This window comes from Malus domestica, chromosome 17, assembly GCF_042453785.1.
Source record: "Malus domestica chromosome 17, GDT2T_hap1".
Classification (NCBI taxonomy): Eukaryota; Viridiplantae; Streptophyta; class Magnoliopsida; order Rosales; family Rosaceae; genus Malus; species Malus domestica.
Genome location: NC_091677.1, coordinates 22,707,581 through 22,845,667, shown reverse-complemented (window position 1 = coordinate 22,845,667; position 138,087 = coordinate 22,707,581). Strand labels below are relative to the sequence as shown.

The 138,087-nt window shown below is 38.3% G+C and overlaps 10 protein-coding genes and 2 non-coding genes across 25 annotated transcripts; 5 read left to right on the top strand and 7 right to left on the bottom strand.

The window, feature by feature from the left end:
* Positions 1-1,927: 1,927 nt before the first annotated feature.
* Positions 1,928-3,628, bottom strand: LOC103405435 (protein JINGUBANG-like). The gene has a single exon (XM_008344438.4). It carries the CDS (start codon positions 3,475-3,477, stop codon positions 2,098-2,100), a length of 1,380 nt encoding a protein of 459 aa, XP_008342660.1. The 5' UTR covers positions 3,478-3,628; the 3' UTR covers positions 1,928-2,097.
* Positions 3,629-32,041: 28,413 nt separating this feature from the next.
* Positions 32,042-34,291, top strand: LOC103405434 (aquaporin TIP2-1). The gene is made up of 3 exons (XM_008344437.4): positions 32,042-32,340; positions 32,773-33,023; positions 33,691-34,291. The coding sequence occupies exons 1-3, from the start codon at positions 32,214-32,216 to the stop codon at positions 34,057-34,059; spliced, it is 747 nt and encodes a 248-aa protein (XP_008342659.1). The 5' UTR covers positions 32,042-32,213; the 3' UTR covers positions 34,060-34,291.
* Positions 34,292-52,598: 18,307 nt separating this feature from the next.
* LOC103405430 (photosynthetic NDH subunit of subcomplex B 3, chloroplastic) lies at positions 52,599-54,134 on the bottom strand. Of its 2 annotated transcripts, none has more exons than XM_070816554.1 (6): positions 53,766-54,134; positions 53,532-53,642; positions 53,387-53,443; positions 53,234-53,296; positions 52,954-53,081; positions 52,599-52,826 (listed from the first exon to the last, which is right to left on the bottom strand). In XM_070816554.1, the coding sequence occupies exons 1-5, from the start codon at positions 54,054-54,056 to the stop codon at positions 52,986-52,988; spliced, it is 618 nt and encodes a 205-aa protein (XP_070672655.1). In that variant the 5' UTR covers positions 54,057-54,134; the 3' UTR covers positions 52,599-52,826; positions 52,954-52,985. The 2 variants fall into 2 exon arrangements, with proteins under 2 accessions (XP_070672655.1, XP_008342650.1); XM_008344428.4 differs by having other exon boundaries at positions 53,019-53,081.
* Positions 54,135-54,185: 51 nt separating this feature from the next.
* TRNAN-GUU (transfer RNA asparagine (anticodon GUU)) lies at positions 54,186-54,259 on the bottom strand. The gene has a single exon. It is a non-coding gene; the product is annotated as a tRNA-Asn (tRNA).
* A 319-nt stretch (positions 54,260-54,578) lies between these two features.
* Positions 54,579-55,824, top strand: LOC103405502 (tRNAse Z TRZ4, mitochondrial). The gene is given in 5 exon segments (XM_070816427.1): positions 54,579-54,753; positions 54,756-55,002; positions 55,080-55,159; positions 55,162-55,324; positions 55,422-55,824. Coding segments are annotated over 5 exon segments (1,068 nt in total).
* A 6,783-nt stretch (positions 55,825-62,607) lies between these two features.
* LOC103405431 (protein MODIFIED TRANSPORT TO THE VACUOLE 1) lies at positions 62,608-67,402 on the top strand. The gene is made up of 5 exons (XM_008344429.4): positions 62,608-63,338; positions 63,897-64,643; positions 64,803-64,958; positions 65,683-66,657; positions 66,892-67,402. Exons 1-5 carry the CDS (start codon positions 63,132-63,134, stop codon positions 66,931-66,933), a joined length of 2,127 nt encoding a protein of 708 aa, XP_008342651.1. The 5' UTR covers positions 62,608-63,131; the 3' UTR covers positions 66,934-67,402.
* Positions 67,403-68,746: 1,344 nt separating this feature from the next.
* On the bottom strand, positions 68,747-74,502 carry LOC103405433 (uncharacterized). Of its 9 annotated transcripts, none has more exons than XM_017324197.3 (15): positions 74,237-74,502; positions 73,135-73,549; positions 72,814-72,905; positions 72,421-72,579; positions 71,896-72,232; positions 71,611-71,729; positions 71,464-71,536; positions 71,163-71,386; positions 71,011-71,067; positions 70,727-70,898; positions 70,350-70,472; positions 70,057-70,227; positions 69,698-69,757; positions 69,491-69,606; positions 68,747-69,019 (listed from the first exon to the last, which is right to left on the bottom strand). In XM_017324197.3, the coding sequence occupies exons 1-15, from the start codon at positions 74,281-74,283 to the stop codon at positions 68,893-68,895; spliced, it is 2,292 nt and encodes a 763-aa protein (XP_017179686.1). In that variant the 5' UTR covers positions 74,284-74,502; the 3' UTR covers positions 68,747-68,892. The 9 variants fall into 9 exon arrangements, with proteins under 9 accessions (XP_017179686.1, XP_017179690.1, XP_017179684.1 ...); XM_017324201.3 differs by having other exon boundaries at positions 70,727-70,845; positions 70,997-71,067; positions 73,135-73,552; positions 74,237-74,440; XM_017324195.3 differs by having other exon boundaries at positions 73,135-73,552; positions 74,237-74,440.
* Positions 74,503-87,788: 13,286 nt separating this feature from the next.
* Positions 87,789-90,707, bottom strand: LOC103417296 (cytochrome c oxidase assembly protein cox19, mitochondrial-like). 3 transcript variants are annotated; one of them, XR_011577982.1, is made up of 5 exons: positions 90,403-90,637; positions 88,942-89,030; positions 88,666-88,789; positions 88,229-88,319; positions 87,789-88,099 (listed from the first exon to the last, which is right to left on the bottom strand). XR_011577982.1 is itself a non-coding variant. In XM_008355485.4 (5 exons), exons 1-5 carry the CDS (start codon positions 90,410-90,412, stop codon positions 88,055-88,057), a joined length of 333 nt encoding a protein of 110 aa, XP_008353707.1. In that variant the 5' UTR covers positions 90,413-90,669; the 3' UTR covers positions 87,789-88,054. The 3 variants fall into 3 exon arrangements, 2 of the variants coding, with proteins under 2 accessions (XP_008353707.1, XP_008353708.1); XM_008355485.4 differs by having other exon boundaries at positions 88,666-88,763; positions 90,403-90,669; XM_008355486.4 differs by lacking the exon at positions 88,229-88,319 and having other exon boundaries at positions 88,666-88,763; positions 90,403-90,707.
* Positions 90,708-99,796: 9,089 nt separating this feature from the next.
* LOC103417295 (uncharacterized) lies at positions 99,797-102,874 on the bottom strand. Its single transcript, XM_008355484.4, has 9 exons — positions 102,654-102,874; positions 102,081-102,157; positions 101,447-101,675; positions 101,165-101,319; positions 100,996-101,041; positions 100,812-100,903; positions 100,548-100,638; positions 100,328-100,384; positions 99,797-100,207 (listed from the first exon to the last, which is right to left on the bottom strand). Exons 1-9 carry the CDS (start codon positions 102,825-102,827, stop codon positions 100,082-100,084), a joined length of 1,047 nt encoding a protein of 348 aa, XP_008353706.1. The 5' UTR covers positions 102,828-102,874; the 3' UTR covers positions 99,797-100,081.
* A 2,019-nt stretch (positions 102,875-104,893) lies between these two features.
* Positions 104,894-108,967, bottom strand: LOC103417294 (putative pentatricopeptide repeat-containing protein At1g17630). 3 transcript variants are annotated; one of them, XM_008355482.4, is made up of 2 exons: positions 108,636-108,967; positions 104,894-107,347 (listed from the first exon to the last, which is right to left on the bottom strand). In XM_008355482.4, exon 2 carries the CDS (start codon positions 107,120-107,122, stop codon positions 104,969-104,971), a length of 2,154 nt encoding a protein of 717 aa, XP_008353704.1. In that variant the 5' UTR covers positions 107,123-107,347; positions 108,636-108,967; the 3' UTR covers positions 104,894-104,968. The 3 variants fall into 3 exon arrangements, with proteins under 3 accessions (XP_008353704.1, XP_008353705.1, XP_070673056.1); XM_008355483.4 differs by having other exon boundaries at positions 108,640-108,764; XM_070816955.1 differs by lacking the exon at positions 108,636-108,967 and adding an exon at positions 108,332-108,445.
* A 6,077-nt stretch (positions 108,968-115,044) lies between these two features.
* Positions 115,045-116,056, top strand: LOC103417292 (ethylene-responsive transcription factor TINY-like). The gene is given in 2 exon segments (NM_001328816.1): positions 115,045-115,834; positions 115,864-116,056. A coding segment is annotated over 1 exon segment (732 nt). The 5' UTR covers positions 115,045-115,095; the 3' UTR covers positions 115,828-115,834; positions 115,864-116,056.
* Positions 116,057-126,701: 10,645 nt separating this feature from the next.
* On the top strand, positions 126,702-126,774 carry TRNAR-UCU (transfer RNA arginine (anticodon UCU)). Its single transcript has one exon. It is a non-coding gene; the product is annotated as a tRNA-Arg (tRNA).
* The last annotated feature ends 11,313 nt before the right edge of the window (positions 126,775-138,087 follow it).

Sequence of the window (138,087 nt, the reverse complement as noted above, 5' to 3'; positions counted from 1 at the left end):
TCGGACTTTATATGCTAAACGAGATCCCTGCCGTCCAAAAGAAGATGAGGAAGAGATTTTGGAAGCTGAAGTTCCATACCTAAGTGGAATTGTGGCTTTATTGTACTTGGCTCAATGCACTAGACCCAACATCTCCTTCACTGTTAATCTTTTGGCTAGATACAGCAATGCGCCCACACGTAGACACTAAAATGGTGTTAAAGGTATTTTCCACTACCTCAAGGGTAAGACGGATTTGGGCTTGTTCTATACCTGTGAATCTTCAAGAGTTGCCACCCTCCTCGGTTCTCAGGTTGATTCCCGCCTTGTTGGTTACGCAAATGTTGGATATCTGTCTAATCCACATATGGTACGTTTTCAAACGGGCTATGTCTTTACTGTTGGAGACACCGCTATATCATGGAGGTCTACCAAGCAAATGCTAGTTGTGACTTCTTCGAACTATGCTGAGATTCTCACCCTTCATGAAGCATTACGAAAGTGCTTTTGGTTGAGAATAATCATGGAACATATTCGAAGCACTAATGGTTTTACTTCCGTCGTTGACCTTCCTACGACGATCTTTGAAGACAATGCATCACGTATCGAGCAGTTAAAGAAGGGATACATCAAGGGAAACAACACCAAGCACATAGTGCCAAAGTTTTTTTATTCTCACCAGCAACAACAACATCAGAACATTGAAGTCAAGCAAATCCGTTCCCAGGACAACCTGGCCGATCTCTTTACCAAGTCATTGCCCAAGTCTACTTTTCAGAAGCTTGTCCAAGGGATCGGTATGCGTAAATTATTTGAATTGAATTGCTTGTAGTTCTCTTATTTGGAAGTTATGTTTAACACATGGGGAGTATCCTGAAGCATACTCACTTGATCTTAATGTACTATTTTTCCTATGATTAGGAGCATTTTTCCCACTGGGTTTTTGCTACCTAACGAGGTTTTAATGAGGCACCCATCTTGGGATGATCATACTTTGTTGAGTTCATTACGTTCGTCTTGTTTGACGTATGTTTTAGACATTATGCATACTTCTCACTTTTCTCCTTAGTCTATGAGGTTTCCCCATACCTTGGGTTTTATCATAGCGAGGTTTTGTGAGTTTTATTACCAATGCATACTTTCTTTAAATTTGAGACTCGCATTTACCCGTTGTGCCGCCGACTTCATCAACTGTTCTATCTTACCTCCTAAAGATTTGGTACGATGTTTTGTTTGAGTATTTACACACTCAAGGGGGAGTGTTGCAGTCACATTTAGAATATGAATGTGATTGTGTAAATCCTAGTGTATCTAGGGATATCTTTGAATATTCCCTTTAGTAGTTAATATCCTATTAGAGTTGAAATTCTAAAAGGTTAAGGATTTAACCTATCCTACTACCATAAATAAAGGCACAATTGGGTGATACAACACACACCTCACAATTAAATCTCTCTCTTCTTTCTCTCACTACCGCCGACCTCCCTCTCTCTATTCCCTTAGAATAGCTCAATTAAATAGGCCTGCAACACTAAATTATATATATTTATTTTGTATAATTAATATATATGTAATTTAAATTGCCATATTTATAGCATTTCGTATCCTACTTTTCAGAGGTTTTTCGTATCGCCGTATCATATAGTATCGTATCCCCGTATTTGTATCTGTATCCATACTTCATAGCTTGTAATCCCCATTTTATTTTCTAAAAGATTGAAGAACTAGTTTTGGACTTGAGAGTAAGAAAACGAGGTCGAAATGTGAGTTGAGATCTCATATCCTTGTCTAAACTAGATTCTGCATCTTATCTCAAACTGACTAGGTTTTCTTCAAAATCAATTGTGATTTCAAACACCTCTGTTTATTTCTGACATTTAGATTGAATAAATTAAAAATTTTAATAAATAAAAATAAACAAAGAGTAGGCATAGGTACGCAGAAATCATTTTCCGTTTCAAATTATTCAAAACACGTTAATTTTCTAATTTTTTTGGAAGAAATGGAGGTTGCTAATTAAGCAAGATCAAAGCTTACATGTCCTAGCATATTTGCTCCTACTGGAAATAGTTGCCTTGAAGCTTTTTCTCAAGCTTACATGTCCTAGCTTATTTGCTCCTACTGGAAATAGTTGCCTTGAAGCTTTCTCTCCACCCATGAAGGTGACAACACAGGACTCGTCTCACACTCTACAATCTCTCTCTGTGGGTCTTTGGCAGCAGCAGTTTCATCCACCGAGTTTACCTTCTCAGCAGGAAAAACTTTAACCCTCCAAACCTTAAAAGTTTGATCCAAACTTGCACTGTAAACCAACAAACCTTTCACCCTTACCAAATTCTCCGTCTCCAACGCTACTGCCAAGCATCTGACCGGTCCGTGATGCCCTTCTATAACGGAGAGACATGAGTGGAAGCAGTTCCCTTCCTCTCTCCTCCAAACCCTAATCGTCGCGTCCTCGGAGCCACTGAAAACGAGTCCTCCTAACGCTACCAAGCAAAGGACGGCAAAATGATGACCTTGTAGAAACCCTCCGTGGTTGTACCGCCCGGACATCTTCTCCTTTTCCCAAAAGTTTATTAGCCCGTCTGACGAGCCAGAGTAGAGGAGGGTCGTGGTGGATGACAAGCTCAACGCCAAGGCATTCACGGGCGAAAGTTGGAACTTGAGAGTCATGGTTAGGATGTGAGAACTTTCACCGAACACCCTCCTCCAAATCTTGACTGAGCCGTCTGAGGAGCAAGTGAACACGCAGCCATCTTCTTTGTTGATCGTGATTCCATTTACGTGGCCTTCGTGCGCTACGAACGAATCCACACAGCGCCTTTCGTTGATCTTCCATGCCTTGACTGTTTTGTCCCATGAGCCTGTGTACAAGAGCTTGTCTTCCTTGTTGTAAGCTAGGCAAGAGATGTGATCCTTGTGCCGCTGGCTGCTTCTTTTCGAAGACAGCGAAAACCGGCCTCTTTGAGGAAGCGTTGTGATCTTCTTCGGTCGAAAATTCTCTGCATTCGACGCGTCCCATATGCGAATTTTGTAGTCGCCGTGCGTGGTGAATAAGATTTTCCCGGAGGTCAAAATAGCTCGAACTTGACCTGAAGTAGCTTTTATGTAATTGATTTCAGTGCAATCCGGTTGCTTCCAAACATGAATCCGTCTACTCTCCGAGCCCGTGAATATAAGATCTTTTGACAATGTGATCGAGAAAATGTTCCCTTCATGGCGGTGAAGGGAGGCAATGCAGTGGTAAAGAAGGGATTGGGAGGGAGAGGTGCGCACCGGGGAGAGCGTCCAGGGCGTCCCAGGGCTCATAGGCAGCGGAGGAATTGTTGGTTCGGACTCAGCAACGGATGGTCTTGCTGCAGAAGCCGAACGAATGTTTTCGTCTGATGAACTTTGTTGCTGGTTACCACCACCAAACGAAAGTCTCCGAGGTAACTTGATGCTCTTTCGCTCTTCGTCCATGAAGCTCCATAGATTTCTTTCGCCCTGAAACTCCATCGCATCGTTGAACAAGCAAACAACGGCCGAATCAGAAATTTTCAACGAAGTATGTGGCAGCAGAAAAATGGTATGAAAACATAAGTTAATAATTTAAAGACATAAGTTATTAATTAAAAGGGTGCCTATTAGAAAAGTGCTTCAATTACTATGTTAGGTTTGGAGTTGTGGAGGTTGTTAAATTGTAGAGAAATTGGAGAGGGGACCATTTTATAAGGCTTTCAAGGGAATTGAATGTGCCTTACCAAGTAGAGAATTGTAGCCGTTGAGCTGGATCAAAGCAAGAATGTATGTTTCCGTTGTCATCTTTTTCTCAATCTTGATGTTGGGAGTACTGGTTTGGCTGCACTAAAGTTTCCGTACTTTTGAGGGAGCTGTCGAGCAGACTGCATGCATGCATGCACAGAAACTAATAACATCATCATCTTTTATCACATTTTGGAGAGATTTTTAATGTAACCGAAACATGGGATGGTAGATCACGTGTCAGTACACAAATTGTGGAATATGTGTGTTAAAATGTTAATAACTTAAAAAATACAATTTTCCACCACTAATATAAAAATACGTGGTATAACATCCGTGTTCCGATTAAAATGAAAAATTATATAATGCTTTTAGATGGAGAAATTATACAACATTGTATACTATCAACACGTCATTCGTGATATTTCCACTTAAAATATGCCATCTGTACAATATATTTACAGTTGGACTAAACATATATTTTAGTCTTACAAATTAAAAATTAAAAAAAATAGAAAATAGAAAAATAATTCTGCAGCCATGGTTGCCGGCCGTCGGCCCTGCCTTTCTTCTCAAACATATATATTTTTTTCTCTCTACATCTCTCAATTAATATTAGATTCGGAAGAGTAATGGTTACTCTCAATCGATGAGAACCATATTGAAGGTTTTGTGGATTTCGCAATCTGGCGTAAAAAAATTGATAGCTGTAAACAAAGGACCTCCGGTCGGGGGAAGAAGGAAGGCTGCGTTTTGGGGAAGAAGGAAGGCTGCAGTTGGGGATCATCCTTTTTCTCTAATTAATTCTCTGAATTAATTAGATAAAGAAATCGTTGAAGTTATGGTTTGGGGATGAAGGAAGGTTGGATTCGGGGAAGAAAGAAGGTTGGGTTTTGGGAAGAAGGAGTGGCTTGGGGTTTGGGGAAGAAGGTAGGTTAGTTTTGGGGGAGAAGAATGGCTGGGAAGAAAAGAACTGTACATATGTTATACGTATGCACACAATGTCATTTGCAAGATTCAAGTACTATTTGGGTTAGTTTGGTGCTTAATAAAATTGGATCTAATAAATTATAAGATTGAAGGTGTATTAAAGTAAGAAAAGAAGGTATACAGGTGAAAGATTTTTCATCAATGATCATTTTTTACCTTTAATTGGACATAATTTTTTTCATTTCTTCTTTCAATATATCTTAAAACAAGTGATTTAGCCAATCTAATCGTACTTATAGACTTACGAATTATTGCCTGGAATTTACTGATTGGATAGTCAATTTTTTAACTGAAACGACTGTAGGAAATGAATTAACGATGGACCTTTTAAGTCTATCTAACGGAATTAGTGATCTAAATTAAAAAGACTGACTAATTTGATGGAGCAACAATAATTACATATAAAAGCCTATTCCTACCTTCCCATTTTATTACATCCAACATTTTTATGTCTCTCAACTACTCATTTGCTATTGCCCAAATAACTCTCACTTGATATGAGGAAATGACTGCCAAAGACAAATGCTCATTGTTGATACAAACGATATTTTATACTAAATATATCTAAATTATAGAAGAAATATTCGAACTTGAATGCAGAAAGAAGTACAATACTTTGACCAAATTGCAAACTTAAAGACCACATTTTCTTACAAAGAATGAGATTCAGATGGGATCTACTTATGCAAGTGAATCTTTATTTATTTATTATTTTTTTATACCAAGAGATGTATTAGAAAAATGATGCCACATATGCTGCCTGCCACAAACCCAAACCAACGGTGACTGCCGTTCAGTTTTATTAGGGTTGGTTTGGTATTGCTATGTTTTGGAAAAAAAAAAACTGCTTTTACTGTGCTGTGAGAATAAGCTCATTTTTGCTGCTTTACGTTTTCAACATTTTTTCACCCAAAATTGTGAAAATAAGCTGTTTTTAAGTGTTTACAAACACCTTTTTGAGCTCAGCTTTTTTTGATATCCACTTTTTATGAAAGCATCTCAGTACCAAACCAGTACTTAGAACTGTTTAGTTTTTGGTTAAAAAAAAAAAAAAGAACTGTTTAATTTTGGTTGGCCGGCTTGGTCAGTAACGGATTGGACACTGACTATTAACAGAGACTATAAGGGTACGTTTATTGCACCGGACTATCTCGTATTGAACTAAATTCAAAGACTAAATTGAATTAGCTTAGTAATAATAGAGCATTTGATACAGTGTCAGACTAGATCTCGGACTAAATTATTTTCCAAATCCAAATATTTTTTTTTTGTCATTTTTTAATTCATTCTCTCTTCCCTTTCTCCACCTTACCTTTTCTTTTCTCTTCTTTTCCTTTCCATCCTCTCTACCATTGTGCAGAAGCTTATGGTTCCTTTACCTTCTTTTCTTTTCTTTTTCTCTTATTTTCCTTTCCACTCACTCACTCTCTCCCACGGCAAGTTGAAATTCCGCAGAGGCTTCTGGTTTCTTTTCTCTTCTTTTCGCTTTCAGTCACTCACTCTTTCTCCCCATAAGTGCTTCTGGTTCCCCCACTTCAAATCAAACAGCAAGTTAAAATTGTGCAAAGCCTTTGTCCTCTCGGAACCCATCGCCATGAACTTTACCACCACTATCTCCTTCTCCTTTTATTCAGACAAGTTAAAATTGTGCAGAGCCTTTGTCCTCTCGGAAAAATGAGAATTTTTATATTGGGATTGTTGTTATTGTTTTTTTTTTCTCTCACAAATCACCAGGAAACGTAAGTTTATATATGAGTACGCAATGAGGGAAAATTGAGAGACTCTGATAGAAGGCGTTTTGACTTTTTATTTCAAATTTTTGGGGTTGAATTTTGAGATTTAGGCAGTGGAAGGAGCTGGGTTTCAGATATGAGCATGGATGGGGAGTTACAACTGCAGATGATGCAAGCGTGAAGACTCAGGTGTTGGAGACAGAATTATCAATCCATACTTGTCGGAGGTCTCGGTAAAACCATCTAGCGGAGCACTTAGTCCACACAAGTCTGACTTATTAGTCTCATTAAAGTTACTTTTTATTTGCACCAAACATGGACTAGTAATTCTAGTTAAGCTAGTTCAATCCAGTACAACTTAGTAAGGGCAAACAAACAAACCCTAAGGTATCGTTGGTATGCAGACGAGACAGGATGGAACGGAATGGGATGAGATGGAACAGGACGGGATGGAACAGAGAGGGAGCAAAGATGCCCTCGGATAGAAACAAGAGGAAAAAGAAGGAGACGGAGATGTTATAATTTTGTGTTCCACAGATGTGGAACGAGTCGTTCCAGGGGGTGAGGCGGAACGAAAATTCACCCAAAATTCATCCCGTGAAACAACGTGTTCCACCCGTTTTAGGCGCACCAAATGTGGGGCATTACGCTTCGTCCCACTCCATTCCGTCCCATCCCACGTACCAAACGATACCTAATGGACTAGAGTCTTGCTTCACTGGAGAGAAACTTACATAAAATATAGATATGATGACAATATCGTAATTTATGCATTTTAGTTATTAAATATAATAATTTATGATTGGTTAGAATGAATAAGATACTATTTTCAGGGTCTATTATGGATAAGATACTATTTTCAAAGTATATTGAAAGAAGAAGTGAATGATCAACTTGAAGGTACGACATAGATAGCTCAAGAAGAAAGGTTTGAAGGAAAATATTTAATAAACTAAGTTCATTGAGCAACATAATACATGCATTTAACAATTAAATGGCGGAAGCATAACTGTATGCTCTCTAAAACAAAACCTAAACCATGGAATTCAAAATCTAGTATTGTTGGTGAACCATGAATCAACTCAAATCATAAAGAAAGTTGAGAAGCTTTATACTTTTGATTTTGAAGCACCTCTTTGCTTAGCAAATAATAATCACCCATGAGCAGAACGAGATTTTGCCCCTCTGCTTGATTACTCCTGCTCTGATGTGACACTAATGCGGGGCTGCACGACACATCACTTTCACTTTTTTTTTATTTTTAAGAAACCCAAGCCAAATGTCGTAGTTTTGGACCTAGGGTGAAAAGAAAAATAAGTGAAACGTGTCATTTTCATTTTAATAGAAAATTAACAATAGGGATCGCTGACTCGTCCCCCCACCATCATTATACCCACACCCAAACCACTTGATGTGCCCACAGTAGAGCAGCCCACTGATGGCCTTTTGTTCTTCAACTATGCTTGAAGAGGTTGACCGACGAAATCACCACAGTGTTGAATTATTGAATGAATAATAACATAAGGAATTTTTGAAAATAATGTTGAAGAATAGATTGAACAACATAAAACACCAATATGAAGTCCTCACTAAGGAATTGGATTAATGAATTTGAAATTCCTGAGCGGTTAGTATAATGGAAATAGTTATAGTTCTGTATGTGTTGTGTGTTTTCTCTTTACAAGATTGTTGCTTGTATTTTATTAGTCTAGACATTGTAGGTATTGTGGATCCAGAAGTGCTATTGGAACTCTTCTCAATGTACCGTTAGTGGTAGGAGGATAATGTCCAGAAGTTAAGCAAAGGTAGGTTTGTTTTCACAAAACTAATATTGTGTTTGTTGAATAACTTGAATTTGTTTAAAGAAATAACTAGAGTTTGTTAGGGTTCAAAAATACCCTAACATGCCTTAGAAAAATAAAACTATGTTTTTCCATGGAAGCTGATGCCTCCTAAAAATCTGAATCCTCTATAGATGTGGTAGTATCGTCGGGATGTTCCACATGTGCAAAGTTAGACACACTACGGGAATGATACTTGGCATACGTGTGACCAATGATCTTTCAATCCACAACGGTAGCACATGTCCAATTCAGTGGAAGCCGATTGAACGATAGCTTTTCCCTTGTTCTTGAAGTTTGGGGCCTTAGGGGGTAAAGGGTTGGCGTTTCTGGGTCAAATTTCCTCCCTTGGCAAGGCCTCTGTTCTATTGACCTTAGGCCTGTGGCTGGGGCTACCGCCCATTTCCACGGTTATGATGAGATTTTCATCGGTTGTGGCTGCTATAATTAGTTACATGCACTTCAGGCGGAGCGTTTGAGCCAATGGGTTGAGCTTGATGATTCTTCATCAAAAGCTGGTTATGCTTTTCAGCGAGAAGTAAAACAGAGATTAAATCCTAAAATTTGGTGAACTTATGTGCCTTATATTGTTGTTACAGGATAATATTGGTAGCATTGAAGGTCGATTAGAGGGCTTGTTTTCATCCTAAGAGATCATTTTCGGTTAAGTCCTCTTTACAGAACTTAAGCAGTGATCGGATTCTACAAACTTCATAGTTGTATTCATTCATAGAGTTAAAGTCTTGGAAGTGGAGATGTTGCCAGTCATATCTTGGTTCAGGCAATTATATATTTTTCTGGTGATCAAAATGATTGGCCAGGGCGATCGTGGGTCCTCTTTAATAAGGTACTCGATTTGCAATGCATCATGGATGTGTCTTCGGATGAAGATCATAACAGTAGATTTCTAAGCTTCGTTGATCGGGTAGTCCGTAGGTTCCTCGATGGTGGCTCGAAGTGTAACACTACGCCCCGAAAATTTACCTTTTTGGGAATAATTTTGGTGATAGGCCCAATTTTAAACCCTTGTTTAATTTAACTACCATTAATCACGATTCTTTATTTCAATTCCTTAATCCCTCACAAAAACAAATTTATAATCACAATTTTCTTACCAAAACCTAAGATTTAATTTTACAATTAATCACCAAATTTCTTTCCTAAATTCAAATTCCCAATAAAAGATTAAAATCAATTATTTAAGGATGCATCTAATCCCTGCTGCCTACGTACCCTCAATAGGGATCAAGCCTTTCATAATTCAGCATTCATTATTTTATCCATTTTCTAGATCACAATTAGTAAACATGGATCGATATCTAGGATAGGGTCCACAACCCTAGAAATCTAAACCGAAAGATCCACCTATCATATTTATGATCTGTAACTTCTCAACATCCACATTATACTTCTAGAACAACTTATTAAAATTTTGTTACGATCCAACGGTCGGATCTCCGCCAATCACGAATTCAAGTGAGGGTCAACAATTTAGCTTACAAACTTACAAATCCAATTCGGGAAGATCCGTACGTAGGATTCCCAATCCGTAAGTTTCTAATGTCCTTAAATATTACGTACTATAAAGTATTAAAGTTTGATAACGATCCAACAATCGAATCGTCAATTCAAATAATAATCAAGTAATGCACCTTCATGACACTAGGTTCACAATTATCAAATCACATACTATGGGTGCCAAATCTGAGATCAAGATATCAATGTAGTGTAAAATAGCATAGGTGGCTCACTGGCCACGCATCGCCGCACATGCCGCCACAAGTGGCGGTCGGTGGCCCTTGTTGCCGAAAAATTCAACTATTTCCAAAAATTACCACATTTTATAGGCAATTAAAGTTCAATGAGGGGAGCCACTTTCATACCTGGGCTGAAGCCTAGTTCGGCCAAGAAAAGTCTCAAATCACCATGAATCCACCGGAACCCTAAAATTTGGGTGGTTTTAATTCTTCCTTCTCGGTGCTCCTTAACCTCTACAATTGTTTGGGCTTTGTTCCTGAGCTAAAAAAGAAGCTATAGGTGGGGTGATCGAACAAAAATGTTTCAAGATTGGTGGTTGTTCGACAAGATACTACCGCACCCATCGGTGCGGGTTTCACCCAATCAAAGCCAAATCTTCCCATTTTTGTGGTGAAATTGGTACAGGGAAGATCATGGGGTGTTTCCTAGGGGTTTGCTCGACTTAAAACACCTGCATTTGGCCAGAAGGTGTATCGGAAACCCTAGGTTTCCATCAGGTCGGGTCACAAAAGGGAACAGGTCGAAGGGGTCATGTTCTCTTCCATCTTCCCTTCTCTCATTTCCTCTCCCTTCACCCTCTTCTGATTGGCCAATCCGAAACCCTCATGTTTCTTATTTTCTTCCCATTGATCTCTTCCCTCATCCCTTTTTATTTTCTTCTTTTCTTTCTTTCTGGTTTTTCCCCCTCCATCTCAGCCATTCCTGTGGCTCATTCTCTTCGCTTTTCCCCTTTCCCATAGCATATTTCCATCCAGAACCCAATTTGGACCTTCCCAAAATCATGGCAAAATGACTATTTTGCCCTTACTTTCATTTGTTTCTATTTCATTTGTTATAACCCCGTTTGTCCAATGGTTTTCGCCTACATGCTCGTGGAATCGTCCTCTATCCAAATATGTCAAAATATATGAGGATAAAATACATCCTCGTATAATTACGTTAAGCCAACTAGGGATATTTCTGTTTTTTCAACTTAACGATAAATTTCACAACATAATTCATAATAATTTCTAGAAACAAAACTTTAAAAGTTTTAAAATTCTTTTTTTCATACCTATAAATCGATTTATTTTCAATTTTCTCCACATATTCATAATTATGAATATCTAATTCATATATTTAAATTTTCAAGGTATTACACGAAGACTTTTTGTGGTAAGATAAAGCTTCACATCTTGAACCCACTTTAGGTAGTTTCTTCCAGATACTTCCAAAGCGGTGACATCGAGCTTGTTCAAGTTCAACATGTCCTTAAAATAGAAGGTACAACAAAAACATGGTTAGTCATATGGAAAGCCATAGACATACATTGTAGAACATTTGGGTTCTACAAACATGTGTAGGTTTAATTTAAACATAAAAGATACGAGTTTCATGAGGTAAGTTTTGAATGAAAACCTTGGGTTTCAAAGGTGCTAAATTCGAAACTACAGGTTTGATTTAGTTATGAACTTTGGGCTTATACATAGGGGTACATGCAAGAATACATAATTCAATATACAACTACGTGTAGTGAATTTAGGGATTGCTTCAGGAACCCAATTGTGAGTGCATGGGGACTATGAAAGATAGTCAATGGTTCAAAGAAAAGAAATAATTTGTTAAATCGTTAATTGCTGAAAAGTGGACTTAAGGCCAATAATTTTGGATGTCATGTAAGATTAATGGTCTGTTGGTCACTTTAATTAATTCATTAAATCGTAACCATCTAAGTCTGATTGTATGAACAAAATAATGAAACCAGTAACTTGAATTTTTGGCTTCGGGCCAAGCGACAATAAAATTATAGCTTGATAGGCGTTAACCAATAACATCCCAAAAATTATAGAAGTATGGTTATGAAGCAGGGATGCCAAAATATGGCATTGCGATTGAAAAGACACAACCTAGATTTATGGGTTGGCTGCAGGTGGTGCACAAGACAAGGCCCTGCCTGTGGTGCTACAAGCGGGCCGAGTCACATACGGTCAAAGTCTAACAAGCAAAAGCATGCTGCAGGCGAGCTGGTGTAAGGACAGAACCCAGCAAGCAAAGGCTTGCTGGCATTTTGGGCTAGGTTGTAGGGGACGGCCTAGCAAGGCTTGTAGTCCTGTTGGTGGGCTCGGGGCTTTAGGCCCGTAAAGAACACAACCTAGGCCGATGACTGGTTGTCTGTGCAAGGGTAGCAAGTCCACGAGGCTGCTGCGGGGTGGTCCATGACGTCGAAACAACGTTATCCTTTGTGGTGGTGTGGCTATAGGCTAGCCAGCTCGGCTTAGCGGTGCAGCGGCTCAGCTGCAAAAAATCCCATAATTTTTTTGTTTTTTCGAATTCTAGGGTTAAAAACCCTAATTGCTTTTAAATTGATTTCGATGCTTTGATTCATAAATTAAATTTCACATAGCATAATTACGTATTGCATGAACAAATATATATATATATATATATATATATATATGTTGATGCACAAAATCAGCGAGGACTTTGATACAACAGAAAGTGTTAAGTTTGTGACCATCGCTAGATTGCTCTGGTCACTAGTGTGGATAAGTAAGTAAATGGATAGGGACAGGGAAGCAAACACAAGATGTACGTGGTTCACCCAGATTGGCTACGTCCATGGAGTATAGGAGTTCTCATTAATCGTGAAGGGTTTACACAAGTACATAGGTTCAAGCTCTCCTTTAGTGAGTACTAGTGAATGATTTAGTACAAATGACATTAAGAAATATTGTGAGAGAATGCAAATGACATTAGGAAATATTGTGAGAGAATAATCTTTATTTATAGAAGAGAGTTTCTAGTTTCATTCTGACATTGACACATGTTGTGTTGTGATTGGCTTCTGATGTTAACACGTGTTGCGCTATGATTGGCTTCTGTTGTCAACACGTGTCACGCTTTGATTGGCCTCCTGGTTGGAAGGAAACTCTTCTGGGTCCTTGACGGTATAACGTTGACCGGTGCTCAGTAGTTTTGGGATTGGTCAAGTATGGTACAAACAGTACTCCCCTAAGTTCCCGAGTGAGGGAAGCTCCTCGGTTGGGGACTTGCAAGATCCAAGCTATTGAGTAATCATGAAACTTCTAAGTACCGAAGTTTGGTATCATTTTCACTTTCCTTATCTGTCTCATATGTAGATGTGGCATTTTCTCTGGAAGTACTTTTCCTCCATCCAAGGATGGTATCTTTAACCGATGAAGATGCACAAGGTAATGTATCAATTTCACTTGAAGCTTACTTGTAGTTTCGGGCTTGGTCAAGTGCGATACAAACCCTATAGTAGGAGTCCCCCAAGTCGCCGAGCTAGGATATTTGTCGAATGAGGTAATAGACAAGGTAAGCAATTAGACTTCTAAGCAAGCAATCTAGATTGGAGGTTCGACTTCGGCTTTCGGTTGATTGTTCTCTTTCTCCTTATGTCGTAAACAGCAACAAGGATAAGGAGAAGCAAATGGAGAAGAGATGATATGAGATACTTTTGCTTTTGAAGAAGTAACTTTCCACAGGCTTATTCTTGAACTGGGCTGGAGGGTTTTCTGGTTTCCTCCAGAGTATAAGACCGACTCAAGAATTTGAGGGTCAAAACAAGTCCATCAAATCTAGAGTACGTTCGACCCTGATGATATGGGATACTTTTGCTGTTGACAAAGTAGTGGATATATCGGCACGTGTTATGTTACACTTATCTCCACATGCTTCTTTGTATCCTTCTCACTTGCCCTATCTGTTCATCAGGTAGATGTGGTATCTTCTCTGGAAGCATAAGATGTTGAAGATGAGTACTCGAGAGCAATGCTAGGTAAGTAATCAGGCAAGAGGTTCTGGGCAGTCAGTTCTTGACTGGAAGCTGGATTCCAAGTGCTGAATGATTGCTCTCTTTCTCCTTGTCTTGTAGGTAAGAACAAGGTCAAAGGAAAAGACAGGGAAAAAGCATGATATGGGATACTCTTGCTTTTAACCCTGATGATATGAGATACTCTTGCTCTGGTGTGGCTTGTTTACAGAGGTATTATCGGGAGGAAAAGAAGCTGAGTATTTCGAGATACTCTGCTGATAGTGCCCTCTCGGATGTGAAGAAAAGTTGAGCATTTTTTTATTTGCAGGTCTGTCTAGCTGTGGAGGATGGAGGTAGACATATATATGAGTCTCCCTAACAACAAGTAGTAGTGCTATTCCTTTACCCTTCTTGGTCATAGCAATGTAGTGTGAGCTGCAAGCTTCACGTGTTTTAACTTTGTCAGAGCACTTTGAAAAAGTGGTTTGTGGTATCTAGAAAGCTGATGTTGCGTGTGAAGATTGCAGACAAGCTTTATCCAAGGAAATTTGGCTCTCGAAGTTCGGAGAGCGGTGCCTCTTCGATTTTCGAACAAGCAATCCTGTCAGGAATCTGGTTCTCGAGATTCAGAGAATGGTGCCTCTTCGATTTTTGAGAAATCAATCTTGTTGTGAGTCTGACTCTTGAGATTCGGAGAGCAATGTCTCTTCGATTTTTGAGAAAGTAATCTTGTTGAGAGCCTGGCTCTCGAGATTCGGAAGGCGGCGCCTCTTCGATTTTTGAACATGTAATCCTGTTGGGAGTTTGGCTCTCAAGATTCAGAGAGCGGTGCCTCTTTGATTTTTGAGAAAGCAATCCTGTTGGGAGTCTGACTCTTAAGATTCGGAAAGCAGTGTCTCTTCGATTTTTGAGAAAGTAATCCTGTTAGGAGTCTAGCTCTCGAGATTCGGAGGACGGTACCTCTTCAATTTTTGAGCAAGCAATCTTGTTGGGAGTGTTTTCTCGAATGTGAGTAAAAGTTGGGCATTTTTACCAGTCTACCTTGCCACGGAGCATGGAGGTTGACACATATTGAGACTTTCTAGTTATCAAGCAGTGTTGTTGTTCCTTTACCCTTATGGGTAATAGTAGGGTAGCTGAACCTTCAAAATTTATGTGTCTAAACTTTGTCAAAGATCTTTGGCAAAGTTATCTATGGTACCCGATGAGCTGATGTTGCGTGTGGAAAGTGGTGCATCTTCGGAATCAGGATAGTGGTGCATTTTCGATTTTTGAACCAACGGCCCTGTTGCCCTTTCTTTTATAAGGGCACAAATTGTGTGCAAGAAGTACATTAAGAGAGTTATTGCTTGTAGGAATTTTCCCCTTACTTCAGAGATTTATTGCACCTCATTTCTCCTTCATTATTTCTGATAATGTCTGGCCCATTCGACCGTCGTTTTGACTTGAACTTTGGTGAAAAGACAGCCATGCCTTCTCAAGACAACATATGGTGCCCATCTTTCTTATCCCCTACTGGTCCTCTTACCGTTGGGGACTTTGTGATGAAGAATGATATGATCGCTGCGGTCGTGGTCAGGAACCTTCTCACTCTCAAAGATAACAGACTACTTTCCAAACGGTCTGATGAGTTGGCTGTTAAGGATTCTCTGGCCAGTGTTCAGTGTGCAAGTTATGTGTCTAATATGGCCCAACACCTATTTGCTCGAACCCGCCAAGTTGAATCATTGACAGCTGAAGTGATAAGTCTCAAACAGGAGATCAGAAGGCTCAAGCATGAGAATAAACAGTTGCACAGGCTCGTACATGACTATGATACAAACATGAAGAGGAAACTCGACCAACTGCAGGAATCTGATGGTCAGATTTTACTTGATCATCAGAGGTTTGTGGGTTTGTTCTAAAGGCATTTATTGCCTTCGTCTTCTGGGGTTGTACCGCGTAATGAAGATCCAAATGATCAACCTTTGGTGCCTCCTCCTTCTGGGGTTTTGCCTAGTACTGAGGCTCCGAATAATCACCCTCTGGTGCCTCCTCTTTTTGGGGCTCTGCCGACTGCTGAGACTTCTCCTGAGCAACCTTTGTGAAGGCTCCCTTTTTTTTGTTTATTTTGATTCATGTATATGTACATATTTGTAACTTATCGGAGATATCAATAAACAAGTTTTGCTTCATTTCAAAGTATTGTGTTAAATACACCAAGGCTTTCTTCACTAAGTTCTTTGAATTTGTCCTTTTGTTGAATCTTGTATGTTGAAGCTTTGTGAGTGAAGCATGTAGGTTGAGGTAGTGCTCCCTTAATTTTCCGAGTGAGGAAAGCTTCTCGGTTGGAGACTTGAAAAAAATCCAAGTCACTGAGTGGTCGTGAGACTTCCGAGTATCAAGGTGCAGAAGCATATGGTAGGAGTCTCCCAAGTCTCTGGTCGAGGCAGTTGACGAAGGAGGTGTCTTGCTAGTAGCCAAGTTTCCAAAGTAACAAAACTTCACCATTTTCCTTTCTAAGTGGTAGCCCAAAACTCCTCCTTCATATATATTTGTTATAAAAGTTGTTAGGCCCAAAGAAGATGAGGCCTAGGCAATTTATTTATTAATTTTTTTTTTTGAATTTTTGAATTTTTGAAATTTTGAAATTTTGAATTTTTGAATTTTTGAATTTTTGAATTTTCGAATTTTCGAATTTCCGAATATATATATATATTAAGCTTTATAGGTGAAGCTTTGTAGGTGAAGCTTTGAGGTTGAAGCTTTGTTGGGTACCATGAATTGATTTTATTTCACACTATCTTGATCAAGATAGTGTGAAGCTTTTGTGGGGGAAGCTTTTGTGGTGGGGGAAGCTTTTGTGGGTGAAGCTTTTGTGGTGGGGGAAGCTTTTGTGGGTGAAGCTTTGGTGGTGGGTGAAGCTTTTGTGATGGGTGAAGCTTTTGTTGGTGGAGCTTTTATGGGTGAAGCTTTTGTATGTGAAGCTTTTGTGGTGAGTGAAGCTTTTATGGGTGAAGCTTTTGTAGGTGAAGCTATTGTGGGTGAAGCTTTTGTAAGTGAAGCTTTGGAGTTGAAGCTTTGTAGGTGAAGCTTTGGAGTTGAAGCTTTTGTTTGGTACCATGAATTGATTTTACTTCACACTATCTTGATCAAGACAGTGTGAAGCTTTTGAGAATTTGTAGTTGTCCTCCATTGATGAAGCTTTGTTGAAAATCCTTTTTTTTTTCTTTTTTCTTGGGAAAATAGAATTTTGAAAATGCGGGAGAGACAACATATACAAATTTTTCTTCCACACTGTTGCGCAAGATATTGTGATGCAAGCCATACCTTGTAGTAGTCAAAGGTTTGGATGAACCATATAAATTGAATTTGCTTCGAATAGTCTTGAATTTGGCTCGAAGGTTTAAGAATTGTAGTTGCCCTCCATTGATGAAGCTTTTGTTGGCACCATAAATTGGTTTTGCTTCACACTGTCTTGAACAAGAGTTTGTGAAGCTTTTGAGAATTGTGGTTGCCCTCCATTGATGAAGCTCTTGTTGGCACCATAAATTGGTTTTGCTTCACATTGTCTTGATTAAGAGTGTGTGAAGCTTTTGAGAATTGTGGTTAAACTCCTTTGATGAAGCTTTTGTTGGCACCATAAATTGGTTTTGCTTCACATTGTCTTGGTTAAGAGTATGTGAAGCTTTTGAGAATTGTGGTTGCCCTCCATTGATGAAGCTCTTATTGGCACCATAAATTGGTTTTGCTTCACATTATCTTAATCAAGAGTGTGTGAAGCTTTTGAGAATTGTGATTGAACTCCTTTGATGAAGCTTTTGTTGGCACCATAAATTGGTTTTGCTTCACACTATCTTGATCAAGAGTATGTGAAGCTTTTGAGAATTGTGGTTGCCCTTCATTGATGAAGCTCTTATTGGCACCATAAATTGGTTTTTCTTCACACTGTCTTGATCAAGAGTGTGTGAAGCTTTTGAGAATTGTGGTTGAACTCCTTTGATGAAGCTTTTGTTGGCACCATAAATTGGTTTTGTTTCACACTGTCTTGATCAAAAATGTGTGAAGCTTTTGAGAATTATGGTTGCCATCCATTGATGAAGCTCTTGTTGGCACTATAAATTGGTTTTGCTTTACACTGTCTTGATCAAGAGTGTGTGAAGCTTTTGAGAATTGTGGTTGAACTCCTTTGATGAAGCACTTGTTGGCACCATAAATTGGTTTTGCTTCACACTGTCTTGATCAAGAGTGTGTGAAGCTTTTGAGAATTGTGGTTGCCCTCCATTGATGAAGCTCTTGTTGGCACTATAAATTGGTTTTGCTTCACACTGTCTTGATCAAGAGTGTGTGAAGCTTTTGAGAATTGTGGTTGAACTCTTTTGCTCTTGTTGGCACCATAAATTGGTTTTGCTTCACACTGTCTTGATTAAGAGTGTGTGAAGCTTTTGAGAATTGTGGTTGCCCTCCATTGATGAAGCTCTTGTTCGCACCATAAATTGGTTTTGCTTCACACCATCTTGATCAAGAGTGTAAAGTTTTCTACGTGTTGTAGTGTTTACATTGTTACAGAGGGGAAATGTCTGAAGCAGATGCAAGATGGTTGAATAGCTTGATCTTCGTATGCCATGCACTAAAGTTGTTGTTGGCTTGCAATAAGACTTTGTTGGTGACTATAACTCTTGTCGGGCATAAGTGCTCCCCTAGTTGAGTTGTCAAGCTTAAGGGTTTTTTATTATTTGTGAATGCTAAGAGTTCACATGTACAAGTTGTACCACTCGTCTTCTGGTAAGTGGAATGAATGGTGAGTTGTTTTCATCACTTGGTTGGTGGTATGAAGGTGAGTTCCTTCATCACCTTTCATCACATTGCATCACCTGGTTGGTGGCACGAGGATGAGTTCCTTCTTTACCTGGTTGGCGGCATGAATGGCAAGTTGCCAAATGATATTAGAGTACGGGTTGTACATTTCATCACCTGGTTGGTGGCATGAAGATGAGTTATTTTTTCACCTGGTTGGTGGCATGAGTGGCAAGTTGGCAAATGATATTAGAGTACGGGTTGTACATTTCAGCACCTGTTTGGTGGCATGAAGATGAGTTCCTTTTTCACCTAGTTGGTGGCATGAGTGGCAAGTTGCCAAATGATATTAGAGTACGGGTTGTACATTTCATCACCTGGTTGGTGTCATGAAGATGAGTTCATTCTTCACATTTCATCACTTGTTTGGTGAGAATAAATGCAAGGTGTCGAGGCACATTGTAACAAGTGTCGAAGACACAAAGTATGTTGAACCCTTTCGAAGCACAATTGGCTTATGTAAGGATGTGTTGGAATGTATGATGTTTATGTATGAATGTGTTGGAATGTATGATGTTTATGTATGAATGTGTTGGAATGTATAATGTTTATGTTGATTGATATGAGTGATGCTTATGAATGTTTTGCTATGCATAAAGGGATCAATGCTTTTGATATGTGAACCATGTTGGTTGTAACACTTAGTATCACATACTTTGTGTCAAAGTACGCATGTTGAAACTCTGAGTTGGAGTATAAGGGTAGGTCAACGTAGACTAAGTGTTCCAGTGCTAGGAACGCAAAAGACTCAGAAGAAGTTGTCTGAATTCCCTCTTCTTTAAATATTTGCTGAATGGCTTGTGTGACAAAAGATCTCAAGCGGTTGAGGGTCAAAACATTTGTAATGTGTATGCCTTCTTATAATAGCATTTCCTTCAGTACCTAGTCCTCTACTTTGAAAGAGTGAGGCTTGGCCCTATAGTCATAATAGTCGACGGTACGTTCACCCCTGGTTGTCTTGATACGAACTTTTATCCCTCTTGTTGTAATGGGCTTACTGAGAGTAAAAATCCTTCATCTTACCAAGAGACAGATACGTTGGGTGACTTAGCGAGTAGCTAAATGAGGCAGGAGATGATGCAATGGGTGTCTGAATGGCCAATATCTCCTCACTTGGTAGAACTTGACTTCCACATCCCATTTGTTGATAGGGGTTAACCATATGGGGGTTCCCTTGGTATGTCCTTGCTTCGGTGGAGGCGTGGTTGTAAGCCTGTGGCATCACCTTAGAGTAAGTCTTCAGAGTGTTGGCATTGATCATGTACTTGAAGAAACAATACGTAGGCCTGCTGTGAAGGCCTTGAAGACGGTCTTGTCATCTGCCTCAGCACAGTGAGAATTTTCATGGCTGAAGCGACCGGCATACTCTCGTAGTGACTCGTCCGGCTTCTAGAAAATAGTGTACAAGTCATCTGCAGAATGCAAGTGATCGGTCTGGAAGATGTGTTAAAAGACAAACAATTTCCTCAATTCCTCAAATGAGTTTACTGTCTCAGGTGGAAGACGGCAATACCAGTTTAGAGCTCTTCCAGAGAGGGTGAAGGGGAAGAGAAGACATCGCTATTCGTCGGTGTGCATCTGATATGCCATGGTGGACTCAAAGAGGTTAAGGTGTTCAATTGGGTCCTCCCTTCCAGTATAGAGTTGTAAACCAAGCTTTTGTTTTGTCTTCGCTTGAAGGGGGTGTCGAGGATCCTTCTTATGAGAGGGCCAGGCCTGGGTTGGTTCTAGTCAGGTATCTCAGCCTAATGTTCGGCCTTCAACTTGTTTACTTCCTCAAGGAGCTGTAGGAAAAGGGGGTCATGAGTGAAGTTATGTACCACTAGAATTTTCTTTCGTAAGTCTCCATCACCTCTTGGAAGTAGAAAAGTTTGAGCATGGGCATGTGGCTTTTTCTTGGACTCGCCATACTGATTTCTAGGGGGAGTCTGTCGGAATACCTCAGAGTCCCCCGTACCTTCATGTTCCTCTGGGACCTGTCGTTTCTTCCTTAGATTGGCAACTGGCCTGGGTTGTGGAAGGGGACCGAGTCTTTTAGAAACCCTTGGGTCATTGATCTTCGAGCATATGTGGAGGGGATTTTCTCAACGTTGCTTTAGGAAGTCTCGGCAGTCACGATAAACGGCTTTCGATCATTCCAACCCTTCTGCAAGGAAGTGTCTTCCTCCACTTCTTCTACTTCAGGTCGAAGCATCTGGGTTGAGAGAAGTCTCATGTTTATCAATGTTTTCATGATTAGCTCGCTCTTTATCAGGGATACCTATGTCGAAGGGAGGTGACCCTCTGTGTTGGAGGGCACCCAGATGATGGTTGATGTCCATAGAGGCAACAAGTTCTCGTGTTTGAGTACGTCTAGTTTCGTGAAACGTCTCAAAGAGCTTCTCATACTGCTTCTGGAGGACCTCATTCTTCATTGCTATCTTGTTGTTCTGAGCTTCTAGCTCATCGACTTTAGCTTGAAGAACAACCCTCTTTCCTTTTTTCTTTCATTTCCTTGCACCAAGTGCAAGAGGGGTGTCATTATGCGTGCTATGGCTTCCTTCGCTGCCTATGTTGGAGAAGGATGCATGGTCAAAAGAAAGTGTACGAATGGTGGAAACTAGCTTAACAAAGCTGAAGAAAGTGGGAATAAGTGTCGTTCCCACAGACGGCGCCAAATGTTGATGCACAAAATCAGTGAGGACTTTGGTACAACATAAAGTGTTAAGTTTGTGACCTTCGCTAGATTGCTCTGATTACTAGTCTGGATAAGTAAGTAAATGGATAGGGACAGGGAAGCAAACACAAGATGTATGTGGTTCACCCAGATTGGCTACATTCACGGAGTATAGGAGTTCTCATTAATTGTGAAGGGTTTACACAAGTACATAGGTTCAAGCTCTCCTTTAGTGAGTACTAGTGAATAATTTAGTACAAATGACATTAGGAAATATTGTGAGAGAATGATCTCTATTTATAGAAGAGAGTTTCTAGTTTCATTCTGACATTGACACGTGTTGTGTTGTGATTGGCTTCTGATGTTGACACGTGTCGCACTATGATTGGCTTCTAATGTCGACACGTGTCACGCTGTGATTGGCCTCCTGGTTGGAGGGAAACTCTTCTGGGTCTTTAACGATATAACGTTGACCGGTGCTCAGTAGTTTCGAGATTAGTCAAGTATGGTGCAAACAATATATATGTATATATATATATATACATATATATTGGAAGGAAAATATAAATATAGGGGGTTCATGCATCATGGGGAATGTTTTCATGTTCAAGGTCGTTTCAAATATCTTAATTTATTTTAAAAGAACTTGATTCACATAAAACAATTGAGCCTTTAATGTTGTAGAAGAGCTTCCTCTACGAACCTTTAGTTCCTTAGCTTCTGGCAAGAACGTGCTGATAACGTGTTGTAGGCCTAATTTACTGAACTGTATTAAGGACAAGAAGAGAAAGGGTTGGTGACACAGAGAGAGAAGAGAGATGCATTTGTGAGGTGTGTGTTATATCACCTCATTGTGCCTTTATTTATAGTAGTAGGGAAGGTTAAATCCTTACCCTAATAGGATTATAACTCTAATAGGATAATATCTAACCCTAGAAAATCTTCTATGATATCCCAAATACTGTAAGATTTACACAATCACATTCCTAATCTAATAGGACTACAATAAGTACAAGTATTTGGTATCAAGAAGAAAAGAATAAGGGTAAGGAATGACAATGCACAAAATGACATACACAACGAAAACCAAAAACCGAAAACAAATGTTAAGATGTTTTTTCTTTCAATCTTTTGTTTTATTTCCATACAATCTCCTCATTTCTCATGTATCATTGATCCCTCCCACCATTATTAAACCATTGGAACATTGATATATTCCACAGGTTATCACAAGTAGACCTGACAATTTCTTACATGACCCGTTAACACGACACGTAGACGATAAAAATAACAAGTTTTGGGTCAACACAATAACTAATCGGGTAGCTATCGGGTCACACGATAAGAACCCATTAATAACAGGTCCTTAATAGGTTTACACTAGGGTGAGACGCGGGTTCGGCACGTTAAGACAAAAGCATCAGGAGCAGAGGCAGTTCTTTCTAGATCCAGGAAACACAAACTTTATTTCAAGAGTTCTAGTTGCGCCTCTCCACTCTAACAAAGTAGTACGGCAGGCTATTACCTCAGTGGTAGAGCGCGCCCCTGATAATTGCATCGTTGTGCCTGGGCTTATGCCAATTTCAATTAGCAGAGTTACCCTCCACTCAGCCATGTAAAACACGGTTTTGTATACCCCTAATTCTGAAATTTTTGTGACTTTTTGGGGCTCATCGTGGAAAGCTTTGTGGTTAACCAGCCTTGGTACTCTCTCTCGTTATCATCGAATATGTTCTGCTCTTTTTCATTTTCCCGCTCTCTCAGTGAATCTTCTTTCCGTTTTTTCTCGTAAAAATGGATAATAATTTTTTGGGTAGTTAAGAATATAAAAATATAAATATAGGCTTTCTTCCAATATAAACTCTCTGGGCAAGAGTATTATAAGGCAAGTAAGTTATAGGTGTAAAGCCAACAAGTTTATTTTACACTTGAATGGTAGAGGCAAATAGAGTTTTTACACATTTTCATTAATCTATGAACATGATCTATATATGTAACATTCTACATTACCCAGGGGAGTGGATCCTCTAAGTTTTATATGTATGTTCCCATCTCTACCTAGAATGAGGCATTTTGGGAGCTCACTGACTTTGGGTTCTATCGGAACTCTGAAGTTAAGCAAGTTCGCGTGAGAACAATCCCATGATGGGTGACCCACTGGGAAGTTCTTTTGTGAGTTCCCAGAAACAAAACTGTGAGGGCGTGGTCGAGGCCCGAAACGAACAATATCGTGCTACGGCGGAGTCGAGCTCGAGATGTGGTGGGGGCCTGGGCCGGGATGTGACAATTTGGTATCAGAGCCAATCCCTGGTTAGAAGTGTGCTGACGAGGATGTCGAGCCCCTAAAGGGGGTGAATTGTTACATCTCGACCCGAGCCCTTACCACATCCGAGGCTCGACTCTGCCGTAGCACGATATTGTCCGCTTTGGGCCTCTACCACGACCTCACGGTTTTGTTTCAGGGAACTCACACAAGAACTTCCTAGTGGGTCACCCATCATGGGATTGTTCTCGCACTCACTTAACTTCGGAGTTCCGATGGAACCCAAAACCAGTGAGCTTCTAAAAGGCCTCGTGCTAGGTAGAGATGAGAATATACATATAAGGCTTAGAGGATCCACTCCCCTGGGCGATGTGGGATGTTACAATCCACCCACCTTAGGGGCCCGACGTCCTTGTCGGCACACTTCCAGCCAGGGATTGGCTCTGATACCAAATTGTTGATTTTGATGTGATTTTGGGCACTGATTGGTTACACTATGATCGTGCCAAGATAGATTGTTATGGAAAGATGGTTACTTTCCATCGTCCTGGATTACCTGAAGTTACATTCGTATGAGAGCCTAGTGGGGTGAAGCATGGTGTTATTTCTGCCATGAAAGCCAAAAAATTGTTGTTGAAAGGTTGTCAGGGATATTTGGCTCATGTGGTGTTAAATGATAATGCTCCTAGTAGTGTGGAGGATGTACGTATGGTCAGGTATTTTTTGGATGTGTTCCCCGATAATTTGCCTGGATTGCCGCCAGATAGAGATGTGGAGTTCACTATTGATCTGCTTTCAGGTACGAATTCTATATCTTTGACTCCTTATAGAATGGCTCCTGCTGAATTAAGGGAATTGAAAGTTCAGTTGCAAGAATTAGTGGATGTATTTGTTGTGTATAATTTCGAGGATGAAATTTTATAAGGTGGGTAGATTGTCACAGCCCGTCCCGAAAAATTCAATTTTGACAATGTGAAATGACTATTTTACCCTCGAACGCTTTGTGTGATTGTGTGATTTAAGTTTGGAAGTGAACTAATACCTTAAGTCCTTAATATTTGGAACCAATTAGGACTTACAGTTGTTATGATTTTGTGGTTGTTTGGAAGTCAAACAATTTTGAACCACACACACACTCCAACACACTCTCTCTCATTCCCGTGCATTCTCTCTCTCATCCCTCTCGATTTTCTTCTGTTTCCGTAAACTTTGTACGGACAAAATCCAAGCCTTCCATTTCAGGCACGGATCGACGTTAAAAAGGTAATGTTCTTGTTCCTTACAAGCTCCTGAGTCCATTCATATTATTTTTAGAACTTGAAACCTTCGAAAACCCTAGTTTCTCTCGAACTTTGATTTAGGTACTGTTCATGCACTAATTATTGTGAGGTTTTTAGGAGTTTTTAAGGGCATAGGAAGCTTTAGATTGTCTTCACGAAGCTCAGAAAAGAAAAATGATGTGATTTGGACGTCTGAAAGTTGAGTTTCGACGAGTTGCAGGTTTAGCCAGATTATCGAGGGATTTTCTGGCGACTTCTGTGGGTTTTAAGGCTTTTGAAAGGTATGGTTGTGTTCTATTTGTAGTAAGCTTTAAATTGGAAGTTTCGTACAAATTGGTTGAGAAATGAAGGTTTTAAAGTTTTCCAGTTTCCAACGACGGCAACGGTCGCCGGAGTTCGAAGGTAGGGTATGACGGAATATTTTGTCAACTTTGATGGAATATTCCTAACGACATTGGTTAGTTTAACGGATTCCGTTACTATTTAACGGATTCCTAACGGGGTTAAGGGATTCTGTTAGGGTCCCTACGCGTGGCCGTACGTGTTGTCGTGCCCTTGCCAGCGCATGAGACGTCCAAAAATTATTTTTAAAATATGGGGATGTTCGTGGAGTTGTGTAGATCAAGATGGTATATTTATATACCTCATTTGAGCAATGTATGAGAAGTTATTAGCTAGTGTTGGTTATGTGCTTTAAATTAACGTTTTTATAGTTGTTTCACATATAGGGGAGACTTATCCCAAGGACGAGCACAGTCAAGGGCAACTCGGGGGCTATGACCTTTCGACGTACCAGTGAGTGGGCTTTTGGTTTTTAGTATATACTTATATACTTGATATTTTCCCAAAAAATACGTTTAAATGAAAGTATGCCTTGAAATGCCTTGCATATAAATTATGTTTAGTATATGATGCATAATATATAATTGTGGTGCAGTGGACGCTCAGGTAAGCCCGGGTGAGTTTATGAATTGTAAATGTGAATAATGGTTATGATTAATTGAGAAGCATAGAGCTCATAAACCTACACCCCGGTGTTAGTGATTAGCAAGAGATATGACACAGGCCTGTATATAAGGGTGCGTTTGGTACGCAGACGGGACGGGACGGGACGGGACGGAATGAAGGTGTAATTTTTGAAAAAGACATGGGGTATATTTGTCTTAAAATGGTAAAACATTGTGTTCCACATACGTGGAACAAACCCGTTCCAGGGGGGGAGGTGGAACGCAAAAACACCCAAAATCTGTCCCGTGGAACAGCCCATTCCACCCATTTTTGGCGCACCAAACGCGGGACGGAACGCCTCGTCCCGTTCCGTCCCGTCCCGTCCCGCGTACCAAACGCACCCTAATGTCACCTCCCACACCATATGCTCACATTGGATCCAATTTAGGTGCACAGTCTTGTCGTATAGACCATCATAGGTGGTTTCGACTCATAGGTGACTAGCGATTCATCGTCCAGCTATCATGAGAGAGCAATATTAAGCATAATTATATTACACCCAGTCTTGTCGTACAAACCCTTTTAGTGGTTCCGATTTGTGTGCAGTGTAGTGCCGTATAGGTCATTGTAGTGACTCCGGCTAGATTGACTCATAAGCTATGAATTCAGCCGTACAGACTTCTTCAGAGGTTCCGGCTAATATGTTATTTTCCATGAATTTATTCTCACCCGAGTTACTTATTCTATTTTATATTTTGGTATGACATACTTGTGAATATGGTTATGTAAAGCATGCTTTTAATTGATATATATATGTTTATATTCTATTTCTGGGAAAATTATACATGTTTTACGGCGAGAGGTTAGAGCATTTTAATGATGAAATGGTTTTGAAAAACATTTGTTTTTGCCCACTCACATTTTCTGTTTTACGCCCCTCCAGGTTTTAGGTAGACTTGCTGTTGGTAGCTTTGAGGATCTCGATGGTTCTGACAAAATAAAATAATTGTAGGATGTCTTCTGGTACTGTATAATTAGTACTTGTCTTACTGGACTGCATCTAGACTTTCTATGCTCTGATTAGGAGTATTTACACTTGTATCTCACTCCTATCACTTCCTGTTTATTAGTGCACATTAGTAGCTTTCGGTTTTTATTTATTTGTATATTTCTTATCTTTATTGCTTCCGCATTGTGCACATGGCTACGTCACCCTCACGTGACGGCCAACATATCTTGATCTCGACCGGGATGTGACAATTAGGTATCAGAGCCAATCCCTGGCTAGATGTGTGCCGACGAAGATGTTGGGCCCCTAAGGGGGTGGATTGTGAGATCCCACATCGCCCAAGGGAGTGGATCCTCTAAGCCTTATATGTATATTCTCATCTCTACCTAGCACGATGCCTTTTTGGGGGGTCATTGGCTTCGAATTCCATCGGAACTTCGAAGTTAAGCGAGTTCGTGCGAGAGCAATCCCAGGATGGGTGACCCACTGGGAAGTTCTCGTGTGAGTTCCCAGAAACAAAACCGTGAGGGCATGGTCGAGGCCCAAAGCGGACAATATCGTGCTACGATGGAGTCGAGCTCAGGATGTGGTGGGGGCCAGGCCGGAATGTGACAATATAGACCCATGGATCCATACATCTCGATTGGAAAAGAATCAATAGAAAAGAAAGAATCGGAATTGATCGATTTGATGATTTTAATTTTTTAAACTACTGGAAAAAAAAAAAAAAAAACTTGCTATAAAATACAATAGCCATAGTGTATATGTATATATTTATTAAATATGTATTATTGTATTATTATTCTATGTAAATCTATAAATTTAAGTTTTATTTATTTATTTATTTTTATACAAATAGTGTAGGCAAAGACTGAGATTAAATAAATTATAAAACACATTAAAAATAAAAATATCAAGTCATTTAAAAATACCAAACACATTTGAATGGTTTACAATGTTTGATTTTTTATTTTTAGTTTATGTCGAAGAGAGTGCTAATTCGGAAAGTCTTAATGAAAACATCTTCAATATAACTCTTGAAGACAATATATCAAGCCAAAGTTTCAATACTATTTCCCTTGGTGATTGTTAAAAATTGAAGGGTTTTGTTGTCAAAACAAGGTTCCTAACCCTAAACACAACTCCCTTTATTTTGCATATCATTGAACATTTGATATTTTGTAGTAATGTATTAATGTTTTTTCATTAGACATTTATTTTGAGGTATGTAATATTTGAAAGACAAATGTTATTTCTTATGTTTTTGAAATAATATTTATGTGGCAACGGAGTATACATATACTAATTTAGTATTATGTTTTTTATTTTTTATTTTGGTCAAATTATGTTTTATCATTTTCATTATTTATTCATTTAAAATATATTTTCTTTACCAGATAACGGGCCAAGTCATATTTTCTGATAATTTTAATTGGTCAATTTTGAATCTGATCATATTACCCGTTTACTTTAACGGGTGTTACACGACACAATTCATTAAAATATCGAATATGTCACAAAAACAACGCAAAGATGAAAAATACAACACGAACGTTAGGTCTAATCACAAGGCACAAAATCTTTAGCTTTTTGTTTGAATCTTCTTATTTGACCGTTCACTGCCATTATGATAAAAGAACAAACGAGATATTCGTTTTCGAATATAAGCATCTTTACGCATCACTAAGGAACCTGGTACAAAAGAGAACTATTGCAGATATTTTTCGCACATGGATGTTATTCTATGCCAGCAGGTTATCCGTGTTTGTAATAGATTCAAAATGTTGGAGCATCAAAATGTAATTTACTTGAAAATTTTGGTATAAATCCTCAGACTTAAGTTCAAATATTCATCGACTACCAACTAGCACTCTTCGATATATATATATATATATATATATATATATATATATATATATATATATATATATATATATATATATATATATATATATATATATTATTCATGACTTAGAGTTAATGTCTACCTTTTTTATTTGATAGGAATTAGATTTCTGACAATGACGATGGAAAAATCAAAGCAGCGTCTACGATTGCATTATCGTATATTACTCTGGTTATGCTTATGTAATATCACAATACTAAACTGAGATTAAAAACATTAAAAACATATACAACCGTTGATATTGAACCAAAGAATGAGTGATCAAGAATTCGTTGTTCACCAAAAGAGAACATTTATGTATAAAACTCAAATATATATATATATATATATATATATATATATATATCAAAAGATATTTAAGTTCGAATGTTCATCGATTAGCACTGGTGGAGGCAGTTAAAGACCACAGCAGTTTTAGTCCTACCCTAACTTCTCTTTTGACTCTGTATATGCGGGCACCCGATATCTATGAGGTTCACCCATCCTGGTTACAACATTCATTTCTATTGCACCTAAAATATTTTTTTACTGCAAATATTTCACGTGTTTCTATTTATAGTTCCATAGGAACCACATTACAACAAATCTTCTTTTTCTGTAAAAAAAAAAAGAAAAAAAGAAAAAAGAAAAAAAAAAGATTAGTATTGGACCTTTTTCTATTTCTATTGCTTTGCAACCCTTGTCAACAATTAAAACATCCAATCATTATCTATTTTTCATCCAATAGATCGGATCCCAAAATTAAGTATATATTTTAAATGGTCATTTATCACAAATGGTGGTGCTATAAACATACCCTTATTTACCTTCTACACACCTCCTATTAATTTATGTTATTAGATTCGAAGGCCAAAAATTTAGAAGGGTGTGTGAAAGGTAAAGAGAGGTGGGTGAATAGCACCACCCTATCACAAATCAATAACATTTAAATTAAAATCCATCATTCACTTTTAATTAAAAAAATTGTCTTTCACTTATGTAATGGCAGATTTATTCCTATTCTTCTTGAATTCATATATTTAGTCATTTCCAAATCCCAAATTTATTGAATAAAGAACAAGAAGATTTGTAATACTCTATTATTCTCTATAACACATTTGTTTCTATTCTATCTCACCTCTTACTTGAGTTTTAGGGTTTGCAAAAAAATTAATAATTCTCTCTATTGAGTTTAATAATTCTTTCAATTGCAGTATAGAAATGAAATTCGTCGAGAATAATTATGATTACTATGAATAGATAAAATTATCTATACATACGTTAATTTTGACCACTTAGTTACTTGGATATATATTATGATGTTTTGCATTAGTAATTTTATACACTATTCGTTTTTTCTTCTTCTATACTTGTGTGAGGCTCATCTTCACAAGAAATCCTGATTCCACAACTATTCATTAATATTGCATATATTTATTAAAAGAGAAGATAATTGAGTTCGAATTTTCCTCCCTTCGACAAAGAAATATTGCCTCAACTCAAAAAACATGCAAGCTGGTGCTTCCTGCAGGTCATATGCATAATGCATGTGCACAGAGAGAACTACTATTTTTTTGGCAAATAAAAATTATATAATCTTCCCCGACCTTATCCAGATGTAGTAGCTGTACATTATATTAAGTGAGCTCAAAATCTTTCGGGATGCAATCTAGAGATTGATGAGTGATTCACTAACTCGTTGCTAGAGAAAGACTTTAGTGTAACCGCGAATATTTTTTTTTTAAAAGTCTAATCGTGACTATATTTTTCTCATTTTACATCGTTAGAAAAGTGAAACAGAAATAATATACCTCTCTAGGTCATATGCAAAAATCTCCACCAAAATCCTTCACTCATAACTTTTTCTCCAATCTCTCCCAGAGTGCAAAAGATCCATTGAGGTGAGGATATCCAAAACCCCACCTTAGATTACCACAAAAAAAAGGATGAAAATAAAAAGCAGGTAGGCCTTTACCACAATGGTAAAAATGAATTGAATTCTTGCATGACAACGTAGATTCGAATTTCGTTGGTGACTAATTTAACATCTAATCTAACAAATATATTGTTTGACAAAAAAAATAAAAATAAAAACATGCAATGAAATAATTTTTTAAAAAGAAAAATACTTTTTATCTCCAAAACTAAAGCAGTGAATAGTAGTAGGACAGACACATTGAGATTCCTCTCTATCCTCCAATTAGGAAGCCAATTATTCACAATAATTAAAACCTAGAATACAAGTTAAATGATCCCAATACCTCCGTAGCATATTCCTCTCCTCTCATTTTTCAAACGTGACAAACCTTCATTGCCTATTTTTAGAGGGATCAGGATCCTCTCATGAGCAAATGGAGAGGATCCTCCTAACCGGATCCATCGGGCCGTTCAAATTTTATCCAACGGCTACAAACAGGAGGTTCGACTAAAAATTATAATAATTATTACCATTAGATAAAATTTGAACGGTCCGATAAACCCGGTCAGGAGGATCCTCTCCATTTGCTTAGGAGGATTCTGATCCTTTTGGAGCATGGTCTGTGCTGTTGGTGGCCCAAAGTTTGTCCTGCCGTCCATCACTTCCTCTTTTATCATTATTTTCTTGGCCCACCAAACTCACCAACTATTTCTTTTAGATGAGTTTCACACCCCTATTAATTGAATCCCTTTCATTTTTCTTCTCCTTTCCTTCTATTCCTTTCACAATTTTACTGTACTTTCCTCTTTTTTAAAATATAAATATAAATTATTAAAGTGATTTAATTTTGATCTTTTAAATAAAAAAATATAAATTAAAAAAATACTTTTTAAATTTTTAATACATAAGTTAATAAATAAAATAAAATAATTAGATTGAAATGTAGAAGGGCCAAACGAAATATGTTTTTATCACTTTTTATTCTCCATTAAACAAAAGAATTGTTGGTCACATTGTAGAATCATTGATGAGCTTCCAGACACATCTATTAAAGCATTTTAGTGACAGCTAAGACTGCACAAAAGTGACATGTTTTGGCCTACTCTTTCATATATATTCTTTTTGGATGATGTTATAAAAATTATCTATTTGAATAATATTTTATTATCAGTTGATTGTTGATATTGAATTTTTTGTTCAAATAAAAAAATGTATCCAACATCAAAGATCATATCATATGATTTACAAAATATGATCTAAAAACACGATCACCCACCATTTTCCGTTCAGGAGTTTTGACAAAACATTTCCGATACTGTTTTCTTTAACGAAAAATAACATTTTTACTCTAAAAATTTACTCCTGTTATTATTCACTTACAACACTTTTTTGTTATTTTAATTAAAACTCAAATTTTTCAAACCATTTTCATTAATTTTTCTTTTATTGTATCTAATCACATAAATATTTGCTGTGCAGCTCATGAACTCATATAATTTAATAAACCTTACTCGTTGTCGCTATATATATGTGACCTAGGCCACCTTTCTTTCTACAACCTTATCTTCTCCTCCTCCGTATTCTTCAATAGTAGTAAGTGTTCCAATTTCCAAAAGATGGCCGGAATAGCATTTGGGAGATTTGATGATTCTTTCAGTTTGGGGTCCTTGAAGGCCTACCTTGCTGAGTTCATCTCCACTTTGCTCTTTGTTTTTGCAGGAGTTGGTTCAGCCATAGCTTACAGTACTAATTTGTTTCCCCTAATAGCTCCCTTTTTTATCCTATTTATTCTTTTTATCAATTGCATCATCAGCTAGCTAGCTTACAATAAAATTTATTATTTCCTTTAAACTATCAAAACGGTACGATAAATTCACGGCTGAGTTGAGTTAGGATCAAAATAGGTTATGAGTTTGATTCATTAAGTGTAGCTGAAAAATATATCTGTTCTATAAAATTAGGGAAGTGATTTATGCAAACAATTTTTCTCCACTTGCATGCCACCCCTACTTATTTTTAGTTTGGATTGAATAAATTAAAAAAATTAAAAGACTGAAGTAAACAAAATATATAAAAACTGAAAAAAGTATACGAAAACCATTTCCGTAAACCCTAGCAGTTAATTTGTCGATTTTTCTATTTTAAGAATTTGGGATTTTATTTTTGTGTGTACAGACAAGTTGACATCCGATGCTGCACTTGATCCTGCTGGGCTAGTGGCCGTTGCCATTGCCCATGGTTTTGCTCTCTTTGTTGCAGTCTCAATTGGGGCCAACATCTCTGGAGGCCATGTAAACCCAGCCGTCACTTTCGGATTGGCTCTTGGTGGCCAAATCACAATCCTCACTGGCATCTTCTACTGGATTGCCCAGCTCGTTGGCGCCATTGTTGCAGCCTTTATCCTCAAGTTCGTGACTGGAGGCTTGGTGAGATATTTTTCAACGTACCCAATGCAATGACAGTTTTGTGCATCTTAACTTAAGACTTCATGCACAAAACAAGGGCCAATTATGATATTTTGGTGTGATTATTTTAGAATAGTGATATTCATATACTCATTTTTACCTCTCACATATCCTTATTAATTTTTTACCATTGATCTTCTTCAATTTATTCGATTTGACAGGGTATATGAGAAGTAAAAATAAATGTGTGGATATCACTACTCTTATTTTAAGATTGCAAGTATTATGTGACGCCAAGGCTTAATTTGGTTGTGTTGACATTTGTGCTAGATGACTTACTTAGTACCGCAATCAGAGTTTGACTCTCGCCTTATTCACGTAATAGAGATTCGTCGATAACTTTTTAGTTCACATAATGAATACTGATAGGAACACTAAAGTTAAACAAACTAATTAATGTTGATTGGTTCAAATTTGAGTGCACAATAATTTATACCAGGTACAAGATACTGACACATCATTTGGTGAATAAATTTGATGAATCTAGCATCATCGTTACTGTTGATGTTTAAACTCTAATCACAAAATATTTTGACAGTTTACATGTTAAAGGTACATTGAATTTTTAAAATTTTTGGTAAATTTTTGCAACTTGCAACTAACTATGAAATTTATTATTTTATTTCAGACAATCCCCATCCACAGTCTAGCTGCTGGAGTTGGAGCCATTCAAGGAGTAGTCTTTGAGATCATCATCACGTTTGCTTTGGTTTACACTGTCTATGCAACAGCAGCTGACCCCAAGAAGGGCTCGTTGGGCACTATTGCCCCAATCGCCATCGGTTTCATTGTCGGAGCTAACATCTTGGCTGCCGGACCATTCTCCGGTGGGTCAATGAACCCGGCCCGGTCTTTCGGTCCTGCCGTTGCTAGCGGCGACTTCCACGACAACTGGATCTACTGGGTTGGACCCCTCATTGGTGGTGGACTTGCTGGCCTCATCTATGGAAACGTATTTATACACTCAGAACATGCACCCTTAGTCAACGAGTACTGAATGACTTGGTTGAGATTTAATTTGTTGCTAATGTGTTCCAGTGTATCATTTGTAATAAAAGGAGGAAGAGCAATTTTCTTTTGTTCTTTACTTCTTTTTGTCTTCAAGTTTTCAGTTATTTATTCTCACTTTCCCAGCTTGGAACCTCCATTTTCTTGTGCTGTTTGTAAAGCCCTTCTTGTAGGTCACTTTTTGCTTGTGAATAATGAATGAAGTCGGTGATTCCCAACAATGCAACTGATGAGCTTTTGTGGACATATGCATATTGAGTTTATAGAAAGAGTAATGATATTCATACCATATTTTTATACTACATTTCTATACCATCTTAGATGACATCTGATGTGGACAACCACATACAAACGTTCTCTCAATATGGCTCGAGAATATTAACAGGTGCATGTTCATTCTTTGCAATAGCCTCTTAAATTGTACAATGCTCTCATACCATATAAAATTTAGAGAATTGGATATCAAGGCTAGCTACGATATTTATATGTATTTAATATAATCACTATTCAACGATCATATATTATTCACGTGAATATGTATTTAATACAATCACTATACTCTCATACCATATAAAATTTAGAGAATTGGATATTAGGGATGGCTACGATATTTATATGTATTTAATACAATCACTATTTGACTGTCAGATATTATTCACGTGAATATGTATTTAATACAATTACCATCTAATTAATTGTCGAAATGATGATTGTATTAAATTGATTTGAGTATTGTAGTCAAATTTCTGTTTTATATACATGTTATGCAAGGAGTAATGCTAAGGGAGACTATCTATTTAAATTATAGTTTGTAAATTATATGACATGATTGTTGATATTTGGATTATTACTGAAGTGTTGATTTATGTGATTATTTCTTATTGGTGATACGGTATACAAATTTTGTCTAAAAAAATGGTTTACCAAGCATTATCCTTACACAAGTAGTGACTTAGAGTACAACTAAAGAACATGATTTACAAGAATACAAAGACGATGGAAAGATGTAATGTTAACCTGATCAATGCATAATATAAATTGAGATACATAATATATATATATATATATATATATATATATATATATATATATTTTATACATGATCCAAATTATTAAATATCTCAAATAACGTTCCCATAGCAAATTAAAACATTATTTATTGGGGACTGGTGGATAGTGATGAGTAGATTTTATATTATATATTAAACCCTTTTCTTAGTATATTTTAGTTAATATTTTGGAAGAATTTTGATACTTTTAATTATATTTTTAATATATGACTTTCAACTTCCTATGGAGAAAAACGCAGTCAAATGGATAAATTTTGGAGTAATTCCAGTTGGAAGACGTTCGTGAGTCACTTGGCTTAATCATGTCAAAATTTGGAATTTTTCTACCGAGCTGTGATTTTCTGGTGATAAAATAAAGGAGCGATGAGCAGTGCTGGAATAATGATGTTTTAGGCTTGAATTGCTTTTTTGGAGCCCAAGATGACCTCTGATGGGTTCGTGACCTTCTAGAGATGTGTTCAGAACGTCCTAATCTTCAAAACATGCTATCATGGGCCACATTTGAAGGATATTTGAGGCTAAAACATGGCTGGACAAGTACTTGGTAGATTCTCCTAGTTTAATTAAGATGTTATTTTCTAAATTATTTTATTATTATTTAGTTTCCTAGTTGGAATAAAAGAATACACTTTAGGGTTTGTGCGAGGGCATAGCAGGATATATTGCTTTGCCGTTCGTAGTCTTTTCTATGCTTTCTTTTATGCAATCTTGGAGACAGAGAGAATTGCTAGGGTTCTGAAAGATTTTCTACTTTAAGATGTTTTCAATCCTTTTCTTCATAATAATACTTTCTATGATTTCAATTATGAATATGCGTAACTAATTCGTCTTGCTAGGGTGAAGCCTCGAGCCTTAGCATGAATATGTAATTTTTATCTAATTGCTTATGATTGATTGCATGCATACTTTGAATTATTAATTACTGTTTTAAACTATCTAATTGTCTTGATGATTGTGAAGGAAAATTTTTGTCCTAACTAAGAACATGTGAGAATATTTGAACACATATGCAAACTCAGTGGGGGAGCCAGAATTCTGAATGAGGAGGGGCCTTTCACAAATATATACATATGTATATATATACATATATATATATATATATACATATGTATATGTATATATATACATATATGAGTGTGTCTAAAAAGTTGAATTCATAACATGTTGACATATGCAATTTGTGTAATCCTCACAAAACTGAAAAAATTCTCTATAATTCAATACTAAGAAAAAAAAATGTAAAAACCCAGACAACCAAGTAAGATGTAGGTTGTGGAAGGCTAAAGAAAATACAAAGAAGTAGAAAAAGAAGGAAAAGGGGGAGAGGTCTGCAAATAAAGAAGGTGGGTTGCTTTAGAAAATTATAGGGTGTATCTTACTGTTAGGTGAGAGAATCGAACCAAAAGTGGGGTTGCTTTTTTCATTTAAAATTGCACATCTCTTTTAAAACTCCCCTGCCAAACTTATCGTTTCATTAGATAGCCGAAAAGATTTAAAATCAAAACAGCTTAACGACGTCATTTGCTTCATCTTCTTCCATGAGGTTCACATCTCAGATGAAGTCAGGATGGGCCGAGGACTACCCTAGTCCCTTGGTTTGCAGCAAACTATTAACATATTAAAGTAGGCATGCATTAAAAAACAATTCTAAAACCCATGACTTTCAAAGCCTAGTGAATGGTGAACCAAGAGACTCTTCAACAACATTAAAGAGAATGAAGGATTTAGAGATTCATTACCCTTGAAGCTCATCCTTGTTCACACAAGGGATTCACCCAAATGGAGGGCCTTCAAGTCACCTCCTAGCTCCTTGGATCTTCCTTGTGATTTTCTTCCTTTTGATGCTCCTTTGCTCCTTGAGGATGTGAGGAAATGATCTCCAAGAACACCAAAGATTTGGTGTCTCTATGTCTCCACACCCAGGATGAGGTGTGAAGATGAAATGGATGACTTAGAGAAGAAAAGATTGCTAGCTATCTCTTCCCTAAGTGGCCGGCCTCTTTTACAGAAAAAGAGAGAAAGTGTTTCTCATCTTTGTCTTAAGAAAACCCTAATGAGGTAAAAGCCATAAAGATGCTTTTATATCTCTTTTCTTAGGTGAGTGGCAAACTTGCAATTAAGCAAAACTTCCCACTTCCCTCACTATGGCCGACCATCTTAAGTGATTGGGCTATTTGCCCATATTTGTTTTAATTGTCATACAACTTAAACATAATGGACCTAGTGGACCAAACCCTTTTCGACCCCGAAGCCCAAAACTAAATTAAAAGCCCAATACGAACCTTTCGTATAATTAATTAACTAATTAATTAACCTTGACCATTTTTAATTAAACCATTTAATTGTTTTTCCATTTCATTTATATTTCTTCACTTTCATCCTTACTCAGTGTACGATCCATTAGGTTCCAATTAGCGAGGCAGTGGGCGATTGCACTCTTAACAATCGATTGTGAATTGAAACTTCATTTCAATTCTCCCTTTGATTAAGATTAGTGTTTGCTAATCTTCAGGGCTTCCACAAACCATGAGTGACACCTAGCAGCATGTCATGGCTACCCAAGCTAATAGAATTGGTTGGAGAACCTATCCAGTTACAAGTACAATGCAATACGGTCCTTCTCTAATACAATACTCTTAATCACATTGTTTGAGTGATAGTTTGTTTCATATCTACTATCCAATGTAATACTTCTCTATATGATTCAATTGAATATGATTTGGAACATACTTCCTACGTCATATTCGTATGCTTTGGCCAAAGACTCCCGAATCATATCTTAGAGTATTCTCCTTCCACCATGGAAGGTTAGAGATCCCTTATTGTGCATTCATATGCCTACATGACTAGATAGCTTGACCCCAACAATGCCGTGGACACTCTCGATGGAATGCCTTTGACATGATCAAAGATCAATGACCTAACCATTAGACATCTATGATGCATCAGGTCAAATGACTACTTTGCATATTGCAACTAACGAGTTCTTACATGACATATATGTTCGAACTCTCTTTTGATCGTTGTTCAGTGTACTCGATTACTCTTTCGAGCACCTATGTATTTGTCTTAGTGTCCAACACTAAATGACTTGAAACTAGTCATACTCACGCTTGAGTTGACATAACACATACTAACCTTAGCGGATTGTCAATGCCCAATTGGCAATCTTATGGCTAGGAACGTTTTAGGAATGAATATAAGAGAAAGGTCTCGTTAATCTAACATACTTAAATCACTTATCTCTTAGATCAAATACATTCCTTGGATTCCCTTATTGCTTAAACACATGATACAATAAATAATGATTAACAATAAGCTTTGCCCTTTATTAAACATATAATAGTTTAATACAATAAGTATTCCAAAAGCTATTACATCAAATGAGTGGCTTTGTGGGCATACTTCCAACAATCTCCCACTTGCACTCAAAGCCACATTCCCATGTATCTAATACCCATCTTTTCCATATGGCGGTCAAGTTGGATTTGAGACATTGGCTTTGTCAGTGGATCTGCTACATTATCGGCTGAGGCAACCTTGAGGATGTTGACTTTCCCCTCGGCAGCATATTTTCTAATGATATTAAAGCGCCTGTCAAAATGCTTGTTCTTTTGATGAGCCCTGGGTTCCTTGGCTTGAGCTATCACCCTACTATTATCACAATACAAAGTTAATGGTGATGTAATGGTTGGAACCACTCCAAGTTCAGTAATGAACTTCTTCATCCATAACGCTTCTTTGCCGGCTTCAGCTACAGCGACATATTCTGCCTCCGTCGTGGAATCAGCAATTACATCTTGTTTCTTGCTTTTCCAGCTAACAGCCCCACCATTTAGAGTGAATACATATCCGGAGTTGGAACTTCTATCATCGACGTCAGATTGGAAATCTGCGTCTATATAGGCTTCCACTCTCAACTCTGTCGCTCCTCCATAAACGAGGAACATGTCTTTAGTTCTTTTTAAGTACTTAAGGACCGTCTTGACAGCTGGCCAGTGTTCTGATCCTGGGTTAGATTGATATCGACTAGTAATGCTCACAGCATATGCATATCAGGCCTTGTGCATATCATGGCATATATGAGACTTTCTATGGCAGAAGCATAAGGAATAGCACTCATCTGCCATATCTCTTCAGGAGTCTTAAGTCCCATGGACTTAGAAAGGTGAATTCCATGTCTTACAGGAAAAATACTTTTCTTAGATTGTTCCATCTGGAACCTACTTAGCACTTTATCTATGTACATAGATTGGGATAATCCAATTAATTTTCTAGATCTATCATGATAGAGCTTTATCCCAAATACATAAGATGCATCTCCCAAATCTTTCATGTGGAAGGTTTTGGACAACCACACTTTTATAGAAGAAAGTACTGCAGTGTCATTCCCGAATAGTAATATGTCATCTACATATAACACTAGGAATACAGCTGCATCCCCAACGACCTTTTGATAAACACAATTGTCGTCTTCGTTTTGAGTAAAACCAAACGATTTGATTTCAGTATCAAAACGAATGTTCCAACTCCTGAAGGCTTGCTTAAGTCCATAAATGGACCTTTGAAGCTTGCATACCTTAGTCCTTTTAGACTTGGACACGAAACCTTCGGGTTAAGTCATATAGAGCTCTTCCTCTAGGTAGCCGTTCAGAAATGTCGTCTTCACGTCCATTTGCCATATCTCATAATCATGGTACACAGCTATAGCAAGCAAAATCCGAATGGATTGAATCATGGCTATATGAGAGTAGGTTTCTTCATAGTCAATCTTTCTCATTGGCTGTAACCCTTGGCTACTAGTCTAGCCTTATAAGTCTCCACGTTCCCATCAACGCCTAGCTTCCTCTTGAAAACCCATTTGTTTCCAACAGGTACTATACCTTCTGGAGGGTCTAAAAGAGTCCAGACCTGATTTTGATACATGGAATCCATCTTAGATTTCATGGCCTCTTACCATCTCTTTGAATCAATGTCGGACATTGCTTCAGTGTAGTCCCTAGGGTCCTCATTTGTGTCATTGTCACCTAGAAAGTGCAATTCCCCAAAGTCATTATCTAAGCCATACCTCTTAGGTGGCTTGCTAACCCTTTCAAATCTACGTGGAGCTAGGGGTTCAGGAACAGGGTTGTCAACTTGTTGAGTGCTTGTTTGTGGTTCATCATTAATCTCATTAATTTCCATCGTTTTACTTATAGTTCCTTTGAGAACAAATTCGTCCTCTAGAAACTTAGCAGTTTTGGCGACAAAGACTTTTTGGTCGTTAGGATGGTAGAACTCATATCCCATAGTTTCTCTAGGATATCCCACAAAATAGCACCTAACTGATCTCGCTTCAAGTTTAGTAGCTTCAAGCTTCTTGACATATGCTTCACAACCCCAAATCTTAATGTGATTAAGACTTGGCTTTCTTCCATGCCATATCTCATAGGGTGTCTGTGAAACTAACTTGGAAGGTACTCTATTAAGCAAGTAAGCTGCTGTATATAGAGTATCCCCAGAATGTTACTGGTAGATCGGCGGGACTCATCATAGAACGAACCATGTTCATCAAGGTTTGATTTCTCCTTTCAGAAACTTCATTAAGTTGTGGAGTTCCCGGTGGAGTCCACTGTGATATTATTCCACACTCTTTGAGATAATCTAGGAACTCGCTACTTAGATACTCTCCCCCTCGATCTGATTTTAGGATCTTTATCTGTTTCCCAGTTTGCTTCTCAACTTCATTCTTGAATTCTTTGAACCTTTTAAATGATTCTGACTTGTACTTCATAAGATACACATAGCCAAATTGAGAGTGATCGTCGGTGAATGTGATATAGTAGGAGAAGCCTCATCTTGACTTAGTAGACATAGGTCCACATACGTCAATGTGGATTAACCCTAGAATTTCAGTGGCACGCTCTTCTTTCCCAGTGAATGGAGATTTGGTCATCTTCCCTTTTAAGCAACATTCACAAGTACCCATTTGGTCATTACCTAATGTTGGAAATATCCGTCTTTCGACATCTTGCGAATCTTATCAAGGTTTACATGTCCAAGTTTAAGATGCCACATCTTTTCTCGGTTAACTTCTTCTCTAGCCCTTTTGGGTTTTGAGGTATTCCCGCTTTCAATACAGTGCATCCCACTACTTGTCTCTAGGTGAAAAAGTCCCTCTATCATATTACCATGAGAGATAATACGACCGTTCAAGTATAAAGTGCAACTCATTTTGTCAAACAATACTGAGTGCCCATCTCGTAAAAGCTTAGAGATAGAAATCAAAATCTTTATACATGAAGGAAAATATAAACAATTTTTAAGTTCCAGGACTTCCCCAGAGGGTAGTTTAAGCATGTAGGTGCCTATTGCTTTTGCAGAGATCTTAGTGCCGTTCCCAATTCGCACAATCATTTCCCCATTGCGCAATGTCCTGCTCCCTGTTAGTCCCTGCAACGAATTGCAGATATGTTGACTAGCGCCTGAATCAAATATCCAATAATTGGAGCTCACTGTAAAAGCACTCTCTATGACAGAAATAGTCCATTCTAAAGTTCGTGTCATAAGGCTCGCAATGCGCACCCTGTATTTCTTCTTCCAACGTTCATCCTTTCCACAATGAAAGCATGTTCCTTTGGATTTTATTGCCTTCTTCTTATGTAAACTTTTCCTTGTGATTGCATTCTCACTCCCACTGTCCTTTTTGAAACCTTGTTCAAACTTACAGCATATGTCAATCATCTCGGTAAAAGTATGATCGAATCTATTCACTTTATAGTTTACAATAAACTAAGTGAAATCATCCGAGAGAGATGCAAGGAAAAAGTCTTGGGCCATTTTCCCATCGATGAAAGTTCCTAAACTCTCAAGATCTTGAAAGATCCTTTCCATCTTTTGTCCATGTTTATGAACCGATGTCCCCTTTTCCATTTTGGCATTCAATAGACTACAAACATTTGAGAATCGTACATTACTAGTCTCAATGTCATGCATCTTATGCAAACTTTCAACCATGGCACAAGAAGTGTCCATGTGCTTATGTAGCTTCATAAGCTCCTCACTAAGTAAAGTGAGGATTAAACATTTGGCTTGTAAGTCATCCTCATAGTGTCTTGAATAATTTTGACACTCCTCCTTTGAAGCTAGTTTCGTAGGAGGTACATGAGGAGGGGATTGCTTAAGCACATACAATATGTCTTTCACCTTTGAGACATTCTTAATGTGGTGATACCAAGCAAGGAAACGTTGGCCCCTAAGGCCCATTTTGTCAAGTATAATGGTGGGTGTAATTTTAGGCATGTCGTTAACTACATAATATAACAGAAATCGTATTAGACTGTTGATTTTAAAACTACTTGATTAGGTCTTAAATCAAATAGTATCACCCACTATTTTTGGCAAATTCCACATCCCTCAATGGAATTCGAGAGTTATGTTGAACTCTTAGTGGGGTATGGGAGACTCACCATTACCAAGCCCACCTCACGATGATACGATGTTGGTTAGCAAAAATAATGATGAGAGAATAACGCTTTAATCATTTACAACTTTTGTAATTACCCATCTAGTTTGGCCTCTAGAGAATGATGCCTCACAATGATATGATGTTGGCACCATTGCACTTAGTTAAGTTATTCCCACCATGCTAGTTCGTGTAGGGGTTCAAGAATAGCCTCACAATGATATGATGTCGGCCATCCTCGTTGCCTACCTCACCACATCATGTATGTACATATGGACTCCTCCTGAATGTAAGCACATACTTTGAACTTCCCCATGATAGGGTGAAGCCGGTGTAGGAGTCACAAACAATTGGAGTCCATCATGGTGGAAGGCTTACGAAGAGATGTTCAAAGCATCTCTCGCTTATCAACTTAATATTCGTTTTTGTTAAGGGAGTAGTGTTGGGCTATATCAATTTTATTTTAATCTTATTAAAAGAACTTGGGCCTATCACAATCATTGGTCCAAGTTAATATGAATTAGTAGTATATAATACTCCTGCTATTTCGATGAAACAAGCGAGACTATATGGAACTATTAACGAATGCTTTGCATCCTCATATGGACTATATAGTCATATTAGGTCTTAGGATGATTATGAACCGTTTGATTTGATCCAACACGAGCCTTGTGTTGGACCTTGGGTCTAAAGTAGGTAGTTGTTGATTTTAGTTACATGTTTAATCTAATTAAACCGTTATTTCCTATTGGGCGTTGGACCCAACTATTCCAATTTGCATACAAATAAACAAATAGGAATGCTTGAAATAAAGAGAAGGGCTTATGCCCTTTTACAACACATTAGATGGACTTATGTCCATTTACAACAAATTTGAACTAATCAAATTACATTCAAATCTAAACTACTTAACCCAAGCATTCATAATGTAAAACGGCCAATCACATAGCTCAATTATCGAGGCCTTTGGTTCATAATCACCCTTTTCTTAATCAATCATATTAACTAAGAAAGCAACTTAAACAATTGGTTTTCGGATTCATAGAATTGATTTAAATGGAACTAAATGAAATGAAAATCCAATTCTCATTCAAGAGACAAAACCATTTTGTTCTCATCATCTTTTGGTCCGAAAAACAATGACCACAACTATTGGGCCATAAATTTAAAACATAAACTTTTGGGGTCACTTTGTAAAAACACAAGAGTCCACAACTTCATGTAATTACAACTAGAACCCAAAAATTTCAACAATAATAAAAACATCATTAAAGGAGCAAAACAATTTGTCCTTTAGCGTTTTTGGGCCTTAATGTAAAAACGCAAACTTTTGGGTCAAAGTGCAAATCCACAAAAGTATAAAAACTTTATGTAATTGCATGAAAGCCCCAAAAGTACCCCCACTAAGGGGTGGCCGGTTTTGGTAGTGAAAAAGAGGGGGGGGGAAGGTTTTGGTGAAAAATTCAAAATTTGAAAGTGTTTTGTGCAAGTGGATAGGTAGGTGAGGAAAAGTTGATTGGGATGGGTTGTATGAAAAATGTTTTGTCAAACAATAAAGGCATAAATCATCCATCACCAATCAATAATAAACCAAAACTTTATTCAAAGCAACAAACATATTGAATCAAAACACCAAAACTTTTTGTTCTTGGTAAGAACATCAAGAACATTGAAGAACACACATGAAAACTCATAAGAGTTCCATGAATGTTTTCACTCAATAAAACTCAAATTTTCACTTCACAAAAGAGGGTTAACATCCTAGGGTACTTAGGGGGTTCCAAAAGTCACTTTAAAACTCTTTTAACAAGACAAACATGAACCCAAAAATCCACCCTTTGGATTTGGCTGAATCTCCCCACATACATGGCACCAAATTTTAGTTCCAATATTCATGCTTAAATGAACTACATCTACAACATTTGAATGCTAAATTTTCAAGCAAAATTTATATTCAAAAGCAAGAACAAAGCTTGTAACATTTACAACATTTAAATCACAAACCACGAAAAAACACAAAACCCAAAAGGATTCACCATAAACTAGACCTAGGCTCTTGATACCACTTGAAGGAAAAAATTTGTCCTAGCTAAGAACATGTGAGAATATTTGAACACATATGCAAACTATTAACATATTAAAGTAGGCATGCATTCAAAAACAATTCTAAAACCCATGACTTTCAAAGCCTAGTGAATGGTGAACCAAGAGACTCTTCAACAACATTAAAGAGAAGGAAGGATTTAGAGATTCATTACCCTTGAAGCTCATCCTTGTTTACACAAGGGATTCACCCAAGTGGAGGGCCTTCAAGTCACCTTCTAGCACCTTGGATCTTCCTTGTGATTTTCTTCCTTTTGATGCTCTTTTGCTCCTTGAGGATGTGAGGAAAGGATCTCCAAGAACACCAAAGATTTGGTGTCTCTAAGTCTCCACACCAAGGATGATGTGTGAAGATGAAATGGATGACTTAGAGAATAAAAGATTGCTAGCTATCTCTTCCCTAAGTGGCCGGCCTCTTTTAGAGAAAAAAAGAGAAAGTGTTTTTCATCTTTGTCTTAAGAAAACCCTAATGAGGTAAAAGCTATAAAGATGCTTTTATATCTCTTTTCTTAGGTGAGTGGCAAACTTGCAATTAAGCAAAACTTCCCACTTCCCTCACTATGGCCGGCCATCTTAAGTGATTGGGATATTTGCCCATATTTGTTTTAGTTGTCATACAACTTAAACATAATGGACCTAGTGGACCAAACCCTTTTGGACCCCGAAGCCTAAAACTAACTTAAAAGCCCAATACGAACCTTTCGTATAATTAATTAACTAATTAATTAACCTTGACCATTTTTAATTAAATCATTTAATTGCTTATCCATTTCATTTATATTTCTTCACTTTCATCCTTACTCGGTGTACGATCCATTAGGTTCCAATTAGCGAGGCAGTGGGCGATTGTTACTCTTAACAATCGATTGTGAATTGAAACTTCATTTCAATTCTCCCTTTGATTAAGATTAGTGTTTGCTAATCTTCAGGACTTCCACAAACCATAAGTGACACCTAGCAGCATGTCATGGCTACCCAACCTAAATAGAATTGGTTGGAGAACCTATCCAGTTACAAGTACAATGCAATACGGTCCTTCTCTAATACAATACTCTTAATCACATTGTTTAAGTGATAGTTTGTTTCATGTCTACTATCCAATGTAATACTTCTCTATATGATTCAATTGAATAGGATTTGGAACATACTTCCTAAGTCATATTCGTATGCTTTGGCCAAAGACTCCTGAATCATATCTTAGAGTATTCTCCTTCCACCATGGAAGGTTAGAGATCCCTTGTTGTGCATTCATATGCCTACATGACTAGATAGCTTGACCCCAACAATGCCGTGGACACTCGATGGAATGCCTTTGACATGATCAAAGATCAAGGACCTAACCATTAGACATCTATGATGCCTCAGGTCAAAGGATTACTTTGCATATTGCAACTAACGAGTTCTTACAAGACATGATGTTTGAACTCTCTTTTGATCGTTGTTCAGTGTACTTGATTACTCTTTCGAGCACCTATGTGTTTGTCTTCGTGTCCAACACTAAATGACTTGAGACTAGTCACACTCACGCTTGAGTCGACATAACACATACTAACCTTAGCGGATTGTCAATGCCCAATTGGCAATCCTATGGCTAGGAACGTTTTAGGAATGAATATAAGAGAAAGGTCTCGTGAATCTAACTTACTTAAATCACTTATCTCTTAGATCAAATACATTCCTTGGATTCCCTTATTGCTTAAACACATGATACAATAAATAGTGATTAACAATAAGCTTTGCCCTTTATTAAACATATAATAGTTTAATACAATAAGTATTCCAAAAGCTATTATATCAAATGAGTGGCTTTGTGGGCATACTTCCAACATATTGGTCACCATCAAGGTATTAAATATCGATAATATCGGAAATATCAGTAGTCCAGAAACACGGAAATATCGATGGAAATATCGGGATATTATCGATATCGATAAAAATAATATGGAAACCACGGAAATTGTAAGAAAAACTTGGAAATTTTTATTGAAACTTTGCAGGATGTTTATTTAGTCAATATCTATTAGTTTATCACAAAAAAATTGGAAGGAAATGCATTGCATGATGGATTTAACTGATTTAAGTTGATTATATGCGAGCTGGCAAACATTGTGAGTGTAGAAAATATGTAGTAATTAATGAAAGAAGTTTAAACACACCATAATCATTTATATATAATGAATTAGTACAATATTTTACACTTTATACATTGCATGGTAAGATACATGAGTGACTTATTCTTATAACGGGTACATATCAATTTTTTTTATAAAAATTAATGGGCACAAACTTATTCTTATTTTATTTTTTATATATTTGAAATGTTTGAATTGAAAATTAATTAGAAGTTTAATAAGAATGTGAGTATTAAAACTCTAAATCAATTACTAATTTTTGTTATGAAAGTTATGTAACTTACATGTAATTCATTAATGCTAGGGACCTTGATCAAAATATAAAAACTGATAAGATCTTAGTCAATGAACATTAGAAACTAGGGATTGGATACTAATTTTTCTTTATTTTTTTTAAATAATAATAATTTGGTTAATCACATTTTACATCATCTAGTTTCGAGAAAAAAGAAAACTGTTTGGTCAATTTTGAAAGCCATATCAAAATTTTGAGTGATATTTTTATCCAACGTGTTAATACAAAATCATATAGACATAGTACATGATTATGTTTTGGTAATCAAAGACGCCACAATGAGATGAACAGTTCTACTTAGGTAATTATAGGTTTTTAATTAAATTGATGATGTAGTAAATATAAGACTGACGTAGAAACGTCACTTCCACCATTTAGACTAAATTGTATGATTGGTTTTCCTTTCATGTACTAATTTGAATAGAAGCCGAAGCTTTACGATGACGAGTTTTTGTTCATATGTGCTAGTTTGGTTTCCCTCGTTAGCCCACAAATAAATCAAATGCCTATCATATCATTATTTTGGCGAACAGTCAAATTAGCAAATAACCAAAAGACGTATATCAATATGATATTTTTCTAATGGTGCAATGTGAGAAAATTAGTACTCATCGTTAAACTCATTCCCCAACCTAAAATGTATAAATCGAAGTAGCCTTAAATTCTTTGGTGGGTAATTGAAAAACTAAATTGCAACTCGTATAAGTCCAAAAGATCATTACCCATAATAAAAACGCAATTTTGTTGGATAAAGCCGGTGGCTGTTGAATGGGAAAGCGAAGAATACAATGCAATTGTGAGATTAGAGTTGTTGCTGTTGTCCCACATCGCCCAAGTCATAAAGAGAAGCTGGTGGAGGGATTATAAAATGGACCATTGTTATCCCACATCGCCCAAGTCATAAAGAAGAAGCTGGTGGAGGGATTATAAAATGGACCATCAACCCAAACTTAAAAGCATACCAGAAAATCATTACCCTTAGCGATAATATCGCAATATTTGTGATATTATCGATAATATCGCGATATATGGACGATAATTAAGGGATAAGTGTGAAAATATCGGTATCTAAAAAAAACGACAATATCGGCGATATTTCGCCGATATTATCGATATTTTGGTCCTTGGTCACCATTAGAATATTTAGAAAAGTAATTTGATGCAATTTTGGTCGGAAGATTCCCTGAAATTGACACTGGCTTCTTGTGATTAATAATTGTAATTTCACTTAAGATGAACACCACGTCTTAATGGTTGCATAGTTTTTCAAAGGGTTTTCATAAAGCATAATGAGTCTCTCATGTTCAGATTTGATCCGAACATCCGGACGGGTTGTGTTGTCCCCGTCCCAAATCTTACATTTTTACAAAATTTAAAAGTGTGATTTTGCGAAAATACCTTTAGAGGCAAGGGTCTTGACATCTGTTGACCAACGTATAGCGAGGTGTATGAATTAATACTTAGCGTTTTCTTGAAGTACTCGATGTTACGGAATTATAAAACCGAGAAGTACTTTTGTTTAGTCGCTATTTATATATTTTATACATTTTTATAATGATATATTTTGTTTATCATTTAGAGATTTTAAAAATAGTTGAAGAAGAAGAGGAACAAGAAGGGGGGGTACGGGAGAGAGAACAGAGGGAAGGGATGCTGCCCAATCAGAGGAGAGGAAGAGAGAAGACTGCCCAATCAGAAGCAGAAGCGAGGAGGGAAAGGAGGGAGAGTGGAGAGCGGGGGAAAAAGGGGGAAACGGGTTCCCAACCCGTGACCCCTGTACACCCAGTCGAATTCTCCATATTTTTCGGTGGTTTTACACAATATTTCTCACGAATTTGGACCAAGAAACCATTCCCAATCATCCCCTAGTCCTTTCCTCTTCCATTCCCAATCAAATTTTATGGGATTTGAGCTTGAATTCAAGTAGAACAAAACTATGGGTTCCGAGGGTGCTATGACAAAATCCAACAATCGTGAAGGTAATCTAGCAAATTGCTACCACCACTAGACTCCCCTAGAACCCAGGAACAAAGCCCAATCAGTGGTGGAGGCGTCGGAACACGTTTGGAGGTCGAATCGAAGCACACCCAATTATAGGGTTATGACTGGTTTTGATGAAATTGGAGCCTTTCCAAGCCAAATTGGCATTGGTCACAGGTATGAAAGTTATTCTACTCATTGAGATCTTCAAATCTACAAATTTTGGTAATTTTTAGAGATAGTTGATTTTTCCGGCGAGTCGGGGCGGCCAACTGCCACCCACGGCGGCGCGGGTGGCGGCGCTTGGCTAGAGGGCAGCCAATACTATTTTTAGGCTATATTTGATGCCTTGAATTCAGTTTTGAGAATTGAATGACGTAGATTGATCGTTAGAACCAAAATTCTCTAAGATACGTTAATAGGCAATTATATGAATCGACGATCCGACCGTTGGATCGTCATCAAACTTTAATAGGTTATTATTCATAATATTTGAGGAATATGGGAACTTACGGATTGGGAATCCAACGTATGGATCTTCTCGAATTGGATTTGTAAGTTTGTAAAATAAAATGTTAACCGCCACTTGGTTTTCGCAATTGGCAGAGATCCGACCGTTGGATCGTTCCGAAACTTTAGTATGTTATTCTAGAAGCATAATGTGGATCCTTGAAAGTTACGGATTAGAGATCTGATTTGTAGATCTTCTGGACCGAATTACGTAGACTCATGTGCGATGTAAGTTATGTATTGTATTAACGAGAATTATGAGATATGGTTTGATAATTGGTCACAGGCGCCGATCGTTTGTGACGCCTCGATGGTTGTGCTAGGAAGTTGTAGCGCGGACTCCAGGTGAGTGGATCTTTCCTTGCTTATCATATTTTTCATGATTGATAATTCTATAAATGCTTTTAAATAAAACTGAGAAATTTATGCCATGACATATATATATATATGTGTTATAAAATACTATGAGATGGTTGAGTTTAGATTTCATCGTGATATATCCATATGTGTATTACTGTAAATAATTATTGCGAACTACGAATGGCTTGATCCCTGTTTAGGGCACGTAGGCAGTCAAACGAGACGTTAGATGCAACCATATAAGAAATGAGATTATATAATCGAGACAATAGCCTTGTTTAAGGAATTGAACAATGTGAGGGATATTGGTGAAAATGTGCGTTTTAACTTTATGTTTTGGTGGTTAATAGTTAGTACACTGTATTATATAATTGGAAATACTATGAAATGTTTTTATTTTAGATTTCATCATGGCATATCCATACGTATATTCCTTGCACATAATTATTGCAAACGCTCTGAAGTGCAAATGTGAACGCAGGACAAACAGGTAAGTTCATGTAAGTCCAGGTAAGTTCAGGTAAGTTTAGGTAAGTTCAAGTAAGTATACGGTATTAGTTGAATTGATGGGGTTATGATATGACTATATTTATGTTTTAAGCAACTCCGACACTGTCGTACAGGTTGCAATAGTAGGCAACTCCGGCATTGTCGTACAAGTTGCTTATGAGTCGTACATGTTGTATTAGATGCATTTAAAGCTCATAAACCTACACCCCGGTGTTAGTGCTCCCGCCCATGGCCAAGGCACAGTCCTTCACGTAATGTTCACCTCCCGCACCATACGCTCACCTTGAATTCAAGGTAGGTGCACAGGCCTGTAGTACAGACTACTATAGGTGGTTCCGACTCGTAGGTGACTCTTCACGTGATTGTAGCACTTGAGCGTATTCATTTACACCCAGTCATGTCGTATAGACCACTACAGTGGTTTCGACTCGTGTGCAGGCGTAGTGCCGTACAGGTCACTAGAAGTGACTCCGGCTTATGTGCTAGCAATGATTGATGAGCTATGATTTCAGTCGTACAGGTCACTATAGGTGGCTCCGACTTATATGCTAGCTATGATTGATGATATATATATTTATGATGAGATGCTAGCATATATTTGTGATGAGATATGTGATGAGATGCTAGCATATATTTATGATGTGATGTTAGCATATATATGATGATATATGATGAGATGCTAGTATATATTTATGATGAGATATGTGATGAGATGCTAGCATATATATATTTATGATGAGATATGTGATGAGAAGCTAGCATATGTAATGAATAAGAGACGAGCTAACATATGTGATGAATATATGATGAGCTAGCATATGTAATGAATAAGAGACGAACTAGCATATGTGATGGATATGTGATGAGCTAGCATATGTAATGAATACGTGACGAGCTAGCATATGTAATGAATATGTTATGAACTAGCATATGTGATGAGATATGTGATGAGATGCTAGCATATATTTATGATGTGATGCTAACATATATGTGATGATATATGATGAGATGCTAGTATATATTTATGATGAGATATGTGATGAGAAGCTAGCATATGTAATGAATAAGAGACGAGCTAACATATGTGATGAATATGTGATGAACTAGCATATGTAATGAATACGTGACGAGCTAGCATATGTAATGAATATGTTATGAACTAGCATATGTGATGAGATATGGGTTAGTTGTACAGGTCACCCTAGGTGACTCCGACTTATGTACTAGTATGAGTTATTAATCGCATGATTATTTAATATTATTGATAAAATACCGTGTTGTGGTATATTATGAATTTTCTGGAAACTATACAAGCGTCGTAGTGAGGGGTTATAATGTTTTGCATGGTTTCTATTAAAATTTTACTTACAGGGCCACTCACCATTGTCTTGTCTTCACCCTCCAGGTTTTATTAGGTGAGCTTTCTTATCGTCGAAGATTCGTGGCGATTCTTAGTATTGGAGATTATTTCGAGGGTACGATTCTTAATTCACTATTCTGTATTTGCTTATACTCTAACGTCACGTGTGAAGTGGGTTCATTCCCGCTCACTGGTGCACTTTGGTATTTAGGCACTTTTAGGTTTAAATTTATTCACAATCTTCCACATCATCACATTTTATGGCTTCGTCACCTCCCAGGTGTTGGCTAGCACAACTCGATTTGGAGTCCTAGTGGACATTCCGGGTCGGGGTGTGTCAGGTTGCATGTTAGATATATGTTCTATGTTGGAGGTTCCAAGTATAATATAAATTAGGAAAACCTAACCTTCAAAGTGGCATGTGTAGATCATAAGTAATTGGTAAAAATTCATAGGATTGCTAGGTGATGGTGAAACCCTAGTGTTTTTCTAAATTGGTATTTAAAACTCTTTTATTTTGTCGTAATAATTTTGGGCAAATTTATCATTTGTTTTTAATATAACCTAATTTCAAAATCTCTTTTCTCAATTTTTAATTCTAAATAGTTGATTAGGAATTGTTTTTGCATAAATTATTAAAATAGTCATTGATGAGAACGACCTTGCATGAGTATCTATACTACAACATCCTTGTATTCTTGCAAGTATTTCATGTGATTTTAACCCTATTTGCGTAGGTTCTAAAAATCCTATCAGACAACAACTATACTAAAGGAATAATTTTATTCTGTAATAACTAATTACACTGATGATGCACTTCCATTTAAATTAATTCTCTATAAATTTAAACTGGATTAATTTAATATTTTTTGTTTATGTTCAAATTTACAATGGTAGGCAAAAATGTCTTATGAAGACTGGTTAGGGTCTACCAGGACTTCTTCATATTTCCATTCATGGGCTTTCCATTCTGGCAGCTGTTGGACAACAACCTGAAATTAATCCAAAAAGAAAACAATTACTAAAACATTTTGTCTTATAATTTGTTAAAACATGTTTTATACACGAGCGATAGTCTAAACTACTTTAAGATATAGAAAGGAGGATCCGATTACGAACTCAGTCCTAGAGGACGGACAAATTGTCTTGGCCTAACTCATATTTGCAACTTTTTCAAAACATACCAGCCCTCTAGAGTCAGGTTTCCCAACTGTGGTTTGGCAAGCAAGTCTCCAATTTTTTGGTTTCTGCAAGAGTCCATTAATTAACAGGATTGTCAGCCTTCATTACAATTTTTTGTTAAATCACCACCTCTCAAGATCACATCGTCTTAACTTTAATTAATTAGTGATTTAATTGATCCACTTAAGTAAAATCAGTTTTCGAACGCAGATGATACCTTTTTAAGGTGTTCCTTCTCTTTGTCTGTGCGAGGGGTTAACAGCTCTTTTCCTTGAACAATCTAGCAGCAAAATACAACAAAATTGAAAAATTAAAATTAAAATTCTGTATTAAATAATAATAAGAAATTAAAAAATTGTAAAATCATTACCTCCACCATGCATGTCCCGCAGGTTCCTCCTCCAGCACAATTCAGCAGAACTCTACTCTGAACATTTACATATAACATATATAAACCTCCTTTTTTTGAAAAAAAATTATAAGAATATTAAGAACTAAGTGGGAGGCATACTTACGTATGGTCCGTACAAATCGATATTTGAATCCAACATTATATTCCTAAGTTTCTGTCCTCCACAGGCTTGACGAAGATGCACATCTGGTGTTTGGTCAGGAAGTAAAACTGACTGAAAACAGTGAATCAATATACAACACACAATTAAACCAATATACCCCAAAAAGAAGTTTAAGTGATGGGGACGGGGACGTCATGCACAGAGAATTTCCATTAACATTTGTATGTAACGTACACTAACAAATGCGAAATCCACGGAAGGGGGTTGCTCGGGTTGAATGGCTTCAGATTGGCTCTCTTGGGATGTGCTAACTGCTCTAATTTTTGCTCTGGAGAAACTGATGAGGGGCTTGGAAGGTCTGAGAGTTGAATGGGAGTTGGTAATGTTGGAGTTGATCAAGTTAAATGGGAGGGAGCAAAAAGATGACCAGCAAGAGCTCAGTTGGAGAGCAACCATTTTTGATATATTTGAACTGAAATGAACTGGACGGATGATTTGCATGGGGTTTTGGTTTGTTTGCAGCATCGTGTGTGGTGGATCTTGCTAATTACCTTATCTCATTGATCTGAAGGATTTTTTTATAGATTTAAAAATGTTTACCTTATCTCATCGAGATGAAGGATTTTTTTATAGATTTAAAAATGTTTAAAAAACCGCTAGAAGGAGGGTTCGAACCTCCGACCTTGTGGTTAACAGCCACACGCTCTAACCAGCTGAGCTATTCCAGCTTGATGATATCAAGTGTAAAAGACCCATTTTAAATTCAGATTCCTTCCTCTCGACACATCACTTCTCCGTTCTTAGGATTTGCAACTCCTTCTGATTCTATGTAATTCCAGCAGATATTGTCATCGTTTTTAATTAAGATTTCTGGAATTATGTTTGGTATTTGGCACTCGGGATTCAATGATTTCTGGAATGTTTTTGTTAATTTACCATTGTATTTTGCACTCAGGATGCAATTTCTATATGCCAATCGGGTTCTCATTAGCATGACTACTTTTTCTGTATTATTGCAAGTTCTACAATCACTTTATTGATGTACAAATGTTAATAATAGTGATTTTCATGTGTGTTGAACAGTTCACTTTGCGTCCATATACTCGTCTTGGATTAGATAGGTCCGTTATTCCAAGTCAGGTGTCTTCCTCAGAATTCATTGATGAGTTAATTTCAGACATTCCGGAGGTTGTAGATGCTGCCCATTGTGTTAGTCAGTTGTGGCACCAGTCCGCATGATCAAACCAAGAGATAATGCAGTTTTGGTTGAAGAGCCATGGTACAATGAGAATACGCTTCCCGGTTGTTTGGAAAATGCAAGGAGAGATGTCTTGGAGATGGTTCTTTTAGGGACTGGATCATTTCAGACATCTAAATATCGCAATGTCACTTCTATCCGTATCAATCTTTTATCCAAAGGAGGTCTACTTTTAGATTGCGGTGAAGGAACCCTGGGACATCTAAAAAGAAGGTAACGTCGTCTGAATTTTTTCAAATACATTTACTAGTACTGAAATCCATTCCCCAGTTTAAGTACATCAACAACAGATATGGTGTAGAGGGTGCTAATAATGCTGTGAGAGATTCTAGCTGTATTTATATTTCTCATATTCAAGCTGATCATACCGGACTCTACAACGTGATTTGTTCAAGGGACTGCCGCACGAGCCATTACTTGTTGTTGGACCGATAAAGCTTAAGTTCTTTTTTGATGCATACTAGAGACTCGAACATTTAGATTTGCAGTTCCTTGATTGTAAGCACACCATAGAAGCATCTTTACTTGCTTTTGGGTGTTACTGAAGCCAATAGGGATTACTCTTCTCCCATAAGTCCAGCTCGTGTCGAGGACATGAGCATTAAAAATACAGATAGGTAATTGGCAGAGAGAGTTGATTCCAATTTATTTGCTAAAAGATCCCGTATGCAGAGCTATTGGAAAAGGCCGGGTAGTCCTATTGACAACAATGCAGTTCCAACTGTAAAGAGCTTGCAAAAAGTGCTTAATGAAGCTGGCAACCATAGCACAACGCAGGAAGCCATAGAAGTTGGAAACTCTGCGGGAGTTTATCGTATCATCCTCACCCACTTCAGCCAGCGATATCCGAAAATCCCAGTATTTGATGATATACACATGCATAAGACATGCATTAGATTTGACATTATGAATATTAACATTGCTAATTTTCCTGTGGCCCCAAAGGTACTTCCATATTTGAAACTGCTTTTTAGAGACGAGATGATTGTTGACGAGGAAGATGAGTTGATAAAGGCTGCAAGTGTGGCTTCTTGATACGAAATTACGTCGTCGTCTGTTGTAATTTCCTTATTCTTTCAGTACTCGTGAAGGGAATCATCAACAATGTTGGTGAAATAGATCATTTGTCACAAACTTCTGAATGTTGTGCATTATTGTTATGTAAAAGTGAATCTCAGTTCAATAATTTTTAAGATTCATAGGAATTTCAAGGGAAATTCTGATAGAAAATGGAATTGACTCAATGCAAGGGGAAAAAACATTTAACCTGTAGAAGCATTCATGACATGTCATTTACTTTTGATTCTTTTTTTATTTCTTCAATGATTCTAGACATCCCAAAGATGGGGAATGATACTAGTAATTATAAACAGGGTAACCACTAATGATTGAGGTAGACATCAGTTTGGGCCTGAGAGCCGAGAATGGGCTAACACAAGTTCGAAAGCCACAATCCTTGGCCTATTAATGATCTCTCGGACCAATGGGTTTCAGCCTAGGAAATGGCTGATTCAACCGAGTCCTCATGAAAGTGGGACTGTGAAAGGATTAAGTTCAAATGTGGCTTGGTCGAGTCCTTAGTGAACTAAAATTGCCAAGGATCAAAATGAAATCTGTTTAGATGTGAATTATTCTAAATATCAGGATTTATTCTTGATCATATAAGAATGTAGGAGTCACATAAAGGGACTAGATTCAAAATTTTGGTTTAAATCCAGAAGTCGAGACTGGATTAAGGTGAGTTTCGACTAAGGAAGGGATTAAAATGGACAAAGATGAATAGTCAGGTCAATGTTGAGTGACATAGTCCCATCAGGACTCTAGCTTGGCATACTGGTTTATCACAACGTCAATCCCTATAAATATAAGAGGTTTTGCAACATGGGAAACCCATTAACTTAACAAACAACTCAAAACGCTCCATGCAAGTTGTAGAATCAAGCAATAGAGGAGCAACGTCAGTTTGGATTACATCACTACTTATGTTTTGGTTGGTTATTTATCCAACTCTCACCGGTGAAGAATTCTTAATTCTTTTTCCCAAAGAGTGCACTTCATTAGCTCCTAGTGAAGAAAAGTGTTCTATGATTGGTTACTTTAAGGTGCATTTTACAATTTGGCATTCAAATGACAAAACCACATTGACTATAAAAACGCCCATCTCCTTTGAGTACATGTACCCTTACATATGGATATTGATTTGGCACACCTATATACTAAGGAATATAGTTGAGGCAGCCGAACTTGGTACAAGAGATCCTAAACTACGCATTGAATTAGGCAAACTTGTCTTCAGGTTCCAGAACCCTAGGCCGAGACATGTGTAACATTCCACATCGCCCAGGGGAGTGGATCATGTAAGCCGTATATGTATATTCTCATCTCTACTTAGCACGAGGCCTTTTGGGAGTTCACTGGCTTCGAGTTCCATCGGAACTCCGAAGTTAAGCAAGTTCGCAAGATAGCCATCCTAGGATGGGTGACCCACTAGGAAGTTCATGTGAGTTCCCAGAAACAAAATCGTAAGGGCATGGTCGGGGCCTAAAGCAGACAATATCGTGCTACGGCGGAGTCAAGCTTGGGATGTGGTGGGGGGCCCGGGCCAGGATGTGACAATTTGGTATCAGAGCCAATCCATGGCCGGATGTGTGCTGACGAGGACGTCGGACCCCTAAAATGGTGGATTGTAACATCCCACATCGCCCAGGGGAGTGGATCCTGTAAGCCTTATATGTATATTCCCATCTCTACCTAGCACAAGGCATTTTGGGAGCTCACTGGCTTTGGATTTCATCGGAACTCCGAAGTTAAGCGAGTTCGCACGAGAACAATCCCAAGATGGGTGACCCACTGGGAAGTTCTCATGTGAGATCCCAGAAACAAAACTGCGAGGGCGTGGTCAGGGCCCAAAGCAAACAATATCGTGCTACAGCGAAGTCGAGCCCAGGATGTGGTAGGGGCCCGAGCCGAGATGTGACACACGTCCATTCTTTAATGTTAGTCACTTAAAGGCAGAAGTCAACATTGCATTCGACACCACCATTACATCTATTCTACTCACTCGATCGAGCTCAGTTGTGAATTGGCACGCTCGCATTCACAAGAAAGACTTCCTTAACTCATAGTTATTCAGCCTGCGCGCCACGTAGTCTTTGTAATTTTTAAGATCAACAACATCACTACCTTTATATTTAGTTGCTTACAATACCTCACACACTACTATTTTATACTTCATGTTTAGTTCTTTTAATATCTCATATTTCTATTTTTTGTTTTTTTGTTTTTATTTTGCATTGATATATATATTTCATTAAGGGCCGAAGGGGAAGCTTTCAAAAACCAGACAGCAAATGTATTGAGGATTACAACGTTTAGACTCAAAGAAGTATAACTAATTACATAAGATCCTCAAAAATGAGGTCAGTGATGAATGATGGATGGTATACAAGCCATTCACATTTATCCCTAATGTTCAAGTTGTAATAAGCCATACGGTGAGCTATGGTGTTAGCTTGGCAACGTACATGGGTACATAAATCTTTAGTGATTGATGGAAGCCAGGATTTGGAATCTTCTATAATGTTGCCAATAGTAGGCAAATTATGAGAATGATCCGAGATGGCCCCTACAATCTGAAGAGAATCACCTTCAATAATCAAGCTTTGGAAACCCCTTGACCTTACCCTACCACACCACCTCTAAGAACCAAAGCTTTCGCTTGGAGATTGGAGAAAACATTCCTAAAGTTCTTGCAGAAACCAGCAACAAAAGTGCCACTATCATTTCTGATCACAACATTCGCCCTCCCTTTTTCCCCTGCATATTTCCTTCTCATTCTAAGCACCATCAAAATTCATCTTCAAACGATCGCTAAGAAGTAGCGACCATTTAATGTTGTTAAGAGCAGAAATAGGGGGAAATGGGGGGTCAGAGTTTACCCTAATAAATTCCTGCCACCACGAAATAGCCTAAGTCATTAACAAGTCAAGTGGATCACATTTATCATTCCAAAGTCTAGCATTTTGACAATTCCAAATCTAGACAACCATCATCACAATATCGAAATTGTGTGATGAAAGGTTGGAACTAGATCAGAAAACCAGTCCATCATTAAAGAAGGATCAGGCCATCTAGCAAATGAATCGAGTAGGGAGTAGGTCCAAGCACAGTGGGCAAAACGACATCTTTTGAAAAGATGAACTGAAGACTCCACATTTGAGTCGCAGAAAACACACGATACATCCATCGATATGCATTTCTTCACCAGACTCACCCTAATGGGGATGAGATCTCTACAAAGCCGCCAAGTGAAAATGTGCACTTTAGGGGGAACCTTTGCATTCCATATCTTTGATCATGTCCTAGAGGTGGAAGGTACTCCAACAGAGGACGAGGCACTATTTCGATAAGAGAAAGTCCAAGCCTAAGTGACGTGGTAAGTGGATTTGACGAAGAAGAAACCCATGCGCTTATGGTGCCAGATCAAAGCATTTTCCTTACCTGTGATACTCATAGGAACTGTTTCAGTGTTTGAGAAAATTGATTCAATCAAATCCACCCTCCACCCCATGGAAGCATAGTCAACAAGATCATGGACATTCTACAGAGTACATCCATCAGGTTTAGGGGATGAGATACGAAAGGTGGAGGGAAGTGGGATCCAGGGATATCTCTAAATGTTAACTGATGCGTCGTTTCCAATCATCTAGTAGACCCCACGCTTAATAACTTCTCGAGCAGCGCATAGGCTCCTCCAGCTAAATGAGCAGTTAGGTCTCACCACTGCATCGAGGAAGGAAATGGTTGGAAAATATTTCACCTTCAGTACACAGGTCAACAATGAATCCGGGGTTTTTATGATCCTCCAAGCTTGTTTAGCCAGCATAGCAAGATTGAAGTCATAGATATTCTAAAAACCCAATCCCCCCTCGAACTTATGTGAGCAGAGCTTGTCCTAAGCCAACCATTGTATTTTCTTTCCCCCCTTAGCTCCATTCCACCAGAAATTAGCAACGAGCTAGTTAAATCGTCATAGAGGTGTTTTGGTAGTAATAAACAACTCATAATGTAGATTGGGATTGAATGAGCCACAACCTTCACAAGGATTCTTTTTTTTTTTTTCCGGCTGCACTAAGAAACTTACCCTTCCAACACTAGAGGTGTTTTCAAAGTCGTTCCTTTATAAAGCCAAAGCACCAACTGTGGTTGCGTCTAACAATGGTAGGGATGCCCAAATACCTTTCATTTATGCTGACCCAATTAATCCTTATGACAGAAGCAAGTCCCTCTCTGGCCTCTTAATATTTTTACTAAAGCAAACTTCACTTTTATGGAGGTTGACTTTTTGACCAAAGGCCCTTTCATAGACATAAATAATATCCGTAATTTGGGTGCAATTCGACAATTTTGCACGGGTGAAAAGAAAACTGTTGTCAGCAAGCAGTAAGTGCAAGATCGATAGGGCTCCAGAACAAATGGTCAAGCCTTGGAACAAACCGAGCTCCTCCCTTCTAGCTATTAGTTTCGAAAGACCTTCTGCACACAATAGGAACAGGTATGGCGACAGCGGATCGTCTTGGCAAAGGCCTCTTAAAGGATGAATGTACCTCCTTGGGCTCCCATTAAAGATAAAAGAGTAAGTGATAGAAAAAACCGATGCCATAACCAGGTTGATCCACCGAGAAGAGAACCCCAACTTCATAAGTACACGGCGAAAATAGGACTACTCAATTCGATCATATGCCTTGCTCATGTCAAGCTTTAAAGAAAGAAAGCCATTTTTGCCCCTCTTCCTGTTAGATAGCGTAATAGCAACCTCGAATGCCATAATTGAATTGTTGGAAATTTGGGGCCCCAAGATGAAAGCCATCTAATGAGAGGAGATAATGGATGGCAAAGACTTTTGAAATAATTTTAGTAAGGACATTGTAGAGGCTAATTGGCCGAAGATAAGACATCTCTGTTGGTTTCTTCTGTTTAGGGATAAGGCACCCGCCTAGACCCGCCTAGGTTGCAACTCACTTAGACAGAAAATACATAACTTTCATTTTGCATTTTGTTTTTTTCCAATAAATTGTAAGAGACTTGTTGCATACTTGAATGAACAAACATTATATCCTTATTTCACATGTTTTCATTATGTTCCAATACTTTATGATATATATATGCATTCTATTTTGTAGTTTATGATGAAATTATATATATTTCAAGTAGAAGCAGACACTTATTTACATGAAATATGATAGATTTACTTAAATCCGCCTAGTCCGCCTAGGCGCCCGCCTAGCCGCCTAGGCGTTAGGCCCCAGCCCACCGCCCGACTAACGCCTAGCGACTTTTAGAACCTTGACCATATTGTCACATCCAAAACATAAAAACGTAACTTTCTTTTAAGTATATATTTACATACCCAAAATAAGAACATAATAAAAAAAAATTAGAACATTACAAAATATCAAATGTTCAAAAGATTTGCAAAATTAAGGACATTGGAACATTAGAACATTGGAACCTTGCATATTTTCTTTAATAGTTTTTTAATTAATGTAGAAGTGTAAAAAATATAGAAAAAATATATAAACGCTCGTAATGACAAGCTTTATAACTTTCGTGAAGAGCTTAACTTCGAAATTCGCCACTATAATCATATAAATCATAGATCAAAATTTAACAGTTGATTGTTGTTTACATTTACGCTTTCTTTTTCTTATCAAATTTTGTTTTTTCAGATTTTCTTTTTTGAAAACATGATCTATTAGAGGGTGAACGAAGATGAACGTTTTGGATCGTTGATATTATGTTCATAGTTTTACGGTTAGTGAACATTGCTTGATGTTTATAAAGTTTCTACAAACTATATGACATCGACTCATATTTCAGTTAACTGTAAATACCGAAACGTGATATCAAAGATCTGAACCATTCATCTTCTTACATCTGCGAGATGATCATGTTTTCAAAAAAGAAAATTTAAAAAATGAAATTCAATAAGAATAATAAAGCGTAAATGACAATCGACAGTTAAATAAAAATTTAAGGTTTATGGATTATAGTGTTAAATTTTGACCCCTTTTTATGAAAGTTGTAAAGCTTGTCACTATGAGTGATTGTATATATATTTTTTACATTTTTTTACACTTCTACAATAATTATTATTAATTTTTCCCTCAAATAAAAAACATTATTCATGAGGGTTTGGAGGATTTTAAAAATCTAAACGATAATATAAGTGTAACCATTATCTACTCATGAAGGAATAATGATAAATCACGAGTGTTTATATATTCTTTCACATTTTTCATACTTGTATGTATGTCTTCTTAGTTCTTGCCTGTACAAATATTATACTAGTTTATTTTAATTTTGGACAACAACATGTTAAGTAAAATTTATTCTAGTAATGATAATAAGGAACTCTCATAATAAAAATAAATAATGACTAAAACCTTTTTTTTTTAACTTATATAGAATAATAATACAAAACTATATATTTAATATAGAATATATTGTATATATTAATATGACTATTATATTTTATAATAAATCTTTTAGTAATTAAACTTTAAAATTATCAAAATAATTTTTTTCTTAACGGGTTGAAATGGGTTACCCACGTGTTACTCCCGTGTATACTCAGGTCATCAGATAATGAACCGATTAATTATCATGTTGATCTGAAATCCACTATTTTTTTGTCGTGTCAGAAACTGCCGGGTTCTAATATAAATAGTCTTTCTCGTCAAAAATCGTTAAACTTTTTGTAAGTTTGATGATGTGACATGGAGCCTATATAGCCAAATTTGGAGCTTAATTCATGGAGCCAAAAAATAATAATAATAATAATAATAATTGAAAAAAAATATAACAATTCAACCTAATACTATTCAGCAAAAGCAGCGATGACCGATGAGGCCGAGCGAGAGCATTTGTGTTTTTGCGTGCCAATTTTAGGCGCCTATCGATAGCGCGCATCAAATTCGCTCAACGTAACTGTTTTCTTCTTCTCCTTGCTCCTCCATTTTCCTCATCACCTTCCAATAGCTTTCTCTCTCTAAAACCCTAATTCTGTTCCAAAGCAAATCCAATCTTCGATTTCTCAACGCCAATCTAAACAATCCATCACTCTACCGATTCAATCAAATCCAATTCATGCGTATCTGAACCGAAATTTCGGTTTTCTCCGCGGCTTCGATCCAATTTCGAGTTTAACGTCGATCCAAGGACGCACCCTACTGGGATTTGATTGGGATTCTATTGGATCGGATCTTTTCGATCGGGTGCTTTGGGAATCAAATTCCTCGTTTTTTGATTGGGAAAGATAGGTTTTTGCATAATTGGGAATCATGGATTCGAGTCGAAGAGCTGTGGAGTCGTACAGGAGGTCCCGGATGATCGATGCGGTGACTTTCGACGAAGACAAGGTCGCACCCGTTTACAAATTGGAAGAGATTTGCCAGCTTCTGCGATCCTCGCATGTCAGTATTGTCAAGGAGATGTCTGAGTTTGTATTTAAGCGTTTGGACCATAAAAGTCCAATTGTTAAGCAGAAGGTATACAATAAATCTTGTTATATAGTAAAATTTTGTTGGGAAAGTATGGTTTTTGTATTTGTTAAATGCTTGTATGAACTTGATTAATTGGTTGAGTTGATTTTATTCTATAGTATAATTGTATCAGGTGTTCGGTTTAAGCTGAATGTATATTCCTTCGTGAATGCTATTGCTAATAGTTTGTTATCAATGCGAATTGAAGATTAAGATGGTGATTTTTTATATGATAACTTTGATTGTGGTAATGGCTTCTGTTCATCAATGGCATGATAGACGCGGAGAATCGAACTCTATGTAAATCACTGTGGTTTGAATTTCGATGAAATGATATAGTGTGTTTATAACTTTGCTTTAAATAATGACTTCCACTCATCAGCGGCCTCTTTATGAGAGATAGGCTTGGCATAGTAAATTCTATGTAGATTGCAGTGGTTTAGTTTCCATAACAGAGATGCATGTAGAAGTGAGACTTGATGAATGTTGGGATATTTTTCGAGAATTTACTTAGAATTATGATTACGGCAGATATTGATACTATTATGCCCAAATGTTCTGCAGGCTCTTAGATTAATAAAGTATGCAGTGGGAAAGTCTGGTGTGGAGTTCAGGAGGGAAATGCAAAGAAATTCAGTGGCAGTGCGCCAACTATTTCACTATAAGGGACACCCAGATCCTTTGAAAGGAGATGCACTTAATAAGGCTGTGCGGGATACTGCTCATGAGGCTATTTCTGCTATCTTTCAAGAGGAAAGTAATGCACCACCTGCAGATGATCTTAACAGAAGAATACAAGGTTTTGGGAATACGAACATCGAGATGTCATCAGATGAAAAAAGGTCTTTCATTAGTGAGGTTGTTGGTCTTGGAAGTGCATCTATCAAGCAGGGACTTAGTAATTTTACCCATAGTCACTCTTTTAAAAAGAATGACAATGGAAATTACAAGAGTCCAAATCTTCATAGATCGTTGACCATAGAAAGCGAGCAGGTTGATAGATATGAACCTGCTCAATATCGCAATGAGGCTCAAAATAGTTTTGGGTCATCAAAAAATGTGGCTAGTGGACCATGGAATGAGGATTCTAGGGTAACCAAAACTGAAATAACCAATGGAGATTCCAGTTCAAATTACAGAGAGAGTAAAACCCGTGAGGAGAGGTTGTTGGAGACCATTGTGACGTCAGGTGGTGTACGTTTACAACCCACTCGAGATGCCATTCTGATTTTCCTTACTGAGGCAAAGAAGTTGGATGCTGTAGCTTTGAGTCATGCCCTGGATTTAAAACTACAATCTCCATTGTGGCAGGCAAGCTCATTATACTTAAGTGTTGGCGATAATTCTTCCACATTGCTTATTAATTGTTCAATCAGTATTTATTAAGGAGTAAGGGTTAGGTGGAATTTTTGTTGTATTTATAGATCTATCTCTGTCTAACTTTCTTTTATGCGATTATTTGTCTATCAGGTACGCATGAAAGCTATTTGTGTTCTTGAATCAATTTTGAGGAGAAAGGATGATGAGCATTTTGCAATCATAGAATCATATTTTATTGACAACAAAGATCTTGTAGTGAGATGCTCTGACTCTCCCCAGTCTTCTTTGAGGGAAAGGGCTAACAAGGTATTCCTTTATTTCCTTATAAATATGAATATGTGTGAGATTCGTCCATTTCCTTGTTTCTCAAAATACACATATTGATGATGAACAAGTGATTTTATGTGTTATCTGGTTGTATCACTTGAACTCTTCTACGTCAGATCCAGGCGGCCCTTGCTGCTCAAGTCTAGGATTGATTGTAAATGAACAAGAACTTGGGATTGCCGTCTTTCACATAGTAGGATCAAAGGATTTTTATTTTCTTGTGGTGATAAAAATAACAAAATGTTATATATTTGTAAAGGTTGAGCTGCCTTGGCTATTTCGTATCGAACAAAGAATTAAAAGAGCTTTAAAAGAGGACAAACAAAAGTAATTGGTACATTGTTACATAATTGTCATGAAAGGATTCTCCATCTGTTACTTATAATCATTAAGTGTTAACATGTGCTGTTTAATAAAATAATGATTTTCTTGTTTCTGCAATGTCACTTCATTGTGTATGTAGAAAAGAATCTATACTTGCTCCTTGTGACTTTTCTAGACTTGATTCTTCTTCTTCTTATAGATAATTTGAATGTATATTTCTTGATGAATTCATGCTTGATGATGTGAGGAAAATGTAATTTTTTCGAGAGGTTAAATGCAATTTTACAGTTTGGATGTGTGTGTGCGTGCACGTCCTTATTTTTCTTTGAAAAGATACAGTAGGTCATGCATTTGAATGGACATTGTTCTTAATGAGCAGGTTTTGAGCCTCTTGGGTGGAGAACAGACAGGCAATGTGGCAAGTAATTCAGAACAGCCTATGAAGGCTCAGACTGCTACTTTTGTTCAGATGCCTGACCTTATAGACACCGGTGATCTAGATGATTACGATGTGACCAATGCTGCAACTGAGAACCCAAGTGATCAAGTCATCACAAACTTAACCGCACCATCACCAGCACCCCAACTAATTGATGATTTATTTGGAGATGGCCCAGGGAATGTCGTAAGCACCAGTGAACTGGAAAATGACGATGACCCTTTTGCAGATGTATCGTTCCACACTAATGACAGTAAAGAACAAGCAGATGATCTCTTCTCTGGGCTTACCGTTGATAATAAACGAGATCCTCATGAGAACTCCATAGCAGAAAAGAAAAGTGGACCTGAAATGTTTGACATTTTTGGGCCCGATTCTGAACTTCCGCAGGAGCAGGATCATAAACATGATTTAAACAATTTAATGGGTGGCTTATCCATTGATAAAAATGTCTCAAAGATGGAGCAGAAAAGAACCCCTCCTGGACAACTTTCTGAACTTCTATCGGATTCAGCTAGTCATCCCAGCCATCAGGCATCCGGCAATGCTTGGAGTGGCATTCTTAATTCTCAAACAGCATTGCCGAATGGAAATGCAGTGTTTCCTCCTGGTGCTATGCCTTACAATATACCTCCCGGAATTATGTTCAATCCAGCCTTTCCTTCTCAGCCAATAAATTATGGTGCCATGGGAAATCTCCTTGCTCAGCAGCAATTCCTAGCGACAATGTCTGGCTTTCAACACTTCGGAAACTTCAATTCGCAAAATATGAATTTAAGTAACGTTGCTGGAACAAATGGAGGATATGCTTCAGCACTTCCTGATATTTTCCATGCAAATCAACCAAATCCAGCTCCTAGTTCAGTGGTGAACAGTTCAAAGAAAGAGGATACTAAAGCATTTGATTTTATCTCGGTAAGTTTGATTTCTGAAACCTATTAATGTTTCCTTCATTACAATTTTGCATGGTTATATCAACTGTTCACCTGTATTTAACCTAAGGATGATGTTACCTACATTTTCGAAGCCGATGGTACCTGAACCTGTATAGATCAGATATCTACAAAGCAAAGCAAGAAAATTTTCTTCGGCTTGTTTTTTTGTTAGTACTAAGTTGTTGAATCGTTTATCTTACTGATTGTTATGTAGGACCATATTGCTGCAGCTCGTGATCCAAAGAGGGTAGTTTAAGCCTTTCTTCGTGTGCTTCAAGACTAAGGACCACTGCTGTACTCCGATGGTGATTTCAAAGCAGGTTCATCTCATAGAACTAATATTTTGTTGTGGAAAGAGTGAAATTTGCATATATTGCTGAGATGTTTCGATGATAAAATACAATTGCAAGGGATAATGACCAAATCAACTCAGAATCGGAATGAAAAGAGTAAATGAACATATTCGTGCTCGTTTTCGGTGTTGGAGATTGAAGAGAGTGAATGTTGTGTAGTTAGCTTTGCTAGTTTTACTATTATGTAATGTAATGCAGGCGAAGATTTACCCAGCCCGCCCTCGTGTAATGAATTTGTAGAGTACCTTTTTGTCCTCCTTTTTTTCTCTCGTTTTTTGTTTGATTTTTTTCTCTTAGAAAATAAATTGTGGTACATGCATTTGATTTGATTATAGGAAACGAATAATAAAACAGTCCGACAGATTATCTTTATCGATCTTACACTCCCACGAACTGTTGTCAATTCGAGTTTTTACAACTCAAGTCTTTGGTCAAAGCATTTTGCTAAGCTAATTGTGATTCTTTATAGCTAACCATACTTTCAAAGTTATCGTTGCAACATAGGATCTCTTGTTCATATCTCATGCCTTCAGTGGGTGGTTCTAACTCCCTACCTTCTGCATCGTACAAATTTCATTATTAGAACAGTTCAATTTTTTAATCTTCATTTATAGATTATTCCTACGAAAAGTTGTTTGAATCATATATCGCTTAATCATGCATAGAAACCAAATAATATTTAGAACGCGTGAAACTCCTCACAATCTCATAAGGGCGTTGAGACCACAGCATGTAACACACATGGGAGCGGATTACCCAAAAACTCCCCAGGTAGAATCACGCAATGCTGTTGGTGTGCTTCCCAACCGCAAGGAAAGAAAGAAGAGCAAGGTTTAGCTTAGATTTGACTGTTCGCAGCATGGAGCGGATTACCCAAAAAATCCCTGGGGACAATGAAAAAAAAGATATCTCTGTAATGAAAATTATAGGGGGCTGTATTGACGAGATCCAACTGCGAACAGTTGCCCAAAAGAAAAACCCCCTGGAAGTCCAAGGACTTTTAGTACCGCATCCTAACCCCAAACCAGTAGCCTTCGCGCCAAGCAAGGGATAAAAGGAAAATACAGAACTATATTCCCAATAAAAATTATCTTCAAAGGTAAAAAATGAAGTTTTAACGAAATACTCTGGTACGGTTCATTTTTAACGAAAACCTATATTTTTACCTTTTTATAGTACTATTCACTACACCTTTATTTGTTATTTTTCATTAAAAGTAGAGTTTTATTGGACTTTTCGTTAGTTTTTTTAAAAGTTAATGGTATTTAACATCCCACCGCACGTTTTAGTTGTGTGAGAGTGAAACGTGCGTGGCAAGGCAAAATATCCAAATAAATTGATGCTTGGGGGGCAACCTAGGGCTTCCTTGGGTGATTGCGTAGGCATGCATACATTTATACATATTAGAATGGAGAAGAAATCAGCTATGGATGCCCTAAACCTAATTGGGCATGCCCGGGGAAGAGAAGAAAGAAGACCAAGAACAATGGACTCCTCGTCTTCTTCTCCGTCTGAAAAATATGACAACTAGAAGATGATCCTGTGTCATACGTACCTTTGAGTTCAAGCACATGAGTAGCCCTAGGTATCTCATCCACAGCATCAAATTCAAGTATTTGGTAGAGTGCTCCTGCAAAACTCGTAATGGTTAACCCAAGAAATCCTCTGCTGAACGGGAAAGTCTATGCTCTCTGGAACCTCTGCCAGTACCTCCCGTAACTAGTCGTGATCCCTTTGCTTACGCATTTCTGGGGACCAAGATCTTTGCCTCCACCTGAGATCAAGTGCTTTGCTTTGACGTCGCCTCCTCACTTTCATGCCCCGTTCGAATACAAGTTTGTCCATCTAGGAGGTCGGAAAGTCTACCTTTTGTGCACCAGATTCTTGTCCTCAGCCAGGAACGATCTTTTTTCGTTGGAGATGTGCTTATGTGCCTCACATGGAGTGTGCTTGTTCTTGTCACGACATTTGACTTTGATCCTCCTAAACCTAAATCGTCATCATCATCTTCATCATGTCCTTCCTTGAAATCAGAAAGGAAAGGCCTAAAGGATGAGTTTTCTCTCTGTTTCCTGTTTAACTCGCATCTTTCACTACCCTACCAATATCGACCCTAAAGATACCTACGACTACAACCCCAAACCCTACCCAATTCCCTATCCCTCTATGAAGTATGAACCATCTCCTCCCTTCCCTTTTCACTCAACTCCTTGGTGCTCTTGTTCTATAACACATGCCTAAGCTACTAAGCACATTGTAGTAAAAGGTTCTGTTTCAAAAATGTTATTTATGTTTGCAAACCATATCGAGGCATGCAATTATGGGTCAACAGGCACAACTACGTCACAATAATTCGTGATATTTATTCATTTTTGACTATTCACAAACACTAATTTCATATTATAAATCAGTTTATTCCAACTTGGGTAAAGCAAGCAGCACCACAAAGCAATAACTTACGTTATTCTAGAAGATGGATCTTCAAGGTTGTTCCATGTCCTAATTACTTCCATCTTCTTGGTTCTCTTTAGTTGTTTCACGACATCCAGCCGCTCCGAAGAATATGGAGATGGAATCTACGTGCAGTAAAAATTACGATTATGAATTACAAAATTGATTTTTCTTCAAAAGAAGGATACAAAAATGGCAAAGGGAAATTTACGTTACCAGGCCAGGTATGTACTTGTTGATTGCTGCTAGCATGGCAGCATGACCTACAGCTGATACCTTGTCACAGAAAAGGAAGATAAATAGTTGACTTTGTATAATTCGCTTATTAACTGCTTGGGATAAAATCTGACTCATGTACAAATATAATAGTCACAAGCATTTTAACATATCATAGAGAACAGCATGAGCTAGCTCAAAATGCAACTGCGGTGAATGCAACCAATAGTTTTAGTAGCAGCTGTTCAATCGATGTCTTTTTCTTTTCGTAAATCTATATAATGCTAAAAGGTAACTAGCTACGTTGTGCAAGGAAATGAAAACACTAGGAAAGAAAAAAAGGTCAAATTAGTGCTTACAGGAAGTAACATGAGAATTGTAACTGGTATAAGTGAAGTAATGTCATTTAGCGTTCTTTTCAACTTTTTTCTTTCCAGCCTTGTAACCTTGTGGCCACGCAATTGTTTGAGGAGTAGCTCTGCGGAAGTCGTTATGTCTATGATAAGCAACTGAGTACCCATCAATATATCCTTACAAAAAAAATTTAAAAAAAAAAAATGTTGAGTATTAGCATCACATATAACATGTAATTTAGTTCAACAAGACATAGATATAAACTCATCTCTAAGAAGCAATGGATTATTAGACTTACGGAGCTTGTAGATACCAGCTTGTTGCTATACTTCCTAACTAAACTTCGCTGATGATATTTTGCTTTCGTGGCACTTCCCTCCTCCATAGAGCTTATAGTTTCCGTCCCGGGAGAGGGGGAATCCTTCCATTGAAGGAAATAAATGGTCACAACCATGTAAGAAACAATTAGATAATATGCAGCGGTAGAAACCAAGTAGAGAGTGTAGAGACCATGCAACGCTTTTGCTCAGTTAATTAACTTAATATATTTCTCTGAGACTGATAACGTAGCTACTGGTAAACTATCATTATATATGAAGCTCTTTTATTCTTAATTTATTTATTTCATTTGATTTTTTTTTTACAGCAGTAGTTGTTTTTTTCGAAAGTAAATACCTTTCTCAGGTTAAGCCTGCGTTGAGGATTATAATTTTGACAATCTTCTGACGTTGTCAAGATACTTGGCTCTTGTTGCGCCTCCATTGTTACAGATAACTTGGATGCAACTATGGATCCTACAAATGATGTGCGACGAGCACCAGGTTCTGTAATCTTAAACAACTCACTGCTTTGAAAAGAAAAATAAGAACGAAAAACAAGCACATTTATCTCTTTCCTCTGTGGTAGTTCTGATTTAGTCTCGAAAATAGAATGTAACAAACCCACCAGAGAGATAATACCATGATTTATCATAAGCAGCCCAGTAGTCTTCCAAACAAACAGTTAGCAAGCTCTGGCTGAGAAATCAATGTTGAAAACCTCATTGGCCACCTTAACAAATAGTAAAAACTTACGGAAGCAAACCTCAACGAAAAAAATGGGAATGTTTTACCTGTGGAGCAAGAAGTCTAGCAAATGAGTGTCTAAGGACTGTTGAGTTGAACGACTGAAGTGAGCAAACCCAGAGAAAACATCATAGCATACAGTAAAAACAGCAGACAGAGCAATCTCTTTCTCTGCCTGGATGGCATGCAGTTTGCCTTTTCGCCTCTCTTGACTTCTTTTCGGAGGACATGCAGCATAGAAATCAAGCCATCCAATTTCATCAGTCACCACCTATAAAGGTAAACCTTAAAGATTAGTATGATTTGCATTTTTCACCTGCATCAAAATTACTAAGGTTAGAAATGGACCTCCATGAAGTGTTGATAAACTGCTATGGAAGAAAGCTCTGGGTGAATGAAAAGGCTACCACACTCCAAGTAGCTGCAGGCAGACAATACAACCTCTTATGTTTTTGGTACTTTTGGATTAAAACATTTAAGCGTGAAGCCGTTTACCTGAGGAAGTCCTTAACTAGCTCATCAAGATCCTTTATGCCCATCCTTGACAAGAATAATCTAGTCCTTCTCCCAAGATATGCAAAAAGTCCTAAGATAGCCAAAGTATCTCCTTGAACCTGTCAAAACTTGATAAATAAGAGCAATAATTAAACGCTCGAGACCTGAGCTGAAGGTTCTAAATTTATAAATAAAATAAAAATAAAAGAAGGGCCAAGTTAGCAATTGATTAATGCATCTGAGACCCCAGAGTCTGAAGATAATATCATGAAATATAAATTTGACCTTGTGATGAAAATTCTGCTTGCCTAGGATCATACTTTCTTTGTTGAATGCCGTTGATAGTTTTTTATAAGCCAACCCAATCCAAAATTCTACCTCTTCACTTTTGTTGCTCAGCAGAACCTTTCTACCGAAATGGGACAGGAAATCCAATTCAAATCCTGCCTCGGTAGCTAAGTTATGTAGTCTTTCCACTGACACAAGACTGTGTGAGTGATCCATGAGCTCTACAATTACATCGCCAAGTGAAAATGCAAAATAAGGGCACTTAACACGACCGTAACCCAATTTAGCCACTGCAGCACAGCAGCTTATAGCCACAACCATCCCTGCAACACCACTGAAGATTTCTTTGTTTAGGGCTATATGCTTAATTTCAGATGGACAGGTTAATGTCACTGCATCTGCATAAAATAGTGCACAGGAATCCGTCGTATATTGAAAACATAAATGTACTGATTGTTGTGGCAAATGATAACACAAGACTTTTCATATACTAGGCTAAGAGCACAAATTATTTGAGCAAACCTTCCTGCATATTCCATAGACCACTTCCTCAACAAGGGAGTGAAAAATCCTGCAATAAGCGGCTGTTCCACCACTCTAAACCATTCAACTAATTCTGAGTGCCTCATGTTCAATTCACTCTCGATGTATTCGCCAATCAAATCAATCTTTGGGGTCAATCTGAAACAGATAAAACACCGAATTAAGAAAAGTTTAGACATTCAATATTTGCATCCAAAATGGAAAAGGCACAGTAATGCTCAGCTAAGAACATATTAAGCAAAGTTTAAACATTCAGTCTGACACATTTTCTTTAGAAAATGATTACTAAGTCAAACATTGTTCAGTTAAGGCACTATAACTAAGACAACCAAATTCAATTTACCATATTAAGGTTTAACAGAGAAAACTTACATATCTCTAACTGGAAAAGCGCTGCAATGACGTTCACTGGAAAGCAAGATTTCTACTTCGATTGCTGTTTTCAACAAAGAGTAAACTGCAACCTGCACAGCCATGGTAGTCCATTATAAAATTCATTTGTACTAACTAGTTTACATCTTGCTCAATTCAGTGATCCAAACAAATAAAAGAGATGCAGAAAATGCTGCAAAACCACCTTTCAAATACTGACGCTAATCATGCTAACACAATTCAACAGCCAAAACAATTTGTTCTATAGGCATTATAAAATATTTGTAACATGCTTTGAGGAAAGCAAAAGATATGTTAGACCTGGTAAGAAATCCGCTTATGCCATTGATGGACATCCTTCCCAGACCATGCCATTGCAAGCTCTGGACCGCTTCCTGGCAATTCAAGTGACTCAACTGCAACGGAGAAGCTCCTAGCTGATTCATGTAAGACCCATTCGAGGCAATTAACCCGATTAAATTCGTTTTCATGATTACGAGTACTAGCCACTGAGGCACCATTCTCACAAGTTGTTTGACGAGAATAAGCTGTACAAGCTGTAGATGATGAGGTCCAAGATGAAGACCACGTCGACGAATTGTAACACCTAACCAATAAACCAAGCACATGAATTTTTGTCGAAAAGCCATAGATTCCTTGTTCATTTGTGCTGCACCTTGAAGGCTTATGCACATTGGCAATTGTCTTTTGCCGGTTTTCTGATCTGACAGATCTTCTTCTGTCCCAAAAAGAGAAGTTGCTATCAGAATTTATGATTGAAGGAGTTTTGACAATAAACTACACGTTGACTTAGAATGGGGTAAGTTATGAAGCAAGGGCTAGAAGGAATGGAAAATGGGATCAACCCCTCCCAAATTGTTGTGATTCTTGATTTTCAGCTATTGGATTACGGATTTTAAGAGAAACCCGACGATTCCATATATTCCTAAACGCAGGAAAGTCAAGAATCAAAATGATTCCAAATCTTATTCCATGTAAGTGAACATGGCAATTCTACCACTAGATATTTTATGACATTTAGTCTTCTTCCTTGGTTTCTGTTTGTTTTGTCTATATACAAACAGAACTGAAATTGTATCAAAGTTATCAACTTCACAGAATTTGGACCAATACTGCATGTTAACTCTTTTTTTGTTGGACCCAAATGTTAATTTAATTAAAAGCAATTTGAAGTAATTTAAAAAGAAAACCTCAAAACCCCATTTGAATACAGAATCTGGATATCAATTCAACCAACAGAAGCAAATTCCTATGAGCCATGAACAATCCACATAACCAAATTTCTAATTAGACCCAGATACCAGAATTTTAAAGGCAATAATAATAATAATAATTTATTAACGTGGTCTAAAATATACGGTATCTGTGTGAGGGGAGAGAGAGAAAGAGAGAGAGAGCTTACGAGTGGTTAAAGAGGTGAGGTTTGATGGGAGACAAATGGAGAGCCATGGAAATCCGAAACAGAGAAAAGGGAAGCAAAATGGATCCATGTAAGTCATAAAAAAGGAGGCTTTCAGCAGCGTGGCCGTCGAGGCACAGAGAGAGAGAGAGAGTGCAGAAACTCCCAAGAAATATTTTATATTTTCTCTGTCATAGAGTTTTTCTCCCGCCAGCGGTTCTGTTTTCTTTCAGGTTTTGGACTCTTTGTTTCGTAATTGGATCTTCTCTGCGGCAAATCCTCGCCTCATACCCTAATAATACGGATCGTTAAATTTTGATCCTGCAGTTATAAACAGAAGGTCCATCTAAAATTATATTAATTATAACAGTTAAATCAAAAGCTAACGATCCGTGTTAGTGGATCAGGAGGGTCCCGAGGCCTTGCCTCGGAGAGGATCCAATTTCCTTTGTTTCTGCAAAATTGTTGTTCTCAAGAACAAAGGATAATGCTACTGTTGACCCTAGAAACTACAAAGCCTACGTGGCGCGCAGGCCGAGTAATCTATAAGCTAACTACGTCCTTCGGTGAATGCGGGGCGTGCCAACTCGTCGGCCGAGCTCGGCCGAGGAGTAAATTTGTTGATGTTGCGTTAGGTCGCGCTACTGACTTCTGCGTCTTGCGATTGCGGCCGAGAAAGGAACACGTCTCGGCCTCTTGGGCTCTCGAACCTGAAGACAAGGTTACTATTCTTACGAAGTTCAATATCAAATTCGGCTTTCAATGTGCCGAATGTAATAACTGTAACGCCTCACTTCGCTGAGAAGGCTGATGAGATGACCTCAACCAATAAGGATTTAGAAACCCTTCTCGACCGAGACTTGGATAGGTAATCAATCGTTCTCGCCGCAGTGCTGTTGATGCCAACGGAAGGTACTGCGAGACCGACTGACTCTACGGTGACAGAGCTATCTATGCCGACTTAAGATATCACCGGTTGCTTCCACAGTGCTGTTGATGCCAACGGAAGATGTGTCAGCGAAAAAGGAAAAAGAAAAATCACAAGTTGTGAGAGTTTGCGCAGGGCAATTTTGTATTGATTTTGTGGGGTCTTTTCCGTTGCTGAATGTCTTGTATTTATAGTAGCAGAACACCGAGCCCGAATTCCAATCCTATTCGAACTAGGTTTCCTTCTCCGGATTAACATTACCTTGATCAGTCCTATCTCTGCTAGGACTACGAATCTAGTCCTTAACTGAGCCGGATTCGCTTTCTAGTTTACTGATCTCGTCGAGAGTCCCTATTGTATTAGGACTCAACTTGCATTCTGATTTAACCGACCTAGGCTTGGAAGCCCATGAGCTGAACGCTCCATGACCCTTTCGCCGTACGGCTTCCCGGGCCGAGAGTGATTCCTCCCTCGGCCCAAACTGCTATTTTGGGCCCAAACATTGCCCCCTCGCTTCTGAGGTCCTCGGCCTGAAACCTTCGGCCGAGTTTCGGCCTTGAAGAAGCGAATCTACCACTCAGAATCCTAATACCCGAGTTCCAAGGCGCATTTATTGAACACGATCGCACGATCTTGATCATGCTAAACCACTCGCCACGTGGCATCCTCTAACATGGCCAATCCCCAATAATGACGTCTGAAGCGTGCGCCTGCCCGAACCGTCTTGCCATTATGACCACTATCTCAATCCGTGAGCCACTACCTCAGTCCGTGAGCCCACTTGTCATCATGCAAGCATCGAACCGTCTTTCGTCATTAATTTCGCCGTCACACGCAATCGTGCGCCTCCAACATCTGAAACCTTCGATCTTCTCACCTGCATTTCCCAAATGTTCATCATGATCCACGATTCATTTGGTCTATTTTGCCCTTTGTTTTGAATTTCGAACGATTGCTCTTCCCCCCACAACTCTATAAATACCGAAATTCCCTAATTCGTACTTTACGCTCTCAAACTTCCTGAACTTCTCTGCCATTGCTTTCCAGTGCATTTCTCCATTCCAAGTCTTCGTCTTAAATCCCCAACCCAGAAAACCCTTTTACTCCGTGCTTCTTTCTTACAAATGGCGTCCTTCATCTCCAAGCTTTCCAGGGAATGTGACCAGCACCAGAAGATTCTTGATCGGAGCTCGATCAAGACCATACGGTTTGAAAACGACATGAGCACTCAGTACCAAATCCTGGGTCCTCTCTTCAAGGCTACAATACCGTCGACTATCATCGGCCTTCTACAGGAGCACTGCCTAACACCCCTGCTTCAAGGGTTTGAATGGTCGCGATGGGATGCGGCGAAGCCCCAGGGCTTCTGGCCCTCGACGACCACAACCTGGGCAACCTGGGTTGTTCGAATGGAACGACTCTTTGGCGAGCAATGGAATGCTCTCGGCATCTACGACGCCATCCTCCTTTCGTCCATGGAAATCGTCCTCGACAAGGAGCTTCTCCTAGCCGCTCTGTGCTTCTGGTGCTCGGCCACCAACACAATGGTTCTTCCTCTGGGTCCCATTGGTCCCACCATCCTGGATATCACTGCCATTCTGGGGACTTCGGCAACCGGGATCCTTGTCGACGCGACACTTTCTGGGCACCCGTCGAATATCGACCTGAAGACGTTTTTCGACCGTCGAGCCTTCGAGACCCTGAACCGTGACGGTCACATCCCGTCGAATGAAGACATTCAGAAGCTCCACAAGAACTTCTGTAATTACAACACCCTCTATCTTCACTTCGCCGGCCGAGGAGAAGAGGACCTGCGAGAGGGAGAGCATGAAGCCTTCCTCTTCTATTGGTACAACAAATACATTTGTTGTACCAAGTCAAACAAGTGTTTGGTCGAGAACATGCCGGTAGCCGAAGCCCTGGCTAGTGGACACGTCCTGGCACTGAGTTCCAACATTCTCGCCCAACTTTTCCGTTGCCTGGCCGAGGTGACCCTCCACAAGGTCGACCCACACCAGAATGGTCCTCTCTGGGTCTTCCAACTCTGGTTGCAAGTATACTTTGCCTCCATTCGGCCGGCCATAGCTGACTTCTTACCAACAGAGGCGCTTGGACCTCAACTGGCCTCTCGACCGATACCTCCCCATCAAGCCGAAGAGGTATTTCGGTACCTCTTCGCTCTCGACGACTTCTCCAACGACGAGTTCCTGATATGTCGTCGTCGAGACTATCCTTCCTCCATCAGGCTGCCTACCTCTACATGGAGCTCGGAGGAAGACGCCGATCTTCGTCAGACCTGGGGGTCGTTTGTGCTTGCTCGCGACCTCCCTCTCGGCTGTGATGGGAAACGGTCGGGTTGGGAAGTATATCATCCGAACTTCATTGCCCGACAGCTCGGCTACCTTCAGGGCTGCCCCGTCCCCCTTCTCTCCTCCCGAACAGTCCTAAGCCGTGGTCATGAACCTCGTTCCTCGGAGAAGAAGTGTAGAACCGCCGTGAGGGAATTCCAAGAGCGCTGCCAAAAATTCCGCCTTCGACCAGCCACCCCAGAAACCCATTGCACCGACACCTTCGGTGAGTGGTGGGAAAATTACACCCAGGAGTTCTTTGGTGCGCCGGTCGAGGATGTGCTGAGCAGACTCTTTGGTGACCGACCTAAGAAGGCCTCGGCCCCTCATACTCAAGGTACCTGTTCAATTTTTTTTTTTTTTTTTTTTTTTTTGCATATTAATTTGCCTTACTGAATTGCCTGTCTTCTTAGGTAGTCGGCCCTTGAGAAAAACGGAGGTAGTTGCCGCTACCATGGCCGGGAAAAAATCGGTCGTGGCCCAAAAAGACAAACCCGCTGGTAGGGTCGTGCTGGTCAAACGGCCTCGCCAAGAGGCCGAGCCGGCTATCGAGCCTTCCCCGCCTGCCAAGCGGGTCAAACGACTGGCGAAGAAAGGTGCACGGGAGATCCACGTCATCTCAGTCACACTACGGGGACGACGACTCCCAGTGCTTCCCCTTCTCTAGCCGCCGGCCAACCCCTGGCCGAGAAACAAGTCATACCTCCCTCCGTCGAGAAGGCACATGTCCCTCAACAGGTGGTCTCTACGGCCGAGGAAACCTCCCCGAAAAATCCAAAGCCCTCGGTCTTCGTTCTAGAAGAAAGCGAAGGGAGCGACGAAGTCCCGCCGGCACACCGTCCTCATCCTCGCCAACCACCTCCTCTAGTGTCTGAGACGGCGGTTCGAGCCGGCCCCTCCACGGCTGATCGTGGCAAGCGCCCAGTCGAGGAATCGACCCCGGTGGCCGAACATCTCGCTCCCTCACAGGACCAGGACGTCCCTGCCTCCTCTGAAGCAGCTGTTCCAGTCGGCCCTTCCACAGCCGACCGTGGAAAACGACCGGTCGAGGAACCCGAGGCAACGGCGGAATCGCCTGTTCATCCTCAAGACCAGGGCTTCCACATTCCTCCACAGGAGGCTACCTCAGCCTTTGTAAGCACCTTCGACCATCTTTCCTTGATTGTTTTTTTCTTTAGAATTCTAAACGAAGAAAATAATAAATGTCAGGTGCATGTACATTCTTTTCACCGAGAATTCTATGCGCCGAAGGGCGTTATCTATATTTCGTGGCCGCCTCAGTGGCCATCAAACGTAGATAACCTCCATCGGCCGCGTGAATTGAGAAGCAACCTGAAACACTGGGCTCGGCCATTGAGTTCTTTAGGTTCGACCAACGATCCTGGAGACATGGCCGAGGTCTCCTATCGGGAGGTTTAAAAAAACGAAACCTTCTTGCTACTCCTGTCATGACTTCTTTAAACTTAACCTGATTTGTATGTGCAGGCTTCCTGGGAGGTCGAATTCAAAGCCCTCCTCTCCAGTACTACTGCAGAGTCTGGTCCTTCGGCCGCTACGACCGAAGCTGCCGATCCCAGCCCCCTAACCCAGCTGCGAGAAGTCATGTCGCTCTCATCATCGCAAGTACTTGAGCGCAACGGTCTTGATCTGCTCGGCGTGTGTCTGAACGACCTTGGGGCCGACGGTCGCCTGAGCGGAGATGCCATTGTTCGGGCATCATCTTCCTTGGAGCGCGTTCGGGAGACATTTAGTATCTTCCAGACCGCTCTAAAGGCCGAACAAGACCTGCAAGCCGCCATGGCCGTTCAAGACACCCTCCGTCCGAAGATTGACGATCTACGGGCAAAAGGAGACGCGTTAGCCGAGCTCGACCGTCAGATGGCTGAACTAGCAAAATGTCGGTCGGCCATTGCTTCCGAGCTTGCTAGAGACTTCGAGTCAGGCGGGAAGGATCGCCTAACCGAGTATGCGGCAGCCAAAAAACGGGTCGAGCGGTTGAAGCTGGACAAAAAGAATCGGCAAGCCGAAGTCCTCATGGCCGACGTGCGGTGGTTGGAGTTGAAGGCTCTGCTCAGCACTATTCTTCCCTCTTCTCCTTAAATGTATCTGAATGTAAACCAACCGACCTACTCATTTTGTAAATACTTATCAATTTTAATGGACTGGTTTACTATTCCCGCATTTCCCATGTGACCGGATAATATTTCTTCAAAAACTTCCCATTAATCGGTAATCTGTGGACCGCACCGGTTCGGTCTTTAAGATGATACGCCCATTTTCCGTATACTTTATGCACAATAAACAGCCCTTCCCAATTCGGCGACCACTTGCCGAACCTAGGATCTTTTATTCCTACGGGCAACACCGTTTGCCACACTAACTCACCTTCGCCGAATGTTTTCTGTCGCACCTTTTGATTATAGGCTCGCTCGGCAATCTGTTTTTTCGCCACTAGTAAGTTATAAGCGTCAAGTCGCGCTTCTTCCGAATCTTCTAATTCCTGTCTCATGGACTGACTATATTCGGCGCTAAACAAACTACTTTGTTCAATTAATCGCAACGAATTTATGCTCAACTCGACTGGTAGCATTGCATCGTGTCCGTAGGTTAATGCGTATGGGATTGTCGCGGTCGCCGACCGGGGCGACGTTCGGTATGCCCATAATGCCTCGTTCAACTTCAAATGCCACATGCCAGGCCTTTCTTTTATTATTTTTTCGAGGATGCCGATCAACACTTTATTACTTGCCTCGGCCTGTCCATTCGCCTGTGGATAATACGGTGTGGACTGTTCCAACTGAATTTTCAAATTTGCCGTGTATTCTTTAAACCTTTCGGCTGTGAAAATTGTTCCATTGTCGGTTATGATCGTTTCCGGTACACCGAACCGGGTCACAATGTGTTCCTCCACGAAGTCGCAAACCTCTTTAGATGTTAACTCGGCGTATGATTTTGCTTCGACCCACTTAGTAAAGTAATCAGTTGCGACTATTATCCATGCATGCTTAGCAGCTCCAGAAGTCGGCGTGATTTTGCCGATTACGTCCATGGCCCATCCTCTAAACGGCCATGGTTTAATGACCGAATGTAATGATTCAGCCGGGACCCTTTGTATTGGCCCGTGGATTTGGCACTGTACGCATCCTCGTGCAAACTCGATACAATCCTTTAGTATCCTTGGCCAAAAATAGCCGTGCCGTCGAAGTAACCATCGCATTTTCCGTCCGGATTGATGAGCTCCGCAAACCCCTTCATGAACTTCCGAGATCGCCCGAGCACCCTCTTGGGGGCCGAGGCATAGCAGTAGTAATCCATCATCCCCTTTTCGATATAACTCGTTCTGGTACGTGACATAGTTCGTGGCGTGAACTCGTGTCTTGCGACTATGTTTTCCATTGGGATTATCAAGGTACTGCATAATGGGTTTTCTCCAATCATCTGATGTTGCCTCGACGGTGCAGACCTCTATAGTATCTTGTTGGTCTAACAACGAAGGTAAAGACATGACTCGAGTGCGTATTACATCGTTGCGCCGGAGGATTTGCTGGTTGACCAAGGCCGGGTATAATTATCGTAGCACCGGTATTTCTCGGCCTAGCTTTCCCCCCAGGAGTTGTGCGGGAAACATGCTCGAACGTAATACCGGCAAAGGACTCGGCCAAATAGCTGACAACCATGTGGTAGGGTGCCAGGGTACAACTCATGCATCGAAAAGATCCATTAAGTTGGTTGATCACAAGTTCAGAGTCACCGAGGACGAGGGCACGGGTGGCCTGCAAGTCATGAAGGAGGCCAAGGCCGATGATTAAGGCTTCATATTCGGCCTGATTATTGGTGCAGTCAAAATCCAACTTAAGCGAAAAATACCAACGATCATGATTAGGAGATTGAATGACAACTCCAACGCCGGCCGAGGATGAAGTACTGGACCCGTCAAAATACATCGTCCAATAGTTGTCACGTGCTTCAACCATGCCGATTTCGACATCGGTGTCCCCAAAACCATAGGGGGAAGGATGGTGAGCCAGGAAATCGGCCAATGCTTGGCCTTTGACAGCTTTCTGAGGCACGTATTGTAGGCTAAACTCGGACAACGCCATCGTCCACTTCCCAATTCTCCCTTTTACGATCAGCCGGGTAAGCATGTACCGGATGACGTCGGTCTGGGCAATGACTTGTGTGACCGACGGAAGCATGTAATGCCGGAGTTTGGAGGCGGCGAAGAACACGGCAAGACAGAGTTTCTCCACGGCGGAATAATTGATCTCCGGTGGATTAAGATTTCGACTGAGGTAAAAAATAGCCTGCTCTCGCCCGGCATCATTGTCTTGGGCAAGAAGGCAGCCGATGGACTCTTCAGCCGCCGAAATATATAGTTTGAGGGGTTTACCGCGCCGAGGTGGAACAAGAACAGGCGGCGTTGTAAGGGAGATTTTGATTTGTGTAAATGCCGCCTGATGCTCGGTCGTCCACGCAAATGTATCTGAGTCCTTAAGTTTCAAAAGCGTGGAAAACGCTTTCATTTTTCCTGCCGAGTTAGCTATAAATCGGCGGAGAAAATTTATCTTGCCGAGTAAGGACTGCAGTTGTTTCTTCGTAGTCGGTGGTGGAGCACTGACGATTGCACGTGCCTTATTCTCATCGACTTCAATCCCCCGATGATGTACGAGAAAACCAAGAAAATTCCCGGCCGAGACACCAAAGGCATACTTGGCAGGGTTCATCTTGAGGTTGTGCTGACGCATGCGAAGGAAAGCCTGTCGGAGATCGTCCAGATGTGTCCGTCGGCGTTTAGATTTGACGACAACATCGTCGATGTAAACTTCGACGATGGTACCAATTAAATCATGGAAGATGGTGTTCATCGCCCGTTGGTACGTGGCGCCGGCATTCTTGAGGCCGAATGGCATGACAACCCATTCATAAGTGCCGAGTGCCCCCGGGCAACGGAAAGCAGTTTTGTGCACATCGGCTTCAGCAATAAATATTTGGTTGTACCCGGCATGTCCATCCATAAAGGATAACATCGCGTGATTTACCGCGGCATCGATTAACAGATCTGAAATCGGCATTGTATACTCATCTTTGAGAGTTGCCAGATTCAGATTGCGAAAATCGGTACAGATGCGCAGTGCCCCATTTTTCTTTAATACAGGAACGATATTTGCTAACCATTCGACATATCGAGCTGTCCGAATGAATTCGGCTTTCAAAAGCCGAACTAGTTCGTCCTTGACACTGAGTTGTACTTCGGTCGAGAATCGACGAGGTGGCTGACGGAAAGGTTTAAATTCGGGCTTAATACGTAATTCATGCTCGACCAGAGTATGATCTAAGCCGGGCATTTCATGATAACTCCAAGCAAAACAATCTTTGAATTCCGTAAGCAAGGTACGAAACCCGTCTTTCATTCGTTGGGGAAGTAACGCACTAATAAACAAAAGCCGCGGGTCATCGGCCGTCCCAACATTAATCTCTTCCAAAGGGTCCTTAACAAGGGGCCGATGATCTTCGAGTTCGGCCGGGGCGGCTCGAATTTTATCAAAGGATAATACAAGCCCATTATCTCCCTCAGCAAGGAACTCGACGAGGTTGATGCCTGAATTTGGTTGTTTAGATATCGTATACCAATGGGCCAGCAGTCGTTCCATAGTAGATGAAACCGCGGCCCTGCGTGCTTCCCGATCGGTGTCAAACATCGGATTCGGGGAGAAAGTTAGCTAATCCGAGTCTCGCCGAATCCTGCTGGACAGTCTCGGCGCCAACCTCGATAGCTTTCTGAACGGAAATTCGAGTCGGCCGTCCCTCTTCATTGAAGCCTTGCAAAGTAATGTAGCCGATGTGATCGTCATAATACCGCGCTTGGATCATGTTAGCTTCGAATGGCTGGCTATCGGCCGGATGAACAGTGACCGATTTGCCGTCCCAAAAGAAAAGCACTTGGTACAATGATGAAGGAATACAACTGGTTTGATGAATTCAATCTCGGCCGAGCAATGCATTATACTCGGTTTTGGAATCAACCACGAAAAAGGCGGTCATATGGGTGCGACCGGCGATATTTACAGTTAACGGTAGTACACCTTTGGTATGGGATTTGTCACCGACAAAACTACTCATTGTGATTCCTGACGGAATAAGCTCGTCATTTGAACGGAGCAAGGCCTTCATGATGTTCAGAGGCATGATATTAACGGTAGCTCCACAGTCGACAAAAACTTTAGAAACTGGATATCCCTCGATGTGGGCCGTCACATACAGTGGCTTTAAATGGTGAAGCTTGGCCGACGATGAGCGAGGGAACAATTCGGCCAAAGCGGCCTTTAGACTATCATCTTTTGCTGTTGACTCGCCTTCAGCAATCGATACAAAATCAACATGGCCGGGTTCCTCGGCAACCACATCTCCATCAAGGAAATTTGGTTGAGCCGTGCTTGATTGAAAATCGGCAGGTAACACATGGACCATACTGATTTCCATATTATCCAGGACTGAAGGGCCCATCTGGTCAAGATCCTCCTCGTTCGGTTGGTCGGCGACTACGGACTCAGTTATCGTCAGAGTCGGACAACAAGACTTTTCTGTCCCTTCTTCAATGACGTCACTCGGCGGAGCTGCTTCGACGACTTGTTGGTTCTGCGTGACCGCCTCAGGTAAGGTTGAGATTGACAATGAACTTGGGGTCAGGACCTGAACCTGCTTCTGGTAGTGTAGCCGAGCATCCCTAGTGTCGAGATAAGCATCCAGACGGGCAATACATGCGATTTCATCGGTCGTAAGGCCGAAAAGAGAAACCGCCGAAAATACTTCAAAGTGATATCGTAAATACTGAAGGTCCTCCAGCGAGAAAGGAAGGTCGGCTGCATTGATATCGGTGTACGGGTCGACTTCAAATCCAAAGACACGAGCTTCTCGTATGTGCTGGAACCTTACTTTCAATCCTGGATCTGAGGTCTTCTGGATGATCCGCTCGGCATCCGGACAAGTCAGGATCAGATCGATGGTGTCCTGGCATGCCTTCGGCAGACCATACAGATCGTTGGCCGAATAATTCTTATGAAATTCTCGCATATACTCCAAAGACTCCCCAAGGAACGGGGGATGCAAATTCCGTCGAATTTTGACCAAAGGCTCTTGTATAACTGGCGGGGATAGTTTGCTTTCGGCCTCTTGCCTGAAATGTTCAAGACGTGCCTTCATTTCCCCTGGTCGAATGAGAAGTTTGATCCGTTTATCAGCTTCTTCAAACATGGTCTCGACATCTTGATCGACCAGCCGTTTCCCCTGAGCCAACTCTGTCATAATCGCTGGAGGTGGTCGCTCCTCATCAGTGGCAACTGTATCCTTCGGCCGCCACTTAGGGGCCGAAGTTTCTTGGGCTGCTCGTCGGCGAGCCATGCAATCTATCCGTTGATGCCGGCGTTTCTGAGATTTGGACAACGCGGTGTAAACGCCCTTCGAAGAATGGTATGTATACCAACGTTGATCTCTAGGCTCGGGAGGCTTGAAGGTCTTTTGACTCCGCGATGATCCTGAACTGCTAGAATTACGCTTATAGTAATCATCGTCATAAAATGAAGCATCAAAATCGAGGCGCCGCCTGACCGGGGGTGTCTCTTCCATCCGTACTTTAGGACTGAGCCTCCCAAAAACCCCGTGATGTTGGCCTTCATTGGCTACCTTTTGCCGAGTTGCGGCCACAGGTTGCGAAAAGGACTTCTCCTCTGGTTCACTGTCGACCTTCGCTCGCGGAGCAAATAATCATACTGCTCGACATGTTGGGCTAATTCGTACATATCCCGGAAATTTGCCCCCAAGAATTTCTTTTTGTATTCGACGTCAAGGCCGTTCAAAGCAAGCCTGACAAATTCGACTTCGGGTAAAGGCACTCGGCACCAATTCCTAGCCGATTTGAACCTGGTAAGATAATCCATTGGTGACTCATCAGATGCTTGAGCCATCCGTGCTAATGAAGAGACTGACATCTCCATCCCCGGCCGATAAAACTGCTCGTGGAACTTCTCGACCAACTCCTCCCAGTTTTGGACGGAATTAGGCGAGAGATTGATGTACCAGGCAAATGCCGAGCCGGTCAATGAAAAATTGAACAGCCGTAACTTGTGGAAATCACTATTAACATCTCCGCATTGCGCGGTGAAACGAGCCACGTGCTCCAACGAAGACAGGGACGATTCACCGGCAAAAAGACTAAAATCTGGGATCTTGAACCCTTTCGGGTATCCAAACGTCTCCACGTAAGCTGGGTACGGATGAATAAACTTGGGAAACTTCGGCCCTTTCTTCATGGCCGAGTCGATCATCCGCTGAACTTCGGTCACATCAACAGGTGTTGCTTCGACCCTCTGGTCGGTCCCGTCTGACCTACTATTCGACCCTCCTCCTTTCTCCAAGTTAATTGGTTTGAGCGGGGCAGGAATAGGCTCGGCCGGTACAATCGGTACCGGGTTGTTTCCTGGTAAACAAGGTTGGCGAAGATCGAAAGGCCTGCTGCCACCAACTTGACTAACCAGCATTTCGAGCAGCCTGGTTTGTCGATCATTGGAACTGAGTATCGCGTCATGCAGCTTGTCAATGCCTCGACTAAACGTCTGTTCGACTGACCGAGACTGCTCGTCCAGTCGCTTTCGAAGAAACGACCTTGTTGGTGGGTCAGATCCTTCACCACCATCCTCGTCACACTCCTCTACTATCCCTTCATTGAGAACGCATGTGTTTCTGTTAGGGATTTCTAAACCACGGAGTTGACCGCCGAGATTAACTTCTCTCTCTCGGCGAGTCGCGCTCGTGGACTCAGGTGTCACAGCGCTAAGGGGATTTTGCGCCTGCGGCACACTTTGTCCCAGGCTTTGATTCGGCAAATCGGTTGTCGACTTTCCCATAGTTGTTTTCTTTTTTACCGATCGTGTTTCAATTGGCATGAACTTCGTAGTTTAGCACTGGGTCCCACTGGGCGTGCCAAAATGTTGACCCTAGAAACTACAAAGCCTACGTGGCGCGCAGGCCGAGTAATCTATAAGCTAACTACGTCATTCGGTGAATGCGGGGCGTGCCAACTCGTCGGCCGAGCTCGGCCGAGGAGTAAATTTATTGATGTTGCGTTGGGTCGCGCTACTGACTTCTGCGTCTTGCGATTGCGGCCAAGAAAGTAACACGTCTCGGCCTCTTGGGCTCTCGAACCTGAAGACAAGGTTACTATTCTTACGAAGTTCAATATCAAATTCGGCTTTCAATGTGCCGAATGTAATAACTGTAACGCCTCACTTCGCCGAGAAGGCTGATGAGATGACCTCGACCGAGACTTGGATAGGTAATCAATCATTCTCGCCGCAGTGCTGTTGATGCCAACGGAAGGTACTGCGAGACCGACTGACTCTACGGTGACAGAGCTATCTATGCCGACTTAAGATATCACCGATTGCTTCCACAGTGCTGTTGATGCCAACGGAAGATGTGTCAGCAAAAAAGGAAAAAGAAAAATCACAAGTTGTGAGAGTTTGCGCAGGGCAATTTTGTATTGATTTTGTGGGGTCTTTTCCGTTGCTGAATGTCTTGTATTTATAGTAGCAGAACACCGAGCCCGAATTCCAATCCTATTCGAACTAGGTTTCCTTCTCCGGATTAACATTACCTCGATCAGTCATATCTCTGCTAGGACTACGAATCTAGTCCTTAACTGAGCCGGATTCGCTTTCTAGTTTACTGATCTCGTCGAGAGTCCCTATTGTATTAGGACTCGACTTGCATTCTGATTTAACCGACCTAGGCTTGGAAGCCCATGAGCTGAACGCTCCATGACCCTTTCGCCGTACGGCTTCCCGGGCCGAGAATGATTCCTCGCTCGGCCCAAACTGCTATTTTGGGCCCAAACAGCTACGTAACTAAATTTGCAAACTAAATAATGTATTACCAATAATAAATACATATGTTAATCAACGCTTAAGCGATAATTCAATAATCAACTTCCATTTCATTTCGTTTACAAAATTAATCTACAAATTTAGTCTCTCTAGCACTACTCAAAAACAAATTCTATAGTTAAAAGTTAAAACAATTAACACCAAAATTACTGCTAATGATATTTTAAATTAATTACACACTGAATTAATACATAAAAGTATTTAATAAAATATAAGACCTTGCCTAATTGACTTGAAATGACATTCTCGTTGCAGAAATTTTTGCCTTTGACATTTTTCTGGAACCCGACCGCAAGGCTCCCTATCATACCTTATTTGGGTCTTATTTGGGTCCTTTGCCATTTAAAATGTCAAACTTAAATTTGATTCATCTTATCAAAAATTAGCATCATTGCCTTCTCTACAAGTCTACGAAAATAAACCATTAACATCTTTTGAAAAAACCAAAACACTAATGTTTTTGGATCCTTTACAAGTAGTTCTTCCATGATCAAGATTCAATGTTCGGTAAAACTCTCCCAACTACTATCGTCTTCTAAGTTATCATCCGATCTAATTAGCAATCCGCTCGGAAACCTTCTCTCCAGAAGCATCCGAGTTACTTTCCCTAACGAATCCAAGTTCCGACATGTCTTGTTTTGCCATCAAGTTCCTGCAAGATACATATAAACGGTCTATGAAATCCAAAGTTCATAACAAATCTGTATGTGAAAAAGAAAGAGACAATATAAGGAATGAGGGCTCAAATAGCTATGAATTGACAATTTTCTAATATATTTACCATTAAATTGTTTTCCTCAGTTTTTGGTTCAAGACCTTCATCATATTTAGATACGCCAAAATGTTTCATCCACGAAATAGGATAGCTAAATCTGCCAAATTCAAATTATGGTTCCTCAAACTATAAATGATTTCATTTTTACATTCACGAACAAACCTATAACATAATTTGACACAAACCTAATGCCAGAAGTGCTTTTTGATACAAACCTACCATCAGAAGGTGAGGGAAAGACACGAAAAGCTTTTATGCAGGGAAGTTAGTACTTTATGCTATTTTCGCCCAACATACACCTCTGAAACTTCAAAACCTATACTTCAAGCTTTTGAGTGTCATGTTGTTTTGGTTTTGAATAATATGCAGAAGAATGTCGCAGACTTAATGAATTCCAGATCAAAGCATTACAATTTGTTTTACACAAAACCCAAAAAACTCACTTTTCCATGCGGCATTCCAGGTACTTTTTTGAGAAGAGTCTACATTTTTCTGATTGGTGGCCCGAAGTTTTGAGACAGCTGAGGTATTCCTTTTTCTCCTAAAACAAAGCCAAGAAGCTAAGAACTTCAAACAAGACAAAGAAATATCATCAAAACTTTCACATTTAACAACCATACTGAACCCACTCCAACATAAAACCCACTTTTGACAAACTTGCTTCTACAAAGAAAACAAATGTGAAAAAGAATGTTCATCAATCAAATAAGCGATATTACCAGGTCACACAAATGCATATGATCCAAAGGAAAGACACCTTTCTCCGGAGGAACTGGGCTCAGTCCCCTATTACCACCAAAGGCACCACCTACAAGAAATATTCACACTTTTAAACAAAACTGAGATACATATATATTACTGCAAGAATGGTGGTATCTATTTCGTGGTTAGGCCTGAGTCCCTGACCAAGATTTTCATCTCTTTAATACAAATAACACTGACATCATGCAGGCCAAAGGCCAATTCTAACATAGCAGGAGAATTGTCTGCACAAGCGCATTAAATACAATACTACGATCTTATTCACATGGTGTATACAGTTCATTATCACGGGTTCCGCAAAGCACCACAACTATCAAATCATACAAAACAACTAGTACCAAATTTTGAGTTTTTATGTTTAAACTCCTCCACCACTAAATTCACGGTACCTCAAGTTCTAGAGCATCCTATAAGTTTATAGTTATACTCAAGTAGAAAGGGAACTAATTATTATGATGAGTTGATGAGAAATCAATCAAGCCCAAAATTCAAAGGCCTACCAGAATATAGAGGCAAACAATTAATTCTAGCAAACACATTAGTACATTAGATTACACATAGTGTCATAGGCAGCCAAACCCATCCTCAGAGACTTGGAGTTGGAGCGGCTGGTGACTCTTGAACCTCCTCCCGAACCCCAATTACTTTTCTTTTCCTGGAATTTGTGCAGACACGACAGAGCAAGGGAATGAAACAGTTCTGCTGATCGGGAAATGATATTGAATGGAATTGTTGTAGTTGTAGATAGTGTAGATATTGGTTATATCAGCAAGAGGCTTTTCCTCCTTAACCTCATCTTGCCATTGCATAATTTCTTCTTCTTGGAAGATGACGACGGTGACTTGGAATTTCCAAAATTCCAAAGAAGTAACAACATTTGAGTTGGGAAATATGTCTTTTTTCAGTTTTAGGCAATAAGAAGCTAATTTTATGTTAGAAGTCCCGAATACCAGTTCATGCCGAGAGAAGAGCCTACTTAAAATACAATCACCAAGTATAAATCCAAACCCATGATACTCAAATTTCACAACTTTATAATACCGAAAACTCGAAAAGCCATCGGTTTGAACCTCTAAAATGTGCCCGCAACTTTTCCCTGGGAAGAGCTACTTTCACCAGCATCCTTGAACTCAAATAAGCAAGCAAGATATGGCACTAATGTGTTCATTTCCCAAAAAGGGCAATCAGAAAACACAAACAATCTCCAAATAAATAATTAAAGAGACCATTTCTCTGCATTCATACAAGTTTCAACATATTTCTATTGCATAATCATCAATTCCAGCCAAAACTTATGCAATCAAAATCAAATCTTCCACCTGGGTTTTCCATTATCTTTCACTAATCTAAGAATAACCCAACATATCAATTTGTGAGAGAGAGAGAGAGAGAGAGAGAGAGAGAGAGAGAGAGAGGACCTGCACTCATGGTGAAAGCTGGAGGGTGAAAAATCGAATCTTGGTAGCAGCGTCACAGAGGGATGTTACGCAATCAGAGATCGGTTTTGAATCATACTTCGGACGAACTCAATCAACCACTCTCTCTTTGGTCTCTTGTGTGTGTGAGATGAGAGATGAGTTGGTAATGGGCAGTGGTGCCGAAGAGGCAAAACAGAGAGCAGGGTCGAGAGAGAGTCGTGTGTGTGAGTGCGGTGAGATCCTGGGTGAGAGAGAGAGAGTTTAAACGGTGGGTATTTACGAACGGTTGAGATTTAATCTCAACCAAATCTAACTAGAGTGGGCAAGCCGATAGAAGAACCATGGGTCGGGGTGAGTAGACAAGGTTCGGATAGGGTGCGGGGCGGGTTCAATTTTTTTAGAGGTCAAACGGGGCAGGGTGGGGTAGGGTCCAGTTTTTTAGAGGACAACGGCTTATAGTTGTTAAATACTAATATATGCCCATATACAAAATGTGTGAATTTTCATTTAATTTTTTTTTTAAAAGAAAATTGTAGCAATGATCTCTTAATTTTAATTCAATTAGAACAATACTCCCTCAACTAAAAATTTATGACCATTGATCTCTTAACTCATCAAAACGCACAATTATGATCATTTTCGTCAACTCTATCAAAATTTGCCAAAATGACTCATGTGGGAATGATCATTGCTATAATTGAGTTAAAATTGAGGGTCATTACTCCAATTGGGTTAAAGTTGAGGGACAATTTCTCTAATTGGGTTAAAGTTGAAGGATCAATGTTACAATTTCTCCTTGTTTTTAAAATTGAGATTAAGTAGAGAGTGAGAGAGGTTTATTTTTTATTTTCTCACCTGTAGGCATGGTCTAAAATATCCATAATATCCCGATATTTCCATCGAAATTTCCGTGTTTTTGGACTACCAATATATCCGATATCATCGATATTTTAGACCTTGCTAAGTCACTCATGAATCTTACCATGCAATGTATAAAGTGTAAAATATTGTACTAATTCATTATATATAAATGATTATGGTGTGTTTAAACTTCTTTCATTAATTACTACATATTTTCTACACTCACAATGTTTGCCAGCTCGTTATATAATCAACTTAAATCAGTTATATCTATCATGCAATGCATTTCCTTCTAATTTTTTGTGATAAACTAATAGATAATTGATTAAATAAACATCTTGCAAAGTTTCAATAAAAATTTCCAAGTTTTTCTTACAATTTCCGTGGTTTTTATTCAATTTTTATCGATATCGATAATATCCCGATATTTCCATCGAAATTTCCGTGTTTTTGGACTACCGATATTTTCGATATCATCGATATTTAATACCTTGCCTGTAGGTGCTGATGCTTATACAAAAATAGCAAAATTTGTTTTGTGTACGTTAATGCCCTTAACTTTTTTGTTGTGATGGAAGACAATAATCATTTCACCCTATTTTGGTTGACAAAAAAGATTCTATTAATATGTAGTTTAGATATATATGCTCACCTAAGAGCATCTCTAATGGTAGTCCTTAAAGCTTATAAATAAGGAATAAAGCTCTACAATGCACCAAAAATTGAGTCCCAAGAGCATCTCCATTCCCACCATCATGTTTGAGGAATTATTTAGAGACTTAAAAGAATCTTTGTGTCCCTAAAAGAATATTATCTCCAATGAGAAAGTCCTTATAGTATGTACCCTAAATTTGAAGTTTATACAATAAAAAAATTTCAAATCAAATTTGGACCGTTGATTTGTAATAGAAAAAAAAAAGTAGCATGTGCGTGCGGGACCCACGTTGCAACTACGTCAGCAACTGTCTGACGACTAATGGAGCAGTCACATGTGTGGAGGAAGTAGCTCAACAGCTACATGTAATCTTTCATGTGGGTTGCCTCATTCCCCACTCAAAATCTCAATAGGCTCCACCATTGGTTGTCCTTATACAAGCCTCAATCGTGGTGAAATATTTGAGGTCTCTAGGCAGTCCCTTTACTATAGGAACTAGAGCTGTTCATGGTGAAGATTTCTCTAGAGAGAGATCCTCAGACCTCTGCACATCTCCCTAAGGGATTGGCATTTTGGATGTATAGTCAAGCTCTTGCTTGTTGATGTGCTACAAGAAGAAGACAGAGTTAGTTCTGAAATGTGCCTTTGTGAGGCCTTAGGTGTAGGCCTTGAGGCTCACAATCAAAACTAAGTGTTAGGCATGTCACTGCTATCTTAATATAGCAAATGTAGAACAAGTGTGTTTTAATCGATTACTTGTGCCCCAAGTTATTCGGACTTCTTATTATCAAAGGATTGTTATGGATGGATTAAGTCCACATTAAGTTTTTTTTCTTGCCTTGTGACCAAGGACCTTTAGTTCATAGTCTTTTATGTTCGTATGAAGGGAGTTCAAAGCGCTTTAAGCCATTTACTTGGTTCTTGGTTCGTTTTAATGATGACATATTCATTAAACTAACCAGATCCAACTACAAATGGCATTCTCGAAGTAGGAAAACTAATGGAAATAACTTAAATACATACTGGAGAATGCATTAAGTAATAGATCTACAAATGTAAGTACAAACACAAGGAAGTCGGGCAAGATTTCACCTTGTCTGTCAAGGTTAAACCTCTTGTAGCCACTTCTCTTTGAGTTTATACAGATTTGTATGCTAGAAATGGATGGATGGTAAACAGATTTACACGAGGGAATCGATACTACACCACTGAGGGAGGTTGCAGAGCTTTTAAACTAGAGAAAGATAGGTTTTTTAAGGAGATCTAAATAAGAGATAGCTTGTTGCTAAAAAGATCTGAGATCTAGGTTGATTACAGCTTTTGGATGCAAATCTGGCTTGAAAGCAGAGTTTGTATGTTTGTTTGTTTGATTGGTTGAGTGTCCTTGTCTCTAGGGCATCTTCTTACTTTTATAGACCAATTATCCCGACTATTGTGACTTTGCTCGTGCCTGAAAACATTTGAAAGGTAGTGAGTGTCACTTGTTTGCATAAGCTATTAATAATGTTGTAAGTGTCACTTGTTTTGGTTGAGCTATGCTATTCAACATCTCATAAAAGAGGCCAAGAGATGTATCAACATATTTGTGGGATGCATTAGCTGATATTATTGATGTCCAAATGATTAAGCTCTTACATTTTGCTTGATCAAAATCCTGTTATGCCTATTAAAGAAAACTCAACTTTGCATGAGTATCGATGTATAATAGCACTTGCAACACACTGATTTTTGCTTGATCAAAATCTCTTTGTGCCTAGACAAATTAAATTGTTTCTAACATCATAAGCATGTACTTCCTCCTTGACTTTCAGATTTGATAAAAACGATATTGTGGGAAGAATACTTGACAATGTCACGGTATTTGGTCTGCAACCGCATGCCTGCATTACACAAATTAAATTTAATGCCTCTTCGTGCCGGTTGTTCTGAACTAAACCAAAAATCACAGGATTCCAAACACTTAACTTTGGCTTCTTACTATCGCGAAAAACAACTACAGCTTTATCAACAAACCCATGAAACATGTACCTCAAAACTAATGAGCCATAAGTGACCTCATCCTTTTCACTCATCTCATCAAATAATTCTTGAATGAGTTGCAGAACATTGGTTTTTGAGTTTTTATTTCTAAATGGGTGTAAAGATAAATTTATAAATTGAATTGGGTTTGTGAGGGTAATTTAGGTAATAAATTTGGGTTTAAAGAGATATCGATAATTTAATTAAAAGTAATATGGGTGTAGAGATTAAGTTGGGTGTAGAAAGAGGTTAGATTAGTTCAAATAAAATTTCCCTATGTATAATATTTATTATATTTTAATCGTTGTGTCCTAAATGTATTCATGTCCTTATTTTTTGATTTGACACATCGCCGTGTCCATGTCACTGTATTGCCGTGTCATGTGTCTGTGTACGTGCAACTGTTGGAATATAAGTGTTTGTGCTAGAGAAATATTAGCATAACTTTTAGAATTTCAGATTTAAATGTGAGCCATTGGATTATATTCCAATTGGACAGCTGAGATGTAATCTTAGTGTTAGTAGTGTGTGTTGCCACTTGTAGCTGTCTTATAAGGTAGATTACATGAATGGTGGAGATTAAACTTTGTAAGAGAGAATCTCTCTCCTCCTATCAGTTTTATTGCTGCAAATGCCTTATGTACAGTGTGAATGAATGAAGCAATTTTGCTCTGTGTGAATACCTTCTCTCCAACTTTCTAAGTTTTACCAGAAACATTTCATCTCCATTTTCGCTTCATTCCTTACAATAAAGATCAGTCTCCAGATTCTAACGTGGTCTCAGAGCCAGGTTTGGTCGCTTAACACTAGGCGATTGAATATGTGAAGGAAACGAGTTGAAATTTGAAGAAATTGCTTGGAGATCTGTGTCTAACATGGCAGGGTCTAGAGGTGGTGAGCTAAGAGAGCCGATATTCAACGGATAGAATTATGAATTTTGGAGCATAAGGATGAAGACTATATTCAAATCTCATAGGTTATGGGAGTTTGTTGAAAAAGGAGTAGAGTGCTCAGATTCGAAAGGAGCTGATGAATCTACTGAAAAGAAGAATGAGAATGAGGGATCGAGTGATGCTGCATATCTCTCGAAGAAGCTCATGAAAAATGCCAAGGAGTTGGGGCTGATTCAAGGAGCGGTTTTCGATGAGATCCCCCCTCGGATCTCTCACAAAGAAACCTCTAAGGGAGCTTAGGATATTTTGATGCAAGAATTCCATGGTGACAAACAGGTTAGAAGTGTCAAATTACAAAGTCTTCGTAGAGAATTTGAATACACCAGAATGAGAGATGATGAGTCTTTGCCTGCTTATCATACAAAATTGTTTGATCTGATAAATCAAATGAGAAGTTATGGAGAGGAATTGTCTAGAGAAAGAATTGTGCAGAAAATGTTGATTAGTTTACCCTCTATGTATGATCCTATATGTTCTGTAATTGAACACTCAAGAGATATAGATGTGATTGAGGTCCAATAGGTAGTTGCCTCGTTGAAAAGTTTTGCACAAAAATTGGAGAGACATAATGAGAATAAGACTGAGAGAGCATTTGCAAGCCTTAGTGTGAACCCTAAACCTGTCAATGCTTCTGGGAATCAAGAGAATCGATACCAGAAGAATTTGAAACCAAAATTTAAAGAGTGGGATCAAAAGCCTACTTACCAATTTATGAAGCAAATTGTAGCTACAGAAGGTGGTAGAAACCCTTGCAGGCACTGTAACAAGTATCATTATGGAGAATGTTTTCTTAAAGGCAAACCTAAGTGTCACTGTTGTGGAAAAATAAGGCATATTGCAAGGGACTGCAACAACAAGAAAAATGTTCAGCAGCTGAATTATGCAACTCAGGTTTTTCCTACACCAACCATGTTCTATGTTAATAATGCAGTTGATAAGAAGTTCATGGAAAATGTATGGTATGTGGACAGTGGCTGTAGTAATCATATGACTGGCAGAGAGGATGAGCTAGTTGATATTGATAGAAGAATAACTGCAAAAGCAGAAATAGGGATAGGACAATTGGTTGATGTTATTGGAAATGGAAGTTTGGTGGTTGACACTAAGATGGGAATGAGGTATTCAAAGAAGTAATGCTAGTCTCTGGTCTTAAGGAGAATTTACTCAGTGTAGGGTAGATGATGAAGCATGGATACTTTCTGATTTTTTGAGATAATAAGGCTGAAATTTATGATGATTGCTCTCTCTCTCTAATCTGGCTGCTAAAGTGCCAATGAGAGGAAACAGAAGTTTTCCTTCGAAACTTCAAACAGATTTACATTTTGCATTAAAAGTAAATGTGAGTAAATCAACTTTGGTCTAGCATAGAAGAATGGGACATTTGAATGTCAATAGTTTGAAGTTGCTACAGGAGAAAGAAATGGTGCTTGGATTGCCAGAAATCAAGAACACCAATAAAGTATGTGAGGGGTGAATTCTTGGGAAACATTACAGATATTCTTTTCCAAGAGAAACAAGTAGGCCACTATTCCACTGGAATTGGTACACACTAATGTGTGTGGACCAATGCAAACTATTACAAAGGCAAGAAATAGGTACTTCCTCACCTTCATAGATGATTGTACTCAGATGTGTTGGGTTTATTTTTTGAGATACAAATATAAGGTGTTCAATTTCTTTAAGAAGTTTAAGGCTACTATTGAACTACAAAGTGGGTATAAGTTGAAGAAACTAAGAAGTGACAGAGGAGGAGAGTATATATCCATTGAGTTCAACAAGTTTTGTGAAGAAATGGGAATGGAAAAACAGCTCACTGTGGCATATTCACCACAACAGAATGGAGTGGTTGAAAAAAAAGAACAGGACCATTGTGGAGATGGCTAAGTGTATGATGTTTGAGAAGAAGATACCACTAGAGTTTTAGGCAGAGGTAGTGAACACTACAATGTATGTCTTAAACAAGTGTCCAACCAAAGCCTTGGACGATAAAACTCCATTTGAAGCCTATAGTGGAAGGAAGCCAGGAATTAAACATTTGAGGGTGTTTGGTTCTCTGTGCTATACACATGTTCCAGAACGACAAAGACAGAAGTTTAATTTGGCTAGCACAAGATGTGTGTTTCTAGGGTATGGAAGCTGTGAGAAAGGCTACAAGCTTTATAACATTAAATCTGGAAAAGTTGTTATTTCCAGAGATATAGTATTCAATGAGGAAGCAAGTTGGGATTGGAATGCACAAAAAGAATGCAGTATCTGAATTTCACTTAGTAATATGCTTACAGAGAAAGAAAAGAAAACTAGTGAACCAAGTTTGACTCAAATTGAGATTTCAGAAGGTGATGGTGAGACACTAGAAAATATTGAAGAAGTACATGTTGGCATTGGTACTGCAGGAGATAGTGGAAGTTCAGGTCCACAAGATGTTGATCACACTCCACTGAAATGTAAAAGCATTGCAGAAGTGTATGAAAGGTGCAATTTGTGCATCCTTGAACCTAAAACATTTAAAGAAGCTATGAAGGATGAATCATGGCAGAAAGCAATGGAGAATGAAATTGCAATGATAGAGAAGAACAACACTTGAGAGTTGGTTAGTAGACCATCTGATAAACCAGTAATTGGTGTCAAATGGGTTTACAAAACCAAGTTGAATCTTGATGGCTCAGTGCAGAAAAACAAAGCAAGATTAGTTGCAAAGGGTTATTCTCAAAAGCTTGGAATAGACTTCAATGAAACTTTTGCACCAGTTGCTAGGCTTGATACAATTAGAACATTGGTTGCTTTGGCTGCACATAAAGGGTGGAGACTATTTCAATTAGATGTGAAGTCAGCATTTTTAATAGAGTATTACATGAAGAGGTATATGTTGATCAACCCCTTGGATTTGTGATTAAGAACAAGGAGGATGGAGTTTACAAACTCAAGAAGGCATTATATGGTCTTAAGCAAGCTTCAAGAGCTTGGTATGAAGAAATCAACTCCTATTTCACTAAGGTTGGTTTTCAAAGGAGTCCCAGTGAAGCAACATTATATGTGAAGACTAATGAAAGTGAAATACTCATTGTTTCTCTATATATGGATGGTATCATCTACACTGGGAGTTCAAACAAATTGATGAGGAAGTTCAAAACTGAGATGATGAGACAGTATGAAATGACTGATCTTGGGTTGTTGCATCACTTCTTGGGTTTATGTGTGATACAAACTGACTCTACCAAAAGAAGTATGCAAAGACATTGCTCGATAAGTTATGGTTTCAAAAATTGTAAATCAATTGCTACCTCTCTTGTAGTAAATGAAAAACTATCTAAAATGGATGGAAGTGAACAAGCTGATGAAAGTCTATATAGACAGATAGTTGGGAGTCTGCTATATTTGACTGCAACAAGGCCAGACATCATGTTTGCAGCAAGTTTGTTAGCTAGATTTATGCATGGTCATACCAGAAAACATATGGGAACTGCCAAGAGAGTACTTAGGTACATTTAAGGCACACTTGATTATGGTATAGCATATGGGAAAGGGCAGGAAGCAATGCTTATTGGCTACTGTGATAGTGATTGGTCAGGGAGTGAGGATGATATAAAAAGCACATCTGGATATGCATTTAGCCTTGGTTTAGGTGTATTTTCGTGGGCATCAATCAAGCAAAGCAGTGTTGCACTATCCACTGTAGAGGCTAAATATGTCAGTGCAGCAGAAGCCACTGCACAAGCAATCTGGTTGAGATTTGTTCTTTTAGATTTTGATGAAGAACAGGTTGAGCCTACAACAATTCTATGTTATAATACATCTGCTATAGCCATAACCAAGAATCATGTGCATCATCATAAGACAAGGCACATAAACAAACAATTTCACTTCATTTGAGATGCATTACAAGATGGGGAGATTGATCTACTATACTGCAAGACTGAGGAGCAAGTTGCAGATATCTTTACCAAGGCATTGGCCAGAGATCAATTCGAATACCCGAGAAAGAAGCTTGGAGTAATCTCAGCACAACACTTAGAAAGGAGTGTTGGAATATAAGTGTTTGTGCTAGAGAAATATTAGCATAACGTTTAGAATTTCATATTTAAATGTGAGCCATTGGATTATATTCCAATTGGACAGCTGAGATGTAATCTTAGTGTTAGTAGTGTGTGTTGCCACTTGTAGCTATCTTATAGGGTAGATTACATGAATGGTGGAGATTAAACTTTGCAAGCGAGAATCTCTCTCTCCTCTCATCGGTTTTATTGCTGCACATGCCTTATGTGTAGTGTGTGAATGAATGAAGCTATTTTGCTCCGTGTAAATACCCTATCTCCAACTCTCTAAGTTTTTCTAGAAACATTTCATCTCCATTTTCACTTCATTCCTTACAATAGAGATCATAGTCTCTAGATTCTAACAGCAACATAGTTAGCGACTGAGGAGGAGAGGAGCTGTCATAAATTCAAGAGGAAGAGGATGGGTCATGGTTTCAGTTGGAGGTGGAAAAAGGGAACGGCAAGTTGTCGTTTTGAAACAAGACACGACAAGTCGTTTGGAATGAAATAGCAACATAATTCGAAGTTATAAAAAAAAAAAAAAAAAAAAAAAAAAAACATTGCAACATAAAGCATCCATAAGTTAACTGAGATGGAGAATATGTAAATTAAAAAAATAATAATAATAGTAAATATTTTGGCTTGTCAGAATAAAATGTGTTATATCACCAATTGTATACAATCATGTGTCTATCTTTCTCATCACGTGATATATAAATAGTGACGTTAAATCTTTTCACAACACTAAAATGATATGTATTGTGCTTGTCATGTCGTACCCTACTTTAATATCGTCTCAAAATCGGCAAAGTGTAATTCTCACAAGAAGGAAGGAAATGAATTAAATGATACAAATAGCAAAGCAATAGAAATTATAAAAGAGCAAAGAAGATACCATTTGTTTTCTAATTTGTCTGATTTATACAATTCGATTCGTAGGTTGTATTTATTTACAGGTATATATTGGCTACTTCAGACTTTTCTACACGGGAATTGCATTCCATTTGAAAATTGAGAAAAAAAACGCCGTTGGCTCGCCTCACCAACAAAAAAGCGAAAGCGACAGCGAGAAGATGTTTGAACACTCGAACTGCTCTATCGGTTACTTGCATGTCAAGTTTTTGACATCTGTAGTTGAATCGTTGAAGCGCTACAGCCTACAGTGGCTTCTGGTCTTGGATGTGAGAAGATTTTCCGGCTGCAGTTGTTCTATATGCGTGCGGATGCTGAATTATTACCAAGACAGAATCCTTAGCGCTTTCTTCGCAAGATGGTGAAGTTGGCTGCAGTGGTTCAAGCACTTTTTAATTAGGGGATGAAGAAGTTTCCAGAAAATTAAGACCATTATACGAAGAATAACGGGCATCAGTCATGTAAAATCAGATTGTGTTCCTATTGCTCACCACTCCAATGTGCCATTCATGCTTGGTGAAATCTCTGAAAGTTTCTGCATCCATTTCCTGCATTGCCATGAGTAGAAGGGAAAGTAAATACGAAAATTCTACTTCTTAATTACTTGTTTCCTTCCTCATTGGATGCTAATTTCTGAACCATGGATGCATCTGTTGACACTATTTCTTCAACGTCAAATTTTTTTCAGTGGGAATAATGAAAATAACTTACAATGCTATAAATGGGAGGCACCACTAGTTTAGATTTCAATGTTGGCATAACGGAAAACCGTGGTGCCAAGTCCCTTGACCTAAAAGTCCACCTGCAAGATACAGTTGTGGAGTTACAACATCAAACAGGAGGAAGGTGAACAAAGGAAAACCAAAGGTCTTCTTGCACGATGAACTTTAGCTATTTCCATGAATTCAAAAAACATTCATAACCACATCTGTTCCCATGAAAGGAACATTCACGGAACCAAGAAGGTAAACATACCCAATGTAAACAAAGATGCAGAACTGTGCCCATTCTCGAATTAACAAGCGAATCCAGTAATTTTCGGATGAGTCATCCGTGTTAATGTATATCTGAGAACCAGAATGCTAGTTCTGTCAACTATTGTCTGTATATATTTATATTTGTATACGTAATTATAATCAATAACATAAAGATATCATACCACAGCCTCTGCCACGGCTACTATCTGCATTGCACCTTGAAACTTTCTGCATCGACATCAGAATGCAGCATATGAGGTTCAAAATGTGATATCATCTCTTTTAAGGTCACCGTATGTTGGAACAAGGTTATAAAATGGGAGTATGACTGCAAAAATGTGAAACACATACTTGAACATGGTGTACTTTGTATAGACTGCATCATGCATTGCATGAACATCTTCATCATCTATGAAGCTTAATTGGTGGCGCAATACTAAAAGATTTTGCGAAATATGGTGAAATATCACATAGAACGAGATGAAATAGCTAAGCAGCAGCAAGACCTGAATCAAGGCAGTAACGGAAAAATAGTACGCACTGATAAGTTACTAAAAACGATTAAAAAGAAGCAACAGTTCCTGCCTATTTGCCATTGTAATGCTTTTTAGCTAGTCAAAGAAGGAAACTTACAGAGAAATAAGGTACAGAAGCTTTGTATCCGACAAGAGTCAAGTAAAAGACACAGCCCAGGGAAGCAGTAGTACGCCGCTCAGTCACTGAAAGGCGCTCACACATGATGCAGTAACCATGGGAGATGAGTAAAAAAGACACAAAAGAAGCTGTCTGAAATATCACTCCAGTTACATACATCCCAAATGACATCCACAGGGAGCATATTTGAAGATGAAAGCATGAATACCTAAAAGTGATTCTTCAAAATTAGTATGCGTGATGGAGGAAACAACGGTAGAATATTGATGACAAAGAAGACCGAATGTGCTTTACTTCCTCACCGATACACATAACAAAATCATATGATATATACAATTTCCTATAGAGCTCTCTAAACTATTGGCCTCAGAACTTTAGGCATTGACAAATATCCTGTTAACTGATAAGTAACATCATATTAGCTTCAGAGCGGATGAAATGTTTTGAAGTTCTTCAAGTGATTGGTTTATCCCCTACATGGAGATTGGAGAAGGGTTCTTCGAAAAAGTGAAAAGGGAATTGATTTCAAATTCAAGACATGAATTTATGTCTGTTGGCAGTGGCACAATGAAGAGCATCTACATTTCATTTCCTAAAAGATCAACAGACATACCAGAAGAGGAAAGACAACGTAAGTTGCAAGGCTTTAATCAGCGGAACAGAAGCGAGCGTCCACTGCAAATTATTCGTCTGCTCTAGTTTAACAACAAAGCAACACAAGCAATTGAATCAAATAAGTAGGATATTATTAACACACACAAATGAGCCAAATTCATGAAAATTTAAATGTCCGCCTCGTTTGGCTCTCAAGACATGTAGACAAGTAAACAACTTTTGGTGTACATACATACATACATACATATATACATATAATTTCTCAGCAACCAAACAGAAGAAATAGATTAAACACTGAAACCGATTACCCAATAGAAAAATAGAAATGCCCATTTGTTCATTTGCCTAGAAACAGAGCCACTGTAAACGGTTTTCACAAACAATATAAATTAAATTTTGAAACGTGAATTCTTTAACCAAACAGAGCACAGTAGAAAAGCCTTTCAAATTTTCTCCTATAACCCAAATTATGCATCACCAACATTATCAAGTTAAAAAAAAAACCCCAGAATACAAATTTTTTTTAAATTTTTATTTAAAAAAAAAGAATGGAAATGGAGGAAAAAGGGACCTGGAGATGGCGGTTTTTGTAGGTGTTGAAGGTCCAGGAGCAGGCGGAGACGAACCAGATTGTCATGAAGGCTAAGTAGACCGACGGCAGAGACCGATAGGACTCGTTGAGTCCTATACGATACGCTCCGACGCTTTCCAATTCTGCCATTCTGCGAACCGGAAGCTTAATCATGAAAAGCACAAAGCTTGGCGTTTTTCCAGTCTGATTTTTCGTTTTTCCGTTATGTTTTCGCCCCCTGCGCTTTGTGCTTTTTATACATCCGCTATTGCTGACACCTACAAAACGCTGCCGTTTTAGTATTAGTATTTTAATACTATTTGTTGAAAAATAGACAAAATTTGGAAATTACTATGTACTTTAGGCCATAAATATGAATGTTTTGGGAACATTTTGTTTTGTGTTGAATGATAAATGTCTCCTTTTTGGGAATTATATTTTTAGTTTTACCTTTTCTTTTGTTCGATTAGAGGAAACATAAAAGTTTAAGTTAAAATTTTTGTCGTGAGTGCAAGGGTGAATTTTTTCTGGATACTCTTTCTTGGTTGCATTAATTGGGTTTTTTTTTTTTTTCCTTTCAGATAGGGAATTTGTGTTTAGATGAACATTGCCTTAACTAATTAATTTGTTTTTAGATTATTGCACTAAAGTGGAAGAGGATTGAATAGTATAAGAATGTAAAGTTGATGAGCCAGATTCAAGGAAAATGAAGTTGGTGATCCTCTCATAGTCTTTCATAGTGTCATACAACAAACCCACTCCCTCAACTAAATCCACCAAAACCAAAATTTTTTGCTCCATCAAAATCTTCTGTTACCATTTTTAAGGGACCTTGAGGATTTTAGAAGGAGCCTACCAAAAAACGTGGAGAGCACTCTACCAATATTCTTTCTGGATATATTATTGTGTTCGGTGAACTACAGATTTAGTCTTTGAATTATCACCTGAGTGAAAATTAAGTTCTTAAATTATTTTTTTATTGAAAAAAAAAGTCCTTAAATTACAAAATCTGCCAATTACATCCCTAATATTAGATTCTAAGCTAGTTTATTTAATTTTTCATCAATTTAAGTCACATGACTCGCATGGAATACACTTTGGAACCTAGGCTGTTGTTTTCATAAGTTTAAGGACTTTTTTTTTGCCTTTCTAAGTAATAGTGCATGGAGTTAAGCTTGGATGGTAAATTAGACATTAAATTCTCAATCCATATGCATCTTTAAGCAGTTATAGGCGATAAAATGACGGTATTACCCTCTATAATGTGTCATATGACTTAAGTTGACGAAAAATTGAATAAAATAATAGCATGAAATTACCAACTTTTAATGAATTTATCCAAAAAATAATAATTTAGAGACCTAATTTTCACTGAAATGATAATGTAGAGTAAATCGCCAGTTCACCCTATTTTTTTAATTGCTTACATAAATGTATGCATGGTGCTTCAAAGTTCAAACAAACAAAAGAATTAACGACTATTTTGATTAAACGAAAACAAAAGAGTAATATTTTTTCAGGCACATCTTGTATATAATTTATATATATGTTGTTTGATTAATGTCTATTAAATTCCGCTACTCAAATATAAGTATATGATTAACGATTCTAATTAGCAGTTTGACAAAAATAATTATAATATCGATGTACAATTTGTGCGAGACTTGTCCTGGCACTTTAGCAACTCGTAAATATGATCAACTATATATGGCCAACCTACTCGTACAAGCTGGTTTGCTATATGCTTCGGATTATGAGGTTTTAATTTAGTTTGGTCATTTTATGTAAGCATTAGGTGAACAAACTCACAAACACAATTTTTTCTCTGATAATCCTACTCCATTGAAATATCCAAATTTATTTTGTTCCATATTTGCCTATGTTAGGTGGTCTTAGTTAATCTTATATATAAATGGAGTGGATCCGTGGCACAACTCCTTTTACACAGTTTTTGTTTTGACACAATTTTGTGGAGGCCTCTCCGCAATGTATTTTGGTATTCTTCTTCATTTGTAAGTGAAAAGTTTTAAATCCGATTCTCGCCAAAGGCGAAATTGAACCACATTATTGCTAGTCCATTGTGAGGGTTAACCCATTCCCCCGTCCCATTACTGTAGATAATATCGGTTGTTCAACAAAAAAAAAAAAAAAAACTTGGGTGCCAAGAAAATATTTGTCCAGAGAAAAGGGTACCAATCAATTAAAGCAAAGTCAAAACTAGTACTATGGTGCACAAGAACTAGTAGTTAATTAACAGTTTGCACATATATTGACCAAGAATAACACAATCCAATTTATCATTTGGAAAAATATGTTTACATTTGTAGCCTGTTGTGTTGAATCCCTCTCTCATTGGGTAAACAACCCTCACTCTCCATTTGAAGCGCCAAGTCTTGAAGGATACCATGAATCAACTCCAACCCTGCTTGCATAGTCTCCCCTGCCGAGAACATAAAAACCTTATTCTTCACCTCGATCCAACTCTGGCCCCGAATTTTCTTCAAACCCTTTGTCTTTGCTGAGATCCTCACCTTCGCCGACTCCTCCCATCTCCCGCTAGCAGCATACATATTTGACAGCAGCATGTAGCTCCCGGTCATTTCAGATTTCATGCTGAAAACGTCAGTGGCAGTTTCTTCCGCAATATTACTATTCTTGTGCATCCTACAAGAATTAAGAAGAGCACCCAAAACACAAGCATTGGGTTCCATTGGCATGTTTTTCACAATCTTGCTTCCTTCTAGCAATAACCCAGCACGGCCGAGAAGATCAACCATGCACGCATAGTGCTCCATCTGGGGTTCTATACCATAGACGCTAATCATCTGATCATAAAGACGACAGCCCTCCGTGACTAGCCCGCCATGGCTGCAAGCGGAAAGAACAGAAACAAATGTTACTTCGTCTGGCTTTAATCCCGAGTTAAGCATCCGATAAAAAACTCTTAGAGCATTCTCACCAAGTCCATGCATCCCGTATCCAGCAATCATAGTGTTCCACGTTATCAAGTCCTTACTGTCAAAACTCTCAAATACTAGATGCCCTTCCTTAAAACTTCCACACTTCGTGTACATGTTAACCAAGCCATTTCTAACCAAAATGCTACCATCTATCAAAGCCCTAACCACATGACAATGAATTTCCCTACCAAGGTTCAATGCTGGTAGTTCGGCACAAACAGATAAAACACTGGATATGGTGACAGAATTGCCAATTATTCCTGCATTCTGCATCCGCCGAAAAAGTTCTAGAGACTCCTCTCCTCGTCCCTGGGAAGAAAGCCCTCCAATAACAGCACTCCAACTTATGATATTAGGTTTCATTAATGGGTGTTCATTCAGCTGAGAAAATATTGCAAAGGCCTCATCGCACAAACCACATTCAGCATAGGCTGAGATCAAAGCATTCCAACTGACAAGGTTCTTGCTTTTCATTCCCAAAAATGATTCGTGAGCATTTTCTATATCACCACACTTTCCGTACATACATATAAGGGCATTTTCCACAAACAAGTAATCTTGGAAACCACCCCTTATAACATATCCATGAATCATCTTACCCTTGTCAACCACAGCCAGATTAGCACATACAGATAACAACACAGAAAGTGATTCAGCTGTAGTTTTAATTCCTACCACCCTCATTCTACCAAACAACTCCAAGGTTTCTTCATGGCGGCCACAACGAGCATGACTTGACAATAATGACGTCCAAGTCACAGGGTTCGGCACAAACCCTTCTAATTTCATCCTCCTAAACATCTCAGTAGCACCATTGCAGTCATAATTAAAGGCATAGCTAGAGACCATAGTATTCCATGAAACATAATTTCTCACACCCATTCTATTAAACAACTGGCGAGCACAATCCATCCGACCAATTTTCCCATACATTCCCAACAAATCATTGACAACATGAAGATGATTCTGAAAACCCATATGTATAACATGACCATGCACACTCCTGGATAACTTAAGCCTAGATATAAATGCACAGGCCCTAATAACCAAAGGAAATGTAAACCCATCTCCCCAAACCCCCAGTTTACGCATTTTGTCATATAGTTGGAGTGCTTCTTCATAAAACCCATGAGAGACATAAGCTCTAAGGACTGAATTCCACAAGAGCACATTTGATGTACCTTCAACTGTGGTGGTGTCAAAAACTTTCTTTGCATCCAACACGAGGCCAAGACGTGCATAAACAGCCATGAGCCGGGCAGCCAAGAATGCTGACTGACAGGTGCCCGTGGTAACAATTTGGGAATGAACTTGTTTGCACTGTTCAGGTCCAGCGCATTGTCGAAGAAGGTGTTCAAAGAAGTCAAGAAATTCATTGTGAGTAGTGCAGGACAGGTGTGATATGATTTGGGTCTGATGAACCTGGTGGCGTTTAGAGAGCAAATGGTTGAGAATTTGTGGGAAACAGAGATGGTTGTGATGGAGACGCTGAGGCGATGCATGAAGCATGAAGAAGAAGTTGAGATTTTGTAAGATGCTGACTCTGATGCTTCTACTTCTTCATCGTCTTCATCTAATTTTTCATCATCTTCTACATCCCGTAATGTAACCAGGACTGAATCTGGATGAGAAATCTATGAGTCCTTAGATGATACCACGTTAAAGGATCTCCTTGATTTTGACAACTCAATTTTTTTCTTAGTGAGAATACAGAACAGCAACTTTATTATGATCCTGCAAATTAACAAGAGAAAACCAATATTAAACCAGCCACAAATTCGAACACGCACCAGAAAATCTTTTTTGGGCACCAGTGAAAATCTTACAAACAACAGTGCAAAAGCAGGCACACACCAGTTTATATTTTTAAAATTCAATCAACAATGGACAATAATTCAAGTTTCAAACAGAACTTCAGCTTGGTGGCCCCAATAAATAGCTTGAAGGTCTTACAATTCAACGCGAAATGCAGAGAGAAAGAATACAAGTAATTTAAAGAATCAAAGATAACGATAAAATTCTCTAAAAATCATAGAAACACAACACAAATGACCTCATTACTTTTAAACAAATTTTAGCACACGTATTAACTCTTTTTCAGTCCCAATTCAACCTTCTAGGAGGCCAGGAAATTTTTATTTTTATCTGTCTCCTATCTTTTGTATATCTAATTAACAAAGAAAAATTGATGAGAATTTGAGCATACGTAAGGGAATGACCTCAATACCAACCTCTCTTTTCTGGTCCCCAAAACAGCAGAATCATTGGTACAAAAATATACCTAAAAACTAAGAACTTGATCATCTGCTCTGCTATATTATTTTCCATCTCCAATATGACAAGAAATACATGTTCCTTGAAAACTGTATTCAACTATACTACAGCACATTCACAGACAAAGGAAGCATATATGATAACTTTCATTAGGAAAATTGTTTTGTTTTCCTTCCTGGCGTACACCTGAAGCACGGGATACATTACCAGACCAGCGTAAAACATTCATGCAACAACTTTCATTAGGGATATTGTTTCAAACACACACATACGCAACTTGTACTATAGAACCCAGGATTAAACATTTTGAATTTGTTTAAGCATTCCCCAACTCACTAGACAGCAATCATGTATCCAATCCAATCATGCGTACAAAACAAGCCCGAAATGTGTACAGAAATGGTAACAGAAATCATTTTACAATCGTTAAAGGAAAACCGATACAAGGTTAATCTGTGGGACTCCTGTAATATAGTTGCTTCTGTGATGTTACACAGCAAAGACAAACAAGTAGCCGCCGCTTCTCAAGTACGAGAGATTTGATAACACATTTGTACACTAAGACAAAAAAGAATTGAGAACACATCAACCAAAAGAACGCAAAAATACAGAAATTAAAATACAAAAACTGAATCATTTAAAGAAATTAGCGAGCAATTTGGAATTTCAAAAAACTGAATCCATTGAATAAAGTTAAGAAATTTAGATAATATAAAACTTTAGTAAAAGTTAATTAATTTCAGCTTACCAACCAGATTGGATTGGGGGGTTCACCCTTGCCGTTTGGTTGCCGTGAAAACGCAGGAAGATAACACTACAGAGTACGGAGAAGAAGGGATCAGGGGGAAGAAAAAGGATTAGCGCTAAAACGGTGCGCATTGGTTTTCCTTTTGCCCTTTTTTTTAAGAAGTCTTAATGAAAAACTCTTGTACTGTTCACTTTTAACGTTAAGAACAATTTTACTCTAAAAGGTCACTTCTGCTGTTATTCGCTTACCACACATTTTTGTTATTTTGATTAAAACTCAAAGTTTTCAAGCCCTTTTTATTGGTTTTCTTTGTTTTTTCTCCTCTCACATCTTACTTTTATTCCTTTATCTCTTTCCTTTTGCCCCAAATTGAAATTTATGCCAATGATAACCATTTCTAGAATTTTCTTTTCGAACCCACCCATACATTTGATCACAATCATTGGACTACAAATAAAAATTAAAAAAAAATTAAAAATGTTTGATATATGACCGTTGGATCAACCAATGGTCATATTATTTGGATTGTTGATCATCCAAAGAGTCGTTGGCTCTATTCAGGAGTGGCCTACAAGCCTAACCGCATTGGCCTCGCCATGCTCCCATCTAGCATGTGGTGCGCGTCCTGTGTGTGAATGTGTTGTGTTCGGGGTCAAACTCGCAGGCCCACACGTATTGGTGGACCCCAGTGAATTAAGTCAGGCTTAATTCTTGGGTGGAATCTGGCCTAAAATGGCTTGGGTGGGCTTAAAGATGTAAATTTAAGTTTTAAACCAAGGGTGCTGCTTAGTACTACGGTCTAGTCGTATTCCTCTTCACTTGTAAGTGAGAGGTTTTATGTTCGATTCTCGCCAAAAGTGAATTTGAACCACATTATTGTTCGCTCATTGTGAGACTAAGCCCACTCCCTCCCCCTTAATGTATATAATATCGTTTGTTAAAAAAAACAAAGGATTTAAACCAAGGGTTGGGCATAGTTAACGTGAGGGTGAGCGATCTCTTTTATAGGACAAGGGTTCTCCTCCCCTTTTACATATTTCATGGGCTAAATAGTGACCCAATCTACGTTACAACAAGTTCTCTCTCCCCCCACCCTCTAGTTAGCTTAACAGGTCATGATTGGACTTCCGTTAGTTGAGTGCATTTTTATTTACCATCTTAAGAGCAACTCCAGTGTGGGAGCCTCCCCCCAGGCTATTCACTATTCAATCTACCATATGAACAGTAACCGACCTTAATGAACAATAACTGCATTTTGCATCTCCACCGTTGCACTTGAATAGCCCTGGCAATAGGCAATAAAAAAATATTTTTTAAATAATACATAATATTTTTTTATTTGTAATTTCGGATAAGATTTTTAATAGTTCTCTTTGTGCCACGTGTCATTATCCGAAAAGACAATTATTGGTTATGAATTTCGATATATTTTTATCCAATGCCGTTGTGCTACGTGTCCTTACTTTTTCGGATTTTTTACAATTTTTATTGAACTAATTAATCTCTGCCGTTGGATTTAAAAAAAATTGAATTTCAACACTCCAAATCACACGTGTCACAACGGTAACTTTTCTTAATTTTAAAACTATTTTTTCTTTTATTTATTTATTTATAAAGCAAAATAATATCAATTGTTAATCTCATATCCAGAGGTTCATATTAAATAAGATTTTTTTATTACTGTTGCAAATCGGACGGTCCAATTTAAAGAGTCGTTGAGATCGAACAGACCATGGGAAGCCACGTGGCTTCCCAACGGTAACCTTGGCAGACTGCGACATGGGCCCAAGCTCTGAAAAGTTGTCGGCTGACGCACCCCCACGCGCGGGTGACGTTAGCCCTGACGTCACATCCACTCGGGCTGGCAATTCCTCATAGGCCCAGAGCTCGGGCCTCCACTCTCCCTCGGGCTACCCACGCTGGAGCTTCAAGGCCGGGCTATCTGGCCCTATTTCGTCCCCCGTCCCCCAAGCACCAGCCCACGCTGGAGTTGCTCTAAAGTGGTGCTGATGTTCATCACTCTATTAATTAGGATTAGATAGTTTAAATTTTGAGATTTGTGTAGTAGATAAATTAAATTAAAATTATCCAACAACAATCAAAAATTGATAACCATCACTATCACTTTAGAATGATAAGCATAAATATATCCCGTTAATTATGGTGGGTATATATATGTACACTAGATTTTTTAGTAAAGTTACATAGTACTTATCTCATGGGCTGACTCGCTGTACTCAGCTGAGGCAATGCTTGGCCCACTACTCAACCATACTTAACTAAACTGGTGATTTCTATTAATTTTATTGGAATTGTTATTGACACTTCAAAAATCTCATTATGCACTCCAAACTTTTTATATTTGAAAAGAAAAATACACTTGTGAGAAGTGTAGAATAAGATTTTTGAAGTGCCAATAACACTTTCAAATTTTTTTAGTAGAGCTATGTAGTTGATAATGGGAGAGCAATCTGTTAGAGTTGAACTCGTAGCACAATAGGTACGCATAATTGTTTTTTGTCACTATTGTCGAGCACATGTATGAGAATATCCGATCTAACAAATGTTGAGAAAATTGGCATTAAATTCAAATGGTTTTTTTTTTTTCTTATCTTTTTCTTCTTTGGTCGGAAAGAGAACTTTAAAAATCCAAGTGGCTTTGCATATTTCTCTTTTTAATTAATTATTTTTGTATTCATGTTTCTATATATCCAGCTGCGATAGTTAGTTGGCATGCCCGGTTCACTTGCGAATTTAAAAAAACTTGTGTAGGAATGTAAGATTAACTAGAGATGAACGTTAAGTGTATTGACCAATTAAAACTTTGCCCATTTGCCAACAAATATTTAATTTTATGACTAAAATGACCTAAAAGTTCCCTTTCGAAACAACTAATGTTGTACGAGTCTCCTTAGTGGAGTGATGTCTTCAAACATGCTATGAAAACTAAAGCCAATTAAAGACGACTGACTCTAATGGAAAACAATTTTCTAGTTTCTAAGAGTGTACCACGTGAAAAAGAATTAGAGATCTTTTAGTTTAATGTGATATTATAGTTATGGACGACTGACTGTAATGGAAGACAATTTGTTTTCCATCAAATTAATAATCAACTTTCTCCCCCCCCCCCAAAAAAATATAATAATAAAATAATAATAATAATAATCAACTGTGTGTTATACCATTGGTTTCTCATCCACCAACCCTTAAACTAAAAGCCAAACACATGTTAAGTTATCTGGCTCACGTTAATGTATACCACTGGCCTTTCTTTACTGACCGTCTACATAGAACAAGGTTCTAAAAGACGTTAGACGTTAATTGGACGACGGGCTGAGACCTATGCGACTAGGCGGATTGAAGTAAATTTATTATATACTGTATCAATAAGTGTCTATTTATACTTTAAAAAACTCATAATTGTATTGCGATACATGCATTGCATAATAAATTGACATATAGGTTATAAAGTATTAGAATATATTGAAAACATGGGGAGCAAGCATATAATGAGTGTTTATCCAAGTATTCAACAAGTCTATTACATTTTATTGAAAAAGTAAAATGCAAAATGAAAGTTATCGATTTTCTGTTTAAGTGGGAGTTGCAACCTAGGCGGATTCAAGTGCGCTAGACAGATGCTTAAGCGTGTCTAGGCGTCATTTCTTAATTTTCAAACGCCTAGGGACTAATTGAGGCGTTGCCCTAGGCGCTAGGCGGAGATTTTTAGAACAGTAGCATAGAAACATGTTACTGATAAGCGGAAAGGGATCCTTTCCGGATCCCTTCCACCTAATTCTTCTCATCAAACAATCCGAGCCCTTGAAATTTGATTTAACGGCTAAAATTATTATAACTTTAAAGTAGACCCTTGTTTTTAGTCATTGGATCAAATTTCAAGGGTTCAGATTGTTTGATAAGGAGTAATAGGTGGAAGGGATCCGGAGATGATCACTTTCCATAATCTTCCTAACACGTCAGTATACATGTCAACTTGTAATCTACACTTGTAGGTGTGCAGAATTGTCCTCATACATGTAAAGAGCACTATGTTGTAGGTGTGTAGGAGTGTTCTCATGCGTAAAATATGTCAAAAATAGATATGGAAGTTGAAACAAATTTATAAAACAAAAGGGGAAGAAAAAGGAGTTGGGGAGTGAAAACAAAAAAGGAGGGAGACAAAAAGGAGAGCGATCATGATATAGTTGAGGCAGTCAATCAATATACAGTGATCATCAATGTATATAATTACAACACATTGATCTCTGTTTCAAATTATATAGCACGTCTAGGCACATAAGAAATGTAATGAATATATCCCTTTGCAACTTGCTAACGTCAACGGAATTTACAAGTTTGGTTGATTGTTTGTCAGGTCATCATTCATCATAATGCAAGTGCTTCGATATGTCTATATTTAGATACAAGTAATATTAAGAAGATTAAATTTGTAAACTAAATGAAATGTCACCAATAAAAAAAATAAGTACGTTAATCAACACTTAATTAATAATAAAATTATCAACAACAACATCATTTAGGTTACAAAAATTAATTTAAAATTTAATCTCCTTAACATTACTCTTTAGTCTTTACATATATAACATGTTATGGCGCAACAAGAGAAGGAAGAGAGGTGAGAATAGTACGCATTAGTGTTTTATTTTTTAATGACTTCCTCAAAGGAAAATCAATTAATATTATTTTTCTTTCAAACAAATGATATTATCTACATAAAGGGATGAGTGAGTGTGCTAAATTTCACAATAGGTTAACCATAATAATATGATTCAAATTCGTATTTGATAAAAATTAAACTTAAGACATTTTGTTTACAAGTTAAGAATAATACTCCTAGACTCTAATACTGAGTGACTCTAACACCAAGCTTTAAACATGGACCTGTTTACTGAAAGTACTGATTAATTTAATCTAAATGTAGCAATTAAAGGAATCTGCCTAACACAAAAATATAGGAAGAAGAGATGTGGTCAATAAGGTGTTGTCATGTGATCATTGGTGATGAGGTAAGATATGCCTAATGATGATCCTTTTTTCTGATGATCTTAGGAATTCTGTGATAGTGACCGTTGATCGTATATCGTACATTAAAAAATAATTTCAAAATTTAAAATTTAAAATAAATAGTATCTAATGAAATTTAATCGCACGATGTACGATGAAAGATCACGATCCTTGAATTCTTAGGATCTCAAAAGAAGAATCCAGCGAGAATTCTTTTCCTAATTAATTGCGCTGGATCTTTTTCCTAATTAATCAATCAAAGTGGGAATGTGTTTTGAAACAAAGCAACGGACAAAAGGAATGGACCTTAAACGGACAAAAGAAAGGAGAGACGTGGAATTAGGTTTGCAGAATAATTCAATTTAGAAAGTTGCACTCTCTCTTTCATTCTCTTACCCTCTTTTTACTGTTTTCCCTTTTCAACTTTAAAAAAAAGGGAAGAGATCATCGTCCCACCAATTAATTAATCCGGACTCTTAAAATTTGATTTAATGATTAAATTTATTATAACTTTTTAAGGGTCCTCCGCTTGTAGCCGTTAGATCAATTTCAAGGGTCTGAATTAATTGATTAGTGGACTTTGGTGGGAGAGATCTAGAAAGGATCTCTTCCCTAAAAAAATATCCGCTAAACAAAAATATTTTACTTTTTACATAAAAAATTAGAGCAGGATTCTCGTCTGATTCTCTTTGTGAAGATCCTGTAGATCCTTTAATCATGTCATTTTATCGTACATCGTGCGATCATAAATTATTTTAAACTATATTATTTAAAATTGAACACAAATAGTACCTGACGAAAACTGACTGCACGATGTACAATGAATAGACAAGATTAAAAGATCTACAGAATCCTCATAAAGAGGATCCGGTGAGAATCCTATCTCATAAAATTGTAGTGTTTTTTTTATACTTTTGACAGTTTCATGCGTTTGTAAAAAAAAATAAAAAAATAAAATTTCTTTTTGTGTTTGTATGTATGAATGACTCCACTTCATGTAAGTTGTTAGTGTTTTTGTCATTGTTAATAGCAAAATAAATTAACAAAGGTAAGAGCCATTTATCACTACGGTTTAGTGGTATTCCTTTTCAATGGTAAGTGAGACGTCTTATATTCGATTACAATCAAAGATGAATTTAAACCATATTATTACTAGTATATTGTGAGGCTTAACTTATTCTCCCATCCTTTAATATAGATAATATCGTTCGGTCAAAATAACGGTAAGTTAAGGGTGAATGCAAAGGAGCGTGTACCCCATTTCATATCCAATTCCCTACACCCTCATCTCTCTCTCTCTCTCTCTCTCTCTCTCTCTCTCTTAATTTTTTTTTTATATATAGTTGCATATTGGCTCCCACATCAATAACATATACACTGCTACATTTTATTTGCTCCACAATTGTTAGCTGGGGTAGGTCTCAATCTGTCAGCAATGGCACCAGAACCAAACATTTCAGAAGCTGAAAGCACCAGCAACTCACCCTCATGCTCGTCTGGTTTGTTGCATACTCGCCCGAATTCAACCTCCAACACGCCCAACACCATAACCAAGAAGCCCAGCTCAGAGCAGCAGCAGCAAGTAATACTCAAAAGAAAGAGACATGATGATAGCAACGTCAACAGCAGCAAACACCCAGTTTACAGAGGAGTTCGTATGCGCAACTGGGGAAAATGGGTGTCTGAAATTCGCGAGCCGCGCAAGAAGTCAAGAATCTGGCTTGGCACATTCTCAACTCCTGAGATGGCAGCCCGTGCGCATGACGTAGCCGCCCTCAGCATTAAGGGCAGCTCCGCCATTCTGAACTTTCCAGAATTGACCGAGTTGTTGCCACGGCCAGCGTCCCTTAAACCTCAAGATGTCCAGGCTGCCGCGACCAAAGCAGCAGCCATGGTTCATTTAAATTCTACAACATCATCATCATCGTTATCATCATCGTCCTCCTCCTCTTCCTTGTTTTTGTCGCAGTCCGAGGGTTCGGATTCTGAGGAGCTAGGGGAGATTGTGGAGTTACCCAATATCGAGGGCAGTTTCGAGTCGCCCGAGTCGAGGAACGAGTTCATACTGGTTAATGACTCATTGGATGCGTGGGTGTATCCATCACTAGGTCTCGAGGGAGTTGAGTTAAACTTGTGGGGATTTTTCTCATCAGATATTAGCAGCTGAGAGAACTTAATACTCCCAGCAACTTTGGAGGTCTAGTAATGTGGGTTGTGAATGACTTAATTGGTGTTCGTAGTTTTTTTTTAGCTTTTTCATCTCTAGAAAATTGCTGATTTTATATGGTCCGATATAATTCATTGTGCAAGTTGTTTGCCTGCTTTTGACAAGTGGTCACAATTGTCATTGTAATATAATCCATACAATTTGGTGATATATCTTTAATTATTTAGTATACGTCTTGGTTTTTCTTCCCAGAATATAATTACATTCCATGCTCCAAAAGATCTTCAAAACAAGTTAACTTAGTTGCTGCACATATATGGCATATTCTTTCACAGTGACCAGGGACCACGGCTTACACATAAATGGTTTTTTTATTTTTTAACAAAAGATATTTATATGTACTATGGGAGTTAGCTAAGCCTCACAATAAGCTAGCAATAATGTGGTTCAAATTATCTTTTGACGAGAATTGAAATTAAGATCTCTTACTTACAAATGAAGAAAAACACCGCTAGATTGTAGTACTAAGTGACTACATATAATTGGTATTAGCTGCACTACAAGCAATCATTACCGTAATGCATGATAATTATCATTAGTCGTCAATGTCTCCTCTTTATCTTATTCAACTTTAGAAGTTCGCATTACTATTTGTTAATTTGTTTTTTCTTTTGGCCTTCAATTGTGGACTAAGATGTAATGACTCTTATGTATTGGCCAAATTGGAAAATTCTACCGTTGGAAGGTCCAGAATTATGTTGTCATCACATAGGGATTTGAATCCCATCCGGATATAAATTGTAGAGATTATATGAATTTTCACATTCTAATCATTCATCATATATAAATCGTGCGGTCAGAATTCATTTGAAATTTTTATTTAAAATTAAACACAAATAGTACGTATCTTATTCAACTTTAGAAGTTCACATTACTATTTGTTAATTTGTTTTTTTCTTTTGGCCTTCAATTGTGGACTAAGATGTAATGACTCTTATGTATTGGCCAAATGGAAAATTCTACTGTTGGAAGGTCTAGAATTATGTTGTCATTACATAGGGATTTGAATCCCATCCGGATCTAAATTGTAGAGATTCTAGGAATTCTTACATCCTAATCATTCATCATACATCGTGCGGTCAGAATTTATTTGAAATTTTTATTTAAAATTAAACACAAATAGTACCTATCTTATTCAACTTTAGAAGTTCACATTACTATTTGTTAATTTGTTTTTTTCTTTTGGCCTTCAATTGTGGACTAAGATGTAATGACTCTTATGTATTGGCCAAATGGAAAATTCTACCGTTGGAAGGTCTAGAATCATGTTGTCATTACATAGGGATTTGAATCCCATCCGGATCTAAATTGTAAAGATTCTAGGAATCCTTACATCCTAATCATTCATCATACATCGTGCGGTTATAATTTATTTGAAATTTTTATTTAAAATTAAACATAAATAGTACCTAAAGAAAATTGATTGCACGATATACAATAAACGGTAAGATATGACGATCCCTAAAATTCTCACAAAGAAAAGGACAAGGATTGTCTACCTTCCCACTTCCCGCACCCTCCTGTTTCTGTGGTCACAGTTAAACCACGTCAACATTTTATATTACTATTCATTTTTGTCTTATTATCTCTATAAAAAAACAATATAAAATGTTGACGTGACTTAACCGTAATCACACAAAACAAAAGGGTACGGGAAGGCACGAGAAGTGGGAGGGGCAGACAATCCCTATTCCAAAGAAAATCCTCAACAAATGTACCGTTGGAAATTGCAATGATTCGAAGTGACTTCTTCCGTATATCCGAGGACAAACATGCCATAAAAAAATAAAATAAATTGAATATGGTTGCAACATTTGATCCGGGATCCTCTCCTGAGCAGTTTCCTAGGGATCCTGCAATCATGTCTGTTCATCATATATCGTGCGGTCAGAAATTATTTAAAATTTAAATTTTAAAATTCAAATATAAATAGTATCTAACAAAAACTGACCGTACGATATAAAATGAATGGACAAGATTGCGGGATCCCTAGGATCCCTAGAGAATTGCTCAGGAGAGGATCCTGGTTCGCAACATTTTTCTGTGTGGGGACAGAAGAAATGTGGCAAATTTTAATATTGGATGACAACTGGAAAGAATTTTCCAGGAGACCAAATAGGAAATCGGAATGGTAATGGCCAGTCAAAAGACCGGGAGCACAACCCTATACAACGAACGGGGGAGAGACGCCGGGAGTAAAACTCTTTTTTTTTTTTTTTTTGAAAGGAAGGTACGATTTTCATTAGCAAATCAGAACACGTACAAACTGAAAATAGTGTGCTTAATGAGCCTCTTTATTTCTAAAAAGTTAAGAGAAGAAAAGAAAAAGATCATGGGGTTTACCGGGCCGGTAACACCCCGGAATCAAAGACGGAGGTTCTGTTTTAGTGTGGTTGTTGGCGGAGAGTGTTCTAGATAGAGAGACGGGAGAGGTTGAGTTGTTTTAGTCTCACCATGCATGTAAGATACACCATTCTGTACATAGACCATGAGTTTTACTTTTTGTAGGATTAGAATAGTGCTAGTAAATTTGTAATTATATTCAACTAAGATGTAAGTAAATGACTAAAAGAAAGTAGGATTTTTATATAAAATTAGTGAAAAAAAGTTGGACGATTTTGGAATATTTTTTTTAACAAACGATATTATTTACACTAAGGAAGAGAGGATGGACTTAGCCTCACAATGAGTTAGGAATAATGTGGTTCAAATTTGCCTTTGTCGATAATCAAACCTAAGACCTCCACTTATAAGTGAAAAGAAATACCATTAGATCGTAATACTATGTGACAAAATTAAAAAAAAAAAGAGTTTAAGATGGATTAATTGTCATCGAGGTGACAAAACTTTGTTAGGGACTGAGCACGAACCTACAATACTTTTTCTTTTTCCTTTTCTATTTAGAGGAGGAAAATAATCTATGTCTCAATCAATGGTTAGTTGATTAGTATTCCACTTTGATTTATGCAACTTATTGTTTAACATCTATATAAGAATATGACATTAAAACTTTTTTAGCCCTAGCTAGGTCCTTGTTTAATTAGTGCCTAACTTTGTTGTCTCTTGAAGAAATTAGTTGTCAAACTAATATAATTCAACCCTAAACACTCAAAAAGATGCAAATTAAACTTGAGTTTATCAAAAGGGTGACAAAGGTCAAATAAAATAGAAAGAAACTTGCATGTCATGTGACTAGTTAAGTAGCATGCATCATCTAATTAAAGTTTAGTTATGTGTTGTAGGTTTTTACCTAAACTTAAAATATTTTAATTAGATTGTATCGATGATGTGACACACGAAAAATTCTCACCTACATTTTTTCTTGTAATCTAGACAACTAGACACTTACTAATTCAATTTTTAAGCTCCAACCCCGTTTGCGTACTTTAACCTAGAAGAAGATACAAATAACCTGTACTCGGTGGTTGAAGTTAGACACATAGATCTGTCTGTTTCAAAGTTTACTTTTGGGAAACAGAGAGTTATTAACAGATAATTGAGGTGCGAAAAAGATGTTTTCGTCGGGGACAATAGAAAATGACACAGTTTATGTGTACTCAACTGTTATATTTTTGCTTACATAATCAAGCAGCAGGACCAGTGAGACAACTCACCCAAGTCTTTCATTAATATATAACAAGGACTCGTTACTTTGTCAATTCTAATTGCAAGTTGCAATATTTCTCAATAGTATAATTACCATAAAGTCCATGGTTTATTATTATTTTGTCTCTATATATAAAGTTCCCTAATATGGAATGAAAGACATGCACACTTAATTAAATATTTAGAATTCAACAACAAAAAAAAAATTTAGAATAATTAAGGTTAAATTTTTAATCAATAAAAAAAAGGTAAATTTTTTTAAGGGATTTTCATTCTATCTTAGAATAATCTCTTCCTTCTCCTTGAATCTTATTTTACATCCTTCTGTCATTTATGCTTTAACTACTTACGTAGGTTAACATGATCAAACATGTTGTTCTTCTTATTTTGGCTGATTTAGCGTTTGTTGTTGATATGCATTAGATGTCCTTTCTTGACCATAATAAAAAAAGTTGTCCTATTATCTGACTTTGTGTATATGACTAAGGCCATGACCAAACTTTTATATTATTACAAATTTAACTTATCTGTATGCTTGCTTTTATTTATTTTATTATTAATGGAGAAAATAAATACTTCTACTTCAATATACAAAACATTAAATGGCTTTCCCGACGATTATGCCAGGGAATTTTTGCTGCGATAGGTCAAATTTTGCAGGTGAACGGCTTTCCTGACGACTATGCCAGCGAATTTCTGCTGCGATAGGTCAAATTTCGCCTGTGAAGATCAATTTTCGTAAGGAAAGATGTTGCTAGCCAAGCCTAGCCATCAAAGATCTTTCCCGACGGCTATTGTAAAATTTTTCTGCATAGATCTCGCTCGATGAACCTAAGACTGCAAAATAGTAACGCCAGTAAGGAATATACGGGCAAAAAGGATTATGTTGAGTGGTCCGAAGTCTCAACTCTTGTTCAGTTATGTTGAATTAGTCCAAAACTCTAGATTCTAGCAAATAGAAATTGCTCAATATAGACATTTGTGTTTGTAACTTAGGGTACAATGTTATTGCTTGAAATCCAGATAGGAAATAGGAGAATTACTTTATTAAATTCATGAATTGATACTTGGTCTTATTGATTGACTAACATAGTTAAATTATGCATCTTTGAGTCATTGAATCGATTAATTGTTGTGGTTGTGAACCTATGTTGGAAAACATTGTGATTTATGTGAATGACAAACCTGGTCGTGAAATGGTTGCTTTAAGTAGTTTGGAATCTTGTGATTATGGAATTCTATACTTTTCTACTAAAAAGTACTATGATAAATGTCGGAGTCTAGTGAAGGGTGAACTACGAATGGCTTGATCTTGTCTGAGGGTACATAGGCAGACTAACACAAGATTAGATGCAACCATGACATTAAAAAAAAAAAGTTTACTACATTATTGAGCTATTGAGAGTTTTTTTTTTTTTTTTTAATTTTTTTTTACATGATTTGAAAGTGAGGCAGGATCGATAAACACATACCTTTAACGTCATGTCTCGATCCTGAACATATTCGAAGATTGAGGTGTGAAACCACTAATTCATCTCCTATAGAAAGAAATCAAACAAGTTTTGGCAAGTCATTTTATCTCAAAAAGAAAAGCTATAAAATCGAAAGATCTTCGAAATTGTAATTCTACGAGCAATAAACCCAATTTACAAATTATTCAGTAAATCAAGCCTCCCTCGATTTCATTTATTTCCTCCAAATCGCATCGAAGCACACTCCCAAGTTCAATCGATCAGGAAATTCATATGTATTATAATGATAAATTCAGTCCTTAATCATCATCAACAACATGAAAATAAGTCCAACAAACCCCCATAATTTACTAAATGCACAGATTAAGCATAAACAGTGAAATCTAACAAACTATCCAAAAAGCATAGAGCATTGAGTAATTATTAAATAAGAGTAGATAGATGTAGGATGTATTACGATAAATTTTAAATTGTAACAAACTATGACACATCCCGACAGGAATCAAGGCATGTTGACCGTCACATGAGGGTGACGTAGCCATATGCGCAGTGCGGAAGTGACAGTGATATGAAAATGTGAGTAATTAAAAACCAAAACTAACTAATTTACACTAGACAAGTATATAAGTGCGAGTGAAGGTACTTAAAGTGTGGTTACATATATTCAGAGTACATGTAACCTAGATACAGTCCAGCCAGCTAGGTAAGAATTATACAAGGCACGAAAGAAATCCCTACATTATTTGAAGTTTGTCAGAACCGCCGTAGAGTCCTCATAAGCCACCAACACGAACTTCTAACTAGAACCTGGAAGGGCGTAAAACAGAAAACGTGAGTGGGCAAAAACAAAGCTTTTCAAAACCATTTCTCTTTCCAAAAGTGATAACCCTTTACCGTAAAATCGGTATAATTTCCCAGAAGATAGTAATACATACATATGTAGAAATCATGCTCGAGAGTACTGAAAACCGAGTATATGCCATGTCAAGTATCTCAGCAATGAAATAAGTAAGCCAAGTGAAATAAATTAATATAAATGATATATCAGCTGGAGTCACCTAATGTGACCTGTATGGCTGAACCTATAGCTCATAAAATATGCATGCACATGAGTCAGAACGACTTATTGTGGTCTGTACGACATGAGTGGGTGTAAATAAGTACGCTCAAGTGCTATGATCAAGTGAAGGCTGTGCGATAAATCACGGGTCACCTACGAGTCGGAACCACCTATTGTGGTATGTACGACAGGGTTGTACACCAAACTTGGATCCAAGGTAAGCATACGGTGCGGGAGGTAAACATAACGTGAAGGACTATGCCTTGGTCACGGGGGAGAGCACTAACACCAGGGTGCAGGATAATGAGCTCTAAATGCATCTACGTATAATCACAAACAATGCATCCACTATCATTAATATATACTCACTTGAAGCTTACCTGGGCGTCCGCAACATCAAGCAACAATATGCATATCTATACTAATGCATACTCTAAAGTATAATGCAATTGACATGGCATTTAAAACGTAAATCCATTTAAAGCAATTTCTGGGGAAATTGTAAAGTATATATATATATATACGTATATAGAAAACCAAAAGGCCACTCACTGGTAGGTAGCAGGGTCGTAACCCCTGAGTCTCGCCTGGCTACGCTCATCCTCCGGAAATATCTCACTTATATGCGAAAAAACTAATTTAACATTAATTTTAAGCACATAACCAAAACCGTGTAATAACTTCTCATACGTTGCTCAATTGGGGTGTTTGAATATACCATCATGGCTTACTCAACACCAAGAGCATCCCATATTTTTAGAATAATTTTCTGATGACTCGCGCGCCCTCACGTGTCGGCTAAGGCATGGCCACGCGCATGCACATGTTTGACACACTGTCGGATTCCCTAACGACGTTAGGGAATATTCCATTAAATAGAAGCATATACCGTTATATTTACCTGACGCCATTAGTATATTCCGTCAAAGTTGACAGAATATTCTTCTTTCTTCTCCGGTGGTTCATCGGATTTCGGCGCTGATCGCCGCTGCGTCGTTGGTTTCTGGAAAAATTTAAAATTTGATTTTCTCACTCAAATCTCAACCAAATTTCACAAACTTTACATGGATTTGAAGCTCTCAGAGAACAATTCCTTACCAGTTTGAAGTCCTAAAACCGAAGAGAAACAGTCTGAAAAACTCTTGGAAAAATCCGACTAAACTGGAGCTTTTCGAAAACACCTACTCTGACGTCAACTTTGTCCCAAATCCCTTCTAAGGTTCTTACAAAGTTGTTTAGGAGTTTCCTTGAGCCTTAAAACCTTGGAAACATGCCTCGATCACAACGGAGCAACAACCACCTCGCCGGAGCTCGAGAGTTCTCAAGTTCCCGAGACTCGTTCCATGGCCAAAAGGTACCACTCAACTCATGAAGTCACGAGGAGTACGATGGTTACCTTCAATAGCTCGATCCGTGACGTTTGATTAAGGTTAAAGGTGATGGTGTCTCGGTTGTATGGACGAGAGAAAAATCGAGAAGAGAGGAGAGAGAAGGTGAGGTTGCATGTGTGTGTGTGTGTTACGGGATTGCCAAAAAGAAGAAAGAAAATAAAACCTGATTGGGCCCAAGGAAGTAGGAGCCCAATATAATTGGTCCATAACTTACCCGTTTACGTGCATTAATAATCGTAACTTTCTCGTTACAACTCCGATTCAACCCTAATTCACGTCAACGTGCTCGTGACGTCGAGTACGAATTAATTAAATTAGTGGGAAAATAATTTAAAACTATATACGTACATCCACGTGACCAAGCCAACGAGGGCATAATTATCATTTTACATACATTCGGGGAGAAAAATATATATATTTATTCAGGACGGGTCGTCACAAACTACACATGATTTGTTCATATTTTAATAAGGTTCAATTTCACAAATAATGAGTGAGGGTTTTTACAATAATAAATGGCATATATAGAAATACTTTTAAAATAATTAAAAGCACTTTCAGACCCATGAGAAAATAAGTAGAACTTAAATTCCTCCAGCCCCTTGGTATTCATACTCATTCCCAAGATAAACCAAAAAAAATGTTATATACCAAAAAATTGACATTTCCTACCTACTTTCCCCAATGTTAACAAAATGGGAAATAAATTTTGCATATCCATATGGGAAATCATTCTCATGAATTCATTTCCTCGTATCAAACGCAACCTAAAAACGCTTTTGGTTAGTAGAAAAAGTAAAAAGCACTTTCAGTGCTTTATGAAAATAATAATGCTATTTACACACTTATCTTTGTCTCTCACACATCCTTATTTAATTTTAAATTTAATTTTTATCATTAATCTTTTTTAATTCATTTAATTGGACGATCGAAAATGGAGAGGGGTGTGCAATAAGTAAAACTAGGTGTACCTTGAAAAGACACTCATTGTTGTATGCTTCTTTCAAGAAATACTTCAAATATTTCCAAGAAATACTTGCATTTTTATTAAAATTTTCAATGTGTTTATAATGAAAACAGTTCCAAACGAGACCAAAGACCTTTAGCAACCTATTATGAAAAAAAAACAGATGGTTCAATTTGGTTATATCAACACATCAACACATTGTGTAGTACGAACTATTATAAAAATTCGTGTCTAGGCACCCACTTAGGTGACAACTCTTACTTAGACAGAAAATAGATAAATTTCATTTTACATTTTATTTTTTTCAATAAATTGTAACAATTGTTGAATACTTAGATGAACACATATTATATGTTTGTTCCTCATATTTTCATTATGTTCCAATACTATATAATCTATATGTCATTCTACTTTCTTGTTTATGTATTCCAATGAAATTATATATTTAAGCAGACACTTATCTATACCATATATAATAAATTTACTTAAATCCGTCTAGTCCGTCTAGGCTTCCGTCTAGCCGCCTAATCTCTAAGCCCTAATCTGCTGCTCTACTAGTGCCTAGCGTCTTTTATAACCTTAATTTTACGGTATAACAATTTGAATTATAACATTACTAATTTTGGATTATTTTAATTTATAAAGTATGCCGATAGCTAGTGCATTTGGTAGGTGATGGGAAGAAGTTGATGGTATACCAATTGAAATATGTGGGGTTAACTTATACAAGAGCTCGTGCCGGTATTTAGGGCAATATTCTACTACTGAAGCTACAACAAGGCCTTACTATTTCTTTTCCAAATACCCTACTACCAAATGTTTACCTTTTCTTTGTTTTTGTTGGATAGATCAAATTTAGATCACTTGATGAGAATCTTATCAATCCTCAGAATAATGGGGCTCCAAAGGAATGAACCCAACCAACTGTGATGCATGATGGCCATATAAGTAGCAATATTATTGGTTGCTGGACCCCTTCGTCCTCCACTGAATTTCCTCTTTGGATAATGGAGAGATTCATAGAATCATAATCACATCATTATGTACTCACTAGTCAACCACATTTAGCTCTTTCATAATACAAGACTCTGTCCCACTAGTACTCCCGGTACTGTTCTAAAAATTCCCGTCTAGTGCCGCCTAGGTCCCACCTCGGCGCTAGATGGTTGGCCACCATTCCGATTAATGCTTAAGCGTTTGAAAATTAAGAAAGAACGCCTAGACCTGCTGAGGCACTCGCCTAGGCACCGGCCTAACCTGTCTAGACCCACCTAGGCACCCGCTTAGGTTGAGACTCACTTAGATAGAAAATAGATAACTTTCATTTTGTATTTTATTTTTTTTCAATAAATTGTAGGAGACTTGTTGAATAGTTAAATGAACACAAGTTATATGCTTGTTCCCCATGTTTTCATTATGTTCCAATACTTTATAATATATATGTCATTTTATTTTGTATTTTATGATGAAATTATATATATTTTAAGTATAAACACACTTATTTACACAAAATATAATAGATTTACTTAAATTCGCCTAGTCCGCCTAAACACCTGCCTAGACCCCGCCTAGGCGCCTAGGCACTACGCCTCAGCCCGTCGTCCGACTAGCGCCTAACATCTTTTACAACCCACTCCTAATCGATTCATTTAGGTCAATTTATATAATTATACTATAACTCAGCTTAACGGGGTTGATTAATCATACTAAAATCGGAAAACATAAGCTCATTCTTAACTAGAAGATACGTTGTCAAATTTTTTGCACATGACACACATTGACACGTATAAAATCGAAAAACTAAAGGTGAGAATTTACTTCTTCAATGAGAACACCTTCCGCAACAAAGTTAAAATTCAAAACCATGCAGATAAGAAATAATAGGTTGAGCATCTTTCAAGAGTTATTTGATGAAAGCTCCAAAGATGATAAGCAATCTTCAGTCCCATCGTGACAGCCAAAATTTCTTTAGGCATAAAATACCCTAAAATACTTTTTTAATGAAACCACTAAAAAGGCAAAATTTGAAATTTACTTTGTCCTTTATTTTTTTTAGTTAGTGTATTTCTCTTTGATTTACTGTGTTTCAAGTTCAAAATTTTTTCTCTTCTTCTTAGTGTAAATTATTATAAAATACCGATTTTACCAATAAAAAAGAAATTAACATTTGCACTCAAAAACTCTAATTATGCACTCATGACACAATTATTATTTTTGAGTGGTAATAATAGTTAAAAAAAAAAAATTTCTGCGTTTGGTTTTAGATAAACAAATAAGTTATTGTATAAATAAATAATTTAGACAGCACCTGTCAACAAGCGCCCATGGCCTAATGGATAAGGCGCTTGACTTCTAATCAAGCGATTGTGGGTTCGAGTCCCACTGGGCGTGCACCCTTTTGTTTTCTAAATTTTTTTATGCTTCATTATTTCACAGTTCACTTCTCCCTCTCTCTGCGTGTACAACACTACAACGTGTCTTGCGAACTACAGTTCACTGCCATAAGACTGGCCGCCTTGCTTCCGTGTTCCACTCGGTTCCGCTGCTGCTCCGGCCAACACGTACTCACGACCCGTCAGTGGCATTGCCTTCATACCACATGTATATCATTTTTCTATAAAGATGAGACTCACATATGTTGGTAGAGGCTAATTTTATTAGAAAAGTGGTACACATATGGTATAAAAAACGTAATAAGTGTAACATTACTCTGATCTGACTCATTATGTGACTATATAATTCAATGGCGTAGCCACACCAAAGGCTACAACGGGCTGTAGACGGGAGGGTTTGTGGCAATATGTATATATTTTAGTGTATGGTGGAATATAATAGGAAAAAAAAAGTGCAAGATAATTTTTTTTTAATGAAACTAGCCCTCGTGAGTATTTAGCACAACTAAAAATATAAAAATTACCATAGAAATTGTGATGTTATTTTGTTCAAGATTATTCTGCTTTGGTTCAGTAGGCTTTATATTAGTTTCAATCAATTTTTTTTTAAGATAGCCTTTACTTCTACTTTCGTTGTTTTGCTTTGTGCTAGTTGTGCGGTTGTAATTAAGATATCAAGTTTTCTATTTTTTCTTGTGTTTGCATCTAAATATATGTGAAATCTGATGATTCATTGTAATTTTGCAGTTTGCGATTTCGAAGCTTATTGAGTTCATGCCAAACAAATTTTAATTATACAAATATAGAAATTCAACTTAAATTTTTGCATACAATAGGTATGTAGAATATATATATATATATATATATATATATATATATATATATATATATATTTGATTTTAGGGTAAATTTTTTAGCTAGCTCACTCATAAAAAATTGGAAGCTTTAATGAAAAGAACTTGGGCCAACTTTTTTTAACGAAAAACCATTCACCATTTTTATTTAATAAAAAAGACTTGATATTTAATGAAAATGACAAAAGTAACATATAACAGGCCAAAAAAAATTAAATTCCATGGGCTGAAATAAAGCCCAACATACAACATCAAATCTTTCTTTCAGCTTTGCCCTTAACAAAGGTTAACCCAACTTCACGTTATTTACGGAATTGCCATCGAGCGCAAAAAATCAAATAAAACAAAAAAATTTCAATTTTTTTTTTCTTGCAACAAGCCATTGCTTTCACACCCCGACCTAAAATCAAGGCATGACGGCCAACACGCCTTGATTTTAGGTCGAGTCTCGGGCCGGAATGTGACAGTTGAAACCCCACCACACCAACCCCAAAATTAAAGCTCAATCCTGACATGATTAATTTAAGAACCATCCCCATTTCCATTTTTCCTCTATGGCGTCCCCTATCCCAACTTCTATTTTTCCTCTGCACAATGCTCACAAACTAAAAATATTACTTTTCAAATTCAATTTAATAAACAACCAACTTACACTTCCATTCCATACATATATATCAGAAAGAACAAAGCTCTTCTCAAACAGAAAAATAATCTACATGTTAAAAAAAAGAAATAGGTAACTCATGTAAGTAGTTGATTAGCTTGGTAGTTAAAGTTATATTGTCAACTTATGACGTTGCAGGTTTAAATTTTTGTCCTCTTAGAATAAATTAGTATATAATATTGCTTATACTAAAAAGAATAAGCAATTAGTATAGAATATCGCTAGTACTAAAACAAAAATTACATAATAATACCCATCAATTATCTTTTATACTAGCAAATTAATTGTATTGGATTATAGCTTTACAAGTCGCTTTGTCATGTCCCAGCAACAACATGAAAACAAATCAACAAAAAATGCATTGGTATCATACTAGAAATGTGATACATTACGATTCCGCAAGTAATAAAAAAAATCAAATAGCTCAAATATTTCCACAAGTAAACAAAATTAGCAATTATAAACAAATAAAAAGTGTCCAAAACCTAAAATCTTCGAACTGAACACTACCGCTATATTTAGACTATTTCTAGAACTAAATATTGACTATTTTTAGAATGAACTCTAATTATTTCTAGAACTAAACATTGATTATTTCTAGAATTGAGCACTAATTATTTCTAAAACTGAGCACTGATTATTTTATTGTAGTTTCATAAATAGTATTTATATGTTCCCTTTCAAAAATAGTTTTACTTATTTTAATTCAGTTTTCAGAAATAGTGTGCAATTTTGTTGCAGTTCTAGAAATAATGTGGGTTATTTTGGTTATATTTCAGAAATAGTGTTGGTTATTTTGATGCAGTTTAAAAAATAATGTTTATTTTGTTTCATTCCATAAATAATGTGAGTTATTTTGGTTCAATTTCAGAAATTGACACACCTCGACCGAAGTTGAGATGTGTTGGCCGTCACGTAAGTGTGACGTAGCCTTGTACGCAAAGCAGAAGCGATAAAGAGTAAGGAAATACGAACAATTTAAAACCAAGCAACTAGCAATCCCAGTTAAGATAGGATGCTAGTGAGAGTCTAAGTGTATAAATACACTTTCAGAGCAATAAGAAAGTCTAGTTGCAGTCAAATAGGACAATTACTAAGATACAACACCCGAAGGTGAATCCTACTTTTTTTTTTTCGGATTCTGTCAGAACACCGTTGGATTCCTCGTGGCCACCAAACTCTGCTACTTAAAACCTGGAGGGGCGAAAAACAAAGTCGAGTGGGTCAGTAAAACACACTTACACGAAAACCTTATTTTCTTTTGAATATACCAACCCCTCGCCGTAAAACAAGTATGTAGATACTTTCCTAGAAAATAGAATACATAAATATGTATATATCTCAAATCATGCTCAATAAATCATGATTCATATTTGTATATATGCCATGCCCAATAACATAAAAATACCAAAAGTAAGCCAGGTGATGCAATTCACAATAACCAACTGCTAGCCGAAGTCACTTGACGTGATCTATACGGCGGAATCTAGAACTCATCTCAATCACAACATCAATCTCATATCTCATCAAATAAATCATCATCTATATACGTCACATATCTCATCATATCTCATCATGTATACACATATCTGCACATGAGTCGGAACCACCTCACGTGGTCTGACCGACAAGACTGGGTGTAAAGTAATAATAAGCTCTAGTGCTACGATCACGTGAAGACTGTGCGATAAATCGCGGGTCACCTACGAGTCGAACCCACACAAAGTGGTCTATACGACTGGACTGTGCACCTAACTTGGATCCAAGATGAGCGTGTGGTGCGAGAGGTGAACATCACGTGAAGGACTGTACCCCTAACTCTAGGTGGGAGCACTAACACTGGGGTGCAGATTAATGAGCTCAATATGCATCACAACATCACCATCTAACTCAGAAACATTACCAGCATAAAATACTCACATGTAGCTTACCTAGGCCTCCGCAGCACCATGCAACAATATGCATAATTATGATAATGCATATGCTAAAATAAAATGTAGGCATAACATGGCATTTAAATCACATTTCCTTTAAATACGTTTTCAGGGAAAAATGTCAAGTGTATATATATATATATATATATACTGAAAATAACTGCCCACTCACTGATATGTAGCTGGGTCGTAACCCCCGTGCCTAGCCTGGCTACGCTCATCCTCCAGATAGGTCTCGCCTATAGGAGAAGCAACTATATAAACGTCACTTTAATGCACATATACCAAACTATGTAATAACTTTTCATACATAGCTCAAATTGGGTATATGAATATACCATAGTGACCTACACAATCTCAGGATTGTCCCCATATTTTTAAAATAATTTTTCATCCACCCACGCGCCGGCGAATGCACGGCAAGACACGCGGCCACGCGCAGGGAACCCTAACGGAAACAGTAACGGCAGTTAGGGAATATTCCGTTAAATCCTAATAGATTATGTTAAACTTAACTGACGGCGTCAGAATATTCTGTCGTCTTTCAACCTCAGACTCCGGCGACCGTCGCCATCACCGAAAAATTGGGAATTTTTCAAATCGCTATATCTCACTCATTTTTCATCCATTTCCTACGAAATTTGCACCAAAATGAAGCTTACAACTTGAAGAGCATTTCCTTACCAATTTGAAGCTCCAAAAGTCACGGAATCTTGTCAGAGAAATTCCACAAAATCCGGCCAAGCTTGAAACTCACGATCCCGACGTCCAATTTCACCCAACGAACCACTCCGAGCTTCCTTAGGATCTCCTAAAACTTCCTATGTCCTTAAAATTCCCTAAAAATCAACATTTTATGTGAGCATGAATAGTACCTCAAATTGGGGTTCGGATTTCACGAGTTTTCAAAGGAGTTCTTACCTGAAAATGGTACCATTCAACTCGTATGGTTCTCACGAACACAATGGTGTGCTTCACACCTTCGATCTTCACACTTTCAATGGGTTTTGAGTGTAGTCCGTACAAGAGAGAAGAAAAGAGAGAGAGAGAATGCGTCCAAGAGAGAGAGAGTACGAGAGGGTGAGAGAGAGAGTTTTGGGTGTGTGTGTGTGTGTGGTCCTCACACTAACACATCACCAAACCCACATCTACAACCAAACAAAAACTCTAAGTCCTAAATTATCCAAAATTAAGCTAGATCAACCAAAAAACCCTAATATTAAATCCCATGAAACGTTTAAGGGTATTCTCGGCATTTCCCATCCATGAGAATAATTTTCCAAGACGGGCTGTGACAGAAATAGTGTTAGTTATTTTGCTGTAGTTTCAGAAATAATATGTATTTTGTTCTATTACAAAAATAATTTGAGTCATTTTGCTGTAGTTCCATAAATAGTGTTTATTTGTTTAATTGACTTTAGTTTTCAGAAATAATGTGGGTTATTTTGTTGCAGTTTCAAAAATAGTGTGAGTTACTTTGTTGTAGTTTAAAAAATAATGAGTTATTTTGTTGTAGTTTCATAAATAGTGTGAGTTTTTTCTTCTGTAGTTTCAGAAATAGCGAGTTATTTTGTTGTAGTTTTGTTGATGCATAAAACCGGAGGTCTTGGAACAACGTAAATCTGACCGTGAATCTGCATGAAATGTAAATTACACAAGATGTATCGTGGTTCACCCCAAGGTTTGGGCTACGTCCACACTGAATATGTATTTATCTGAGGGAGAGAGAGAGAGAGAGGAGGAGGAGCTCTGTAATGTGAGAGCTTTGAGAGGGGGTGAGAGGCTTAAGAATTGGCATCCTCTAATTGTAAGGGTGAGGGGTCCTTTTATAGAATAAGGACTCCTCACTTATTATATATTTGCCCCTTCCTTTATCATATAATTACATCTAAGTCCCTCGAGTATTTATATGAGGTCTAAATATGAGACCCTAAATATGGTATAAACAGTAGTCCCCCAATTCTTCAGTCAAGAGAGTCTTTTGGCTGGAGACTTGAAATTCAGTCCATGTGTGGGCCGAAGTAACTAGATGCTGTCTTGAACTGATGCTCGATATGAGGCAGTGCTCAATCTGAAATGACGCTCAATTAGAAGTAGCACACTGCGAGGCTGCTCGGCTCGTGGCTTATGTTGCCTTGGTTGGCTCGGCTTGCGGCGTTTGAAGGTGAGGGAGTCCCTTTTATAGAATAAGGGCTCGCTCCTCAATACATGAATGATGGGCTAGAGTTAATGCTGTCTAATGATGGTGAGAGAGTCATTTTTATAGAATAAGGGCTCGTTCCTCAATACATAAATGATGGGCTAGAGTTGATGCTCGGGGAGGCGGTTGCTCAGTAGGCGGCGATGCTCTCTAATGGTGGTGAAGGAGTCATTTTTATAGAATAAGGGCTCGCTTCTCAATACATAAGTGATGGGTTAGGAGTAATGCTCGCGGCGAGGCGGTTGCTCAGTTGGCGGCGTTGCTCTTTAATGAAAGTGAGGCAGTCCCTTTTATAGAATAAGGGCTCGCTCATCAGTACATGAATAATGGGTGCTCTCTAATGAAAGTGAGGGAGTCCCTTTTATAGAATAAGGGCTCGCTCCTTAATACATAAATAATGGGCTAAGTCCCCCAAGTATTTTTCATGAGGCCCAGTTGAGGCCTAATATATGGTGTATAGTGTAGTCCCCTAAGTCTTCGGTCAATAGAGTCTGTTGGCTGGAGACTTCAAATTGAATCCATGTATGGGCCGAAGTGTCGGTTGTTCGGAGGCGGTATTTGTATACCCTACACTGAAGCTTTGTCGGTGAAGTTTTGCGAGTGAAGCTTTGCAGCTGGAGCTTTGTAAATGAAACTTTTGAGGCTAGAGCTCTTGTAAATGAAGCTTTTGAAACTAGAGCTCTGTAAATGAAGCTTTTGAAGCTAGAGCTTTTGTAAATGAAGCTTTTGAAGCTGTAGCTCTGTAAATGAAGCTTTTGAAGCTAGAGCTCGTAAATGAAGCTTTTGAAATTAGAGCTCTGTAAATGAAGCTTTTGAAGCTGTTTGACATGAGTGGTGCTCATGAATGTTTATGTTGATTAACATGAGTGATGCTCATGGATGTTGTCATGAGTGATGCTCATGAATGTTAACATGAGTGATGCTCATGAATGTTGACATGAATGATGATCATGAATGTTTATGTATGATTATCATGAGTGATGCTCATGAATGTTTATGTATGAATGACATGAGTAATGCTCATGTATAATTTGGAGTACTGGGCGTACTTTTGATCACCTGGTTGGTGGTATGAAGGAAAGTACGGGTTGTACATTTCATCACCTGGTTAGTGGTAATAGCGGCGGGTTGCTGAATAATTGTGGGGTACTGGGCGTACTTTTGATGACCTGGTTGGTGGTAATAGCGGTGGGTTGCCGAATAATTGTGGAGTCATAGGGCCTGGTTCTTTTGGGCATATGGGCCTTGGCCCTCCACATATCAGTCCAGCTCATTTATTTTGGGCTTTTTGTTTTTAATTTTATTTAATTTTATTTTTTTACCCTCTGATGGGGTTTATACATATTACCCTCTGATGGGGTTTATACAGCTATCTCCGAAAGATACGAAAAATAATTTACATCATTCTAAGATAAATCCGACCCTCTGATGGGGTTTATATAGATGCCATCACTACCGTAATTATGTCTGATTCTTTTTATCTTCTTTTGCTTTCTGCTTTGGATATGTCGCTTGACGACATGATTAAGGGCAATATTCTTTCTCTAAAATGACAGCTGCTTGGACATCTTTTTCGACACCACCCCTTTGCTTTTCTCTGGCTTTCTCAAAGAATGAGAATATGCATGATAGTGGGCATCTTCATCAACAAAAGCAAAAGTAGACAGGATATGCATGATGGTGGGCAACAAAAGTAGACAGGATATGCATGATGGTGGGCATCTTCGTCGACAAAAGCAAAAATAGACAGGATAGCAACGCGCCTGGAAATCACCATGCCCGAGCTGACCAAACAAGCCATCTCCGCACGTGAAAAGATATCCAGCATCCCCCCCATGTCAGTACGCTTTACCAAGATCCTCACAGGTTTGTTCATAAACATCCTTGTGATTTCCAGGGCTTCAGGTGGCATGGTAGCAGAAAACACCCCAACTTGAACCTTTGATGGCAGGAGCTGGAAAATGTCGTAGATCTAATCTTTAAAACCATGAGAAAACATTTCATCAACCTCATCCAATACAAACATCTTGATGTAATCTGGGCGAAGTGATTGCCTTCTCAACATGTCAAACACACGACCAGGGGTTCCAACAACAACATGAACACCAGCTTGAAGAATGCACTGATCATCACGAACACTTGTCCACACTGATATAAGCCTGAACCTTTACGTACGACCAGGGAAACTCCGACGGAGAGCTCGGAACTTCAGGCTCCATCACGGCGAGGCAAGTGGTGTGTTGGTGGGGTCCCAGTAGCGGCCCAACACTTCTTATTGAAATCGCCCTGCATATTCTTCGATATGAACGGCGTACGACACAGAGGGCAATTCTTCTGGTCATCCCCGAACGAAATGAATCCCAAATCCGACTTGGGCCGCCTCTGGGTTTGCTAATAAGCTGGCCTCACCACGCTATCTCCCTGAACCAGACTCAAAATCCATCTCCCAGCATCTTTCGACTTAGACAACAATGTCCTCTCGTTATTAAAGGGCAACATCGCAGCCGTCGTATTTTTCTGACCCACATTGGTATGCGACGGTACTCGCTCCGAGCTCCAACCCTTTTAAACTCTGAGATTTGCGTGCCAATAACTCAGTGTGCCAGGACTGGGAAAGTTACTTGATTTCCGAGACGCTATCGAACCCTTCTTTATCGTGCATAATCTCGGCGAGGACACAGAGGCATTGTTGTTCAAGTTCAATGAGGCGGGTCTTGGCTGGTATAATTTATTTAATAACGCTTTAGATATGGATCGTCGGTCCTGGCATTCTATGAGGGCGAGAGAGAAAGAGCTTCTGGCGGATTTGAGGATGAAATCCGAGTCGGACCACTCGAGCTTTCCTCGTGGCGGCGATCGTGTGGGGTCGAGTTCTGTGGAGATATCTCGGCAGCAGTGGAGTCGACGTCGGAGACGAGATCAGACGGTGCTGCTCGGCTCTCCGAGTCATCTGGCCCTAACTGGAATCCTGCCATCGTGGAGTGTCGAAAGAGATGCAGCATTCTTGCTCGTAGATGCGGTTGGTGGGTTCTAGGATCCGTACCCGGGAGAGATTGGATCGGAGCAGGTCCATGGGTAGTGTTCCTTCCATGGAGGTGGAAATGTCGTGGAGGGAGAGAGAGAGTTAGAGAGCAGTGCGAACTTGCTGTTAAAAATTTAGAATCTTTGGGGCTATTTGGGGCTCTTTTTTATGCTTGAGTTTCTCTTTCTCTCTGTAAATTGAATGGGCGTCTCTGAGTGTGGATGTTGGGTTGTTTGATTCCTGGGTTTTTGCAGATTCATGGTGGAGTGTGGTGAGGTCTCACGGTGGTGAGATGAAAAAAATGAAAAAGAACCGACATAGCTTTTTGTGTCGATTCCCAAAGACGACGCCAAATGTTGATGCACAAAACCAGAGGTCTTGGAACAACATAAATCTGACTGTGAATCTGCATGAAATGTAAATGACATAAGATGTATCGTGGTTCACCCCAAGGTTTGGGTTACGTCCACACTGAATATGTATTTATCTGAGGGAGAGAGAAAGAGGAGGAGCTCTGTAATGTGAGAGCTTTGAGAGGGGGTGAGAGGCTTAAGAATTGGCCTCCTCTAATTGTGAGGGTGAGGGGTCCTTTTATAGAATAAGGACTCCTCACTTATTACATATTTGCCCCTTCCTTTATCACATAATTACATCTAAGTCCCTCGAGTATTTATACGAGGTCTAAATACGAGGCCTTAAATATGGTATAAACAAGTTCCATAAATAGTGTGGGTTATAATAGTTCAATTTCAGAAATAATATGAGTTATTTTGCTGTAGTTCCAGAAGGAGTATGACTTATTTTGCTGTAGTTCCAAAAATAGTGTAAGTTATTTTGGTTTAATTTCATAAAGAGTGTAAGTGTATTGGTTCGTTCTAGAAATAGTGTGGGTTATTTTGCTGTAGTTCCAGAAATAGTGTGAGTTATTTTGGTTCAGTTTTAGAAATAATGTGAGTTATTTTGCTATAGTTTAAAAAATAGTGTGATTTTTTTACTGCAGTTCTGGAAATAGTGTGAGTTATTTTGGTTTAGTATTAGAAATGTGGTGGGTTATTTTGTTTCAGTTTTAGAAATAGAAGCCACTGTTCATGTTTATAATTTCCCGTTCCTCAGTTTAAGTAGACTTATTAAATGTTATATAAATAAATGTTTATTTACACTTAAAAAAAACTATATTTGTATTACGAATTTGGGTTTATTATTTAACATAGAACATATAAATATAGAATTTTCTCTTTAGTATCTTAGTAATTTGATGGTATGATATGAAATGCAAACTCAAATGATTATGAGTTTATAGTACTTTACAAAATATTTCCAAAAGTCTCATGAATTTATAATAAAGTTTAAAAGAATTAATGATGTTGTTACACGTGAATAAAAAACATAGGCTAATACAAGACATCACATCACACCTCCCAATTTTTTTTTGTCGGCATGTGTATCACCTCCCAATTCATAAGTCCTTGAGTTAATAGGATGCTAGGTGGCGGAAGCTTATAGGATTACAATTACAAAAGAAGACTTTGTTTGTCACGTGGGAGAGAGAAAATAGGACTGAGGTTTCACGAAGACACAAGGGAGACATAATGGCAGAGAGAAGGAAGATAGATATTAAACGGAAAAGGCAGGGGCAAAATAAAAAAATTCAGTGTTTTGGCCATTTTAATTGGACTGATTTAGTATTGGGTTTTATCTTAATCATTAAATAAAGTTATTACCTGATTTTTTGTTAACCTTCAAAGTTTTCAAATCATTTTTATTAGTTTTCCTTAAAAAAATTTCTAGCTCGGCCCTTGATATAATTGGAGAAAGCAAAAATACTCAGTCCACATGGGTCGCGTTGAGTTATTTAAGATTCATGTTGGATAGCATACCCTTCTTCCGTGAGAGAGCTTCTCTCCTTCTATGAGAGTTCTTCCCCCTCTTTTGGTGAGGGTTTCCATCTTGATTGACAACTTCGACACTGACTCTAGCTTCGACTGGAGTCCGTTGCCACTTTTCCTCTTCTTCTGTTTTCTCCTCCTTTCCCCTTCTATGTTCTTCTCCTCGTTGCCACTGCTCCTAGCTATGGCTGGGGTTGGTGGTAGCCTCTTGCTCCTCTGGTTCTCGTTTTCTTTTCTTTTGTTCTTGCTTGTTTTTTCCTCTACCTTTTTGTTGTTTCCACCTTCTCCTCTTCTCTCTGGTGCCTCTGATTTCATTTCACCAGCTCCCCCTTCTTCCTTTCCTTTTCCCTCCACCTCTTTTCTTTCCCATCCTCCACACCTTATCCTTTCCACTTGGCTCTCTCCTCCATTGGTCTCACACTTTAGATCGGGTTCCACAAATCACTATTGTGAACCTGAATCTTCGCGATTTCCATTTAGGATGAAGATGTGTAGAGCTTCGTATTTTCTCGATGCTTGGGTGTTCTCACCACCTTCTTGCCTTATCTTGGCCTTGTTACCGTTGTCGTTCGTGGGGTTTTTCTCACGAGCTTCCCTTGATTTGTGGTGCCTATCTTCGATGTGTTCTTTGGAGGTTGTTGCAGTCTTCTTTTTATGCCTTTTGGGGGCTCGATTTAGCTTGATTTCAGGCCACTGGTTTGAGTTTGGTGGTTCTTATGGCAGCAGCAGCAGAGGTTGCAGTGGTAGAGGA

What these genes read in the sequence shown, in the direction of transcription:
- LOC103405435 (XM_008344438.4), bottom strand. Translation starts at nt 3,477, where the DNA reads ATGGAGTTTCAGGGCGAAAGAAATCTATGGAGCTTCATGGACGAAGAG.
- LOC103405434 (XM_008344437.4), top strand. Translation starts at nt 32,214, where the DNA reads ATGGCCGGAATAGCATTTGGGAGATTTGATGATTCTTTCAGTTTGGGG. An exon ending in TGGTTCAGCCATAGCTTACA is followed by an intron (nt 32,341 to 32,772) that starts GTACTAATTTGT and finishes TTGTGTGTACAG; the next exon opens with ACAAGTTGACATCCGATGCT. An exon ending in AGTTCGTGACTGGAGGCTTG is followed by an intron (nt 33,024 to 33,690) that starts GTGAGATATTTT and finishes ATTTTATTTCAG; the next exon opens with ACAATCCCCATCCACAGTCT.
- LOC103405430 (XM_008344428.4), bottom strand. Translation starts at nt 54,056, where the DNA reads ATGCTGCAAACAAACCAAAACCCCATGCAAATCATCCGTCCAGTTCAT. An exon ending in TCGATTTGTACGGACCATAC is followed by an intron (nt 53,444 to 53,531) that starts GTAAGTATGCCT and finishes GTAAATGTTCAG; the next exon opens with AGTAGAGTTCTGCTGAATTG. An exon ending in GCGGGACATGCATGGTGGAG is followed by an intron (nt 53,297 to 53,386) that starts GTAATGATTTTA and finishes TTTTGCTGCTAG; the next exon opens with ATTGTTCAAGGAAAAGAGCT.
- LOC103405431 (XM_008344429.4), top strand. Translation starts at nt 63,132, where the DNA reads ATGGATTCGAGTCGAAGAGCTGTGGAGTCGTACAGGAGGTCCCGGATG. An exon ending in GTCCAATTGTTAAGCAGAAG is followed by an intron (nt 63,339 to 63,896) that starts GTATACAATAAA and finishes AATGTTCTGCAG; the next exon opens with GCTCTTAGATTAATAAAGTA. An exon ending in TACAATCTCCATTGTGGCAG is followed by an intron (nt 64,644 to 64,802) that starts GCAAGCTCATTA and finishes TTTGTCTATCAG; the next exon opens with GTACGCATGAAAGCTATTTG.
- LOC103405433 (XM_017324195.3), bottom strand. Translation starts at nt 74,283, where the DNA reads ATGGCTCTCCATTTGTCTCCCATCAAACCTCACCTCTTTAACCACTC. An exon ending in TCTATGGAATATGCAGGAAG is followed by an intron (nt 72,233 to 72,420) that starts GTTTGCTCAAAT and finishes AGAAATCTTCAG; the next exon opens with TGGTGTTGCAGGGATGGTTG. An exon ending in CAATTCTCATGTTACTTCCT is followed by an intron (nt 69,758 to 70,056) that starts GTAAGCACTAAT and finishes TTCTGTGACAAG; the next exon opens with GTATCAGCTGTAGGTCATGC.
- LOC103417296 (XM_008355485.4), bottom strand. An exon ending in CTGGAATGCCGCATGGAAAA is followed by an intron (nt 88,320 to 88,665) that starts GTGAGTTTTTTG and finishes TGAATTTGGCAG; the next exon opens with ATTTAGCTATCCTATTTCGT. An exon ending in CTGAGGAAAACAATTTAATG is followed by an intron (nt 88,100 to 88,228) that starts GTAAATATATTA and finishes TGTATCTTGCAG; the next exon opens with GAACTTGATGGCAAAACAAG.
- LOC103417295 (XM_008355484.4), bottom strand. Translation starts at nt 102,827, where the DNA reads ATGATTAAGCTTCCGGTTCGCAGAATGGCAGAATTGGAAAGCGTCGGA. An exon ending in ACGTTGTCTTTCCTCTTCTG is followed by an intron (nt 101,676 to 102,080) that starts GTATGTCTGTTG and finishes AATCACTTTTAG; the next exon opens with GTATTCATGCTTTCATCTTC. An exon ending in ACAAAGTACACCATGTTCAA is followed by an intron (nt 101,042 to 101,164) that starts GTATGTGTTTCA and finishes ATGTCGATGCAG; the next exon opens with AAAGTTTCAAGGTGCAATGC.
- LOC103417294 (XM_008355482.4), bottom strand. Translation starts at nt 107,122, where the DNA reads ATGCTTCATGCATCGCCTCAGCGTCTCCATCACAACCATCTCTGTTTC.